Genomic DNA, 133,538 nt, shown 5'->3' with positions numbered 1-133,538 from the left:
GAAGGAAAGGTGCAATTTTGGCTTAATTCAGGTGCAGGTGTCAATAGAAGGACTTTGATATATTATAAATCATTTGAATTCTAATTTGCTATTGTATTTGTCTTCTAACCCCTAAATCCTATAGGTTGCAGAGTTAATATTAACTATAGTTACATATGTTAGTTATATATTAACTTATAACTCTACTTATATTATTATTGTTAATATAACTAACCTCAACATACCTACTCTGTAATACCTACACCTACTCTGATACTGTATTCAGTACCACTGATACAGATATTGTTACTGTTACTGATGTTTCCTAAAGCCTCAAAGAAACTCCAGGAACATCAAGGGTAAAAAAGAATATAGACTACTGAAATATGCTATAGACCAATTATTTTCTTAGATATTCAGATGCCATTACAAAATTTACTGGTCCATTAGGCCAAGTAAATTCAATAGCAATCGGTACTAGTAGGTTATTATAAACAAAAAATTTGTGTCTTGTTAAGGTAAGCCCTCAGAACTATTATTGTTTGTACAAATGGCCTTTGTGTACTTATTATATCAACTGTGACCTGTAGTGTGGACAAGTCATCCTGCATTTCTAAGTAGTCAAAACAAATCTCTTAGTAACATATTGGTTTTTTAAACTCCAGTAAACTTACCAGGAGGAATCCAGACATAGGTGTCTACACTGACTAGAAGTTTCTAATCTAAAACTTGTGGTCATACTGACTATGACTTAAACGCACACACAAGCACAAACCAAGAAGTTCAACAACTAATATTAATTTGTTGTCTAAAATAATCCAAAGTAATACAGTTGCTCTTGACTATTTTCAGGCCAACCAATAGAGCCATACGATAGCTAATACATCTTGAACCCATCAAAAAGAAAAGATGAAATGATTACTCTTTTTTTTAAAGGCCACTTGGTTGCCTAAAGTTGATCAAACTGATCTTTGATACTTAGTCCCCTGATTAGGTACAGGCTAGCTAAAAAATTAAATATAAAATAGTTTACAAATGTCTCATGGTATTTATGATTGTCCTCATTATTCCATTCTCCACAATCTGCCAGAGGTTTAAACGTTATGGTATGGCTATCCAGATCTGACATTCAAATGATAATCCTGAATCAGAGTCCAAAGTCATCTTGGTCAATTCCTTTCATTTAGAAGCTGAATTCTGACGAAAAGCATGTTGAGGGTGAGGGATGGGACAGGAAATTCTGATATAGGATATGGTGCAATCTTGGTGTAAGTAAGGTCTAATATAATGCCAGATATTTTGTATAGTAAGCCAGCAGGTCATACATATTGTATACTTCACATTAAGTATCTAAACTCTTGAGGCTTTTAGAGGTTCCAACCCTAATCCTAAAAACGTTTATTGTCTTCCCTCAACTTGATACGGCAGTTTTGAAACACACCTTCCAAATTCTTTATCACTTCTTCCTTTGAGAAGTAGAATCTATGTCCCTTTCCTTGAATCTCGACTCTATGAACAATAGAATGCAGGTTAAGTGATGCTGGAATCATTTCCAGGCTCAAGTCTTAAGAAACCGATAGTGTTTACTTTCTGTCTCTTGAGATGGTCACTCTTAGAACTGAATTCCATGCACTAAGGAAAGGGCCACCTGGAAGGGAACTGAGGCTCCTGGCTCTGTTTCGGCCGAGCTCCCGCTCAGCAACATCAACTCGACAGCTCTCTGTGTGAGCCATCTTGAGCGTGGATCTTCCAGCCCCAGGCTGGGCTGCCCTCGCTGCCGTCACGTGGGACAGAGGCAAGTCTTCCCGCTAAAGTGAAAAAAGTGAAAGTGTTAGTTGCCCAGTCGTTTTGACTCTTTGTGACCCCACGGACTGTACCCTGCATCTCCTGCATCGCAGGTGGATTCTTTAATGGCTGAGTCACCAGGGTGTCCGCAGCCAAGTCATGCCCAAACTGCTGTCTGCTCACCATATGGCCTTGTGGTCGTCTTCCTGCCTGACACATTGAGACATGTTCCTACACATCTGGGGGCTCCCCGCCAGGCTCAGCACGAGGGGAACGGCTGTCCCCACTACTGTGAAAATAAGGCCGCTGCGGCGGGGGACTTGCAGCCAATTCTGTCGAGAGCAGCTGCTCTTTTTACATACTTAGGCCCCTTACTCACTTCTGTTAAGTGAGTGAGGGGAGTAAAAGGGAGCAAAACTCCCTTTTCTTCGGGAAACTGGCCTTCCTTGATTGGTGTGTTCTGATAAAGCAAGTGAAACTGCCAATGTGAAACCCTCCCAGAGGCAGCCATAACCCTTTATTGCTTTCAATTGCCCCACTCCATCCTCGTTACTTACACTTGGATAATCTTAAGCGTGAACACAGGGTCTACACTAGGCCTGTCAGAGACTACTGTGTGGATTTGCTGAAATTTACCAACCAGGCTCATGCTTATAACACTGATGACCATTTAGCTTCTTTCTGGTTTGATGATTTGTTTTCTCAAAACTCCCCCGAATACACATGTAAAATATAAAATATATATCAATATTATCAATGGGTATAAATATAAAACACACACATATATTTTAGAAGTTAAATTTCTGGGTCAAAATATACATTTAAAATGTAAAATGTAATATTGCCAAATGGTCCTCCAAAAAGTTTTATACTAATGTATAATGTTTAGCTGTGACTAATTGCATCTGCTTGCCCCTCATCAACCTTTGTATTTCAGACTTGTCAGTGTACACCAATGTGAGAGCACCAAAATGTGATGCTATTTTAATTGTTTTCTATTAATGATAAAAGCATTTGTTCACCTTGGGAACTCCCTGGCAGTCTAGTGAATTGAACCCCCCAAAGGTCAGGCTTCAATATGTGGTCAAGGAAGTCAAAGTAAAAAACAACAAAAATACATATTTTTATATCAAGTTTTAAAAAATTTTATTTCTTTTTTCCTGTGACTTAGGGCTGACATTCTCAAAAACAAGATATTAATTACACCAAAAAAGTTACTTATATTATTGATATTTACTTTAAAAAATTATTTATTTAGTTGTGGCATGTGGGATCTAGTTCCCTGACCAGGGATTGAACCCAGGCCCCCTGCATTGGGAGTGAGGAGTCTTAGCCACTGGACCACCAGGGAAGTTCTGTGTTACTTACTTTTACCAACAAAAAATGTCATTCACCATCTGATTCTACAAGAATGAGGTCCCTAGCCACTGAAATTGCTGACCTTTGACACACCCTGAAAGGAGTTCAGGGTGAAGATGAAGAATGAGGCACTCTATGCTTGGGAGAACTGACAGAACAGACCTTCTCATAGTAAGCTATTTTCAGGAGAAGATTTTATGACCCAAACAAAGTTCTTGCATGTTCTCATATCTAGAAAAGCACTAAAATCATTAGAGACATCAGGTTCTCCTGACCAGCAGAAACCTTCTACTCAGATGTTTACTCGATTGCATATACTTTGCAAAAATCACATATACACTGATCTCTCCCTTCCCTCTCCCTAGTGGTTAATCAGAACTCTCTGAGAGACTGTCTCTCGGGCTACGGTCTTCAATAAGTTCCCAAACAGAACTGAACTCACAACTCTCACATTGTGCTTTCTTTCTTTTTTTAGTTGATACTATCAATTTTTAGTCCTTTGCTGGTATCCTGTTTTTCCATTTGGAAGCTTGTGGAGTTTTCCTTTGTTTTTGGAGTTCAGAATTTTCACCATGTATGTTTCTCTATTAATCTTATTCAACATTTATTAGGTCTTTTTGAACAAAGTTTAGAATTTTTCATGAATTTAGGGAAATTTTCTCTTATAATATATTTGATTTTTCCTTTCTTTCTTTCCTCTTCGTTAACTCTTCCTGGAAATCCAGTTATTTACTGGATTTCTCTCTTTAGCCTTCTTGTTACTGAAAGTAGGGTCTGGGTGCTCGCTGCCCGAAAGCCAGTAAAGAAGCCAGACTGGTGAAAAGAAAAATTTGCTTTCTTTCAGACAACCAGGGTAGTGGTCGGGGAAGAGACACATGTCTGTCCAAAGGCCGACTCCGCCTATCCTCAACAGTCAGGGGACAAGAGCTTTTATAGACGGAGGGAGGGACCTACAGGCAGAAACAGCAGAGTCAGCCCAGACAATCACCTGAAAATTGGTCATTGGTGGTCTGACCAGAGTCACCTTGATTATTTTCAGTATAATCAATCTTCAGTTTGTTTCCATTTTTTGGCGTCGATTCTTGGAATTGTGGCAGCTTCTATCGTGGCTACAGTCTGGTCTTCATGTACTTAACATCTCACTCAATGGAGGCTTCAGTATCGATAAGATAGCTCATGGGATATGGCTTAGAATATTAACTATAGCCCTTGAGAAAGAACTAAAAGTCCTTGATCTTGCTTACTGACTAAACTATTATTGTTTTGTCCTATCTTACTGCTTTTCTTTGCTTTTGCATTTTCTCACTTCTCTGATTAAATTTATTCCTTGGCTAAAGCTTTTCCACAGACAAAAGGCAAGCAGAGGACATGCATGGGGGTGGGGCGGCAAGGACCATAGGGTCCTGCTCCATCTCATTCTCCCACAATGTCCCTTTTTCTTTTTGCTTTATGTTACTAGAAACGTCCACACTAGGTCTAGCCAAAACAAAGGGGAATTATATAATCAAAATCTGTGCATTTTGCTGGGGTTTAGGGAGAGGGAGGAAAGAATAAGGGGATCACAGATGATGCTTAGTGGAGTGAAACTACCCTGTATGATGCTATAATGATAGTTATGTGTCATTGTATATTTGTCCAAACCCACAGAATGAGTGACGCCAACATGAGCTCTGGACTGTGGGTCATAGCGATGTGTCACAAATTACCAGTCTGTGGCAATGCTGATCCTGGCGGAGACTGTGCTTGTGTGGGGCAAGGGGCATGTAGGAAATGTATTTGTGTTCTGCTCAATTTAGCTGTGAAAAAATAAGCCTATTTTTAAAAAACCGTGCATTTCAAAATGATGTAAACTTATCTCATTAGGATGTAAACTTATCTCATTAGGAAAATGACTATAAAAAGTTATTTGCATGGGGATTGGGAAGGATGAAGGTTTGATAAATTAAGAATAATAGATTACTAATAATGACTGATGTTTGGTAATACTGAAATTCATTATACCATTCTGTTTATTTCATACATGTTCAAGATTCTATCTAATGAAAAGTAAGAAAAACAAAACAAACAAAAAATTGGTTAACTAATGTTCTGCTCCAAGATCACTGCGGACAGTGAGGACAAGCCATGCTGTCCAAAAATGTTGCTTGGAAAAAAAAACTGACAGACCCAGACAGTGTATTGAAAATGACTTTGCCAACAAAGGTCTACCTAATCAAAGCTATGGTTTTTCCAGTAGTCATTTACAGATGTGAGAGTTGATCATGAAGAAGGCTGAGCACTGAAGAACTGATGCTTTTGAACTGTGGTGCTGGAGAAGACTCTTAATCCCTTGGACAGCCAGGAGATTCAAACCAGTCAGTCCTAAAGGAAATCAACCCTGAATATTCATTCGGAAGACTGCTGCTGAAGCTCCAATATTTTGGCCACCAGATGCAAAGAGCAAACTCATTGGAAAAGTTTCTAGTGCTGGGAACGATTGAGGGCAGGAGGAGAAGGGGGCTTACAGAGGATGAGATGGCTGGATGGCATCACCGACTTAATCGACATGAGTTTGAGCAAACTCTGGGAATTAGTGAAGGACAGGGAAGCCTGGCGTGCTGTGGTCCATGGGGTCTCAAAGGGTCGGACATGGCTGAATGACTGAGCAACAACAAGTGTTCTGCTATTTGGTCTGTTTCAGAAAACAAAAACAAACTGAGAAAGAGCTTTACTGGAAGGATTGATGGCCTTGCAGAATCAGTGGAAGACTGGGAGACCGACCTTAGTAAAAACACAGAAACCACTGCAGTTTTGACAGCAGGAGTTATAGCTGTGGATTTTCAGGAAGCTTTTCAAAAAACTGCTCTACTCTGAGGCCTTTGGTCTTTGAGCTGCAATTTTTTCCTGGGTTCTATTAAGAAAATTAATACCGCCATCTAGTGGTCTCTTCCTAAAACCGTGTGTGGTTGCAGATTTCTTAACTTTTCACTCATATGATAGTGAACTGGAATCTTCTGTTACCTTCCTCAGAATTTTTAATTGCTTTTTCTGGCGGGGGCGGGGAGGAGTAAAATTATAGTGAACAGTTCTATGAGTCTTGACAAATATGAGTCATTTTCCACAAATAGTTGTATAACCACAACCACCATCAAGACGTGGAATAGTTTTATCACTCTGAAAACTTCTCTGGGCTCATTTGAAATCAGCCACCCCACCCAGGCCCCAGCCCCTGGAAAACCTTGATCTGTGTGTTTGTCTTTAATAATTTTATTTATTTATTTTTGGGCTTCCCTGTGGCTCAGTGGTAAAGAAATCTGCCTGCCAATGGAGGGGACACGAGTTCCATCCCTGATCCTGGACGATTCCCACATGCAGTGGAGCAGCTAAGCCCACGCGCCTGGCCTGTTGATCATGCGCTGGAGAGCCCATGGGCCGTAACTAGACGCTCACACGCCTCGAGCCGGTGCTCCACCAGAGAAGTCACCGCAATGAGAAGCCAGCGCACCACGACTAGAGCGTATCCCCCACTCTGCACAACTAGAGTAAGCCCGCGCAGCGATGAACACCCAGCATAGCCATAAATAAATAAATATGTTTTAATGTATGTATTTATTTTTGGCTGCACCGGGTCTTCATTGTTGTGCAGGCTTTTTTCTAGTTGTAGCGAGTGGGGGCTACTCTCTAGTTGTGGTGGGCAGGCTTCTCATTGCGGTGGTTTCTCTTGTTGCAGGGCATGGGCTCTAGAGCACCTGGGCTTCAGCAGTTGTGGCTCCTGGCCCCTAGAGCACAAGCTCAATAGTTGTGGTGGTTGGTTGCTCTGAGACATGTGGGATCTTCCTGATCAGGGATGGAACTCACATCTCCTGAATGGGCAGGAGGATTCTTTACCACGGAGCCACCAAGGACGATCCCCTGATATGTTTTTAGTCCCTATAGTTTCAGTTTTCCAAAATGTCAATTAAATGGAATCACACATTATGTAGCCTTTAAGTCTGACTTCTTTCGATCCACATAATACACTGAGATTCATCCATGTTGTTGCCTGTACTAATAGTTCCTTCCCGGGTACCTCCACCCATCCCTGCTTTTTTTTCTTTCTGAGTAACATCTCATTGTATGAATGTACCAGCATGTGTTTATCCATTCACTAGTTCAAGAACATTTGGATTATTTTCAGATTTTGGTGATAAAAGTCACTATAAACCCTTGCATACAGGTTCTTATGTAAATAAATTTTTTATTTCTTGTGGGCAATTACTTAGGATAGGATTGCTGAGTTGTATGCTATGTGTATGGGCTTCCCTAGTGGCTCAGATCATAAAGAATACACCTACAATGCGGGAGAATTTGAGTTCGATTCCTGGGTTGGGAAGATTCCCTGGAGGAGGGCATGGCAACTCACTCCAGTATTCTTGCCTGGAGAATCCTCATGGATAGAGGAGCCTGGCAGGCTGCATCCATGGGGCCACAAAGAGTTGGACCCGACTGAGTGACTAGGCTATGCTATGTGACTAGCATGCTATGTGTATATTTAACTTTACAAGAAACTGCCAGTGTTTTTAAAGTAGTTGTGTCATTTTGCACTCCTGTCAGAAACATTTTTTCTCTGCTTATTACCTTCTACCTATTTATCCAATATTGCCGTACCTTACTTAAAATTTTTTCTTCTCTCATTTTATGGAATTTCAGAAGGCTGGGAAAATGACACCAAAATATTTAAAAGAGCATATCATGATTATTAACTATCTGTACCGACTATTTTGGGCTTCCCAAGTGGCTCAGTGGTAAAGAATCCATGTGTCAATGCAGGCGATGCTAGTTCAATCCCTGAAACAGGAAGATCCCCTGGAGAAGGAAATGGCTACCCCCTCCAGTATTCTTGCCTGGAAAAGCCCATGGACAGAGCAGCCTGACGGGCTACAGTCCATGGGGTCGCAAAAGAGCTGGACATGAGTTAGCAAGTAAACAACAACTGTCTATTTTGTGAATTTTGTTTGCACGTTTCTCACTCGGGTCTTGGTAATTTTTATTATAATGTGCTGCATATATTTTAGAAATTAGCATACCTGTTCTTCTGCTGTTAAATTTTCCTACTTGTTGTCATGTTCTAATGTACATGGTTTTAAAAATTAGGACAGAGAATATAGTGAAAGTGAAAGTGCTAGCCACTCAGTCGTGTCTGACTCTTTATGACCCCAAGGACTGTAACCAGTCAGGCTCCTCTGTCCGTAGAATTATCGAGGCAAGAATACTAGCGTGGGTTGCCATTCCCTTCTCCAGGGGATTTTTCCAACCCAGGATTTGAACCCAGGTCCCCAACATTGCAGGCGGAGTCTTTATTAGTTGGGTACCCACAGTTTGCTAGGCAGTGAAAGTGATGAAATTCCAGCTGAGCTATTTCAAATCCTAAAATATGATGCTGTGAAAGTGCTGCACTCAATATGCCAGCAAATTTGGAAACGTCAGCAAAGGCCATAGGACTGGAAAAGGTCAGCTTTCATTCCAATCCCAAAGAAGGGCAATGCCAAAGAATGCTCAAACTACTGCACAATTACACTCATTTCACATGCCAGCAAGGTAGAAGAATTGATGCTTTTGAACTGTGGTGTTGGAGAAGACTCCTGAGAGTCTCTTGGACTGCAAGGAGACCCAACCAGTCAATCCTAAAGGAAATCAGCCCTGAATATTCATTGGAAGGACTGACACTGAAGCTGAAACTCCAATGCTTTGGCCACCTGATTCAAAGAACTGACTCATTGGAAAAGATTCTAGTGCTGGGAAAGATTGAAGGCAGGAGGAGAAGGGGACGACAGAGAATGAGATGGTTGGATGACATCACTAACTGGATGGATATGATTTTGAGTAAGCTCTGGGAGTTGGTGATGGACAGGGAAGCCTGACGTGCTACAGTCCATGGGGTTGCAAAGAGTCAGACACGACTGAGTGACTGAACTGAACTAAATGTATCACAATGAGCATATAATGAGGCTCAAGCTCCATTGGAAGTCAAATCTGCCATCTTGCACCTAGTTGGTTTTCACTAGGTTTTGTCATGTCCTATGGCCGTGTCATTCTTCTAAAGGCTGTGCCCTGCCCTTTTCTGTCCTGTTTCAGATTCAAGCTCTGAACCTAGAGCCTGTTACTAGGAAAATGTAGGAATTTAAAAACAGCAAGCTATTGGTTACAAAATAAGCCCATAATATATGTGAAACTGAGATCCTTTAAAACCAAGTTCCCCTGTCAAATTTATGATTAACCTCTCTAGCCAAAACTTGATTCCCTTTCTTATCCCACTCCTGATCCCCCTCAAGATTGAGGAGTATTAAAGAAAAAGGGGAATTGAAACTCAGCAGGATCCTGGAGGCCCTCCCAAGTATAGTACAAAGTCCTTTCATGTCCCCAATTCTTTTTCGTAGGGGAAAAAAAAAAGGCTTTGTCCTCCTAGGCCTTCCCTGAATTCCAAAGAGCAGACTCAAGCAGTTACTAATTAAGGAAGTGAAGGAAACAAAGGAAAAACAATCAAGAAACAATGTTTAGCGACAAAGCTGGTTTAGGTAACAATCTGACACATTTTCAGTTGTTCTGTAGGAACTAAGAGCCCTACCAAGGCAGAGAATTGTGATTACCTTTTGAGCACAAGAACTAGACCCCAAACTGGTGAAACCCGAAAGTTGATGATCCAGATTCCTGAAAACACCTGTTACCACCAACCAATCAGAAGAAAGTCATGTACCCTGCCGCTCTCACTCTAAATGTTGCCTTTAATAATCTTTCCCTGAAAGCCATAGGGAAGTTCAGTTTCTTTGAGCCTGGTGGTGGTGGTTTAGTCCCTAAGTGGCGTCCGGCTCTTGGTGACCCCATGGACTGTAGCCTGCCAGGCTTCTCTGTCCATGGGATTTTCCAGCAAGAATACTGGGGTGGGTTGCCATTTCCTTCTCTAGGCTTTGCGCATGAGTTTCCTGTTTTCTTTGGATGGCTTCTGCAATAAACGCTGTACTTTACCATAACTCAGTGTTATAAATCGCCCCTACTGTGTGGCAGGTGAGTAGCCCCAAGCTCACTTCAGTAACACATGTACTTGTATAAGCATTATTGTTGCAGGAAGGGGGACCCCTTCCGGGGCCCGAAACTGGGCTCTTGTCTAACACTCGGAAATGAATTGTCCGAGGAGACACATGTTGACAAAGCAAGAGATTTTATTGGGAAAGGGCACCCAGGTGGAGAGCAGGAGGGTAAGGGAACCCAGGAGAACTGCTCTGCCGCGTGGCTCACAGTCTTGGGTTTTATGGTGATGGGATTCGTTTCCGGGTGGTCTTTGGCCAATCATTCTAATTCAGAGTCTTTCCTGGTGGCACACGCATCGCTCAGCCAAGGTGGATGCTAGCAAGAGGGATTCCGGGAAGTGGACGGACAGGTAGTGTCTCCTTTTGATCTTTCCCGAACTCTTCCGGCTGGTGGTGGCTGATTAGTTCCGTATTCCTTATCAGGATCTCCTGCCATAAAACAACTCATGCAAATGGTTACTATGGTGCCTGGCCAGGGTGGGTGGTTTCAATCAGTGTGCTTCCCCTAACAACTCATTTCCGAGTGTTAGACAAGAGCCCAGTTTCGGGCCCTGGAAGGGGTCCCCCTTCCTGCAACATTATGATGCCTATTGCCAGAACTCTAAATTCATGGCCATTGTAAAAGGTGATTTTGATATATGAAAACAGCTTCAAGTCCTAAATTTTAAAATTCCATGTAAAGTGTTATCATCAATTATACAAAAAGTATGAAAGCATACTACATTCCCAAACCTGAAGAGCTTCATTTTCTTGACCCTCACTGTGAGCTATTTTCTGAGTTACCATGTTTCATTCTTATATTTTCAGTTTTTAATATATGAACACTCCAACAGCAGCATTATTCACAATAGCCAAGATGTGGAAGCAACCCAAATGCCCATGGACAGTTAAATGGATAAACAATAATACATAAAAACAATACATTTCATATAAAATGGAATTTTATTGAGTCTTAAAAAGGAAGGAAATTCACATGCTACAACGTGGTTGAAACTTGAGGACATTATGCTAAGTGAAATAAGCTGGTCACAAAAAGACAAATAACTGTATGATTTCACTTACATGAGGTATTTAAAGTAGTCACATTCATAGAAACAAAAAATGCAATGGTGGTTATCAGAGGCAGAGAGGAAAAATGGGATGTTGGCTTTGGCAGAATGAAAAAGTTAAGGAGGTCTCTCTTCTGCACAACAATGTGAATACACTTAGCACTACTGAATTGTACATTTAAAGATGGTTAAGATGGTAAATTTTATGTTATGTATTTTTTAAAACCACTGTGCTGTGCTTAGTCACTCAGTCGTGTCCAACTCTCTGTGACCCCGCAGACTGTAGCCTGCCAGGCTCTTCTGTCCATGAGGATTCTCCAGGCAAGAATACTGGAGTGGGTTGCCATGCCCTCCTCCAGGGGATCTTCCCGACCCCGGGATTGCAGCCAGGTCTCCTGCATGGCAGGCTGATCCTTTACCATCTGAGCCACCAGGGAAGCCCAAGAATACTGGAGTGGGTAGCCTATCCCTTCTCCAGGAGAAATTCCGGACCGAAGAACAGAACATGGGTCTCCTGAACTGCAGGGGGATTCTTTACCAGCCAAGGATCCTTTACCAGCTAACCTACCTGGGAAGCCCTTTAAAACCACAAATAAATACATAAACAAAGGCTTCCCGGGTGGCTCAGTGGTGAAGGATCTGCCTGCCAATGCAGGAGACATGGGTTCCATCCCTAGGTGGGGAAGATCCCCTGGAGGAGGAAATGGCAACTTACTCCAGTATTCCTGCCAAGATAATCTCATGGACAAAGGCACCTGGTGGGCTATAGTACACAAGGTCAGAGAGAGTTGGACACGACTGAGCAACTGAGGCCACATGCATGCACACAAATATGTAAGCACCTAGTGAATTTGTGCTGTGAATTTTGTTAAGGGTAACCAATTTTTAAAAATTCAACAAAATCATGGCACAGCAAACAGCTGAAAGAAACAGTGGTAACAGGGCCATTGCTCTGTTTCAAAAGGTGCCAAGTGATATGTGTGTTTTGGAGATTGTCTGGCAGTGTATATTTTGAATGTTTAATAAACAATAAAAGATTACAGCTAGCTGAGCTGGTTTGAATCTCAGTTCTGTGGTTTACTGGCTGTATAACCTTAGTCTGTCTCTGTTTTCTCAGTCATAAAAGGGCAACAAGCTGATGATAATAGTATCCATCTCATAGGACTGTTATGAGGATTAAATGAGTTGATGTCTGTAAGCAATTTAGAACAGTGCTTTGGCATAAAAAGTGCTACGTAAGATTTACTACTGCTACTGCTATTGTCAGCCACAAATTGGCCCTTGCCATCTACCTCTATAATACTTAAGTCACGTACTGCTGGGAAGGGGCGGTGGCGAAAACTGGCAGCACAGGTCTTCAGACAGATATTTTCAGGAGCCACTTTTATGAGTCCGGTTCTTTCATCTCATATATACAAAGGCACTAAAATCCTTCAGGGTGATGATTTTTCCATATGACTAAAAGCTTCACAACACTAGCAGAAACCATCTGAAAAAATACATGCTTGATGGCATGTATTCCCTGTTCACCAAAATCACATATACACTGACCTTCCCCCCCCAGTCTCATTGGGACAGTTTCTTAGAGCTATCTGAGGTGCTGTCTCCTGGGGCTGCAGTCCTCATTTTGCTTCAAATAAAACTTAACTTGCAGCTCTCATGTTGTGCATTTTTTAAAAAATTGACACTACTATTGGTACAGGTTTTCTTCATTAGAAGTTTTCAAAACTTTTCAAAGGCAAAAGTTGTACTCCTCCTTTTCCTAGAGATGAAGAAGAGACAGGATTTGACTGAATCAGTTCTCACCAAGAGACTGTCAGTTCAACTCTAAGAGAAAGGGATGAAAATTTGAGAGAATAGTTGAGACAGAGAGCATGGCAGGGGTAATCAATAAAAATATAATTATGATAATAGCATTCAATAATCTGCTTTAATAAAACGTGACATTCAAAAATATGCCTGTATCAAATGTGGGTGGTTATTTCATTACACTGTCATCTGTTGCTTTATGAAAGGATTAATTGTAAGATTTTTAAACAATAAATTTTATGGAGTATTTTATTTTTATATTAAACTTATAGCAAAGTTGCAATAACAGTACAAAGAGCTCCCATATGCCATTCACTTGGAGTAGTCAAGGTGTGCCAACTGACCCAGTAATACCCTAAAGCAAAAGATTTCGATCTAGGTGTGTATATTTCACTCAACTGTCATGTCTCTTTATTTCCCTTCAACCTAGAACAGTTCCTCAGACTGACCTTCATTTTCTAAGATCACTAGCTGATTATATTTTCCAAGCATTGTACCACCTTTGCAGTTCTCATGTTCTTTCAGAACCTGGAAGAGCCTTTCGACTTATTCCATGAACACAGTGCAGAGAAACAAACGGTAACTTTCAAGGCGAGACAGAGAAGGTCACACAGCTTCTACTTGGCTCTCACCAGTTCTTTCTGTCTCTGTGTGTGTCTCTTCCACACACACTCATGCTCCCTGGGAATCCTGAGCTGACTCATAGGAAATCCAGGTACCACGAACCATGGTAATGGGGGGACCACACAGAGAGAGAGAGATGCCAGATGGGCTGTAACTGTCCTGGCTCTCAGCCATTTGAGTCTCTCAGTTTAGGTGTTAGAGATGTTAGAAAGTGTTAGGTGCTAGAGATGTTAGGTGTTAGGAAGCCTTCACCTGGTTCTGGCTCCCAGCCTTTGAGCACCTCTAGCTGAGGTCCAGTGGAGCTGTGGACATATTAGGGCAGACAAGAGCTGCTCCTGCTGAAAGTGAAAAGTGAAAGTGTCAGTCCCTCAGTTGTGTCCAACTCTTTGCGACCCCATGGACTCTAGCCTGCCAGGATCCTCTGTCCGTGGGATTCTCCAGGCAAGAATACTGGAGTGGCTGCCATTCCTTTCTCCAAGGACCAAACCCATTTCTCCTACATGGCAGGCAGATTCTTAACCGTTTGAGCCACTTACCCTGCCCAAACTGTAATAAAGTAAATGTTATTTTAAACCATGCTGCAGTCCATGGGGGTGCAAAGAGTTGGATATGACGGAGCGACTGAACCACAGCAAAAGATAATGTTATTTTAAACCATTAGATTTTAGGGTCTTTGTTGCAAAGTAAAGGTAATGGACCAATGATAGACCTGTTAGTTTTTGAAATGTGCCTCCATTTGGTTTTGTCTGATGTTTACTTACCCTTAGATAACACATTTTAGGCAAATACTACTGAAGTAATACTATGGTTGGCTTACTGTATCTATCAGATGATACACATTGATTTTTCTACTACTGTTGATGCTAACTTATATCACTTGAGAAAGGAGGTTCCTTAAGTTTCTCCACTGTAAAGTTACTCTTTTCCTTGTATAATTATTATTTTGAGACAATGTAAATAAAACCTGTTCTTGATCCTGCATTTTCACCCATGAATTTTAGCATCCAATTATGTTTCTTGTCTGAATCTATTATTTCTATGATGTTTGCCAAATGATGATTTTTCTAAATTTAATTTTTATTTTATGTTGGTGGATAGTTGATTTACAATGTTGTGTTAGTTTCAGGTGGATAGCAAAGTGATTCAGTTATACATATACATGTATCCACATTTTTCAGATTCTTTTCCCATATAGGTTATTACAAATATTGTGTAGAATTCCCTGTACAGTAGGTTCTTGTTGACTATTTTATATATAGTAGAGTGTACAAATAATGATTTTCTAATTCAATCCTTTGAATTTTATTCGTTGACATTATATTTAAGAAAGTGTTTTTTCTCCATTTACTCATTCATTTATCTATGTCATTATAGACTGAAGGATTCTTATTCAGAGAATATACTCTGTTTATCATCACTATTTCAGTTTACTGTTCCAGATTTGGCTAGTAAAATTCTTTCTAAGTGAATTCTGTGTCCCTCTGAAATGTTCCTATCATTCTCTGAGCACTTCCTAACTTCCTTGCACAGAAAGATATTTCTGGTCACCTTGTCCCTGCCTCCGTCCTGAAATGAACTATTTCTTCAAGAAGTCCTGATTGCTCTTGCTGGAGACTGCTATTTAGAAACCAGAGTCTGGGTGTTAGATTTGCTTTTTGCTACTGGGTTGATATTGTTTCCAGGGCTTTTCTGTGGACAGAAACAAGTGGACAGTAAACATTGTAGAGGGTGGTGAATAATAATGAAGGACAAAGGGTTACCGGAGCAAAACAGAGGAAGAGATATCCAACTCACGACTTCAGTGTTGTGGGGAGGGGAACAGAAATATTCTAGACAAGAGATGTTTATGTGCAAAAGGCCCAAGTCAAGACAGAATGTGTCACATTTAAGGAGTGAAGGCAGTTTAATATGGCTAGAGAGTAGAGTGACAGGGGGAGTGATCAGAGCAGGCTACAAAGTAAACAGGGACTGGACAAGTCTCCAAGTCCCAAGCAAGAAATGCTAGAAGTCTGGAGTTTATCCCAAGAGCAATGGGGCGCTATTAAGATTTTGGACAAAGGATTTATGATCAGATTTAGAACAGCTATTTTCAGAATTTTTTTTTTTTTTAAACTCATCAACTACCAACATTATTTGGATTATGGAGAAAGCAAGGGAATTCCAGAAAAATATCTGCTTTACTGACTACACTAAAGCCTTTGACTGTGTCAATCACAACAAACTGTGGAAAATTTCTTAAAGAGATGGGAATACCAGACTACCTTACCTGCCTCTTGAGAAACCTGTGTGCAGGTCAAGAAGCAATGGTTAGAACTGGACATGGAACAACAGACTGGTTCAAAATTGGAAAAGGACTACCACAAGGCTGTATGCTGTCACCTTGCTCATTTGACTTATATGGAGAGTCTATCATGTGAAACGCCGGGCTGGATGAGTCACAAGCTGCAACCAAGATTGCTGGAAGAAATATCAACGATCTCAGATATGGAGATGATACCACCCTAACAGCAGAAAGTGAAAAGGAAGTAAAGATCCTCTTGATGAGGGTGAAAGTGGAGAGTGGAGAAGCTGGCTTGAAACTCAACATTGGGAAGAATAAGATTATGGCATCCAGTCCTATAACTTCATGGCAGATAGAGGGTGAAAAGTGGAAGTAGTGACAGATTTTATTTTCTTGGGCCCCTGAATCACTGTGGACGGTGACTGCAGCTGTGAAATAAAGGGACACTTGCTCCTTGGAGGGAAAGCTGTGACAGACCTGGACTACGTATTAAAAAGCAGAGATCACTTTGCTGACAAAGGTCCATCTAGTCAAAGCTATAGTTTTTCCAGTAGTCATATGGATCTGAGAGTTGGACAGAAAGAAGGCTGATTGCCAAAGAATTGATGTTTTCTAACTGTGGAGATGACTCCTGAGAGTCCCTTGGACTGCAAGGAGATCAAACCAGTCTATCTTAGAGGAAATCAACCCTGAATATTCACTGGAAGGACTGATGCTGAAGTTGAAACTCCAATGCTTTGGCCATCTGATTCAAAGAGCTGAGTCACTGGAAAAGACCTTGATGCTGGGAAAAACTGAAGGCAGAAGGAGAAGGGGGGGGGGGAGCAGAGAATGAGATGCTTCAATGGTATTACTAACTCAATGGACATAAATTTGATCAAATTCTGTGCTATAGTTCATGGGGTTGCAAAGAGTCGAACATGATTTAGCGACTCAACAACAACCATCCTAAAAGGGTTTTGAAAACCTACTTCCACATTTTAAGCTTACACCTAATATTCTTCATAAACTTAAAAGTTAATTTTTTTAACAGGAGATTTAAAAATATTAACTATTTGAAAGATAAAATGGGATGACCATGAATTATATCTGAAATAAATATTTTATGATACTCACCAGATCTGAAAAGTCACATACATTTTCTCTCTGTGGATTTTCTGAAATGTTTCTTTTAAAATGTGTTGGTTCCAGCAGAAGGGAGGCTCATGAGGGTAGGATATATGTATACTTATGGCTGACTCACGTTCTTGTATAGCAGGAAACCAACGCAGCATTGTAAAGCACTTAGCCTCCAATTAAAAATAAAATTAAAAAAACTCAAATACAAAAAATGTGTTGGTCTCAGAAACCACACAATTACATTTGTAAGAATCAGCATCACTACTCTATGTTGCCTAAGTTGTTCTGAATTCAGGGCAATCTTCACCCTTAACCTTAATAATCATATAACAGTATGACAGGATCAGTAACAGAAGGAAGACCTTATAGGTTTGAGATACCTCAATTAATCATTAAAAGACTTTCATTTCTCCCAAAAGTGGAGTAAGGAACTGGATGTGCCCTTCTAGGAACAACAAAATGTATGCAGCCATGGTTTCAAGATACTGGGTATTGAGCAACAAAGGACAGTGATCTCTGAGAGACAGGGCACAAAAGAGATGAGCCCTTCAATTGCCCCAGCTCACTGCCTTGAAAATCTCCAGATTAAAGAAATAAAGTTAACCATATCAATAAACACATTTAACTGTAAATGATACAAACACTCAAACCAAGACCCAATTATATGCTATCTACAAGAAACACTTGTTTAAGCATAAAGACACGAACAGTATTAACGGTTGCAAAAAATATATCATGCCAAGAACCAATCAAGAAAGCAAAGTTCAATATTTTAATACTGGACAAAGTAAATGTCAGAGTGAAGATTACTGGGGATCTAAAAAATATCTTCCTATAACTATAAAGGAATCAATAACAACCCTAAACATTTATGGGCTTTGGTGGCTCAGATGGTTAAAAATCTGCATGCTATGCAGGAGACTGGGGTTTGATCCCTGGGTCGGGAAGATCCCCTGGAGAAGGGAACGGCTACCCACTCCAGTATTCTTGCCTGGAAAATACCACGGACAGAAGAGCCTGGTGGTCCACAGTCCATGGGGTCACAATGAGGGTCGGACATGACTGAAGTAGCTTAGCATGCATGCAAACATTTATGACCCTAAAAACAGAACTTCAGAATACATAAAGCAAAAACTGATAGAACTATAAGAATCTGATAAAATCACAGTTATGTTTGGAAATGTCAGTGTCCTTCTTTCAATACTTGAGAGAACAAATGAACAGAAAATTAGCAAGAATAGTCTTGAACAAAGTTGTGTTTTGGACTTGAGTTTAGGACCCACTATGACACTGACCATCTAACTGGGAGTATACACTATAACAGGGACCTGGGGCTCAGAAGAGAGAGCTGTCATGATAGAGTCTACCAAAGTATTTTTAAGCAAGTCTGTATTTTTAAATAAGTGCCCTAGGGAAAACAGGTGAGCCGCAAGATGAGAGGAGGGCTAGGAATGGAAGTATTGTAGAAAACCAATTCTGAAGTTTCCTTCTGTAGGAAAGAGACAGGAAGAACAACAAGAAAAGGTGACGGAGAACAATCATGGAGGTGAAAAGACATCTCTATGGTGCCTGGTAAGGAAATCCATTTTCAAGGAGGAGGAAGGGGTGAACGGAGTGAAAAGTTGCAGAAGACTTAAGCTACAAGGATTGTGGCACATGCTGATGTTCTTAGCCATAAGCACAAGTGACCACTAGAATATATTTAAACTAGGCATTATCTAATACCAGTGAGGTTTAACCAATCCTGAATGCCAGCACATCACATTCCATTCCATTCCAGGTGGATGTTGATGCACTTCTCCTATTGGTTAGGACACTGTTCTCTGGTTTGTTCACTCAGACCTATCAACAGAACACAATCTCCATGGCGTTAGACAGTTCAAGTATCCATTTTTCTCCTCAAAAAAAGGTAAATAAAGTACTTTCTTTGAGTCTGAGGTCTAGGAAGGCCTTGGGCCTTTTGATCATGTAAATGTTTTACTAACAAACCGTCTATTCTTTCCCAGATCAGGAGCCTCTTGTGGGAGAAGCACGAAATCTCAATGAGCTTCAATTTTCTTATTAGCAAAAGTGTATAAGAACATCAATCTTACTGCACTACTTCCAGGGGATTAGTTAGAATAAAATGAGATTTTGGAAGTTTGGGCTGTCTTACTCTAGCCCTTTAATACCTGGACTAGAGTTTGGCACAGCATGACCTCAGCAAATGTTGCCTGTATTATAAATGACGGAATACTTGTTAAAGGGCTTTGTAAACTGAAGCTGTTCCAAGTGTTATTATTTACTCTCCAACCCTGATTTAGACCCCTAGGTGGCCAAATTCAAGGAACTGTAATACCTTGCATTGATGGATGCCATGGAGTAGCTGGAAAGACTGCTCCCTCTTCCCCACAAAATATCCAAATAAAAATAAAAACACCGCTGCGCAAACAGAGCTCCCGTCCTCGGGTTCACTTTTCCATCAGACTGCAGCTCCCCAACCCCTTCCTTTTGAAAATTCGGCACCCGAGGTAGAACTTCTGACGGACCTAAATGATCAAATAATCACTTTTAAGCCCACGGCTGCGTCACCACGAAACTCTTCAAAGCAGCTTCGGCCTCCCCCCATGACTGCAACCTGAGATGAGGCCGCACCACCCGGTAAGGGTTCCCCAGAGACCCAGCTTCTCCGGAGGCCGCCTTCTCAGGGCAAGTCTTTCACAGCCGTCCAAGGCTGCAGGCCGGCCGGCAAACAGCAAGAGGACTGCGGCTTGGGTTTTCATCCAAGGCCGGCTTTAGCGGCCGGGGGTGGGGTAAAGCGCCACAGGCCCTCCAAGCCGCGCCGGCTGCCGGGTGCGGAGGCGGGACAGGGGCAGCTAAGCTAGTTGCCGCCGGCTCCTCCTTCCAAGGGCGGGCCAGAGCGGGGTGGGGCGGGGCCGTGACCCGCAGGCCCCGCCTCTCGCGGGCCGGCAGGCCGGAGACCCGTGGGTTTCTTTTCCTGGGGGCGGGCCTCGGCGCTGGAGACTGATCTGGAGGCGGGGCCGGACGCCGAAGTCCCCTCCTCCAGAGGCGGGCTTATTCGGGGGCTGCCTCGGCAGCTGCGGTGTCCGCCGCTCAGCAGCCTAGCCACACGGGCTCTGGCTCCTCCCAGTGGCAGGCCGGGGCGGAAGCAGGAGGCGGGGGCAGCGTGCGCGCTGCTGGTCTGCTCTCCCGCGGCGCTGGGGCCCGCGCTCCGCGGCTGCTGCTCTACTCGGCGCTTCGCAGGCAGCTAGCTGCTCTCCGCGCCTCTTGCCTGCCGGCTCCTCGACCAGGCCTCCCTCTTAGTCGTGGGCCGTGGCGTCGACCCTCGCGGCCCTCTCCCGCCCCGTCTCATCTCTGGCCGCCGCCGCCGCGGCCCCAGACCCGATGGCGCTGTGCAACGGAGACTCCAAGGTCAGTCTCTGGCGTGGGGGGGTCCCTGCCTCGCCGCTTCCGGACGGAGGCCAGGTTCCGGGGCCGGGGAGTCACCGCGTGGGGCTCTTCCCTGCTTCCTCCCCCTGGCCCGCCAGCGCAGCCCTGCGGCCCGGGCAGCGGCGTGTCGGAGAGCAGGCGGTCGGGGCCTGTGGCTTGTTTTCTGCTCGCGAGCGGCAGGTGCTTTGTTGATTTTCTTCTGCGTGTCGGGGTTCCCGCGCCCGCCGAGCTCTGGGCGTCGGGGAGGGCGTCAGCTTTCCGCGGCCGAGCCGCGCTGGCCCCCGCCTGCCCGGCGTCGCTGTGGGGCGCCGAGCCCGCGGAGGGGGGCCCGAGGGTGGGGGTAGGGAGGCGAGCGGGTGTGTGTGTGGGTGAGTGAGCGAGCGAGTGTGTGTGTGTGTGAGAGAGAGAGGGGGGCTTCCTCAGCCCTCACCCCGTCCCTTCGGGAGCCGGGGAGCCTTTTGTGGAGCTCCGCGGGCTCACCGAAGGCAGGGTAGGGTCGGGGCCTCGCGTGCGGCACTCGAGCTGGGCCGGCCTCCGTCTTCCCGCCACCCGGTTTCCCGCCTGCCTTCGGTGAGGCGGCCCAGTTGCCCCACGTCGGCCTTGGGGTCCGGGCGGCGAGGCCGGCCCTGGGTGAGGCCGTGTGACCGCCCCCCGCCCCCCGCCGGCCGGCGGCCCCCTCCCCGTCGGCTCCGGGGGCGGGAGGGTCGCCCCCGCCGGCCCCTCCCCCAGCCTTCTCCGAGGACGGGAGCGTGTCCAGCCCCGCCCACTCCTTATCTCGCTCGTCGGTGGGCGGTGGGGCCGGCGCCGGGCCGCGGGGAGCGCCCTCCGCTGCGCCGGCCGCCGCCGCCGCGCCCTGGGGCCGGGAAGTCGCGAGTCCCCGGGGCTGGGGAAGTTCACTCGAGGTGCGGAGTGCCGAGAGCAGTTCGGGCCGCCGCCGCGTTTCTCGTCACCTCCGACTCACTTTTTGTCTTTAGACCCTCTTCTTTTTCGTCTCGCTCCCGACCGGAGCCCCTTCGCTTTCACTTCTGTGCTAAAACTGTCGCTGGCCCGGAGTTCTTTCAGACCCGCACAGTCCGTGCTGTCGGCGGGAAGCTGCGCGGTTTGAATCGGGATTTATACTTGAGCGAGGTGTGCCTCTTCTTCACGCTGCCAGGGCCTGGCTGCGTGTCCTTCAGGTGTGTGGAGGCTTAGACGTCAGGTAGTGCCTTTAAAGGCAGCATATTCTCTTATAAAGGTGGTGCCTCCTCACGTCTTAGCCCTCTCCGCGAGTAATTGCTTAGTCTGTAGTAAGTGTTCAAAAAAGTTATTTGGTGAACAAGTGAGTAAAGGTTAATAAGGTACCTAATAAACTTCTAAACCGAGGAAACGGATGCTCAGACTAGTTGGAACTCTTTCTAGAGATTTTAAAAGAAGCTTCTATAAATCTTAACGTACAGCTCTGTCGTGTACACAAGTTAACTTACAAAGCATTTTCCTTCTCTTTAATTTTGAGTCGTAAACTCGTTGAAAAGAGTCATCTTTGTGCTGGTAAGGGAAATGACTGTTAGGAGGATTCAAACCTCATTTGCAGACTTTGAAAACTATGTGCTGATTTGAAAACAGTATTTTCCAAGATTAAGTGACAGCAGAAAGTTAAAGCTTCAGTTTCCAAATTACTTTACCTGATTCAGGTGTAAAGAACATACACTTTTTTTTCCTAGCTAGTATGTTTTTGTTTTGTTCAACTGGAATTTTACAGGGAATCTTACCAGTTTGATATATTTGAGACTCTGGTGAATCACTGATTACCCTTATTTCAAGGTGGTTTTGTAGTATAAGCAAACAATGTGTCTTTTCTCTTTTTTGGCCATTCTGCATGACTGGGATGTTAGTTCCCAGATCAGGGATCCAACCTGGATCTCAGTCATTGAAAGCACATGAAAACTAACCATGGTTTTTTGTTTGTTTTTTTTTTTAAACTTTGCTAACAATTAGATGTCAATCGAATTGAAAGCATTTTTAGGAGGAGCAATCCAAGAAAATAACATTTCATCAAATCTATGATTATTTCATATGCTCCTAAAAAGGGGTAAAAAAATCTCTGTAAATGGTGATCATAAGGAACATGTCTGGTAAAGAGATGTTTAAATATGGGGGAATATACATAGTAAAGTGGGTTAAATGTGATATTCTGAGGGTCCACCCAGAAATCTAAGTAGACGTCTATTTTCTATAGCTTACCACTGAAGCACCTTTCTTTCTGGCATGAAATACAAGTACTGGACCCAGACTTACTTTGTACATCTGTTGTGCCTCTGATAGCTGTGTGTAAGTCCTAGTTGATAAATGAGAAAGGAGAACGAGCTGAATTTGATTCCTGTTGTACATTTCAGTATTTTTCAGGGTTTTTTCTAAAATAACATTTCTTCATGATAGACATTAGGAGTTCAGTTCAGTCGCTCAGTCGTGTCCGACTCTTTGCGACCCCATGAATCGCAGCACGCCAGGCCTCCCTGTCCATCACCAACTCTCGGAGTTTACTCAAACTCATGCCCATTGAGTCGGTGATGCCATCCAGCCATCTCATCCTCTGTCTTCCCCTTCTCCTCCTGCCCCCAATCCCTCCCAGCATCAGGGTCTTTTCCAATGAGTCAACTCTTCGCATGAGGTGGCCAAAGTATTGGAGTTTCAGCTTCAGCATCAGTCCTTCCAATGAACACCCAGGACTGATCTCCTTTAGGATGGACTGGTTGGATCTCCTTGCAGTCCAAGGGACATTAGGGAGAGACCTACCTAAATTCTGTAAAAGTGTTTGGCCTGTTTTCATTAGTTTTATCCACAGAATATCATTTTAAAGCTGGAAAGTATCTTTATGTTTTCTAGCTTCCTAAGCTGAAAAAACAGCTGGAATTAGAATCTGGCTTTTCTTTTTCTTCAGGGCTACTTAGGTTAACCATCCAAGGCAGAGAGTATTCTTTTCCTTAAAGATCTGACATAATATTATTTAGTTGAGATCTTACATGAACAAGAGCATACCTTATATGAACAAGGTAGTCAGCTCTTCTTTAAAACTTTTTACAACCATTCAGTGTTATATATGAATATATGTATATAGCAAATATTAGATAGTAACTTTTTTCAGTATTATTAAGGCAACATTGTGAGAGTAATGCTGTTTGGGCTGCTTGTCAGATTTTCCACTGTTGGTCCCATCTAAGCCTTAGACACTTTATTTTGGCTGCTCAGAGTCTTCATTGCTTTTGCACTGGCTTTCTCCTTGTGAGAGGGATCTGGCTACTCAAGCTTTCAGTGCATGAACTTCTCATTGTGGCTTCTGTCTCGGAGCACAATCTTTAGGTGCTTGGGCTCGGTAGTTGTGGCACGCGGGCTCAGTACTTGTGGTCATGGGCTTAGTTGTTAGCTGCATGTGGGATCTTCCCGGGCGAGGGCTCAACCCCATGCATTGGCAGGTAGATTCTAATCCACTGTGCCACCAGGGAGGTTCTAAGCCTTAAACTCATTGGTTGGAATAGATGTAGGGTCTGCCCTGCTACTTTCACTGAGATGTTGACTAGGGTATATTGTACTTGGATTAAAGGGTTTTTAAAAAATAAATACTGTTACTTGCATGTTATATAGGATCTTTAGTGATATCTAATGCTGAAAATTTGAGTTTGCATTTTAAAATGTAAGTTTTGAATTGAATGGAAAGATGACCTGAGATGTTTATGTGGGATGCTTTGAGAATTGAACAACTGTCCTTTATAAAGGTAACCCTATTGTGCTGTGCTCAGTCATTCAGTTGTGTCCGACCGATACTTTTTGACCCTGTGGACTGTAGTCCACCAGGCTCTTCTGTCCTTGGGATTTTCCTGGTGAGAATACTGGAGTTGCAATTTCTTCTCCAGGGGATCTTTCCCACCCTATAAGTACATTTTTTTCAAAGGTCAAGGTAGATTTTTTTTTCTTTTCCCTTTCAGATTTCATCTCATCTGTTAAGGTATTCACCTAGACTAGAAGAGTTGTTACAGACAAAAGGAATGGTTTGTTTTTGTTTTTGTTTTTTTTTAAATTGTTTTTCTGTTCTTAGACTTGAAAGGTTTTGAAATTCCTCCAGAAATCTCAGATGATTTTGTCTTTAAGTTCAGATTGCGCTCTCTGTATGTTTTGCAGAGGAGCACACAGTCTCTTTCCTGCATGTAGTTCACAAACAGCTGTACATCCCCCTGATTCAGCTGATAGAGGCCTGGAGATCCTGTGCATTTTGCAACCTGAAGAACGGCAGTGGTACTACCGGCAGGTACACCAAGCGGCTGGCCAGAGCGGCAGCCTCAGACCTTCCTCTGTCAGCACCGTGACTGGCTGGTTAGCTACCAGTGATTGCAGTGTCCAGGTTCCAAGTGTACTTTGTCCTTCATTCTACCAGGAAAGTGTCAGGAGAGAGAGATGGGTGCTCAGTGGTTGGCTTTTAGAGTGAACCAGTGAGAACTCTGTAAACTGCACCTGCACTTCAACAGAGTACTAGGTAAAGCCATGGCAGAAGGTGGAAGTATAATAAATCCTCACTATCTTACTTTAGTGCAATTATTCATAATAATACGTTAAAAATGAAAGGCATGAGACATATGTTACATTGGGTCGGCTGTTGGAATAACAGGTGTAAATTAGCACAGTTCGGACAAACTGGGCCATATGGTCACTTCAGTTACGGAGTACATCCTTAATTTGAATTTTGATTTCTCTAGTGACTATATTTAAAATTTGGCTAAAATTCAAGCTTAATGTGTATACATTAAAAGTTTTTTTTCTAAATTAGTATACATTCTAAGAGTTATTCTGAACTTAAAAACTGAGTGCCAAAATTAACTTTCTAAACTTTGAGAACCAGCAGTGTTGAAACTGACCAAAAGGTAAAATAATTTGTTCTAGTCTGCCATAACATTTACAGAGGACATTTTCCAAACTTTTAAAACTGCCTGGACATGTGAAATTCCCTATTTCTCTTGTTCGTCAGCTGGAGAACAGAACCTTTTTCATTCTCAAAAACGCAAGGAGGTTTATGTAAAATTAAGTCAGCCTCACCTTGTCTGTAATTTGGAGAACTAATTCTTATCCTCTGAGTGTTATTGTGAATGTAAGCCAGGGACTACAGAATTCTAAAATCTGCTCTGGACAAATTTTCAGTGAACAATCTCTAATTAATTTGGGAGACTCTTAGATGAATACAATGATTGTAGATAGATGATTGTTTTGATGTATTACTGGTAATAGTGAAGCATTTTTATGCTGTGATTTCCCCCCCTCTTTAACATTTCATGAAAAATTTCAAAACGACAGGCAAGTTGAAAGAAATTTTAGTCGGCATCTGTATCTACCAGGTAGATTCTATTGTACAACAGCTTGAGTTATGATTCAGATACCATAAAATTCACTCCGTTTAAAGAACACAATTCAGTAGTTATTAGTGTATGCACAGATTTGTGCCACCACCACCACAGTTAATTTTAAAACATTCTCATTATCCACAAAAGAAATTCTGTACCCTTTAGCAGTCAGTCCTCATTTTCCGCTACCCCACTTCTCCCAGGGTTTCCCAGGTGGCGCTAGTGGTAAAGAATCCACTTGCCAGTGCAGGAGACTTACATAGGAGATGCAAGTTCAATCCCTGGGTCAGGAAGATCCCCTGGAGGAGGGCATGGCGATCCACTCCAGTATTCTTGCCTGGAGAATCCTGTGGACAGAGGAGCCTGGCAGGCTACAGCCCATGGGGTTGTGAAGAGTCGGGCACAACTGAAGTGACTTAGCACGTGCAGGCCTCTCCCTCCAACTGTGGACAACCACTCATCTGTCTTCTGTCTCTATAGATTTGCCTGCTTTGGACATTTTATGTGACTAGAATCTTAGAATATGTGGTCTCTGGTGAGACCTAGCATAATACTTTCAAAGTTCATCCACGTGTAAGTACCTTACTCCTTTTTATTAGCAAATAATATTCCATTGTATGGATACAGCACCTTTTATTTACCCATTCATTGGTGGATGGAAATTGGGTTGTTTACGTTCTTTTGCTGTTATGGATAGTGTTGCTATGAATATTTTCTATATAGATTTTTATATAAAAATAACTTTTCATTTTCATGGGTATATACCTAGAAGCAGAATTGCTGGATCATGGACAGAGGAGCCTGGAGGGCTGCAGTCCGTAGGGTCACAAAGAGTAGAACATGACTGAGCACTGTGGTAATTTTATGTTTAACCTTTCGGTGAACTATCAAACTGTTTTCCAAAGTGGCTGCAGTATTTTACAATTCTGACATCAGTATATGAGATTCCAGTTTCTTCAAATCCTTGCCAACACATGTCTTTGATTATAACCATCATAGTGAGTATGAAGTGGTATTTCATTGTGGTTTTGATTTGCATTTTCCTAATGACATGATCATGAGCATCTTTTTTGTGTGCTTCTTAACCATTTGTATATTTTCTTGGAAGAAATGTCTGTTTAGCTCTTTCGCCCATTTTGAAGGTGGGTTGTTTGTCTTTATTGAGTTGTAAGAATTCTTTATTTTAGTGACAAGTCTTTTCAGAAATATGATTTGCAGATATTTTCTGCAGTTCTTTGGGTTGTTTTTCACTTTCTTAATGGTGTCTTCTGGCGAATAAAAGCTTTTAATTTTAATGAAGTACTACTTATTTTTAAAAAATGTTGTCACTGTGCTTTTGGTATCATATCTAAAAAATACTTCTTAATTCAAGATCATGAAGATTTGTGAAATTGCCTATGCTTTTTAAAAGTTTTATAATTTTGCTTTACTTAGTTTTATATTTAGGTTTTTGATCCATTTTGAGCTAATCTTTGTGTTTGCTATAAGGTAAAGCACCAGCTTTATTTATTTACTTATTTTAATTTGTGACTCTCCACTGTTGGGCTTCCCTGGTGGCTCAGTGGTAAAGATTCTCTCTGCCAGTGCAGGAGCTGCAGGAGATGTGGGTTCAATCCTTGGGTCCAGAAGATCCCCTGGAGAATGGAATGGCAACCCAGTCCAGTATTCTTGCCTGCGAAATTCCATGGACTGAAGAGCCTGGAGGGGTATTGTCCACGAAGCTGCAGAGTTAGACGTGACAAGCGACTGAGCACGCATGCACTGTTGCAGTACTGGGTTTTGGAAAAACCTGTTACATTTGAATGATCTTGGCACCTTTGTTGGAAATCAGTTTATCGTTTATTTTTGGACTCTGTTTTGTTCCTTTGATCTATATGTCTGTCCTTTTGCCAGTATCACATTATCTTGATTTTGTAACTTTGAAGATGGGACATGTGAGTCTGCCAACTGTATTCTCTTTTCTAAGCTTGTTTTGGCTATTTCTGCATCCCTTGACTTTCTGTATGAGTTTTAGGATATGCTTATCAATTTCTGCAAAGGATTTCAATAGGGATCATGTTGAATCTGTGGATCAGTATGGGGATCAGTACTGTCTTAACAGTATTAAGTTTTCTGACCCAAACATCGGATAGCTTGTAAAATACAGGTTTTGTAGTTCTTTAGTAAAATGGTTTTATTCTGTGTAATTGTTTAATTAATAAAACAATTAAAATTGTTTTATTCTATGTAAACATTATATAGCTTTTTAATTATAGGTTTTGTAGTTTTTTAGTACAATTGTTTTATTCTTTTTGATGCTATTATAAATGGAATTTTATCTTAATTATGTATTTGGATTGTTCGTTACAAGTTTATACAATTGATTTTTGTATATTTATTTTGTATCCTACCACTTTACCAAACTTATTTATTCTAAAGTGCATTAATAGAACTCTTAGGACTGTCTGTATATAAAATCCTGTCATCTGTAAATAGAGATAGTTTTGCTTTTTCCTTTCCACTTTGTATCTTTGGGTACAAGAAAATTTTATTTTCTTGCTTAATTGCCCTGCCTACAAATGGGAATCAAGATTGCTGGAAAAATTATCAATAACCTCAGATATGCAGAAGATACCACCCTTATGGCAGAAAGTGAAGAAGAACTAAAGAACCTCTTGATGAAGGTGAAAGAGAAGAGTGAAAAAGCTGGCTTAAAACTCAACATTCACAAAACTAAGATTATGGCATCTGGTCCCATCACTTCATGGCAAATAAATGGGAAAACAATGGAAACAGTGAGAGACTTTATTTTCTTGGGCTCCAAAATCACTGCAGATGCTGACCGCAGCCATGAAATTAAAAGATGCTTGCTCCTTGGAAGAAAAGCTATGACTAACCTAGATACCATATTAAAAAGCAGAGACATTACTTTGCCAACAAAGGTCCGTCTAGTCAAAGCTTTGGTTTTTCCAGTGGTCATGTATAGATGTGAGAGTTGAACCATAAAGAAGGCTGAACGCCGAAGAATTGATGCTTTTGGACTGTGGTATTGGAGAAGACTCTTGAGAGTCCCTTCTGCAAGGAAATCAAGCTAGTCAATTTTAAAGGAATTGAATCCTGAAGATTCACTGGAAGGACTGATGTTGAAGCTCCAATACTTTGGCTACCTGATGTGAAGGGTTAACTCATTAGAAAAGACCCTGATGCTGGGAAAGATTGAAGGTAGGTGGGAAAGGGGACAACGGAGGATGAGATGGTTGGACAGCGTCACTGACTTGATGGATGTGAGTTTGAACAAGCTCCGGGAGATGGTGAAGGGTAGGGAAGCCAGGCGTGCTGCAGTCCATGGGGTCACAAAGAGTCGGACATGACTAAGCGATTGAAGCACAACAGTACCTCATACTTTTGAATACAAGTAGTGAGGACAGAAATCCTTGATCTTAGTTGGAGAAGAAAGCATTTAATCTTTCACTGTTAAGTGTGATGTTAGCTATGGGTTTTTCATAGATGCTCTTTTACAGACTAAGGGCATTTCCTTCTATTCTTAGTTTGTTGATTGTTTTTATTATGAAAAGATGTAGGATTTTTGACAAGTGCTTTTTCTCTGTGTGTTCAGATGATCATATGGTTTTTTTTTTCCATTGTGCTGATATATTAATATTAGATTGATTTTTGGATGTTAAACCAAATTTACATTCCTGAGATAAATCTCACTTGGCCATGGTGTATAATCCTTTTTTATAAGTTGCTGAATGGACTTCCCTGTCAGTCCAGTGGTTAAGAATCTGCCTACCAACACAGGGGACATGGATTCCATCCTTGGTCTCTGAAGATTCCACATGCCGTGGGGCAGCTAAGCCTGTGCGCCATGACTACTGAGCCTTCGTGTCCTAGAATCTGTGCTTTGCAACAAGAGAAGTGAAGTGAAGTCACTCAGTCGTGTCCAACTCTTTGCGACCCCATGGACTGCAGCCTACAAGGCTCCTCTGTCCATGGAATTTTCCAGGCAAGAGTACTGCAGTGGGTTGCCATTTCCTTCTGCAGGGGATCTTCTCGATCCAGGGATTGAACCCAGGTCTCCTGCATTGCAGGCAGACACTTTACCGTCTGAGCCACCAGGGACGCCCAGCCACTGCAATGAGAAACCTGAGCGCTGTAACTAGACAGTGGCCCCTGCTCGCTGCAACTAGAGAAAACGAGTGTGCAGCAACAGAGACCTACTGCAGCCAAAAAAGTTTTTAATTAATAAAAATAATAAGTTGCTGGATTTTGTTTGATAATTTTGTTGCTTTTTACATATACATTCATAAGAGGTAATGGCTTGGAGTTTTCTTATGATATCTTTGGTTTTGATATTAGGACAATACTGGCCTCATAGAATGAGTTTTGGTATACTGTTCACGTTTTTTTTTTGGCCACACCATGCAGCTTGAGGGGTCTTAGTTCCTTGACCAGGGGTCAGAGCTGTCCTCACTTCAGTGGAAGCTCAGAGTCCTAACCACTGGACTATCAGGGAATTCCTTATCATTCCCTTTTTACTCAACTTGCTTTTTGTGATCAGTTTTTGGACTGAGACCCTAGATTACATTTTAGTGGACCATTTTCATATTGTTACTTTAATGAGCTGTGAGATACATTCCTCCCAAGTGCAACACCTGATTGAGCAAAATAAGGCACAAGACCTAAGAGTATTGGATTGAAGAAGATATTTCCTTTAGAGGTAATTGGTATACATTGAGTGGATATAGCTTGATATAGACTAGAAAATTTTAGGGATAAAAGTATAAATTTTTAATGGATGATAATCAGTCCGCTTAAGTGGATTTAACTTGATAGATCTTTGGTTTTGAAACAGAAGTGGCTCTTAGATTTGAGTGTTGGCCTTGTTACTGACAGCATAACAGAGCTTGACCGTCCATTCTCAGCCCCTGAAGGCTGAGGGTTATGTTGCTTATTGTAGCGTGTCTTTCAGTTTGTGGAGAGAAATGGTAGTTTGAAAAAGGTCACTAACAGGTGATTTCTTTTGCTTATTGTCATAGAGATAAAATGCACAGGTAGTGAAGTGCTCAGCTCTTTGACGTATACAGTTTGCGTTTTGACAAACGTAGGTACCCCTGTAGTCACTGCCCGTTGAAGATCCGGAACGGTTCCATCACCCCCGAAGTTCCCTTGTGGCCGTGGCGGTCAGTTCCCCCACTCCTTCAGCACCAACCGCTGTTCTGATTTCTGTAGCTGTACATTAGTTTTGTAAACTTAAGAATTTTGTGTGAGTGGAATCATACAGTGATTCTGGTTTCTTTTACCCAATATAATGTTTTTGAGATTTTATCTATGTTGTGTCTATCAGTGATTTGTTCATTTTTATTGTTATGTAGTATTCCACTATAAGGATATACCAGAATTTTTTAATCCATTCATATATTGATGACCATTGGGATTGTTTCCAGTTTTGTGGGCATAGGTGTTCATTTCTCTTTTATAATTACCTAGGAGTGAAACTGCTGAATCAGAGGATAACCCCTAATAGGTTTTGGTATTCCCCACTTCTGCAGCTTGGAATACTTAAGCTGTAATAATAGACTGCTTGATGCTTGGAAGAGATGAGACTTGATATAGCAAAACAAAGTTTTTAGAAGTTGCAGTATAATGTTTTATCCTTAAGATATTTTTAAAGTATCTTACTCAGCTGTATTTTAATCAGTATAGCTTGAGGTTTGTGGACAAGCAGGCTTCTTTTAGATAGGTTTATATAGCAGTAGAAATGAACCACTACTTTATTTGATATTACAGTTTGAATTTTAAATAAAAAATAATTTGATAGTAAAGCTGATTAAAATAAATAGAATTTGAAACATTGTGGATTTAACAAGATTGGGTGTTTTAAAAATGCAGTCTTGGGATTGGTGTACTATTTTCATATGAAAACTGTTTTCAGGTACTAGAAAAGAAAACTTCTATCAATTTGTCTGTGAGACTTACTGTGTCTAGTCTGGTATCTCTTGAGTTCACCAGGCCTGGCCTTCCAGAGGTTATTTTATAGTTCTTCTGACTGGGTTCTCTTTCCTGATGTGGTTCCTTCATTCATTACCTCCTTAAAAAAAGAAGTATGCAATTATATTTTAACCTCTAAAGGCAAAGATTCAGTGTAATATGTATTTTGGAGTCATGGTCATAGAGAACTAAGCATGATAATAACCATCTTGTACAATTTCCCTTACATTCTTACATATTTCTACTATAAATGGCCAGGGAAAGCAGAATCATAATTTGTTACTGATTCATAACCTGCCATGAATACTTTGCTGTTAGATGGTTTTTTTAAAAATTTGCTTTAGGTTGATTTAGAAACATTTTCAGAAAAACAAGTGATGCCTACTTCTTGCTGAAGAGTTTGTGGGTGAGCTCAGCTGAGCTTCACTCCTCTCATCTTTTGCTTGGCCCAGTAAGTAGCTCGTAGTGTTTTCGTGGTGATGACAGAAGCACAGAAGGCAAGTGGGAACATGAAGATGGCTTAAGGCTTGGCAGACTATCACTTCTGCCCTCGTTACATTGGCAAAAGCAGGTCTCATGGTTGAGCCCAGTGTCGAGAGTATGGAAATATATTCTGCCTGTACTAGGACACACTGCTAAGTGACACCACAAGAGACATGAATATAGGGACTAGTGAAGAATTAGGGTCGGTGTAGTCTGTTGCATATGGAAAATTTAAAGACATGCACAAGTAGAGCAGAGAGTATAATGTCCCGTCATTCGGCTCAGCGGTTATCAACTTGTGGTTAGTTTTCCTACACATATTTCCTTAGTGCCTCATGGTAAGGGTTGCATGTATCTGTAAATTCCATCAGTGTTTTCTTAAGTCAGTCTCCCAAAGCAACAGAAATAAAAACAAACTAATGGGATCTAGTCAAACTTGGAAACTTTTGTGCGGCAAAGGAAACCATACACAAAACAAAAAAACAGCCTACAGAATGGGAGAAAATATTTGCAAACAATGCGACTGATAAGGGCTTAATTTCCAGAATATACAAACGGCTCATACAACTCAGCAAAAAAAAAACCCCAAGAGACGCCCCCCCTCCAAAAAAAACAGCAAAAAAAACACCCAGTTGAAAAATGAGCAGAAGACCTAAATAGACATTTCTTCAAAGAAGACCTAAGTAGACATTTCTGCAAAGAAATGGCCAGTAGGCACATGAAAAGACGTTTGACATTGCTAATTATTCACTTCAGTTCAATTGCTCAGTCATGTTCCAGTCTTTGTGACCCCACGGACTGTAGCATGCTGGCTTCCGTGTTCATCACCAACTCCCTGAGCTCGCTCAAATTCATGTCCTTTGAGTCAGTGATGCCATCCAACCATCTCATCCTTTGTTGTCCTCTTCTCTTCCTGCTTTCAATCTTCCCAGCATCAGAGGTTTTTCCAGTGAGTCACCTTTCCACATCAGCTGGCCAAAGTATTGGACTTTCAGCTTCACCATCAGTTCTTTCAATGAATACCCAGGACTGATTTCATTTAGGATGGACTGATTGGATCTCCTTGAAGGTCAAGGGACTCTGAAGAGTCATCTCCAACACCTGAGTTCAAAAGCATCAGTTCTTCGGCGCTCAGCTTTCTTTATAATCCAACTCTCACATCCATACATGAACACTGGGAAAACCATAGCTTTGACTAGACTGACTGTTGTTGGTAAAGTAATGTGTCTGCTTTTTAATATGCTGTCTAAGTTGGTCATAACTTTTTTTCCAAGGAACAAGCGTCTTTTAATTTCATTGCTGCAGTCACCATCTGCAGTGATTTTGGAGCCCAAGAAGATAAAGTCTGTCACTGTTTCCACTGTTTCCCTATCTATTTGCCATGAAGTGATGGGACCAGATTCCATGATCTTAGTTTTTTAAATGTTGAGTTTTTAGCCAACTTTTTGACTCTCCTCTTTCACTTTCATCGAGACACTCTTGAGTTCTTCTTCACTTTCTGCCATAAGAATGGTGTCATCTGCGTATCTGAGGTTATTGATATCTCTCCCAGCAGTCTTGATTCCAGCTTGTGCTTCTTCCAGCCCAGCATTTCTTATGATGTACTCTGCATATAAGTTAAACCAGCAGGGTGACAGTATACAGCCTTGACATACTTCTTTCCCAATTTGGAATCAGTCTGTTGTTCCATGTCCAGTTTTAACTGTTGCTTCTTGACCTGCCTACAGATTTCTCAAGAGGCAGATCAGGTGGTCAGGTATTCCCATCTCTTTCAGAATTGGCCACAGTTTGTTGTGATCCACACAGTCAAAGGCTTTGGTATAGTTGATAAAGCAGACGAAGATGTTTTTCTGAAACTCTCTTGCTTTTTTAATGTTCCAACAGATGTTAGCAATTTGATCTCTGGTTCCTCTGCCTTTTCTAAATCCAGCTTGAACATCTGGAAGTACACAGCTCATGTACTGTTGAAGCCTGACTTGGAGAATTTTGAGCATTACTTTACTGGCATGTGAGATGAGTGCAATTGTGTGGTAGTTTGAACATTCTTTGACATTGCCCTTCTTTGCGATTGGAAGGAAAACTGACCTTTTCCAGTCCTTGGCCACTGTTGAGTTTTCCAAATTTGCTGGCATATTGAATGCAGCACTTTCACAGCATCATTCTTTAGGATTTGAAATAACTCAACTGGCAGTCTATCACCTCCACTAACTTTGTTCGTAGTGATACTTCCTAAGGCCCACTTGACTTCACATTACAGGATGTCTGGCTCAAGGTGAGTGATCACACCATCGTGGTTATCTGGGTCATGAAAATCTTTTTTGTATAGTTTCTGTGTATTCTTGTTACTTCCTAATATCTGCTGCTTCTGGTAGGTCCATACCATTTCCGTCCTTTATTGTGCCCATCTTTGCGTGAAATGTTCCCTTGGTATCTCTAATTTTCTTGAAGAGATCTCTAGTCTTTCCCATTCTATTGTTTTGCTCTTATTTCTTTGCGTTGATCGCTGAGGAAGCCTTTCGTATCTCTCCTTGCTATTCTTTGGAACTATGCATTCTTATGGGTATATCTTTCCTTTTCTCCTTTGCCTTTAGCTTCTCTTCTTTTTCAGCTATTCATATTGCTAAAAAGAGAATTACCATATGATATAGCAGTCCCACTCCTGGGCTTATATCCAGAAGAAGCTCTAATATGAAAAGACACATGGACCCTGTGTTCATAGCAGCACTGTGTACAATAACTGAGACGTGGAGGCACCCTGAATCTTCATCAGCAGATGAAAGGGTAAAGATGCAGTTACATGTTCACAGTGGGAGACTGGTTAGCCATAAAAGAATGCAGTAATGTTGTTTGCAGCAGCATAGATGCAGCTAGAGATTATCATACTAAGCGAAGTAAGTCAGAAAGAGAGATACCATGTGATATCACTTACATGTGGAATCTAAAATATCACACGAATGAGCCTATCTATGAAACAGAACCAGACTCAGAGTCATAGAGAACAGACTTGGGGTTGCCGAGGAGGAGTGGTTGGGGGAGGGAAGGCGTGGGAGGTTGGGGTTAGCAGAGGTAAGATGTTCCGTCCAGAATGGGTGAACAGAAACGTCCTACTGTGTGGCACAAGGCCTGTATGTATTCAACATCCTATGATAAACCATAATGGAGAAGAATGTCAAAAAGGATGTATTAATATATGTATATACACACAGCCTTTGTGATATATGTATAACTGAATCACTTTGCTCTACAGCAGAAATTAACATTGTAAATCAACTACACCTTAGCTACAAAAAAAAGTCATGTATGTCTGGTTTCTATTTTTGTGGCTAAGATTTATCAGAGTGTTGCCACGTTACTCATCCATGGTCAGTCTTTAGTGATTTTAATAGCCAACACCTAGTTCTGTGCTTCTCATAGATCTGCAATAAAGAGCCAGTTTTTAAAAAAGTTTTCAGTTTTACCATGGCTGCTATCTTTGTGAAACAGAATAAATTTTTAGACAAATGAAATTTAAAACTCTTAAGATGTAGAACATAAAGGCTCCAAATTTTTATTATAGATTCAAGAAAATAGAATTGCTGTCAAGTTGTTATATAAGTTTATGATTGCTTATATAAAACTTATGGATTAGCTGGTTTATTTCTTATGAACCGGTGGCAGTTTGCAAACCAGCACTGGTCCTTTTGTGGACTGCAGTAGCTTAGGTCCATTATTTTATAAGAGGTTGCAAAATGGTGATATTCTAATTCTGTTCTTTCTGGAACTGTTTATAAAGAACTTTCTCTCATCTACTAAATGGTTACTTGTGGCCGAATTGATAGTAGAAAGGCAGAATGCATGCTTGATTCCTTCACTAACTTTCATCAGTTTTGTTCATAGTTTTTTTCAAGTTCTGTTAACTCAGGATTATTTTCAACAAAGTGTAGTTCAGGCGCATGCTGCAGTAGAAAGGGCAAGATTAGAAAGGAGGTTGGGTTTATGAAGTATAATAGTTGCATCTTGAAAAATTCTCTGTGTGCTAAATAACTGAAATTAGGACATTCTACTGTTTAAACTTTAAAGTTTTTCTTAGGAAAAATGTACAGATCTCTTCTAAGCTAAGGTTACTTCTTAAAAGTATTGTAGGGGTGGTGATTAGAGACAGAATTGAGCCTGTTTACAAACTCAGTATATTTAAGAAGAGGTAGCAGTTTGATTATCTTTCATCTTTGCGTGGGAAGTGTTGTTATCTATGCTCATCTTTAGCGTACTGATAGTATGGGGAGATGAGCTGAAGAGGGGCAGTGATATTTGGATACATAAATCTATATTCTAAAGCTTTGTTTCTTTGCAAAGAACCTTTGGTTCTTTGTATGAACAGGCTACACATGCTTGAGTCACCATTCAAAGAAGTGTTTTTTTGTTAAAATAGTAGATCTCAGTCATAAGTCAGAGATTTCAGTACAGAGTCAGTCAGGAAATCTGAAGTGAAAAGTGAAAGTAAAGTCGCTCAGTCGTGTCCAACCCTTTGCGACCCCATGGACTGTAGCCTACCACGCTCCTCTGTTCATGGGATTTTCCAGGCAAGAGTACTGGAGTGGGTTACCATTTCCTTCTCCAGGGGATGTTCCTGACCCAGGGATGGCACCTGGGTTTCCCGCATTGTAGGCAGACGCTTTACCATCTGAGCCACCCAGGAGATCTAAAGGTCAACATAAAACAACAACAACAACAAAAAAAAAACAGAGGAGTGTAACTAAATAGATAAAGAGACTGAACATGGTTCAGAACTTTTCCTTCTAATATTTTAATGGTATGACAACAGTTGTTACTGAATGTTGTCTGTGTGTGTTTGTGTAAATTGCTAACTTTTAGAAGTAGGATAATTTGGGCTAATTAATAATGGTTTAGATTTATCTAGAGATACCTTTGTTCCTTTGTTCCTCAGTTGGCTAATGCTTATCATCAAATGTGAAAAGTAGCTATAGTAAAACTTAAGGATTGAAAAAATCATGAGGTGTAAACAATAGTGTATTTTGATTTTAGCCCACAGTACCAAGTTTTCTTAATTTAAAAGTGGCTACATAAATGCAGTTTGTCAACCAAATAACATTGCTCTAACTTTCTGCAAAGACTTCTTTTAGGGTCTTTGAAATCCAAGGGGAAAATAGATAGTTGATTTAAAAAGATTTAAAAATTGGAATTAGCAATTGTGACATGGGAGTAAATTTTATTTCCTCTGAAGTTAGAAAGGAAAGGTAATAAACAGTTATGTGTTTACTTTCTTACCCAGTGATCATATGTCTCAGTTAAACCCATTAATCTATATTTGGCATTAGAACTATATTCACCTAAGAAGTTAAATGCCTCAGAAATTTCCATGGATAGAGTTTGTGTTTATGGGGTCTGTTTGCTGTCTTTTAAGTGGGTGCTAGTGGTAGTGTCTGCCCCATGGACCATACAATCCATGGAATTCTCCAGGTCAGAATACTGGAATGGGTAGCCTTTCCCTTCTCCAGGGGATCTTCCCAACCCAGGGGTCAAACCCAGGTCTCCTGCATTGCAGGCAAATTGTTTACCAGCTGAGCCCCCAGGGAAGCCCCAGAATACTGGAGTGGGTGGCCTATCCCTTCTCTAGCGGATCTTCCTGACCCAGGAATCTGCATTGCAGGCGGACTCTTTTCCAGCTGAGGTACCAGAGAAGCCCGAGTCCAGACTAAACTGCTTTTTGATTTGTTGATTTATATAGTACATTCAGACTGTGTTCATTATGCTCCGGAATGATGCTCACTTGAACTTGAAAGGAACTATTAATACATTTATAGATAGGGGTGAAGAGAATTTGAAATTACATTGTAGAGTCAAGAGACATAGTTTATATGAAAAAAGATCAAGTTGTAATCAGAATTACTACAAATTGGTCAGTAAAGGAGAATAAATGAGAAGCAATATGGAAATGATAGTAGCGTAATCGCAGATAACATGTAGAAACAAAGTAGGAATGTTGAATAACCACTAGCTTGAAACCCCATTAGGGAAGTGTTTCCTCAGTGTATGAGCTCATTAACAAACCAGGAGCAGTAAAAGGCTAAGATAACACTATATGTCACTAGGGACTTGTATTTCACAAACGTTTTGAACACTGAAAACTTCAAAACATAGTAATTTATTGAAATATTTGTTGAGGAGGCCTATAGGTTGCATACTTAGATTAAACAAGATAGAGAAAAAAAATGCAGACAAATTGAGTGATCAAAATGATCAAAAGTTAGGGATCACAATTTAGGCAACATAAGACAGTCAGTGCTAAGTAGCATTGCTTGAACAACTAAATGTGTACACAGTTTTCCGTATTATTGCATCAAGGCATGGTTCGTGACTTCTAGGTTTTTCTCAGGTGTATGACATCATTTCCTAAAGGCATTTCATACATTTATTGTGTAAAATGAACAACGGTGTCATTGTCACTTGTATTCAATGATTGCACATGGAACTTTATATAGTTCAGAGACTTAGACTTTTATAATGTACTCTATTTTTAATTAAAACATTGTTTGTTTATTTGGCTGCATCGGGTCTTAGCTGCAGCAAACAGGATCTTCCTGTGGTGCACAGAATCTCTAGTTTTGACATTTGGGCTGAGTTGCTCCATGACTTGTGGGATCTTAGTTCCCTGACCAGGGATCTAACCCATGTCCCCTGCATTGCAAAGTGGATTCTTAACTACTGGACTACCAGGGAAATCCTGACTTAGACTTTTGAATTTTATTTATTTTGGCTGTGGCATGTGGGATCTTGGTTTCCCAACCAGGGATTGAACCCATGCCTCCTGCAGGGGAAGTGCTGAGTCTTAACTACTGCATGTCCAGTGAAGTCCCGGGACTTGGACTTTTTTAGAAGAATCATATACTACCTAGGTATAGAGAAAGGATATCTATTTATATGAAATAAATTGGTTTTCGTATAAATCAATTTAGAGTGAACTTTCTTCACGTTTAGCCTGACTCCTCAACTACTTTTTGACTTGAGTTGTCCAGGTCTTGGTTTTTTACAGATCTTTTGTTCCATCAAGAATTTTGATGATTCAGTATTTCTTGTGAGTGCTCAATTACTTCTGGGATTTTTTTCCAGACCATTGACAACTCATTCTGGGATTTTTTTTTGCTAGTACTTCCTTGTTCTTACCAGAAGATGTCAATGGAAGTTTTTCAGATAATAACCAGAACTCAGTCCTTCTTCAAATGGTTTTTAAATGTTCTGCTGACTGAAGTGTTAAGGGGTTGCACTTGTTCAGTCATATCACTAGAAATAAAGAATCACTACACTTTCTGGGATCTTACTCAACTCATAGACTGGATTGAGAAATGATGTACTTGAGCAACATCAAGTTCCAGCATGTCTATTCTAGATGACTTTCAGCCAGACTCGCCTGTATCTCTTTCTTTGAACTCTTGGGACATCGTTCTGCTTTAAGGCAAATTTCCTGAGAGATTCCTGGAATCCCTTTTCCTTAGAGGATTTTATGTCGGCTTATATATAAGTATCACCATGGCAGTGACAGCTTTGTCATTGGGCTAATGGAAAATATTAAGATATAGCATGATTTCAGAGATGTCTGGTTTCTTTTCGTGACATATTTGAGATTGATTCAGAGGACAGTATGCTGCCATGTGGGGCCGTGGAAAGTTTAAAAGAGCAGTTTAGGCTTAAGTGTAGGCCAAGGCCTCACAGGACTTGGAAAGTGTTTTGGACTTTATTGAACTTTATTCTAAGGGAGAGTCACTGTAGGGTTTTAAGCAAGGAGAAGGCTTGAATCAGATTTTTTTTCTTTTAAGTGCAAAGTCATGTTAATCAAGTGATCAAAGTCAGTATCACCAGTAATGGAGCAAAATGACACTGTGTCCTTGCCGTTGTGTGACGTCAGGAGAAGGCACTGTAAAATCATCACCAATGTAAAGTCGCTGCAAGGAAAAAGCTTGTCTAGAATCTCATCATGAGATAGGAAACAGATCCTGGTGTGGCTCATTCTACAAAAAGAATTTAAAAAATGAAATCGCTGAAATTTAAAAAATGACAGTGTCATGAAAAACCATAAAAAGCTGAAAAGGTGAATAATTCTAGGTTAATTGTGGAAAGTGTGTGGTTTTTGATAAGAGTTCTGGAATTAAAAAATCCATAGAAGTATTTGTGACATTTGGGAGAATTTGTATATAGATAGTATCAATGTTAAATTTCTTGGACATGAAAATAGTATTGTAGTTATGTGAGAGAATGTCCCTGTTTCTTAGAGGTATATGGTGAAAAATATCTTGGAGAGTGAAATATCTATAATTTACTTTCCAGGTGTTTAGGGGGAAAATATATAAAGCAAATGTGGTAGAATGTTACTAGTGTTATATTTAGGTGGAGAATGCTGTTAACTGTACCATACTTTCAAATTTTGTAGGCTCAAATTTTTTCAAAATAAAAGGAGGGTATAACAAGCACATGGTGAAGTCAAGAGCTAGAGTCTAATTCTTTGATTTAACCCTTTAAGTTGTAGGTTCCAAAGTCATTCAGCATTATATGTGAGGTGATGATCTCTCATAGAAAAGCCTTTAGTGAAGTTGATTTGTCTAAAGTACCTGAGATGTTGGATAATTTTGTCAAGAAACTGTACTATTTTTTTAGTTACAGGTATGGTGAGATTAGATAGATAAATGTGGTCAAACTTCCAATAGCCTTTTGGTAATGAAAGGATTATTCCAAATAGTTGAGATTCTCAGATCCCTAAAATAGGTGTTGGTGAGTGTTTTAAAAATCTTTCTTGACCCTAAAACTTTCTAATTTTAACAATTGAAGACTTCTAATTTGAAAGACCTTTTAAAGATCACTACTTGAATAAACTTAGTACTGATGAAATTCAGTTTCAAAAATCATTTATAAAATAGTACTTTTCTCAGACATGAACAGAACATTATTTTACTCATGTAAGAAACCTTTTTAAAATAATAAAGCTTACCCCTTTTAAGTACCAAAATATCGAAAAATAAAATAACTTTGGAGGTTATTTACCCACTTCCTTCTGTAGTGCTAATTATTTTGGGGTTGGAAAAGCTTACATTTTAGTCCTATCTCTAGGCCACTAACATTTTCTTCATCTGTAAAACAAATGCATTATGAATAAGAAAATATTTAAGACACCTAAAATAATAGGTATAGGATGTTACTTCCCTTCTTTTGCTTTACTTAAAAAATTTTCATTGTAACATAAGACACATATCAAGAAAACTACATAACAGATGTGTAGTTGATTGAATTAAGTTTTTACACAAAATAGTCAAGATTTTTTTTTCTATGAAACCCAATAATATTGTTAAGAATGTGTCTTAGGATTGATCCTTTTGGGTTTTAGTCTGATTTTTATTCCTATTCTTTCATCTCTTGTATGCATTTTGTCTCATTTAGAAACAGCACATTCCAGTTTTGATCTGGTGTTTGAGTTTGCCTTTCTGTCTTGCTCTCTTTAGAGATATTATTCTATTCCTTATTTCCTTTTTTACTTTTAATAACTTTGTATGGTATTTAACTTCTGTGCTTATTGTTTTTCTTCCATTCTAATTTAACGTCTTACAGTTTTAATTTTTTAAATTTTAATTTTGTATTGGGGTATAAGTGATTAACAATGTTGTGTTAGTATCAGGTGTGTTTCTTGCTTTTTTTTTGACCACCTGCATGCCTTGTGGTAATCTTAGTTCCCCGACCAGAGATTGAACTTGTGCCCCTTGCAGTGGAAGCACAGAATCCTAACCTGTGGACCGCTAGGGAAGTCCCAGCATTTCTTTTTGCATTTTAGACTACCTTCTAAATTTTCAGGTACCTTCTACAACTTGATAGAGCTCCTTCTTCTGTTAAAATTATGGCTGTTTGTTTTCTGAGCATTCCTGGCATGGATTCCTCCCCCTGCCTTATCTGGCCTTTCTGTTTTTCTTGGGGCTTCCCTGGTGGGTGGCTCAGATGGTAAAGAATCTGCTTGCAATGCAGGAGACCCAGGTTCAATCCCTGGGTCAGGAGGATCCCCTGGAGAAGGAAATGGCAACCCAGGTATTCTTGCCTGGAGAATTCCATGGACAGAGGCGCCTGGTGAGCTACAGTCCATGGCGTCATAAAAGAGTTGGCCGCGACTGAGCGACTAACATTTTGAGCACTTCTGTTTTCCTTGTCCTACTTAACTATGATTCTGGTCCCAGCAGCTGCTCCTTGGCAGGCATGAGCTCTGACCCGCAGGGGAGTCCAGGTCTGTCTCAGAGCCTCATGGGAATTAAAACCATTCCATCCTGGAGGCCTTATTGTATGATCTCTTGCTGCCTCTGCACGCTTGGAGTGGCCACCCTCCTCCCAGTGCAGCTGCTGTTCTTAAATTGGTTCCCTGCTTTTTTTTTTAACTTGTATCTGTCGGCTATTTTGGCTTTTTCTTGTTTTCTTTAATAAGTCCTGGTGCTTCCCTCACACCAGGGATTGTGGCTGTGGTTGTTCATTCTCACCAGATTGTATTTTGGGGATCTTGGGGGAATAACTTGTTATTTAGTTATATATGTCATGGGTTTTGGCTTTACTGTCTGGTTGGTCGGTGATACGTGGAGCTTCAGGAAATCCAAATATGATGCTATCTCAGAATTTGCATGATTCTTTTGCCTTATTCTAAAATAGGGTACTGAATATGATTTAGTTTTTACTTAATATTGTTTTCTTACTATCTTAAAACATGAATATTTATTATGATGACTTCAGGTCACTTGCGAAGGGGTAGCCTTTGTATTTACGTTTAAATCAATTTTTTAAATAGTTACAGTAGGTTTTTTCTGTCTCCTGATGTTGAATTTTGTTTGTTTCTACTATTGATGTGATTAATGAGCTGTTTTTCTCTTTTAGGTGCTTTTTCTAATCGCTGGAAGGTTTGGGAGCTTAATGATCAAACTGTAACTCTGTGTGAAGTAAGAATTAAATAAATTCAGGGTTTTCAGTGAAAGGAATCTTTGCTTTTATCCCTGGTGACCTTTTACTTTTCCCTGAGTTGTTGAAACTTTATGCTAGATAGGCAAGTTGATAGCTGAGGTAGAGAAGTGAGGCAGGGTTCACTGTTTGCTCAGTGATCTCTGATGTCATTTGATTGAACAGTTTTAAAACATGCTAAGTAAGCACTATACATTTTTATTAAAACCCCACTTATTTAAGAAAAACTTGGTTGATTTAAATAAATAGAAGTCCTTACTATGTTGTAGTAAAATGATTGTAAAAATGGACCTACCAAAAAAAAAATGGACTTACATGGTGAAACCGTGCAAAGCAATCTTGTAATCAATGGGAAAATTGTGATGGTTTCCTTATGTTTTAAAAATTTTTGTTGGGATATCAACTTACTGTTAGTTATTACTATAAAGAAAAGGGATGTATAATATAAAGAAGTAGTGAAATTAGCATTTAGTATAACTTAAAATATTGGAAACATTGAGAATTGTGTTTTATTTTTAAACTACTCTTGATAAGTTTTGTACACAATGCTTCCCTTTGCAGCTTTTCCATTCTTTGATGGCTTTCAACATTTTATCCTTTGCACTTGAATGTCATGAAATATTTCCAAGAGTTTGTTGTATTTTCAAATATTTGAAGTATTTTCTTGGAGTCACTTCCTCTGGGACGTTGTCCTTTTTATTACAGCCACTTTCCTCGTTGATCGTTTTGCCTTCACTGAATTCCTCTGCAGCGGTGTCACCCTTGCCACTGCCAGCTGCTGCTTCTATAACTCTATTTACGTTGGCCTTGAAATTCACTTCCAGCATATCACTTGTCATTCCTTTGCTGTCCTTTGATTCTTCATTGGTTAGATTGCCCGTTGAATATGTGTAAAATGGCATGTGGATTTGTCACTGGGCAACAAGGAGGCGACACGGTTGCACCCTCAGCTATTTGTTGTGCAGTGACTAGTCGCCAGTACACTTTGAAAGAGGGGACTTGATTGGCTACTGATTATGATGTTCATCTGCTATTTGCGTGATGATTTGTGGACTGAGGAGCAAAGTTTGTACTTTGTGTAATAGTTAATATGTTAGTGGAAATTGGAGCCATGGTGTTGGGGACTGGTTTTAGTTAACTAAAAGTGTGAAAAAGTGTAAGTGTTAGCTGTTTAGTCGTGTCTGACTCTTTGCAACCCATGAACTGTGTGTAGCCCGCCAGGCTTCTCTGTCCATGGAATTCTTCAGGCAAGAATACTGGAGTGGCTTGCCATGCCCTCCTCTAGGGGATCTTCCCAACCCAGGGGTCAAACCCAGGTCTCCCACATTGCAGGCAGATTCTTTACTTTCTAAGCCACCAGGGAAGTCTTCAGTTAATTAAACCCTGGTGTAAAACATGGAATGAAGTTCTTACACAACAGAATCATGCAAAGTGAGAACTCTGTCTTTAATACGAAATATAAGGTTGTACTTGGATTTGGTGACAATTGTGAAGATGATAATGGAACTAATCTGAGACATTTATACAGTAACATGATAGTCTTTCAAAAATACTTTATTTTTAAAAAAAGATTAAAAATATATATTTTTTGTTAAATTCCTTAACAGGGGATCTGTGTGTGTATCTCTGTGTATGTATACTAAGGGTAAAGCTTTGAAAGGAGAAAGTTTTACCATTTGTTGCATTAATATATTCTATAAACTTCTGTTTTCTGTGATCTGATTATTCTACATTGCTCAATGTTATGATTACAACCTTCATTTCACGATCTGAGGAATTCCTTCTGGCCTGTGGTTGGGTTCCTCTCACAGATCCCCCTCCGTAGATGGCTGTGATTGTTGCTTTTTTTCATTATTGCTGTGAAGAGTTAGTGGTGTTAATGCAGGCCTGCATTTATTTGTTCACATAAATGGAGAGGGAAGAGGGATGAAAGGATTAAAAAGCATGTCTCCAGGGCTGGGCTTAAGTATTTTTTACTGTGCAGATTTTACATCTGGAGGGGAAAAACCATGACCTGTACATGAACACACTGAAGAGCGTGAAGAAAAAATTTTAATCACCTACTGTAGTTACATTTCTCAGATATTGCCTCTATTAGTATTTAGGTGTATATCTGTTTATGCATTTCTTCTTCATATATGTACATATACTCTTGCATTTTTACCCAAAACGTTTTAAATGTTTTTCATATTCTTTATGCTTCCAAGTGGGTTTTCAAGATACACACACATTTTGAAGCTTTTTCTTATGTAAAAATGTGTGAAAAAAGAATAGCGACTAAAGTGAACATGTATCACCCAACTTTAGTGATTTCAGTTCCTAGGCAATGTTATTTCGTCCATACATTTCATCCATGCATTATTTTGAAGTCACTTCCAGGTAAATATTTTAGTACACTCTAGATAACTATTTCAGCACATAGAGTTAAATTTTTTTTGTCAAATTGTTCTCCAGAAAAGTGTTCTCTGTGTATACTTGTCAGAGATAAGATTGGGTGTGTTGGTTGCTGAGTTGTGTCCGCCTCTGCAGCCCCACGGATGGTGGCCTGCTAGGCTTCTCTGTCCATGGGGTTCTCCAGGCAAGAATACTGGAGGATTGCTGTCTCCTTCTCCAGGGGGTCTTCCCGACTCAGGGGTCGAACCTGGGTCTCCTGCAGTGCAGGCAGATGCTTTGCCGTTTGAGCTACAGGAGAGTCTGAGATAATATTAAAACGCATTAAAAAATTCAGTATTGTTGGTCAGACACATGTGTGTGTAATTCTCCTCAGGTAATATAAAGAGTCCTAACAAAGTGAGTTTGGGTGTGCTTACCTACTCCGGCAGGAAACTCCCGGTTCGCACCAGCACGTCCCTCCGAGGAGTGCCGTGACGGTTAGCGGTGACCGCGTCACTCCCCGCCCAGCCTGGGGCGCCCCCTGGCCGAGGCGCAGCTGGCGGTGGTGCCGCGGCGGACCGCCGCCCGGGGCGCTGCTCTGGCGCCGCTTGCCTCCGTGCTGCGTGATACGCGTGAGATGCGGCCAGCCCGAGCGACGCTGTGCGCAGCCAGTGGGGGGTAGCTTTTACGCCCGTGTGGGAATATGTATGGAAGTCTTTCCTTTAAAAGAAGTGTTTTGAATTAACAATTCAAAATCCTAAGTTAATAGTTTGTGTTTCTGCGTGCTTTTGGAGCTGACAGCGACCATAGTTCTTAAAAGGACCTCTGATTTTCATAATTAGGAAGACGCTTGTGTTCATATCTGCAGCTGGAAAATGCCGGAGGAGACCTTAAGGACGGCCACCGCCACGGCGAAGGAGCCATTGTCATCCTGGACGCGGGTGCTCAGTACGGAAAAGTCATAGACCGAAGAGTGAGGGAGCTGTTCGTGCAGTCCGAAATCTTCCCTCTGGAAACACCAGCGTTTGCCATAAAAGAGCAAGGATTCCGGTGAGATCAGATCGCAGGATATTTTATTACTAATTTGCTTGGACACTGAATTTTTTAATGAAAACCAAGTGGATTGGTTTTAATACAAGAAATATTCCATGGCTCTTGACATCAAAAGAAATTAAAATTAAAGAAAAGATTACATTAATTTTATTTGCACAGTTTAATAATTCATCATTTGAATACTTTATGTTTTATAGCAGGGGCCCCCAGCCTCTGGGCCAAGGTCCGGCACCTGTCGGATCAGTGGTGGCATTAGATTAGAGAGAAAGCGCACACGTGAAATGTGTGAGACTCACCCTGATGCCGCCCCACACCCCACCCTGGAAAACGCCCTTCATGAAACCGCTCCCTGGTGCCAGAAAGGCTGGGGACTGCTCTTGTATAGGATTTCTGGGTCAGACTTAGGTTTGGCTGTTACGGTCATTCATTCATCCCAGGTTACTTGATCAAAGGGATATATATACACATAATGCTTAGAGTACCTAGATTAGAGAGTGCTGTCTACAGTGCGTCTCTTTTGCTTCCTATCCCAGGAGGCTAGTTTCTGAATTATGAAGACTTCTAATTTAAGGGCTAATTCTATAACTTGTACTATTAAAACTAGTCAAAATGACATTCAATTTATATGTAACTTCCTCCTTTAACAGCTATTTTTGGTTAATGCTGTATCTTTTCTCTTAGAATGAATGTTCGTTTTTTATTGAGTGTTATTCAGAAGCAAGCAACTACAGTTTATATCTTTAATTAGCTCTCTAGATTTGGTGCTGTATTTCTTCCAAAATACAGTATGTTTAATTTTTCTTAAAAGCATAATGTTTTCCCATTAGACAAATGGTTACCTTTCAGAAACTTTATAGATGTGTATACATTATCCTTTGTTTCTTATTTTTGAAATGGAGTGAATTATGAATCAGAAAAGGCAGGTTTGCATTTAACTGTTTTAATTTTAGGATGCAGATAATTTTCTAGTAAGATGGAATGCTTTGAGTTTATCTTGTATTCAGCTGTCTTGATTTGCCAGTGAGAACCAATTTTAAGGGAATTAAAACTGTAAGAAATCTGAATGACTCTCTGTCAAATCCAAACTTCATCATTCCCCAAATCCAAAGCAAACAGACAAAAATTCCCAGCAAACTTATCGAAACCAAATGTTGTGGAGTAGGGTAACCAATATTGACAATAGAAGTCTAATTGATTTTCTTGTCATCTGATTACCTGATCATAAACAATTTCTAGGTCCTGCTTACACCAACAGCTTCTTCTCTCTGTAGAACAGGAACTATACCACTGTTGCTTTAATTACCGTGATCCTTTCTGCTGAGATAGCCATTTGATCACCCCTTTCCTGGAATAAATTCTAGGTTTATGACTTGAAAGACATCTTAACCTACCTGTTTTTAGAATCTTGATCTGCTTGATACATAAGCTGGTATCTGGAATGCCTTGAGATTTACTGGGCCTTGTAATTGCAAGTTGTTTCAAAATAAATAGCAGGATAGAAATAGAGAACTCAGAAAGAGTGATTAGCTCTTCTCAAGCTTATTGAGATAAGAATTTTCATAATTGGCTTAAGTGCTGCTTGAGTTTTATCCTTCACTAGGTCCATTGCTTTTTCTTTTTAATAGTATTAAGAATCTTATAGCAGATTAATGAGGGATGCTGGGCAGTCCCATGGTGGTTATCATTTATAAAACTAAATATAACATACTGAAATTCTAGAGATCTTGGTTATTAGATATATTTTACAGAGTTTTAGCTTCTGCATTTTTAAGGAGCTAGGTTACATATCTATCCTTAGGGCTAGCCCCATTCCCCTTTAAAATTGTGATCTTAAAGGGATGTCCCATTTATCATCGTGAGTAAGTAGATTGTCTTCAGTCTGTTTGCAAGCGATAAGCTAACAAACATAATGTATACCAAGATCCATGTTACCAATATAAAGCTCAAAGAGTAGGGCTTTTGTGCTCACTCAGATTATTATATATTTTTTAAAAATACATTGTCTTGTTGAGTAATTTTCAGGATTTATATTTTTTTTTGATGTATTACAAGTCTGTCATTTTAGTTTATGTTTTTACATGGCAGGCAGCCACTAATTATAAAGTGGATTGTAATCCAGATTTGTTTGTCAGTAGATTTTGGTTACATCTTGGAATGCATTTTCCTTTAGAAATACGGGCTTCCCAAGTGACTCAGTGGTAAAGAATCCACCTGCCAATGCAGGAGACTTGGGTTTGATCCCTGGGTTGGGAAGATCCTCTGGAGAAGGAAATGGTAACCCATTCCAGTATTCTTGGCTGGGAAATCCCGTGGACAGGGGAACCTGGCTGTCTACAGTCCATGGGCCAGGCCGCAAGAGTCTGACCTGACTCAGTGACTAAGCAGCAACAACATGCCTGTGTTGTATAAGTGGGCGTGTGTGACGCTGGAGAGCCTAAGTAATCTGAAGGTGCACGTCTTTCTGTGATTCCAGTTGTTTGTAGCCATGTTAGAGTGAAAGTCCAATGTTAGCAGATTGTTTTCCTAAAGAAAATATAGAAATCTGAATTTTTATGTAAAAATCATAATATTAAAGTGTTCCAAAATTTTTTGATTGAATATGGAGGACCAGAGTTCCCTGTATCAGAAGCCAGCCTCATTTTTCAGCTTTCTTTATACAAATAGTCTGTTCCCAAGGTAACCCACAGAATGCTCTGTAAATTCTAATTTACAGAATACTGACTTGGGTTCTGAGAGCAGGGCAAATGAGGCAGATCATGTTAGCTCCTACTTCTGGGTCTCAGGTAAAATTGTTGGGAATATTGGACAGATTTTAAACAGGCGAAATTAGGTAATTCTTCACATTTTCTGATACTCTTTATTGTAGAGTATTTTGCTCTACATAATCCAGGGCCTTCATAATACTTTCACTTGTCCTACTGTGTAACTGCTTTACTCCTTAACCTCTCAGAAGACATGTATTTTCACCTTCCACCTTTAGAATCTCATTTACTTCCTCCACTGATGAGGAAAACAAAACAAATTCAGGCTTACCTTCATAGATTGAGACAATTGGTTTTGTATATTTGGAAGTTTGTGCTTATTAACATGTGACTGTTGAATCAGTCAGCTTTCCCACATTGCAATAAAATAAGAGTAAAAAGAAGCTGTGTGTAGGGGATTCCGTCAGTCCATTGCTTGAGACTTCCACTGCAGGGGGTATGGAGCATGGATTCGATCTCTGATTGGGGCACTAAGATCCTGCATGTCTCACAGTCCAAAAAAAAAAAAAAAAAAAAAAATTAAGCTGTGTAGGAGACTATTAATTAGCTGTGGCAGAATATGGATCTGCTGTGGCGTACTGAAAACAACAGAATCTGAGTCTGTATTGAGTTTCCCTCAGTGGTAAAGCAAGAGCGGGCATAGACCTTGTATGAAAATCAACAGAGATTCTTCGTAACTGTCTTCTTTAAATCCACAGGGCTATTATCATCTCTGGAGGGCCTAATTCTGTGTATGCAGAAGATGCTCCCTGGTTTGACCCAGCAATATTCACTATTGGCAAGCCTGTTCTTGGAATTTGCTATGGCATGCAGGTACATACATCTATGAATTTGCCTTAAAAGTTAATTTGTTCTGCTTGTGCCTCCTACTGTTTTAGTGTTTTCTGTCTTTAGCGCATTTAGGATATTTAGTTGTATGAGAGAATTTGTTCATATTACAACTGTTTATGAGTTGCCACACTAGTATGGCAAAACTCATTTGAGTGGGGATTTTCAAAAGAGCAACTATATGTATTACTGCTTACAACGAAACCCTGTCCATTATTTCAAAAAGGTAGGCATTTAAATATACATGAAAGTTGAAGTAGTAGTTGTGAGAGAGGGCTCCTTTATACATTTACTCAATTCCCTAATTATAACATTTTTAACCATTTTGAGAGTAATTTGCAAACATGATATTCTGTTACTTGTGTCCTAAGTACTAGAATTCTGTCCTACATAGTAACCACAGTATGGTTATCGGAATCAGGAAGTTAACATTGACTTGGTGTTCACATCTGGTCCACAGACTCTGTTAACATTTCACAGGCTCATTAATGTCTCTTAAAAGTCATGAATTCAGTCTAGACCATGTGTTGTTGTATTTAGTTGTCATGTCTCTTTACATTCCTTTAGTTTGGAATCATTGCTCCGTCTTTCCTTCTCTTTCATGACCTTGCCAATTAAAAAAAAGTACATTCCAGTTACCCTGTAGAACAGCCTTCAGTTCGGTTTGTTTGACATTTCTTCTTTGTTGGATTCAGGTTATGTGTTTTCGGCAGGAATCGCACAGGATTGTGCTCGGCTTCCCTGGTGGCTCGGTGGGAAAGAATCCCCTGCAGTGCAGGAGACATGGGTTCCATCCTTGGGTTGGGAAGATCCCCTGGAGAAGGAAGTGGCAAGCCACTCCAGTATTCTGGCCTGGGAAATCCCATGGGCAGAGACTGGCATGCTGCAGTCCATGGGGTTGCAAAAGAGTCGTATATGACTCTGCAACTAAACAGCAGCAAGTGCTGTGCTCCTCTCAGAGTCTCATTAGAAGGCAGATGATGTCAATTAATACTGTGATGGGAGTGTTCCTTTAGATTATTTGGTTAAGATGGTGTCTGCCGAGTGTCTTCACTGTAATGTAAATTAAATATGTGTAGGGTAGTGGTCAAGATGGTGGAGTAGGAAAACCCTGAACTCACCTTCTGTCTTGGGCACAAGGATCCTATGCCAGGAAAATGAGCCCACAGAACATTTGGCTTTGAAGGCCAGTGAGACTTACTTTTGGGAGAGACATAGGGTTGTGGGAAATAGTGATTCCTTTCTTAAAGGGCACCCACAAAATCTTACATGCTCCAAGACCCAGGGCAGATGCAGTAATTTGAAAGGAGACTGGGTCAGACTCACCTGCTGATCTTATAGCGAGTCCCCTGCAGAGGCAGAAGGCAACTGGAGCTCACCCTAGGGACATAGATGCTTGTGGCAGCCCCTTTGGGAAGCTCATTCTACCGTGAGGACGCTGGTGCCGCTGCCATTTGGGGATCCTCCTCGTTTTAGTAAGTGAGCACAACAGTGAATTGTCTTCTTTTAAACAATCTGGTTGAAACCTGTGTACTGATATGAATAATGCTCAGAGGGAATCTGTTCAAAAGTTAGAAAGTGAACAGACCGATATTTTCTTCTAGCTATCTCTGGAGCTTTCAGTAAAGGAAGGAACTATAAATCAGTGTTCATGTAAGAATGTGAATATTTTTATTTCTATTCTTAATGCAAGGGCAGAATATTAGAAATTGCTGGTCTACAAAACAGCTTTAGTTGATTTTGTTTCTTTCTAATTGTTATGATTTTCCATTATATTTTCCATTATAACATAAAGAAGAGTCTCGCAGAATATTTTTTTAGGACCCACTTAGAGTGAAATAGGTGTGAAATCTGCTCCTTTAATATAAAATGATAGTGGCTACGTGTCCATTTTGCCAGTACCCCCTTCCAATTGTCAGGCCACATTTTCTGTCATTCAGGATGGATCTTGTGGTAGCAAGAGCCAGGTCTGTTTGTGTTAAATGCATAAAAAAATTGCCCACTGCTTTCACAGGAGGATAATGGAGTGGACTGATATTGTTCCTTTGGGAAGAGATTATCTTTCTATGAAATGCTGATGTAAATAATACCTTGTAGCGAACATGCTGTTTGTAAAGGACTAACACTTCCTAGAGACTCTGGGTTGGGTGGTCTTAGCACCAAAGGCCTCCCTCTAGTGTATACCTTTGCAGTATATACCACATGGTATATATATACTCCCTCTAGTATATACCCCGTGGCAGCCTGAAATTTTATGTGCTGTCTTTTCTCATTAACTCTTGAGTCTTACTGCTTGCTTCCTGGTAATTCTTTGCTTTGAAAGAAAACAGTCTGTCCTGCTCCTTGCAGTGTTTATTTCTATTATGGTTTATACATCACTAAGCATAAGAAATAGAATATTAGTAGAACTTTTGAAACTCTCTTTGTACTTTTTTCCAATCCACATTGCTCTCTCTTCCAGTAAGACGTAACACTTTTACTGAATTGTTATTCATTCCCTTTCTTTTCTTTATAGATTTATACACATTGTATTTCTAGATAATATATTTTCTAGTTTTGTCTATGGATCATCATGTAAATGAAATCATGCTTCATGTAGTTTCATTTTTGATTTTGAAAGTCACTAATTTTAAGTTATTTTCACTACTGAAATTATTGTTTGAATGTAGTGATACATTCAAGTGTATCGCCAATTAGTGATATATTCCACTGTTAGCGTTTCTGGTCTTTTCCCAAGTTCTTGCAATTGCAGATGCTGCCATGAATATTTTTGGACTTTGGTATTGTACATACACAGAATTTTCTCTAAGCTAACCATTAATTGAAATGCTGAGTCTCAACTTCACTAAGAACTATTTGCCCCCAATATACCTTCCCACAGCAGTATGTAAAAATGCCTTTGCTCTATATCCCTGCAGGCCTTGACAAGGTTAGATATATATATATATTTTTAATTTGCCTAGCTGAAGAGGTGTTAAATGACATGTTGTAGTCTTAGTGGTCATTTTCCTTATTTTAAGATTCATGGATTTATTTGCCATTGGTCATTAGTGTCTGGTTTGCTGTAAAAGGTTAGTCATAATTTTTGCACAATTTTTGTTGAATTTTTAAAATTGTTTTTATATATGCTAGATGCTAAATTTTTGCCAATTATGTATGTTGCATATACCTTCTAGATTCTGTCTTCTTTCTTCACTATAGTTTCATTTTTTTTTTTTTAAGTTTCATTTTTTTTAAAGAAACATCTTTATTACAAGCATTTGGTTTCTTTGTATACTCCCACACAGATTTTGTTAAATTTTTTGTTGGGAGAATTTCCTTTCATTTCCCCCTCCCAAATCTAAGATGTATTTTGAAATCTTGACATATAAGACAGATAAAAGGGGAGCTTACCCAATTGGAGTGGTAGACCTACAGGGCTTTTGCTGCTGTTTGAGGCATTTAGGACCTCAAGGTTATTACAAAAGCAAAACGAAAGCTGTTTCCTTAAGTCAAAATAGAATATTAAAACAAAATTTGAACCAAGTAAGAGTGTTCTGCTTTACATAAAGTTATTCCCTTCCCCCTCTGCCACACACACACACTTAGCTGATCCTTCAGTTCCTTGTATTTTCACTTTTACCTCGCATGCATGTATACATAAATCAGGAGTCAAGAATAAACATGAAAGCCTTCTGAAAGGTGAGATAGCTCTAAATTTTGCTGCAAGCCTCTGGCTTTATAAAAACCTTTAATTTAGACTATGTGGAGTTTTAAATTGTGTTGTGTTCCGACAGCTTTGGTCAGCTTGATCATTCAGCTGTCTTCTAATTAAGAACTGGAAATTCAGAGGAGGCAGAGATACACAAGGTTCATTTGGTATATAGAGGGAAACATTCGTTTTTTCATTCAGCAAATTTGAGTGACTGCTCTGGGTCACATACTTAGCTAGGCCACTGGTACTGTGAACAGACCTGAAGACATGGTAGGGAGAGAACGTGCTAATTCTACATTGCTAATCACACTGGCTTGAATGGCTTGAGTAGAGAGTAATGGGAAATACGAGAAGTGGAGTTAGATAGAGGCAGTGCGTTTAAAAGTCTTTGTTCAGTGTAAGGGACTTGGGCTTTATCCTGTAGACAGGGGTCAGCAAGTTACAGCCTGCTGCCACAGCTGGCCACTGCCTGCTTTTTGTATGACCAGCGAGCTAAGAATGGTTTTTATGATTTTAAAGTGATTTTTATGGTTGGAGTTGAAAAACATTTTAAAAAAAGAATTGTATGTTGTGACATGTGAAAATGAAGTGAAATTCAAATTTCAGTGTCCATAAATAAAGTTTATTGGAACACCATCATGTCCATTCCTTTAAATATCTGTAGTTGCTTCTGTGCTTCAGTGACAAGAGTTTTGAATAGTTGCTTCAGAAACAGTAGGGCCTACAAAAACTAAAATACTTATTCTCTGGTCCTTTACAGGAAAAATTTGCTGACCCAAGTATAGATGATAGCCATTAAGAATTTAACCATGGACTAACACAGTCGTATTTACATTTTAGTGGCTGGCATTCATAGACCTCTGGAAGGTGGGCACGACTAGAGGCAAGGGGACTGGTTAGACTGCAGCAGTTTTCCCTAAACTATGTGTGTGTGAAGGCGCTGCAGAAAGTGTTTCATGTGTGAGTCTGTAGTTTGGAAAGTACTGGGTTAAACAGGTTAGGAGGTGTTTTTTTGTTTTTTATTTAATTGCTGGGCTTCATGCAGACCTTTATTGCAGGAAGTTTTATAGTGAATGTCTAACAGGAGAATGCAGAGGGCAGCATTTGCCGATGTATCTTTGAAGAATATGCCATTGTGTATTAGAAGAATGAACACATATTTAGCCCTCTGCCTGTTTTTCTGTTGGGTGCTGGGTACACCTACATCGTGTATCATTGTGGCAGATATCTTATGACACCTGTTGTGGAGCAGACATATGAAGATAGGTTGTATTGATTTTATCAATGCAGATTTAATGTTCCTAAAAATCCTATGTGTATCTATTTGGTGTTGGAAGGGTTTAGGCATATGTAAATGATGATGAAGATTGCCACAGAAGGGTTGGACTGAAGAGACTACTTAAAATAAAAGTCTGTAGGTGGATGGGATTTGAACAAATTAATTTAAAGACCAGATTATATTGCTTATCCCATCTCCACAGCACAGCCTTCTGTAGACTTTCAGACTGACTGTTCCTTTGGGGCCAAAGATTAAACAGTTTGTAGGAATTTATAGCTGCTAGTTTTAATACCAACTAGGTACTTTATGAGTTCAAAGAGTGTTTTAAAATGCTTTAAAAATTGAACTCAGATATTAAAGAAATCCTTATCTTTTAAAAAGAAATCCTTATTTTTAACAGATGAATTAAAGTATGCTAAATGGAAAATTTGCCAGTGTTTAATAAAAATTAACATCAGGTCAAATTCCTAATCTAGTTTTGTTTTGTAACTATTCCTTTTAAGAACTATATAATTATACATAATAATAACAAGTAATTTACAGTTAGCAAACTTCCTTTATTTTGGAGGCACAAACATAACAGCTATCCTAAAAATAAGAAATATAAATTATTAGTGTAAGAAATTGGGTAATTTCCTTTTGAATTATATTAACATCAATTTATTTTCTCCTGGAACAGATGATGAATAAGGTATTTGGAGGTACTGTGCACAAAAAAAGTGTTAGAGAAGATGGAGTCTTCAGTATTAGTGTGGATAACACATGCTCCTTATTCAGGTATGATAGATATTTTTATATCAATAAGAATGTTAGAGGAGTGACTTAAAGCTGGGAATGTTATTCTTCAAAATTGGAGATTCTGTAATTCTTAGACAAAATTAAGGCCACGGCAGTGGCCAAAGGTATTGTCATATTTGTTTTCCAATTGAGTGTCAAGACAGAAGAGGATGGTGGTGATGCTAATTAGGAATAAGAAAAGCACTTAAGACAGAACTGAAGAGCACTTGTGCGGTCTTAAACCCCGATTTGGGATTGCAGACGTTTGTAGTTTTCCCTTTTCACTTTTTAGCCGAGCATGATTCTTAATATTAGTATGACAGATGTGACAAATGGATAATGTTTTAAACTGTCTGCATTTGTGTACATCTTCCTCTACCGTGTTCTTTCTCTGGGTGCTTAACTAGCTACCCATTTGCTGACCTCATTACTAAATATATATTGTACTTTTTGTACTGAGCATAACTGTATTTCGTGTACTGTCTTTTTAATATAGTGAATGTATTAATTGATTTTATTGCTGGGTGATAATAATTTAGGTATATTAGCTCTAATGTATTTAAAGATTGGTGAATGAGCTGTTCATTAGCTTCCTAGAATCATTTATCTTCTGCTTTACAAAAAACCAGGTGAATTTTCATTCAGCTTCCTGAAAGATCAGAAAACTTAAATTTTAGTCACTAGCTTGCTTTCTTTGGGTTTTCCCATGTTTTGGGTATAACCCACTTACATGGACAGTTGACAGTTACTCCCTTATTTTCTTTTGAAATAAACCCCATTTTTCTTTAAGAATCACATTTCTCCCTAATTGCATTAAATCTGTAAAATGTAGGCTGGTGTCAGTTAATGTGCATATGTAGTTTTTATTATCATTTCTTGTAACTGTGCTAATTATCTTTATAGATTTGTTTTATTAACATATGTTCTTACATCCTCCATAGAGTTGTACCTAAATTAATTTGTAATGGATAGTGTTCTCCAAACTGGACAAATCAGTTTTAAAATCCAAGTTAAGGCCTTTTGTCTCAAATGGAGCTATCCCAGTTTTTACACAAAACTGGCTGTGGCTGTCTTTAATATTAGAGAAAGAATATCAATATTCAGAGATTCTCATTTTCAAAGTGGTATTAATAAAAAAGCAACAGTTGCTAAAATAATTGTATGAACTGAAGCTACTCATTGCCAAAATGCGTTTTTGAAATCCATTTCTTGTTCTACTTTATAATGGAGAGTTGTTGCTTACATTCACCTGTATCTCAAGTGACTGTTCTTGAGAACTACTTCAGGAATCTTGCTGGTGGAATGGGATACTACAAGAGACTTTAAATGTAAAGATCTGGTTAAGAGTTACAGTTTCTCTGTCTTGACAGTTCTAAAATCCTGGTGCTCAATTACAGCCTACACTAATCCTAAGTAACAGTGAACAGTGATGACAGTAACAGCAACCCCAAAACATCCTATGGTTTTAATGTACTTAATCTTCTTGCTTTATTTTTTAATCTTCTTGCTTTATTTTTAATTTTTGTTTCTTAATATTATTTAATACAAAGTCCTTGTTCAAATTTTTTCATAATGTAACAAATATCTTTTTATAAAATTGATTCGTTTGCATCAAGGTCCAAAGAAAGTTCATACAGTTTGTTTGATAACTGTTACTTACATTTGTTTTAAACCATGCCATTAATTACTTCTGTTCTTAAGATTAATTCCAGTAGAGAGATAATTTTGAAACCATGATAGCCTCTTGAAACTGTGTATGTGGATACATGAATAGAGTAAATTTAAATTCTAGCAGTGTTGTACTGTTACCTACTTTCTCTGTTTTCTTGATTTATGCATAGAAGCTAGTAACTTTTAAAGCAAAGAACTACCAGTTATAAGATGAACTAAGTTCTAGGAATCTAATGTAAAGCATGGTTAACAACACTATATTGTATATTTGAAAGTTGCTAAGAGAGTAGAGCCTAAATGTTCTTACCACACACAGAAAATGGTAATTCTGTGAGGTGGTAGATGTGTTAACTAAAATTTTCACACTATATAGGTGTATCAAATTATCACATTGTACACCTTAAACTTACATAATGTTACATGTCGTTATATCTCAATAAAGCTAGAAAAAAATAAAAGACTCCATTAGTCGTGTCTAATAAAGCTATTTGTATATTGTTTTATTTTTTGCTTACCTAGGGGTCTTCAGAAGGAAGAAATTGTTTTACTTACCCATGGAGACAGTGTAGACAAAGTGGCTGATGGATTCAAGGTTGTGGCTCGTTCTGGGAATATTGTAGCAGGTAAAGCTTCTAAAACTTTGCAGGTTTTCTTTTTTAAAGTTTATCTGAAAAGTTTATAAACATATGTTTCTGTATGTGATACTGTTTTTGATGTTTCTTAATTTTTTGAAAGATACTGTAAGTGTCATAGGGTCAATTGTTAATTCATGAAGGATATTTAATATTAGAAGGATTATCTAGAAGTCACTTACTAGTTTGCTCTGAAATACTTTTAAAATTGTTTATTCTACTCTGCTTTTCAAAATAAATATATCCATTATAACTCAGGAAAATTTTGAGAACCATTTACCTCTCTAGCATGCTGTATTCATAATTGCCCTTTTAAAAAATGCCTCTTTTAGGTATAGATAGGCATGTATCTTGGATGTCTATAAAACATCAGACTAAGCATTCAGGGCATTGCTCTAAACCAGGGTAACCTGTGGGTCAAATCCAGCCTGCAGTCTGTTTTTTGTATGTTTGGGAACTAAGAATGCTTTTTATATTATTTAAGGGTTATCATAAATGACAGGGACTGTATGCATATGTCCCACCAAACTTAGTTTATAACATCTAGCCCTTCGTAGGAAGTTTGCCAGTTCATGCTCTAAACAATTTTTTGTTCTATTTTTCTTGAAGAGGAGTTGATTTTCTGGCAGTTCATAATTTTTTACTTGCTTACTTGAGTAATTGTAAATAATCACCAGTAATCCCGGATATCTGCAAAAGGGAAAAAGTGGACTTATCATAAAGTTGTTGATTGTTATGTTACACCTAAGAAGTTGGAAAAAAAATTTTGTCATGGATAAATTGAATTGAGTAATGTACCTGCAGTTACTTAACGGATTATTGTATTAGCATAGGAATTTTCAAGAATAGTTTCCTTTTTGACAGGTTTCTATTTCTTATACAAGATCAGCAGTGGTAGATGAGATTGTATATTTTTATTCATTCAACAAATATTTGAGTACCCACATGTCCCAGGCACAGTTCTAGGTATCAGTGAACAAAATGAACCATACCTCTGTTTAATGCTCTAGTTAGTGAGGCTGGGGATGGGGGAGGGGTGGGACAGACAGTCACCAGATGATACAGAAAAAGTCAGTGGTTGACAGTGTTTAAATGCTTTGAAAACATTAGAAGACGAGAGGAGTGTTATGGAATGTGTGATTTGGACTGTTACTCTTTTAGATAGGCTATTGAGAGATGGTGTTCCTATTGATGGTACTAGACATGGAGGAAGTAGGTGCTTGGCCCTTTTGGATATGTGGGGAAAGAGTACATAGCAGGGCAGAATTCCTGGGATGGGACCTTGTTTAAGGAACAGCAAGGAAACCGCATGGTTAGAGCTGGGTAAGCATGGGGCGTGTGGTAGAAGATAAGGCAGAGAGGCTGTTGGGAGCCAGAATCCCAGGACCTTTGAGGCCATTGTGAAAATGTTGCCATTACTTACAGTGAGTGAAGATTTGAACAAAGGAGAGACGTGATCTAATTTCAGGGTTATCCTGGCTACAGAGGAGTAAAGAGATTGTTAAATGTAGAAGGAGAGACCAGCTAGAAATCTCTTGTGGTAATCAGGAAAGGAGACTGTAAGGAGCAGAGTGGTTAGAGGTGTAAGTGCTTAGGAGTGACTGGATTCTCATGTACATCTTGTACATATTTTGTTAGGTTTATACCAAAATATTTCATTGGGAGTGTTAATGTTAATTGCATTTATAATTTAAATTCCACTCGTTCATTGCTGGTATATGGTAAAGCCATGAACTTGTGTGTATTAACCTTCTCTCTGGCAACTTTCTTGTACTCACTTATTAGTTCTAGGAACTTTTTTGGTTGATTTTTAAAAATTTTATACATAGACACTCATGTCATCTGTGAACAAAGACCATTTTATTTCCTTTTGCTCCCAATATGTATACCTTTTATTTACTTTTCTTGTCCTATTGCATTTACTGGGACTTCTGTTATGATGTTGAAAAGCAGTGGATAGAGGGAACATCCTTGCTTTGTTCCTGATCTTAGTGGAAAAGTTTTGAATTTCTCATGATTAAGTATGATGTTAGTTGTAGGTTTTCAGAAAATACTCTTTGTCAAGTTGAAGTCCCCCTCTATTCCTAGTCTCCTGAGAGTTATTGTCATGATTGAGTGTTTGGATATATTTCATATACTTTTTCTGCATTTATTGATATGATCATATAATTTTTCTTCCTTAGCCTGTTGATATGATGGATTACAGCAATTGACTATTTCTGACAGAGGAATTTTGAAGTATCTAACTGCAGTAGTGGATTCATGTATTTCTCCTTATATCAGTTTTTGCCTTAAATATTTTGATGCTTTCCTGTTAGGTACATATATAACGGATTATTATGTCTTTCTTGGGAATGGATTCCTCTATCATTATATGTATGCCCCTCTTTATTCCTGATAACTTCTTTTTTCTTTTTTTCTTTTTAAATTATGAAAGGTATGATAACACATTTACAGGAGACTTGGAAAAATACAGAATGAAGCTATATATAGTTCTACCATATAACTATTTTTTAAGTAGATAAATTAAAATTTTTAGTTGCAGTATCAAAAGTCTCAAAAATTAAGAGTGAATATACATAAAAATAGAAGGATATAGTAGACCTGAAAAGCACTGTGAACCAATTCAGCATAATTAAGATTTATACAATTTTCACACAACAGATATAAATTCTATTCCAAGTTCCCATAGACTGTAAAGTAGGAAACACTGGAACATATCCAGGGAATAAAACAAGATGCAAAAATTTTGTGGTTAAGGTATTGAAATCATACAGAGTCTGTTCTCTTACCACTGTGGAATTGTGTTAGAAATCAGTATTTGGACTCTGTGGGAGAAGGCAAGGGTGGGATGTTTTGAGAGAACAGCATCGAAACATGTATATTATCAAGGGTGAAACAGATCACCAGCCCAGGTTGGATGCATGAGACAAGTGCTCAGGGCTGGTGCACTGGGAAGACCCAGAGGGATGGGATGGGGAGGAAGGTGGGAGAGGGGATCAGGATGGGGAATACATGTAAATCCATGGCTGATTCATGTCAATGTATGGCAAAACCCACTACAATATTGTAAAGTAATTAGCCTCCAATTAATAAAAATAAATGGGAAAAAGAAATCAGTATCAAAAGACATCTGAAAATAACTCACATATTTTCAAGTGCAATATGACATTTACCAAGAGAGTTCATTTGACCTAGCCATAAAAGCCTCAAAAAAGTTGAAGACTGAAAAAACACAGGATGATTGCAAAGAGGAAAGCATTTACGTGAGAAATTAATCTTGGTAACTTACCTTGACTGAAGTCTGCTCTGACATTGATGTATCTACTCACGCTGTTTGTTTATTCATGGCTCTGCTGGGTCTTTGTCGTGGTGTATGAGCTTCTCATTGTGGAGAAGCTTTTGTTGGAGAACACGGGCTCTAGGACCCTCGGGCTCAGTAGTTGCAGGTCACAGGCTCTGGAGTGTGGGTTACTTAGTTGTGGCCCAGGCTTACTTGCCCGTTGGTATATGGAGTCTTCCCAGATGAGGGATTGAACCAGCGTCCTCTTCATTGGCAGGTGGATTCTTAACCACGGGGCCACCAGAAGGTCTCTCATGCCGTCTTCTAATTAGTGTTATCGTGATTTATCTTTCTCTGTCCATTTACTTTTGATCTGGGCTTTTAGATTTCCAGTGGGTTTCTTGTAGACAATATATATATGTTAGGTTTTCTTTCTTGATCCACTGTGACAGTCTCTGTCTTTTAACTGGTACATTTAGACTATTGGAGTTTGAAAGGGATTGTTGATAGTGTTGTATTAATATCCATCCTATCTGTTGTTTTCTATTTATTGTCCATGTTCTTTGTTCGTATTTTTGTCTTTTTCTTCCTTTTGTGGTTTTAATTGATCATTTTATATGGTCTGATTTTCTCTTTTTTGCATGTCAGTTATATCTCTTTTTTTTACTTTTTCTAAGAAAAAGTTGCCCATGATTTTACAATATACATTTACAGCTAACCCAAGTTCACTTTCAGGTAACACTGTACCATTTCACAGGTAGTGTACTTTATAATAACAAAATAAACGTGATTTTTTTTCTCTCATCCCTTGTACATTGCTGTCATTCATTTCACTTAAAACTAAGCGTGAATAATATGTCTATATAAGCATACATAATTAATTATATCATTGTTGCTATTATTTTGAATGAAGTTATCTATTAGCTCAATTAGGAAGAAGAAAGTTTTTGTTTTACCTTCATTTTCATTTTCATATTCTTCCTCTGCTCTTTTTTATGTGGATGCAAGTTTCTGATCTTCATCATTTTCCTTCTCTCTAAAGAACTTTTAACATTTCTTGCAGAGTAGTCTATTGGCAACAGATGGTCTCAGTTTTTTTTTGTCTGAAACTTTTATATGCCTGAACTTTTGGAGGATAGTTTCTCAATGCACAGAACTCTAGGTTGGTGTTCCCCCCCCCAACATTTTTTTAAAAATTAACTTTTTTAGCTTTAATGAGGTCTAATCAGCAAAATTATAAAATATTTGAAGTGTACAATGTGATGATTTGATAAAGTGAAGTTGCTTAGTCGTGACCAACTGTCCATGGGATTTTCCAGGCAAGAATACTGGAGTGGGTTGCCATTTCCTTCTCCAGGGGATCTTCCCATCCTAGGGATTGAACCCGGGTCTCCCGCATTGCAGGCAGATGCTTCACCGTCTGAGCCACCAGGGAAGTCCCCTCATACACATTATGAAAGATTTTTCCCCACTGAGTTAATTAACCCATCCATCACCTCACATACAGTTGATCCTTGAACAACACAGCTTTGAACCGTGCAGGTCACCTTATATGTGAATTTTTTTCACTAAATATGTGCTTCAGTACTGCATGATCTGGTGGGTTGGTTGAAACCGTGGATATGGAACTGCAGATCCAGAAGCCTGACTGTCAGGTTACGCACAGGTTTTTGACTGCACTGCGGGTAGGTAACTAAGCCTTGAATTGTTCGAGGGTTGACGGTATTTACTTTTTTTTTTTTGGTAAGAATATTTAAATTCTACTCTCTTAACACTGTATTGGATCACTGAAATTTGCTATCAGCCATAATTACCATATTTATTATACATTAGATCCTCAGAGCTTATTCATCTTAAAATCAAGGATTTGTGCCCTTTAACCAACTCTCCCTATTCCCCTTGTTCCCTCACCCCTAGGTCGCCACACTTGTACCTTCCATTTTTGATAGAGGTTGAATTGAATCTGTAGATTACTTTGGGTAGTATTGACCTTTTTTTTAAAAAGACTTTTTTTTTTTTTGATGTGAACCTTTTTTAAAGTCTTTATTGAATTTGTTACAACATTACTTTTGTTTTATGTTTTGTTTTTTTTTTTTTTTGGCCACAAGGCATATGTGGGATCTTAGCTCCCTGACCAGGGATCAAACCCGCACGCACTCCCTGCACGGAAAGGCGAAGTCTTGACTGCTGGACTGCCAGCAAAGTCCCTGGAACTGACATTTTAACAATGTATTAGTAATTCATCTAATCCATGAACATGGAATATCTTTTTATTTGTGCCTTCTTCAGTTTCATTCATCAAAGTCTTACAGTGTTCAGTGTACAGATCTTTCACCTTTTTTGGTTAAATTTCCTTCTAAGTGTTTTATGCTTTTTGAATTTGTTGATGGGAGTGTTTTCTTAATTTCTTCTGCTGATAGTTTGTTGTTGATACATACAGTGTTGATTTCTGTATGTTGATTATGTATCCTGCAGTCTTGCTGAAATAATTTATTAGTTCTAATGGCATTTTAGTAGAGTCTCTAGGGTTTCCTAGATACAATGTTGTGTCATCTGCAAATAGAGACAGTTTACTTATTAATTTTAATTTGGATAATTTTATTTCTTTTTCTGGCCTGACTGGTCTGGCCTGGACTTCCAGTACTTTGTTGAATTTTTGACTTGTTCCAGTACTTTGTTGAATTCTTGACTTGTTCTTGATCTTAGAGGAAAAGCTTTTCATCTCAGTATGTTAATGGTGGGCTTGTTTTATGTGGCCTTTATTATATTGAGGTGTGTTCCTTCTGTACCCAGTTTGTTGAGAGTTTTTATCGTGTGTGATGTTGAATTTTATCTATTGCTTTTTCTGTATCTATTGAGATGAGCATATTATTTTTATCCTTCATTTTTTAAGTATGGTGTATCACATTGATTGGCAGATGTTAAACTATCCCTGCATCCCTGGAATAAATCGCACTTGATTATGGTGTATGATCTTTTTAATGTATTGTATTTGATTTGCTAGTATTTTGTTGAGGATTTTTACAACATCGTTTATCAGAGAAATTGGCCTATGATTTTCTTATTTTGATAGCTTTTTCTTGTCTGGCTGTGATATCATAATATTGCTAGTCTCATAGAATGTGTTTGAAAGTGTTCCTTCAGCTTCTATTTCTCATGAGTTGTTATTAATTCTTCTTTAAGTGCTTGGTAGAACTCACTGGTCGAAGAAGGCAATGGCACCCCACTCCAGTACTCTTGCCTGGAAAATCCCATGGACGGAGGAGTCTGGTAGGCTGCAGTCCATGAGGTCGCTAAGAGTCGTATACGACTGAGCAACTTCACTTTCACTTTTCACTTTCATGCACTGGAGAAGGAAATGGCAACCACTCCAGTATTCTTGCCTGGAGAATCCCAGGGATGGGGGAGGCTGGTGGGCTGCCATCTATGCAGTCACACAGAGTCAGACACGACTGAAGTGACTTAGCAGCAGCAGAACTCGCTGGTGAAGCCATCTGGTTTTGCAACTTTTGGGGAGGTGTTTGATTATTGATTCAATCTCCTTACTTACAATGAGTCCATTCAAATTGTCTGTTGCTTTATGATTTAGTCCTGGTAAGTTGCATGTTTCTAGGAATTTGTCCATTTGTTCTAAGTTTTTCAATTTGTTGGTGTATAATTGTTCATAGTATTTGTGTGGTATCTGTTGTAATGTCTCCTTTTTCATTTCCAATTTTGAGTCCTTTCTTTTTCTTGGAAAGTCTGGCTAGAGGTTTGTCTGTTTATCTTTTTAAGAAACTATCTCTTATTTTCATCTTTTTAAAAAATCATTTGTCAGTTTATTTCTGCTCTGATTTTTGTAATTTCCATTCTTTTATTAACTTTGGGCTTGGTTTCTTTTTTTTTTCTAGTTCTTTGAAGTTATTAGGTTGTTTAAGGCCTGACCCTTATTTGAATGTGTGCATTTATTTCTGTGAACTTCTCTCTTAGAATTGCTTTTGGCATATACCGTAAGTTTTGCTTGTTTGGTTTTCATTTTTCTTTGTCTCAAGATTTTAAAGTTGCTCTCTTGATTCCTTCTTTGACCTATTAGTTTTTCAGGAGCATGTAGTTTAATTGTCACCTATTTGTGAATTTTCCAGTTTTCTTTTTGTAATTTCTACTTTTACCATTGTGGTCAGAAAAGATACTTGATTATTATTTCAGTCTTCTTGAATTTAGTCTGACTTGTTTTGTGGCCAGACATGATTTATTCTGGAGAATGTTCCAACTGTGCTTAAGAAGAACATGTATTTCTCTCCACATGTTACTTTCTTCAGTCTGTTAACACTTCCATGGTTTCCAGTCAGTTGGATGTATCAGTAATTCTTATCTTTCCTCCTCTGTAAGTGAGGTTCCCCGCTCCCCCCCCCCTCCCCCCGGCCCATCTTCTTTCACGATGTTTTTCTTTATTTTGCTTTTCTGTAGTTGTGAATCATACTCCTAGATGTAATGTTTTGTGTTGTGGGCTGCTCACTGTTTTCTGAGCTTCCTGCGTTAGTTTGGTGTCTTGTATTAATTTCAGGGGAAATTCTCATTCATTATGGTTTTAAATATTCTGTTCCTCTCTCTTTCTTCTAGAATTTCCGTTGTTTATGTTATTTGTACTTGTCTCACAGTTCTTGGATGTTCTGTTTTTTTTTTTTTCCCCAGTGTTTTTTCCTTTTTTAGTTTTCAGTGTGAGCCATTTTTATTGAGTTATCTTCTTGCTTAGAGAGTATTTCTTAAGCCATGTCCAGTCTGTTGATAAGCCCATCAAAGACATTCTTCATTTCTGTTATAGTGCTTTTGACCCCTTGAGATCATTTTGGTCCCTTTGAGAATTTCCAGCTCTCTGCTTACATTGCCTGGCTCTTCTTGCATGCTCTACTTTATCCTTTTGAGCCCTTAGCTTCTTAATAATAATACTTGTTTTAAATTCCCAAGCTAATTCCAATATCTCTGCAGTATCTGAGTCTCTTCTAACACTTGATCTATCTCTTCAAACTTATGTTTTCTCTTTTAGTGTATCTTGTACTTTTTTCTTGCTAGCTTGACTTGATGTACTGGGTGCAAGGAATTGCTGTAGATGGCAAGGTGTTGGGAGCGGGAAAGTGTTCTGTGGTCTTACGGTAGTTCTCAATCTTAGTGAACCTGTGGCTTTGGGCTGTAGATTTCATGAGTGTTTTAAGTTTTTCCCTCTGTTCGATGGGACAGGAGGACTAGAGTGGGCTCGGGTTGGCTGTTTTCTTTTCTCCCAAGTCAGTTTGGTTCTGATAAAACCCTGTCATATTAGACTAGTTAAATAGTTTCTCCTGAGAGTTGAAGACCGTATTAAGAAAAGAATGGCTTGGTGTATTTCAAAATGTTTTCTTTTTCCCTCCCCTGTTGGAAGCACAAGGAAATTTTCCTCTAATATTCACTGTGAGAACTTGGTCAAGCTACTGGAGAGTGTGGGGATCCCAGATGACTGGGTCTTCCTGGACATTTTCTCTCTCAGATTTGTCCATGCTGAGCCTCCAGTGATAACAATTATAGTTCAAGTTTCCCTCCCTCAGCACTGGTTCCTGTAGAGGTTTGCAATCATGGAGTTCTCCAGTAAGTTGTGATTCTCTGTGTTTACCTGTCAGTCTCTCTAAGGGTATTAATCAACTTTTTACTTGTTGTTAGAACATAGTGGTGTCTTCTAGCTTCTTACATATTGCTGGACTGGAAACCAGAAGTTAGACTGGGTTCTAACTTTCTGCCTGTAGTTTGAAGGCAGAAACAAAGGATTTGCTGTGGAGTGGGAAGGAGAGAGTAGAGTCCAATTTTAACTTCCAAGTGTTTCATCCTGAGCAACCAGAGGATGGTTTCTGTTTACCTGATGTGAAAGAATGCAGTAATTTGGGTTTGCATATTAAATTTAAGATTTCTTATTAAATGTTGAAATGAAGGTGTGAATATGCACTTTTATATATTTTTCAGTCAAGACTGTAGAAGGGAAAACTGGACTGGAGGAATGAATTCAGGGGTATACCAACATATAGGTAAAATTTAAGGTCATGAGAGTTTGGAATCATTCAGAATGTATAGAGCAGAAATTTAAGGACTGAATTTACTGGTTGACTTTCAGGTGTAGAGATGTGATAAGATGAAGAACCAACAAAGAAGGTTCAGCAGTAGACAGTGAAATAAGGAATGAAGCAGGAGGGTGATGTCTGAGAAGCCAAGTAAAGAAAGTGTGAGCTTTCCTAGTAGAGTGAGTGTAAGTTTGGGAGTTTAGCAAGCCTGATTTGTCTGCTTAATTAGCTGGGGATACTGGGAAGTTTCTTGATATCTCAGGGCCATAGACAGCGGGTAGTACTTGTACATGTAAAACATCTAGCCTGTCGTCTGCTTTGTAGATGATAACTTGTCAGAAGCCCATTAGTCAAGGAAGTGGAGTTACATTCATGGCTAATAGTATCCAGGAAAGAAACACTTAGGATATTCTGACAGGTTTAATGTATGAGGATCTTCCAAGGTAGAGAATCGGTAGCTGCACATTGCATGTTGAAGGCACATGGAACTGAGATTTAAAACTGAGTTACCCTCGCATTAAACAGACAAAGTGTTTGCAGTGACCTGGGTGGAGAAGTGAGCATACTCGGAAGTGACATCACAGCCATGTGGTTCATTAATTGCTGTATGAGGGAAGGCCTTTATAACACCAGATCATGGCACTGTAGTTTGTATCTTTTCCCCCCATAGTTAAAAATCCACTAATTTGAATCAGTTTCCACATTGATGGAGGAAGAAATTGTGAGGAATTACTGTGGGTGCTCCCTGAGTATTTTCAATATGAAAAAAAAATTATTTATGATTATTTTCTCTGTAAAGGTATAGCAAATGAATCTAAAAAATTATACGGCACCCAGTTCCACCCTGAAGTTGGCCTTACAGAAAATGGGAGAGTAATACTGAAGAACTTCCTCTACGATATAGCTGGGTGCAGTGGGACCTTCACTGTGCAGAACAGAGAAATTGAGTGCATTCGAGAGATCAAAGAGAGAGTGGGCACATCAAAAGTTTTGGTAAGCAGTTTACATCTGAAAGTCTAAAACTTTATGCCAGTAATGTTAGTAATGCCAGTAAAGGTTGACGGACTTAGCATAGCCCTTAAATTTTGACTGGGTGGTAGGTGTTTTTGAGTTGCCCTGTTTCAGAGCGCTTTTTCAGTTACCATACATTTCTTTGATGCAAACCGGGGGTTGCACCCAAGCCCTTAGCAGTGAGAGCACGGAGTCCGAACCCCTGGACCACCAGGGAATCCCCAGTGTTTTTAGGTGGTGATTTAAGCTCTTAGCATGTTTTTGCTTGTTTTACTAGTTTGACTTTTCATCTCACCCCGTAGGTTTTACTCAGTGGTGGTGTAGACTCAACAGTTTGTACCGCTTTGTTAAATCGCGCTTTGAATCAAGATCAGGTCATCGCTGTGCACATTGATAACGGCTTTATGAGAAAACGAGAAAGTCAGTCTGTTGAAGAGGCCCTCAAAAAGCTTGGAATTCAAGTCAAAGGTATTGATGAACTCCAGAAAAGTTCACTTACGTGTCAGGACTTGTTTAATCAAATCTAGCTTGTGATTAAGTTAACCAAGTAGAGTTTTCCCAGTAAGCTTATGGTTGAAATGTTTTTTATTTTTACATTGTAATTACTTCTGGTTCAAGAGGGGCCACTGTATAAATTTTGAAAATTGATTACTCCTAATGTTATGTATAAATGAATGTTACCATTTTCCAGTCACCATTGTGTTCTTTCTATCCATCTTCTTAGGCCTTAACTGCTTTTACATTTATGGATATCTTCTGCACTTTTATAAAAAAAGATGTAAGCCATAGTTATAGTGAAATTAAATTAGTAGTTTAATGATATAAACTGTGTATTGACTTAATTGGAATTGATGCCAAAAAGTTGAGTGTAAAATGAAGACTTGTATAGTTAAACATGAAGTAAAAATGAGTCTATTTCTTTCTTCTTTGGAAATATCACTAAAATAACAATACAGGCATAAAACAAATGTAATGCCAGAAGGATGAGGAATAGAGAGGAGGTAATAAGGCAGTCTAATGGTTTCAACAAAATGTTGGGAAGTAGAAAGCAGATGGTTTATGCAGGTTTTCTCTGGTAAGCTAATGAAGCTTAAATTTTAGGACTGCTCACCAGCCAAGCCTTTTCCAAAATCTGGGAAAGGATTCTATCAGTATCTTCTCATAGTTACACATTGTATGAAATTTGAAGTAAGGTATTTTAATAATTTATAGTTAATTTGCTTTGTCTTTCTTCTCTGTCTCTCTTTTGGGTGGTTTTATAGTGGTTGCAGGCATTTGGGAATTATGCTAAGAAAACATCAAGTTGGGGATACATTTAGTTTGGATTTGGTGCTAAATTTGTGATGTGCAGTAGTTTCTGTGTATAGTTTATAGTTTGTGTTAGCCATAGGAGTATTAACTTATGATTTAAAAGATGGGTGATTTGTTATTCCTTTTCTTGAAAGGGCCCTCCGAATTGTTTAGTTTCAGCCCCACAGAAACCTGCATCTGTCTTTGTTAACTGACTAGCAGGATGGAGGACTCCAGAACCTTGGGGAAGGGTTGAGGGAAGGAAGCCCAACAAAATGCAGGACTTTTGGGAAAGTTCAGGAGTTGGGAACATTGGCTCCCTTACAGGGCCTGGCTCACTGGGTCAGCCTAAAAAGTATTGGTTCAAAATCTGAGAAGCAGTTACTTTTCCCTTTAAACAGGAACACAACTGCTACTATCCCTCATCAGAAGACCGTGGATTTATTCTCTAGAGACTCTAGGCTAAACAAGAGAGGCTTTGGACTTGGGCATGTCAGTACCAGGCATAGTTGAAGGTGGAAGGAAGATTGCATGTTAAAAATAGTTTCATTAAGAAAAAGCCTTATGTACTGAATGATATCTCCCCCCTCCACTGGCCACTTCCTCTATTCAGGCTATCAGAATGCTATAAGAAACAGGAAATTGAAGGTGTCTTCTCTGGGTAATTGACCAACTTGAGAGAAAGACCTACAAATTCAGTAAAGAGAAGTAGCCAGCTGCCTTGGCATCTTGTAGTGAAGCCTATTTTTTTTAAACTTTACTCTTTAAAAGGACAGCCAAGGATCGCTAAGAGTATGTTTTTAGACATCAGTTTTTTTTTCATGAGACTGGTCACTCTGCAGTTCCGAGGACTTTGATCCCTGTATATGTATTGCTGCTTTGACTTCCTTGGAGTTACGCTTCTTTTGGGGGATTTTGCTTGTTGCTCTGGTGAATCACTGAATAGAGGGAAAGCAATTAGCATAATTTGTGATAATATGGTCCTAGATAGTAAAATGCCACAGAATTCTCAAAGGAACAAAACTCAGTGAGTGCCTGTATATGAACTCTGTTAGTCATAGTTCATTGGTAGTTCTGGAATATGTAGGCAGTTTAAGGGGAGAATCAGAGGATCCATCTAGGTTTTTGTTTTTTGTAGTTGATCTGTTACTTACTATTTCAATCTTCTTTTATTTTAAAATATACTTCTCTCCTCTTCCCCAGTGATAAATGCTGCTCATTCTTTCTACAATGGAACAACAACTCTACCAATATCAGATGAAGACAGAACTCCACGAAAGAGAATTAGCAAAACGTTAAATATGACTACAAGTCCTGAGGAGAAAAGAAAAATCATTGGGGATACTTTTGTTAAGGTACTTTTTAAATATTCTTAATGTGTACTATTTTAAATGTGAATTTTAGTATTTTTTCCTTGTCATTGTACCAAATAGTCAAATTTTGTGACTGATTTTGATTCTCTTTTTGGCTAAGAGTTTTGCTGTGTTTTGCTATTATACTGATAGTAGAAACTATTTTATGTTTTAAAAAACATGTACTTACATTGTTAGTCTGTCGTTTTAACTGCTTAATAATAGATATTTTTAGTTGATACTAGATTTTAGTTCTTTGGATGTTACAATGGGTAGATTTCTTTTGACTTTGATGGGGATGTTCATATACCTTTTTGAATTATGTTAAATAAGCATTTGTCCTTAAAGGAGTTTAATTTGAGGGTTGGTGAATTTCATCTCCTGGTTAGTACTGCAAAAGGACTCTTAGAAATTTAGCTGAAAGTATAAAGTTTTGCTGTCTTTAAAAAAAAGTTTGTTTCTTAAAAGGTTGTTTTACTCCTGTTGATTATAGATTGCCAATGAAGTAATTGGAGAAATGAACTTGAAACCAGAGGAGGTTTTCCTCGCCCAAGGTACTTTACGGCCTGATCTAATTGAAAGTGCATCTCTTGTTGCAAGTGGCAAAGCTGAACTCATCAAAACCCATCACAACGACACAGAACTTATCAGAAAGTTGAGAGAGGAGGTAAAAGCTTTTGAAATCTTTACCATGAAGCCTCTTTCCCTCCTTCGCCATTTTTAAGTGTACAGTTCAGTAGTTTCCCGTATATTTGTATTGTTGTGAAACAGATCTGCATAACTTTTTCATTTTGCAAAACTGAAACTGTACCTGTTGATCAACAGCTATCCTTTTCTCCCTCTCTCTAACCCTTGGTCATTTACCATTCTACTCTTTGTTTCATTGAATTTGACCACTTTAAATACCTCTTATAAGCACAGTCATAGAGTGTTTGTTTTTTGTGACTGGCTTATTTCACTTCGTGTAAGTCCTCAAGGTTCGTCTGTGTTGCAGCGTATGATAGGGTCTCCTTCCTTTTTAAGCTGAATGATACTCTGTTGTATGTACACACGTATCACCAGTGGGAGTTTGGATTTCTCTGCGCTTTGGTTGCTGTGAACTTTGCTGTGCTGCTGTGAATGTGGATTTGCAGATGTCCCTTGCAGCCCCTGCTTTCAGTTCTTTTGGATGTGTACTAAAGTGGGATTTCTGGGTCTTAACGATAGTTTTGTTTTTAGTTTTTTGAGGGACTTCCTTAATGTCTCATCAACAGTTATACTATATTAAAATCCTACCAGTAGTGCAAAAAGCTTCCTATTTCTCCATACCTTGCCCAACACTTGTTACTTTCTGTTCTTTTTTTCAAGTAGCCATCCTAATGGATGTGAATTACCTGTCCCTTTTTATTATTTGAGGCATCCTAGTAGATGAGAAGTGGTAGGTATGTCATTGTGGTTTTGATTTGCATTTCCCTAATTGGCTAACGATGTCAGTCACCTTTTATGTGCTTATTGGCTTTTTGTATATCTTTGGAGAAAAATCTATTCAGATCTTTTGCCCATTTTTAAATTGGCTTATTTATCTTTTTATTATTGAATTGCATGTGTTCTTTATGTAGTCTGTAGTCTGGTTATTGGTTATTAGATACATGATTTGTCTTCTGTGGATTGTCCTTTCACTTGATGGTATCATTTGGAGAGTTTTAATTTTTAAACACTAGTATGTTTTCTGATTGACTCATATTACAGTGAGAACTAAATCAGAGATGTGTGGGTAGGTTTGCTCTGATTTTTGTCTTTTTAAAAGGTTTGTGTTTAAAATGTATCTCAAAGAGACACATAAAATCACTAAAATATCTAATTCCTTAAAAAAACAAAGGAAGAAATACTTTAAAAGATGAAGTTCTAAAAAATGATTTTTAAAGGTAAAAGACAACAGGAAAAGTGAGTAATTTGTTGTTCTTTGTTTTTCGTGTCATTTTGGTTACTATTATAATTTGTATCAATTGGTCTTTTTCTTTCATGTAGGGAAAAGTAATAGAACCTTTGAAAGATTTTCATAAGGATGAAGTAAGAATCTTAGGCAGAGAACTTGGACTTCCAGAAGAGTTAGTTTCCAGGCATCCATTTCCAGGTAAGAAATGGAATTCTGTTTGGCTTGCCATTAGGTCTTCATGTTGAATAAGAATCAATTCAGACATGTTTTGAAGTAATTTATCATCTTAGAGAATATGTAACTTGAAAGGAAAGGATGGGTAGGGAATAAACCTTCTTTTTAGTGCCTACTGTATATATTTCACTTTATTAAATATTCATTTTTTATTTTATATATTTAAATGTTGCATTATCCTTGTGTAAAATAGGTTGACATGTAATGTTGCCATCAGATAAAAAAACCAAGAAATATTTTAATAACACTGCCATACAATTCTTAGTGTTAGAACTTGGGTTTTTATGTTCTTTCTACTATACCATGATGTATTCCAGATTAACTGGAAATAAAAGGACGGGAAGTGTGATGCAAAGTAGCAAACTGAATGCTTCACCAGTGGCAACCCAGAACTGCCCCCTCGTCCTGCATCTTGTCGGGAGGCAGGGGGTTTTTTGCTGTTGTGTTTTAAAGGCTGGAACTGAATTGTGCCGTATTTCCCATTGTTGCTGAAACCACCCATAGAAGACACGCTGCCTTTGTGCATTGTCACGTATCTTCACATCAGTCCTTTGCTTTACATGACATAAAATAAGTTGGTTTTTTTTTAGTGTAGTACAAATTTTTTTGTTGTTTCTTGGTTTTGCATTTACGGGTGATAAAGAGCCTTGCTGCAGTGTGGGAGACTCAGGTTTGATCCCTGGGTCCGGAAGATCCCCTGGAGAAGGAAATGGCAACCCACTCCAGTTTCTTGCCTGGAAAAAACCCCATGGACAGAGGAGCCTGGCATGCTACAGTCCATGGGATCACAGAGTCAGACATGGCTGAGAGACTTCACTTTACAGTTTAAAACTCACTTCTCTGAAACCCTTATCCCCTGACTGACTTGTCTGAATGGATGAACTATTTGTTTTCACAGTGCTGTATGTAACTCATTCGTGAACAAATGAAAATATTCCGTTTTTAAATTGTCATAAAAATATTAATAATTAGAGGTGATATTTGTTAATTAGGACTGTAAGTAAGTCTTAACCTGTTTTTGTTTTGAGTTCTTGAGTGTGGCAAGTCTACCTCAGTTCCTGTGTCTCTACAATAGTTATTAGATGATGAGTTGAGAGTCGTCTAATCAAATTAAAGAGAATAGTTAATGTTTCCTGAGTACTAGTGTGAGCTAGGCATTCTGGTAAATATTTTGCATACATTGTGTTATTTGATCCTCACAATAATAGCTACTGTTGGGACAGAGGCTAGTTTGCCAGAAGTTACGCAGACTGAGTTTGGAACCAGGACTGCAGCCCCACCAAGGGCTCCTCAGGACTGGCTGCTCTTAACTACCGTATTGCCTCCATAAATAGTGCTGCGCAGATCATGACCCACATGGAGCTTAGCTCTTGTTTACGCTACTAACTTCAGTTCTGGTATTCAGGATATTCAGTCCCAGTGTGTGTTGGCAAAGAATTGTGTCTGCAAGTAGTTTTAAATAGATTGGCACACATATTGTGTATTAAAAATAATTATTAGAGAATTTTGAGGTTCTTAATATGTGTACTATGAAAATAAGAGATGGAAATAACTGATATGAAGAGAATTGAAGCATTCTAAAAGTAATGAGTTGTATGGGAAACTAATAGCTGCATTTCATGTTAAACACTTTAAAAACCCTAAAGTGTATATGTCAATTATATTTCAATAAAAGCAGTTAAAAACAAAGAATGGCAGATGGGTTTTATATTTTGGGAATAGTGACTTTTTTAAAATTAAGATTTTATATTAAATATAAGATTTTAATTAAATATCACTGTACTCCTCTTCAGGTCCAGGCCTGGCAATCCGAGTAATATGTGCTGAAGAACCTTACATTTGTAAGGATTTTCCTGAAACTAACAATATTTTGAAAATAGTAGCTGACTTTTCTGCAAGTGTTAAAAAGGTAATTTGTGTTGAATTTGTATATTATAGGAGCTTTAAAAAGATGCAGTTAATCAATACAAGGAATTGAATGGATTCTTGTTGGATTTCAGTATTTACAATGAATTAATTAGGGTTTTGTTACTTGAAAATTCAGAGACATTTAACCTTTGGAAATGACTATGAAGACAGTATTCTACAGAGGCTTTTAAATGCAGACTTCTCTTTTCAGCTAATCTATATATTTTTCTGCTATTCTACATATTTTAACAGGTTAGATACTTTGAAATCCTGAAAGTACTTGATATCAAGTATTTTAAAACACCCTTTCATGTGTCTTGTGAGAAAGTAAGGGAGATCATTTTAGTTCCAAACCGAGGATGATTGAGAAGTCATCAGTTCTTCTGTATATTTGGTGCTTAAAATTTATAATCTGTATTAAAGTGGGCCTTGGTTGGTAGTGCTTTTGAGTGTCGGAAAAGAAGCAATGTAAATTGTCTTTGGAGTCTCTTCAACTGGGCTTCAGAGAATCCCTATAAATAGGACTTTTACAAATATGAGCTTACAATAAAAAACTACAAAATACATCTAAAAAGTAAGGCACAATGAATGAGAGCTAGTAGAAGACGACCCTCAATCACTTCAGATACTAGAATTAGCAATAAATCATATATAAATTACAAAGAGTTAAAAGAAGCAATTGTTAATGAGAATAAAGTATATAAGGTGCCTGGGAGCTTTGAAAAAAATTAAGTTCTAGAAATGAAAATAACTGAAATTAAAATAAAGAGAGAGTTAGTGAACTTGAATTTTACAGAAATTGGAATGAAACATCAAAGAGAAAATATGATTAGAAGAGGTTAAGACAAGATGGGAACGCCAACTTGAATGTGTATCCCGAAGGAGATGGACAAAAGCATTTGAGTTCTGCCACATTTTTGGAAGGGCTCTCCTGGCGACTCAGTCACAGAGAATTGGACACGACCAGGTGCCGAAGCCCAGCCCAGCTCGCTGTTGGAAGACACCATGCCTCAGATTTAGGAAATAGAGTACATCCTGATCAGGGTAAAGGAGAAGGATTTGACGTCTACTAGGCATAACTGTGTGGGCGTCCCTGGTGGCTCAGAGGTGAAGAGTCTGCTTGCAGTGCAGTAGCTGCAGGAGAAGCGGGTTCAGTCCCTGGGTGGGGAAGGTCCCCTGAAGAAGGGCATGGCAACCCACTCCAGTATTCCTGCCTGTGGAATTTCATGGACAGAGAAGCCTGGTGGGCTACAGTCCACAGGGTCGCAGAGAGTTGGTCACAACTAAAGTGACTTGGCATGGAAACTGCAGGCTGCCAAAGACAAAGCAGCTGCGAAGGAAAGACTGATTTCTGCCTAAAGGAAAGGCTGTCATGCAGGCTGTGAAAGGAACAGTGAAAGCAGGAAGAATTCAAAATGCCAAGAGAAGATACTCGTGAACAATAGTGAACCGATAAATGGTCTCAGAGAACTTGGGCAAAATAGAGACGTTTTCACAGAAACAGAATTTATTGCCAACAGTCTCACTTAAGGGGCTAAAGGCAGTGGTTCTCAACCCTGTTTGTGTATTAGATCCAACAGGGGAAGCTCTTGAAGTATACTGTGCTTAGATCCCCTTCTGCCTAGAACTTATTTAATTGATGTGGAATGGGACATGAGTGTACTAAGTAATTTGAGTGTGTAGCTAGGTTTGAGAACCACTGTTTTAAAGAACTGACTAGAGAAGAAGGAAGGGGATCCTAGTTTGAAGGGTCTGAGATACAGGAAGGACTGATAAGCAAATAAAATCGTAAATGGGTAAAATTAAATAGACAGGCTATATAAACGAATCTCAATTTTGGTGTTTATTTTTTTTTTTAATACACCATATAGCTAAAATAGCTTGTAAGCCGTAGGGGGTTGATTGGAATTAAAGCATTCAAAGACCTTTGTTTTGTTTGCCAGATGAGCACAGATTGATTCTCTTTTGTTAAAGATCCCCACTTAAGGGGAGCTGCTAAAGAATGAAAATAGAGGGGTTTAACTTCACAATTAGTAAAGGGGAAATAAATGAGTTGGGAAAAATCATCGGTTCAGAGAAACGTAAGGAGAAAGAAACATAAAAAGTGGACACACAAATAGAAACTGCTGAATAAACTGGTAGAATGGAATTGAACCTTAATATTAACTCACAATTAAAAGACTAACATCTTTAGTTAGAACATAATGTCAGACTAGATTGAGGAGTAAAATCTTAACTATAGTCTGTTTACCTAGGGATAGAAAGGGAAGGTAAAAGAATAGAAAAGGATAAAAGAATAGAAAAACATATATTCAGTACCAGGCAAATAAACTGATAAATTCATTTCAGACAATGTGACAAAAAGTTTCCCTGGAGATAAGGAGAATTTGATTCGTGAGTTGTCCCTTGCCAGTGACAGAGGAAAAGCCTCCATCTGTCTAAATCTTATGTGTATTTCTTGTCCTAATATTTAACTTTTCATAGCCCTGGGCTTCAGTGATAAAATTCTGACAACACTGCATAGCACACACAAGTTAGAAATACCATATAGAATCTGTTGCTTGTAAACTATAAAATGGATACATAAGACAGTAATAGGTACCAAAAGAGTGACTACCTTATTTCTTGAAATCCTAAGAAGTATGTCTTTGATTTTCTTAGCCGCATACGCTATTACAAAGAGTTAAAGCCTGCACGACAGAAGAGGATCAGGAAAAGCTGATGCAGATTACAAGTATGCATTCACTGAATGCCTTCCTGCTACCAATTAAAACTGTGGGTGTGCAGGTGAGTTGTGTGAATTCACTGACCTGTGATGTAACTTCTGCTGCTCTTTCTGCTAATATCAAAATAAGAGTGACTTACAAGAATGAAATATGAAAGTGTATACAACAAGTTTAAAAATGTAAAAAGGCAGTATTTTATGAATGCTTACAGAGCAAATAAGGTTGTAGGAACTAAATATTCAGGCTGAGATTTTGTAGTTTTGAAACACCTGTCATCTATAACTAAAACTAAAACTTCAAAGAACGAATTGTCATAGAATTGGCTTGCTTTTGCTTTGAAGGACAGGTACTGAGAGGTCATGTCCTCATTTATCCTTCTTGATATGAAATGTTCTGTGGCTTTAGAAGTCTCTGACTGTAAGAAAGGCCCTGGATGAACATGTTTTTACCATTTAGGCCTTGTTCTCAGCTTGTATTTTCCTTAAACCCGTGTCCTCTGCCTCTTCAGCTTGTCTTCTTTCTTCCTCTGAGCTGTGATAATGTACAACTAACATTTTCAGTATTTGTTGTGCAGTCTTTCCAATTGTAAAAGCCTGTGACTATAATATAATTCTCATTTTTGAAATACTATTCATAAATAGATTATATTAAGTTTGCCTTTGTTTACATGATCATCAAGTGAGTTTCTAGGGGAAAAAGCTTGGGAGGATAGGGAAGGAGTAAGGTTTCTTTTCTGTGAGTTAGGATTTGAAGTTAAATGGAAACCAGAAAAGGTGTCAGTAATTCTACTAAAAATTGTGTGAGTGCCAGTTAGTGGGTTAATGTGGTTATAATGTTCTCTTATAGTAGAATGAAGCGTGAAAAGAAATGTTTTACGGATCTAACTCTTTTCCCTAAATATGTGAATCTGAGTCCATTCTTTTAAATTCCCCTTTCTCCTGAATTCATGTAGCCCTGTTTATAAATAGTAAAACTTCATTGTTATTTTGTAATTAAACGGAAATATTTTAGTTCATGGAAATTATATGGGATAGTTATTTTCCCCTCTCCCTCTTTCAAGGTCCTAATGTGAAAGCTACTTACATTGTTTTTAAATCAAATGGAAATAACTGTTCCTGGAATTGTAGAAATAATTTTCTTTCAATGGTATATGGATTATCTCATCACAGATTCATTTTGAAATTCATGACATGCTATTTCAGGCAGATATTACCCCACTTTATAAAAACAGAAGAGCAGATAGGTTGACCCCCCCGCCAGCCCAGTTCTAACCAGGTCTGTTGTAAAAACCTTGCTGCCTTGTATGCTGACTTCTCGCTTTTTGATAAGTTCATAGATAATACTATAGGTCAGTGAATAAGTATGATATGTAGGATGAATGATTTCTTTTTAAAAAATGATTTAACATATGTACACTACTATATGTGAAATAGATAAACAACTGTAGTACAGGGAACTATAAATTATAATGGAAAAGATTCTGAAAAGTATATGCTTGTATAACTGGATCACTTTGTATACTTGAAACTAACATAGCATTGTGAATTAACTACACTTCATTAAAAAAAAAAAGACGCTTATTCAGGCTCTATTACTTTTCCTGTCAAAATATAAGTTTCTTTTGCTGCTAGTTATCTTTTATATAGTCTCTTAGGTCTTTGCAGCTGAGACTTGGAAATCCAGATAAAAATCGTAATTCACGGTTAGTATAGTAATGAAGTTTATTTTCTAAATATCAAAATAAACTGTGCTTCTTAAAAAAAGAAAAATCAAAGGCACAATACATTTAAAAATTAATTCTCCCTGTTTTTGCTCTACAGTTAAATGTCCCTTTCAGAATTATTTAGAATGAGAATGAAAGGAAATTATTTGACTCATTGTACATCACCTTTTTCTTTTTAACTGAGCATCATGAACTTCTTTTCATGTCATTGCAAGTAGATTCTTATTGTTAACTGTTGCCTTTATTTCATGTATGATTATACCATCATTTATTTAATTATTCCCCTCCCAATGGACATTTAAACCATTTTCACTTTGTCATTATTACAGGCAAGTAATCTTATTTCTTCAAGCAGTTATTTCATGTGTTTCAGTAATGCTTCCTGGACTGAAGAGCATGTGCGCTTTAAACTTTAACAGATAGTATTATATTAGCATTCCAATAGTCTGAATTCTTACATTCTCAAGTTTACTGCATATTTAATATTTACTGCATATTTAATCTTGAAGTTACTTTTCAGTTGAATTTTTTTAAAGCAAATTACTTGGATTAAACAAGACAGATGAAAAAGGAATCAGTATTAGTTTTATTCTCTTGTTTTAAAATTTACTTTCTTTACTTATTTTAAAACTAACTCATTTGAAAGGAATAACTTACTTTTATATCTGACTTGAGAATCCTTTATCTGTCTGATAAGCATGGACAGATCTTGTCGCCCAAATTAGATGTTCTGGCTATCTGTAGTTAAGCAGATATTTGGAATAAAATCCCAACGGATCTCAAGTGTATGTTGAATAAATTGTTGAAATTACTGTAACACTTCCTTTATAATATCTGAGGTGATTTAAGTAGAATTTAATGGGGAATTTTGACTTAGGATATATTTATGTTGTTAGCGAAATATCCATATATACTTTTATTTTTTTATTTTTTATTTTTTTATATGTATGTACTAGTTTGTTTAGTTATTCATCACCTGAAACCTATCCAGTTGTTTCGGTTTATGAACTATTGTACATAAAAGTTATGAGCATCTGTGTGTAGGTTCTCCTTGTTCAGCATAGGTTTTCATGTGCATGTATACTTTTAGTCAAGCATGTTTTTTTTTTTTTTTTTTTTTTTTTTTTTACAAGGATGACACATATTTATTACTGGTCTCAGACTGATTGTGAGGAAATAAGAAACATCAAGAGCCAAGCATTACAGTAGTGATGTTCTCACTGTGATACGGCTGCTTAAATAAGTGATCTTAATATGTGTGCCATGTTTTATGTGAGGCTTCTTATAGACCCAGCTTGGTTCTTCTCCAATGTCTTCTCTTGGAGTTGTACCTAATTTTATTGCCAGTTTTCATTCGAATCCATTGAGGAATGGGACGATTCTGTTTTTGCTTCTTGGCCAGGAATCGCTTGATCCTGAAAGTCTTGTGAGAAGACATGGTGCGGACAGATCTCAACCGCACATAGGATGGCGGAGAAGAGAAAAGAGAAGCATGTTTTTGTTAAAAGTACTTTTCATGGTGTCACCATGCATGAAGTATTTTCCATTCCATCCTTTGATTACTATAAAAATCAATAAAAATTATCAACTGTATTTTTATTTTTAGGGTGACTGTCGTTCTTACAGTTACGTGTGTGGAATCTCCAGTAAGGATGAGCCTGACTGGGAATCTCTTATTTTCCTGGCTAGACTTATACCTCGTATGTGTCACAACATTAACAGGTATGTTCTGCAGGTGGCAGAGGGGTGAGATGTATAAGGCTGTGATTTTTTTTTTTAAGGTCTTCCCATTGTTGAAAGACAGCTTAGGTCACAACCCAGCAGGTATTTAATAATACTTTGTATTTTGTTTGTTCATTGCAGTACAATCATCTGCATATTAAAAAATTTTTTTTAGGTAAATAGGATGGCTTTTATTGAATAGTTTTAGTATGAAATTTAAAGACTTTAAAAATAGTTTTCCAATTAGCAACTTACACTATTTGTTTTATGATGTTTTATTCCAGAAAGATTGAAAAAAATGTACAAGTTATTTACTATTAGGGACTTGGTCAATTTAATAATCATTACAGAGTAAAGATACAAACATACCAGATGTCATTAAAATAACTGCCTTAAATGTTTTAAAAATGTTGACCTTAGTTCTTCAGATCCAGTTTTCCTTTAATTTGCACATAAATTTCTTATGTTGGATATATCAACAGCTGATTTATAACCTATATGTAGTACTCAGTAGCATTGTCTCATTTACAGTTCAAAAATCTTACTCATTTAGTACCAGATTGCTAATTAAATGTTCTTATATCACAGTTTTTCACTCTGGTCTGTTTTCTTCATGAGTCTTAGGCAGTTGACAATCAAAAAGGATTCCTTGAGATTTCGGTTTACTCAAATCAGCTGCAGAACTTACAAACCTAGCTCTTGGTGGTTACTTAGCAGGGTGTGTACATCTCTCTTTTTTCGGCCGTTCCTCATGACTTGTGGGATCTTAGGTCCCTGCCCAGAGGCTGAACCCATGCCCTCAGCAGTGACAGCGCAGAGCTGTAACCACTGGACCACCAGGGAGTTTCCATGGTGTGTATATTTCTGTACTGATGTGGCTAGTGTTTTTAGGCTGGTGTTGGCCTTTAAGACAAGAAGTCAGAGGGAAGTCACATTTTTCTAATGGGAACATGTTAAAAGGCTTGCATAGATGAACCAAAGGCCTCCAAATATAGATACACCTTTAATACACTGAAAAGAGTGAATTATTAATAAATAATGGTAAATTGGTAAATTTGTAATTGCCTATTTTGAATGGAGGTAATTGTCTTGGTTAAAATAATGGTTTAAAATTCTTAAATGCTAATACCTAAATAAACTTCATTGGTCATACAGAAAATTCCTTTCACTGAGTTGGACTCCATTGCTTTACTATGTGATTAGTATATTTTTCATTTTGCAGCATTCTTATAGCTTCATCTGTCTCTGTCCTTCTCTTTTACCAAAGGGCCCTTACCCTTGTTTAAACTTTATCTCTCTCCTTTTGTATTCTAATCTTTCTGCCTATCTTTTCTGTTTTCCCTCGTTTGTCTCTCCCTCCATTCTTAATCCTTCCTCCCTTCCCAAAAGGGAAAAAAATCTAACAACCAATAAACAAAAAACTAGATTTTAAAAATATGAACCTAGCAAGCCCCTCAAAAAAAAAAAACGTATTTGGTGATTTTTAAATTTGGGGGAGGGGGATTGGAATTTAAGTAATTTTTTTAAAAAGCTTTCAATTTTTGCCAACTGCTGCCCCGCCCCCCTAGTTTGCGTGGTGGGATCTTTGTGTAGAGAGGGACAGTTCCAGTTTTACTTCCTACACAGGACGGAAGACTGCCTGTCTCTGTACATATTCTGTGGTCACTCTTATTTGAAAGAAAGGAGACACAAAGGAACAAGTTAATGGCATTCTCTTGCCTAGTTGCTTTTTCCTCCAAGGATTATGAGCTCTAGGAAGTATATTGCTTTAAAGTGTGGCTTATTTTCAATGCATGGGACGAAACCCTTCCTGCCAAAGTATGTTTGGAGGGAGGCAATGAAGTAGTTGGTGGTTTTGATCAGATGCTTTTTTCTTCTGTATGTTTGTTTTATTCTAAGTACCTATTAATAAGAAGGGGAAAAGGCATTGTTAAACTTCCCCTTGGTAGTTGCAGGGGAGATTTATTTTCTCTGCTAAAGACAGATATGGCTAAGGAAAAGGGACAGTTGCCTGCTGGCTGGAGCTGGATTAGAAAAAGCCAGGTGGCATTTGTCTCTCTATCCCCTTCCTCTCTTGTTTTCTAGGTGAAGGTTATAGAACAGATTCCCCAAATCAGCAATAAGATTCCCCTTGAGTTGTTGTACTTATTTGATACTAATTTCTTTAAGCTATCTTCCAGATTCTACTTTTATTAATTAACACCTGCAATGTATCTTCACAAGTTTCAAACAGACGTTCACTTGAGGCAGTAATGAGTCATTCCTTTTCCAATAGGTCTTACTGTGGTGACATTTGCCCGCACCCCTCACTGTTTATTCACGTTTTTGGCCTTGCTGGGTCTCCGTCGCTGTGCAAGGGCTGTCTCCAGTTGTCTCCGGCAGGCTTCAGTAGTCATGTTGCATCGGCTCAGTTGCTCTGTGGCATGTGGCGTCTTCCTGGACCATTCACTGGCAGGCAGATTCTTAACCACGGGAGCACCGTTTATTAAGAATGGCTTCCCTGGTGACATTCTTTTATTAATGAAATATGTCCATAGTGAAATAAGAATCTTTGGGATCAGTGTTTTGCAAAGTGTAAAAAAAAGAAGGTTGAGTGGTCAGATAAGTTTGGGAAATTCACTATAGCTTCATCTTGAAGGTTAGCAGTGCATATTAGCATATTATAGCATCTGAAGTTTTGTTACGGTCACTTCAGTTGCTCAGTCGTGTCCAACTCTTTGGGACCCCATGGACTGCAGCACACCAGGCCTCCCTGTCCACCACCAACTCCTGAAGTCTACTCAAACTCATGTCCATTGATGCCATCCAACCACCTCATCCTCTGTCGTCCCCTTCTCCTCTCACCTTCAATCTTTCCCAGCATCAGGGTCTTTTCAGATGAGTCCATTCTTCGCATCAGGTGGTCAATGTATTGGAGTTTCAGCTTCACCATCAGTTCTTCCAATGAATATTCAGGACTGATTTCCTTTACGATGGACTGGTTGGATCTTCTTGCAGTTCAAAGGACTCCTCTAAGAGTCTTCTCCAGCACCACAGTTCAAAAGCATCAATTCTTCAGCACTTAGCTTTCTTTATAGTCCAACTCTCACATCCATACATGATTACTGGAAAAACCATAGTTTTGATTAGATGGACCTTTGTTGACAAAGTGATGTCTCTGTTTTTTATTATGCTGTCTAAGTTGGTCGTAACTTTTCTTCCAAGGAACAAGCGTCTTTTAATTTCATGGCTGCAATCACCATCTGCAGTGATTTTGGAGCCCCCCAAAATAAACTCTTGCCACTGTTTCCCCATCTATTTGCCATGAAGTGATGGGACCAGATGCCATGATCTTAGTTTTCTGAATGTTGAGTTTTAAGCCAACTTCTTCACTCTCCTCTTTCACTTTCATGAAGAGGCTCTTTAGTTGTTCTTTGCTTTCCACCATAAGGGTGATGTCATCTGCATATCTGCACGTTTTGATATTTCTCCCAGCAGTCTTGACTCCAGCTTGTGCTTCCTCCAGCCCAGCGTTTCTCATGATGTACTCTGCATGTAAGTTAAATAAGCAGGGTGACAATATACAGCCTTGATGTACTCTTTTTCCTATTTGGAACGAGTCTGTTCCATGTCCAGTTCTAACTGTTGATTCCTGACCTACATACAGATTTCTCAAGAGGCAGGTCAGGTGGTCTGGTATTCCCATTCCTTGAAGAATTTTCCACAGTTTGTGGTGATCCACACAGTCAAAGGCTTTGGCATAGTCAATAAAGCAGAAGTAAATGTTTTTTTGGAACTCTCTTGCTTTTTCGGTGATCCAATGGATGTTGGCAATTTGATCTCTGGTTCCTCTGCCTTTTCTACAATCAGCTTGAACATCTGGAAGTTCATGTTTCACGTATTGTTGAAGCCTGACTTGGAGAATTTTGAGCATTACTTTACTAGCATGCGAGATGAGTACAATTGTGCAATACCTTGAATATTCTTTAGCATTGCCCTTAAAACCTATTTGTTTAATTCATTGTTTCCCCAGGCTTTTGTGAATTGATTTCCTAGGGCTACCATAACAAATCACCACAAACTAGAAGGCTTGACAGAATAAAAATCTATCATCTCACAGTTCTGGAGGCTGTACCTCTGATAAGGGTGGTATCAGGAGGGCATTGCGCTCTCTGAAGGCTCTAGGGGAGAATCCTTCTTCTCCTGTTCATAGTTTCTGACGTTTGCTGGCAGTCGTTACCTTGAGGCAGCAGAACTCCAGTCTCATCTCCATCTCTACATGGCCCTCTCTTTTCTGTGTGTCTGTCTTTCCAGGTTGCCTTGTTGTTGGGTTAGCCTCCTGCCCCCCGCCCCCCCAAAATTATGACTTTTATTCGATCACATTTGCAAGAACCCTGTTTTCACCCCTAGATTCCAGATGAACATGAAGTTTTGTGTATCCTTTTCAACCCAGTACGTTAAATGGAAAGAGGGATGTGATAATGAAGTTTATCTTCACACTAGTATTTCAGAGAATGTATTTTGAGGAAGGTTCAGACAACAGATACCTTCTGTAGTCCTGTCCTTCCCATTGGGGGTTTGAAGTGGGTGAGAGAGGGGCCTGAGAACAAATGCAAAGAATGTTATTTTATGTGCTTTGTTTCCTCATACTAAAATGTATTGTCTTTATAATTTTCACTCCCTTCCTTTTAGAGTTGTTTATATATTTGGCCCACCAGTTAAAGAACCTCCTACAGATGTTACTCCCACTTTCTTGACCACAGGGGTGCTCAGTACTTTACGCCAAGCTGATTTTGAGGCCCATAACATTCTCAGGGAGTCTGGTAAGTTGCCCATTTTGTTCATCACTACATGCTTCAGCTGGATTTTGAAAGCTTGGCTTTATGATTTTTAATAGGAGGACACAGCTTTTAGTATTACTGTTTAATTCTGTGGGCAGTTCTGTGACCTTGCCTTATCTGTGTGGAGTTCGCTCATGTCTGTGGTCACTTGCAGACATGCACACAGTGACGGGAAGTCTGAGTTGCTCGACTTGGATGTTCCCAGCTGAGCTTGAAGGTGGCGGTGCTCTGTCTTCTTGTTTCAGCTGTTTCTGTAAACAGGTGTCTTTAATGCCGTGCTGTTTTGCATTTTCATGCTTTCTTGTTGGTGATTTCACTGTTTAGAAATGTCCTCTGAGCTTAGTGCTGAGGTGCTGCTGACTAGGTTTCTAAGCCCAGGAAGACTGGTGTGCCTTACTGAGAAAAGAGGTGTGTTAGATAAGCTTCCTGCAAGCGTGAGTTACAGTGCCCTTGGCTGTGAGCTCACTGTTTGTGAATCTACAGTACATGTTGAGTAAGGTGTCTTTAAACAGAAAACACACAAAGAAAGGTTATATCGATCAGTTGATGAATATGTTATGACTAGAGGCTTGCAGGACCCTAACTGTATTCCCGCTAGGGTTAGTGGCTCAGGACCTACTTATTCAGTGTTTGCAGTATAGAAGATAATTACCTGAATAATGAATTGACTTATACGTATAACACATCGCTGCAGTCATCAGACTGTAATTTGTATTTGTGATTGCGCTTGTGCTTCCAGTGCTATGAGAGTAGCTGAAAACAGTGCATGATGACAGCCCTAAGGAGAGGTGTGTCTGGGTGTGTGATTTTAGGTCCCGTCTGGGAGGGTTTAATTGAACCGAGAGTGCTCTCCTGTGGCATGGTGATTGGTTCTACATGTTCCCTTCCTTTCTCTAGGGTATGCTGGGAAAATCAGCCAGATGCCGATAATTTTGACACCTTTGCATTTTGATCGGGACCCACTTCAGAAGCAGCCTTCTTGCCAGAGATCTGTGGTTATTCGAACCTTTATTACTAGTGATTTCATGACTGGTATGCCTGCCACCCCTGGCAGTGAGATCCCCATAGAGGTAATGTGTACAGTTTTTTCTGATGTACATGTTTAATACCTTAACATATAATAATGGTGAATGGGGTAGGCTATGGCAATGTTGATATTTCTGAGGTTGGTTTTCTGTTCATAAAATAGGCTCTAATTTTTAAATGTCCATATAATTCATAATTTAATACATTATAGTAGGAAAAGGCCCTAAGTTTATTAACCTCCTCCAGATGTCTGATTACTGTGTGGAGGCTCTCAACTCTAATCTATCATTTTATCTAATCTTGCCAACCTCTGCCTTATAAATAGTGTCCTCCAAGTAAAGAAGAAAACCCTAGGAGTGAAGAAGAGTCGATTAGACATCAGGATGAGATTTAATAGCATTGTGGCCAGGCACCCATGGATTTCTTCATGCTCTGCCAACTAGCAGTTACAGTTTTGATCACCACCTTCCTTTCTTGTTATCCCTCCACTAGCGTGCTCGTTACAGAGGAGCTGTTCTGAGACAGCAAGTGAAAGTCAAAGCAAGGCGTTATTGTACCACTGTTAATACAGGGCTCTGATTATATTACTGGCTGTTACAAATATGTGGATTGGAGAATGTGGCTTAGAGTCTGTTTTCCCTGAGGCTTGCATTTGCCCAGTCTCTGGCCAGTTAGGTGACAAGGCCTTCCTCTTGTATACGTGTAGCAGTGATTATTATTACCTGTGATATGTGCCGCCTTAGTGGCCTCGCAGTTGTGAGCCGCAGAGAACCTGTGAAGCGTTGTCTTCCACCTATAAAGTCCCATGCTTGGATGCCGCAGCAGTGTCAGGTTGCTATAAATGCTTCTGAACATTTGCTGTGGACCAGTCACACCCCTGACTTGCAGACTGCACTTTGAGTACTACTGAACTTAAGTCACTTAAATCTGTAGAGTCACTGCATAAATTAATCATAAATGTATCCCATATACCTAGAAAGTGAAAGTTGCTCAGTCTTGTCCGACTCTTTGCGACTCCATGGACTGTATAGCCCATGGAATTTTCCAGGCCAGAATACTGGAGTGGGTTGCATGCCCTTCTCCAGGGGATCTTCCCAACCCAGGGATAGAACCCAGGTCTCCTACATTGCAGGTGGATTCTTTACCAGCTGAGCCACAAGGGAAGCCCATATACCCAGAGAAGAGTGGTAAAAATAGATTGTGTTTTAATTTGAAATTACAAAATTAAATTACAAATGAAATTACAAATTCTAGCTCTGTTGAACATGCAGTGGACCCCTAGCCCTTTGTTTATAATCTTTGTTTTATAACAGGTGGTGTTAAAGATGGTCACCGAGATTAAGAAGATTCCTGGTATCTCTCGAATCATGTATGACTTAACATCAAAGCCCCCAGGGACTACCGAGTGGGAGTAATAAACGTCTGTCCTGCTGAAGTCCCGTGTGCAGTTTAAAGTGTTTAGAAATCGTTCCCAGTACTGAACGCAGTACTGTTAGAAGTGTTACCGGAGCTACCACATCACATCTGAATTCTCTGCAGCAAAAGTCTACGGCTTAAGAGCTGAGCTGGGGATAACTAAAAGGGACTGAAGAGTTCGTACGGGTATAATCAACGCACTATTGCCTACACTCAGACAGACTGACACTGCTTTTGCCTTTACCTCTGTCTCACTTGTTCTTTATGTATAAACTCACTGTTCTATTGATGTCTCTGCAATCAAAGATGTATGGACGTGGGTGAGTTTGGGGGCTGGTAGTGGACTTCTGTCCCCTTGCCAGTTTCTAAGAGATGTTAGAAACACCATTATTTACCAATGTGACTTAGTATGTATATCTTTTGGTGAAACCGAATTTCCTTATAAGTAAGTTTATTCCTCCAGGAAGGCGTCAACATATCAGATAAAGGTAAGGGTGGGCTGTCCCACCCACTTTTGCAGGACACTGGGACCATAAAATGGTGAGCTACCCTAAGGTGGAAAAGCACCAGGAATTTGTTGAAGTCCTTTGAGTTTCATGTCATTACAGTCATGGGAGGAGGGAACTGTCTGTGGTCTCCATTTAAAATGTTTTCAAATCATGCTCCATGTTGTGCTCTGACAGCCTGTTCATTAGTAAGGAGCTTTATCCTCCCAGTCTTATGTTGCAAGCTCCCATAGCCTTGTAGAGGACGTTTCTGTTCTGTACCCAGAAGAGACTGTCTTTGGTCTAGTGTAAAATTCAAGCATTTTTATCTTGTTTGGCCAGAGTGAAGCTCTGAGATCACAGAAACCATCATGCATGCCCACAGCTTACAGATGCATGCCTGCAATTTATATAATCTAGTAAAGAGCTGTAAAATGAATTCTTGGTGTAATCTATAGATACTTTTTTTTAATGCACTGCTCAGAAGATTGTGACCTGTCTTGGCCCATGCCAAGTTTGCCAAACTTTGTACTCCTTTCTACCAGCTATAACAGAACATTCAAGAACTGGTATAGGACTTTTTGCCATTGCCTCCAGTTCCTAACAGATGCTTTTATAACATTCATATATGCACTGTAAAAATAGACAGTACTAGATTTGAATTTGCAATCATTTCTCTCTCAATATTTTAGTTGATGTTACTGTTCTAAAATGTTACCTTATATTTTCTCATACAAATTCCATCTCAAGTTGCTGCCTTTTATGTAGTCTTTAAGATTTTCTGTATTAATCAGCTATACAAATTTGTTTGGGATCCATTGTTAGATAAATAATAAAATTACACATGGCAGAAGTCTTCCTTTCATTCTGGTTGGCCCAGGGTATAAGAAAACTGTGTTCCTGGACCAGCAAGGGAAGAGCTTCTGACTGTTGTAACTTATCTGTATCTGAGAGATAGCAGTATTTGACTTCTGCAAAACTTGAAGGGTTCATTCTCTATCCTAATGAGGTACTCATAATGGCCTTTTACAGAGAGGCTATCCTAGTGGCCTGGCCTTAACAGAATTGGAGGTACGTTATTTTAGAGCTGAAATAGTATATAAAAGGCTTGTAAACCTTTGTGTTTATGTGACAAAAGAATTCCTCTTCTAGCAAAAGTGTCTTACAATTTTGTATTGAGACAAGTAATAGGAATCTAGGAAGACTTTTTCCCTAAAGTATGTTCTGTGGAACACTGTTCACTTGAATGAATGATGGACATTGAACACCGTTCATTTAACATTGCTCCACAGAAATAAAGGGGTAGGTGGTCTGTACAATTTGGGGACATGCTGCTCACTTGTCCTTTCATCTTGGAGATTTATGGGATACATTATTTTCAAAGCTGTTAAGAAATCTCGAAGTTAGAAACAGTTGTTACTTTTTAAAATCTAATTATTCCTGATATTTGTTCACTAAACCCCCTTTTATATAATCCTTAATAATAAAATTGGAAAAATGGTTTCCCCCAAAACACTTGTCGACATGATATAGTAAAAAAACAATTCTAGAATTCAAAGATTTCTTAATATTTAGTACCCTGTCTTCCTTTGCAAAGCACTTTCTTACTTTGTGTCAAGTACTGCTCTATACCTTCACAGTGTTTTATCCAGGGGCCTGAGAAGAGTTAAGATTGCAGTTCCATTTTACAGTTAAGGAAACAAGCTCAGCTTCGTAGTGGTTACCTGAAGAACTTCAGAATTAAATGTAGGGTTTCCCAGTTATTCTTTAAGTGAATTTTTGAGCCTATATAAAAAAATTACATAATTTATATAAAATTATATAAACTTACGGGATGGTTATCTTTGGCTATGGCTTTGGACAGTGGCTCCCTGTCCTCATTGTTCATCCTTGACAGCTCCTACCTGCCCGCCTGTCATTCACCACTTAGCTGGCACACCTCTCTGTCTGAAAATATATTTTATTAGAAGGAGGAAGGCAGGTTAGTGAAAGCATTTAATTCTAAGATTGTTGTTGTTTAGTCACTAAGTTGTGTCCGACTCTTTGCAAACCCCATGGACTCATAGCCACCAAGCTTCTCTGTCCATGGGACTTCCCAGGCAGGAGTACTGGAGAGGTTGCCCTTTGCTTCTCCAGGGGGTCTTCCCGACCCAGGGATCTAACAGCGTCACCTGCATTAGCAGGCAGGTTCTTTACCACTGAGCCACAATTTCTAAGATTAGTAGGCATGAAAGAAATTTTGAGAACCAAATATCTTGTGCCAGCTTTGTGGCCCTACCTATGATCAGCAGCTCTGCTAGAAGTAACAGCTTGGTACCGTTGCTGAGAGTAGGTCTTTAAGATGTATCTGGGAGATAAGGTTACCCGCTCATTCCCATCTTTTGCCTTATCCCTTATCCTAAGATAGGTGCATATGTGTAGCCAAACAAGCATTGTAAAAATTCATTTCCTTACTGTGTTTGGGCTTATCTCTTGCTAGCCTGTTTTTATTGAGTAGCTTACATCAGACCTCTAGAGATGAGGGCGTTCACGGTGGCTTTCATGTTCATCTTCAGTGCTTTGTTTTACCGTTAAACAGCTATGTGAATTTGGTCAAGTCATTTCTGGTTTTTTACATGTAAGATGAGGCAGTTGAACTATGTTTATATCAAATCCAGCTCTAAATTCTTATTTTATAAATAAGAAAAAACATAGGAGATAGAATGGAGAAATGGGATGGATTTAAGTGCTTTTAACATCAGATTGGACCCAATCAAAGGTAAACATCAAAATGTATTGTAAAATCAGATAATTAATTACCCTTTTTTGAACCTGAGGCGTAGATCAAGGTTTGACCACGTGGGAATCTTCTCTTGTGACCGTGACACTTGGAAGATAACTCACCAGCAATGTGATCCTGGTGGGACTCTCTTCACTTGTGTATTTTTAGAGAAGTTGACAATGTGTTTTGACTTTGAGACCTGTGAGAAGTCTCCTGTGCTGAGTTGCATAGGATCCAGGTCTTCTGCTCTCTCCACTGAAGAGCTGATGCTCCAGGGCTCTCCACGGTGAGGCTTAGCAGGAAGTTCTCAGTCTATAGCTTACTGTCATCTTACAGTAAGTGAGTGAGCAGTTCCTGGAGATAGTGCTGTGTCTCTGGAATCCTCTTGCTACTCATTCCTAGTGTTAAGCCTGCTTCTTTCTACCTTTCCAAACAGCTTCCTTTGCTACTCCCCACACCTTCCTTCTCTCTCCCCTTCTCTTGAATTCTCTTTGAAGTAGCGTGCTAACACAGCTTGGCTATTACCTCAGTAGGTCCTCCTTTCATTGGCCCCAGTTAGAATTTAATAGAGAACTGAATACAGGTTGGATGTCTCTACCCTCAGAAAGCTATTGAAGGGACACAGATACTGTAGGGAATCACGGAATCTTTTTCACCAGCGTGGGACTTTGATAATGATGGTGGCATCAGGGACTATTAAATTTCCAAAAATTTCATCTGGAAATGACAAAAGATTTGAAATCCCTCAAAGATTGCCGCCATGAAATTAGAAGATGCTTGCTCCTTGGAAGAAAAGCTGTGGCCAACCTAAACAGCTTGTTAAAAAGCAGAGACATTACTTGATGGTCCGTGTCGTCAAGGCTATGGTTTTTCTAGTAGTCATGTGTGGATGTGAGAGTTGGACCATAAAGTGGAGTGTCAAAAAATTTATGCTTTTGAACTGTGGTGTTGGAGAAGACTCTTGGGAGTACTTTCAACTGCAAGGAAATCAAACCAGTCAATTCAGAAGGAAATCAGTCCTGAATATTCATTGGAAGGACTGATGATGAAGCTGAAACTCCAATACTTTGGCCTCCTGATGCGAAGACCTGACTCATTTGAAAAGACCCAGTTGCTGGGAAAGATTGAAGGCGGGAGGAGGGGACGACAGAGGATGAGATGAGCTGGTTGGATGACATCACTGACTCAAAGGACATGAGTCTGAGTAAATTCCAGGAGTTGGTGATGGACAGGGGGGCCTGGCGTCCTGCAGTCTATGGGGTCATAGAGTCAGACACGACTGAGCAACTGAAATGAACTGAAACACTGCCAAAATGCCAGCATTCAAAACCCCAATCTTACATATTGAAGAGGCTCAGGTATACCGCCCAATTTTAACCTTTTTCAGTGGTTCTCAATTCTGGATGCCTGTTATTACTTCAGAAGTTAAGTCTGTATAACGCCCAGACCCTACGATCAAATCAGTTAAATCAGAACCTTGGTGAGGCCCAAGTATTGACAGTTCAAAATCTCCCAGCTAGAGTAAGTTGTTATTGAGGGACAGGCCTGGCATCTCTAGTTATAGCTTAAAATCTTGGTCAGACCTATAGGGGAGGAGACCCTAGATACTGTCTTGATAAACATCTGTGTAGCTAAGTTAGTTTAAAGCTAGGGACCAGACTCTGGAACTGACTACCTATACAGGTTTTCCCACTATGGAAAAGTAGGGCTTTCCAGTGAAACTTTTTTATAAGCCAAAGTGGTGTAAAGCAAAGAAGCAGTCACCTGAGGACACATCCTGCTAGTGATGTTACAGAATAAACCCGGATAAAGCATAGATACTCACACAGTCAGCAGCCACTGCAGCTGGTTGTTCCCAGGGAAGGAGCTTGGCAGCATCCCTCTTGCTGCTTGGGGTGTGCGCTGCTTCTGCACCAGTTCACTGCAAAACAAACACTGATTGTTGTCTTCACTTTTCATCTTTCACAGAGGGAACAGTCCTTTTCCAACTTAACTTCAGTTTGGGAAAACAGGGTCTACTGCTGGTCTTCTGCAAAAGGGCAGTGCTGTAAAGTGAGATCCATGCAGCAACGACACAGCCATCTTCCACTCAGTCTCTCTTAAAGAGAGATCCAGGTTTCCAGATGGGACGTTAGCCAGATTATGAAACCTAGAGTGAGCTACGTCTGTTAACCAAGCTATTACTCAGCCTTCTGGAGCCATGTCATTTCGATGTAATTCTCTAGAGAGCTCGAAGTGACTAGAAATTACCTGTAACTTAAGTTCCCAGGATGAAAATCTTTTGAGCAGTTACATCTTAATTTACCCATTTGTTCACTGGTGAACCCTGTGGCATCCTTTGACATTGTTAAGGACCCCTTGATTGGCAAAATCAGGAGACTCGGGTAGGGGTGGGGGAACTTTGGCTATTTCTTGGGTATACTAAGTTCAGTAGCTCCACAATCCTTTTGAGTATTCCAGGAAGCCCGAACCTTGACTAATCCAAGTAGAGTATATGCCTTTGGAGAATACAAATGTTTAAGGTAAGTAATTTTCTGTTTTTGAATCTTCTATGACCATTGTTTTGATATTAAATGAAGTGAATGTAACCTTTCGAACAGATTTTTTTATAAAGAAATATTTTGTTAATCAGAGTAACTAGTGTAGTTGTGAAATACTATGTAATTGTTCATGGTATACTGAAATGTCAATTGTATGTTGTTGGCAACGTTAGCATAATATAGCTTTGTTAAACTAATGTGAAATGATGTCAGTGGTTTTTTGTCTTCGGTATACATCATAAAGGAGGAAATGATGGGTAATAATTTGTCATTAAGCTTCAGAGTTCATGAGAAAGAAGTAAGAGAAGATAAGATAGACACTATTGGGATTTGAGAAGGAGGAAATTTCATCTGCTGTCAGGTTTCTGGATGATAAAGTTAATGTTTCTCTTAGTTACATAGGAGGATGTTAGGGTTTTACCTGCAGTGTTAACAGTGGCTGTAAAATATTGGGTAGCTTTCTATTTAAATAATTGGCTAGAGGTGTTGTGTTTCCAAAATTAAAGTCATATGTTTGTACACCCACTTGCTTATTTGATTTCTTACTTAATTATTTTTGATCAAAATTGTTCTCAATGTCTTAAAATATAAATTGTCTTTACTAATTTAATACAGCAGTTGGATCTTGTTCACTGTTTGTAACTGTTACCAGAGTTGATGAAACCCATTAAAGGAGATGTTTGTATTAGTGAATTACCAATATTAAGATTAGAGGAATTAACGTGTTCAGGAACTGAACTCAGTAATTATTTTCAAGTAACTACATTGCTCTGGTAACTGGATCCTTTCAGATCAATGGCCTAGTCTGACCTTCTGCTGAAGGGGAAGACTATTTGGTTCAACTGTATTTTGTAAAGTTTTTTCTGTTTTACCATAGCTCAAAACAAAAATATTACAGAGTTTTTATCTTGCACTCTCATAGATCTGTCATTTTATGTTTTAAAAAAATTCTACCTTTATCAAAAGCTCTAGTTCACACCACAGCTCAGGTTTTTCTTAGAGTGTTAGTGAATTTCTTTAATGAGATGTATACTTTAGATACTAGTAAAAGAAGCTAGGAATCCCACTTAAACCTCAATGTTAACCAAATACTGTGTTGAATTCTAATAAAATGTTTATGTATATATATTTCAGAATGCTATTCCCTATGCAGCTGTATATTACTGTTCTTTCAGACAATATGTAACCTGCCAACACATACACTTGAAAAAAATTACATAGAGAAAACCATGTTTTAAAATTCCCACTTAATATGGCTACCTTAAATGGTAGAGAGAGCCTTTTATCAAGATGCTTTTACCTAATTACTTTAGGATATTGATATTTGCTCTAAATAAGAAAAAAAAAAAAGGTTCAGTGGAATAAATTTTAGAACTAATATTAGGCAAAGTGCAAGAAAGTTCCATCTTCTGATTCTTTTGGAAAGCAGCTTCTATTGCAGTGTGAGTGGTGAGGATGTAGTGAATTGAACTCTTATTTACAGTCCTTATTTTGCAGAGTGCCTGAATGAACAGTTTGAGAACCATGGAGTCTCAGTATCTTAATTTTTTTCTTTTCAGTTTAGTTGTCTTTGAAGAGTATGTCTAAAATATGCCTAAATTGTGTCCTTAATGTTGAAAGTGTTGTCTTTCTTGGTTTTGACATTTGAGAATTGGAATGTTTTACAAAAATTTAAGTATTTTAAATTTCTAATGCATCTTTGTAGGAGTGTAGAAACATATACCACATATTACATAAAGTATGTGTGTATAGAATGTGCCTCAATTCCAGTTTGATGTATACTTACTTTCACTTTGGAGCTTGTTTTTTAGGTACTTGTTGCTACAGAGGCTTAAGACTTTCCCATCCTTTTTAGACCTGTATGTAGTGATAAGCATTTTAATTTATTGGCTTTAGACTATGCTAAATGTGCTATCTATTTACTACTATATTCATTTCTCTTTGTAAAACAAGGGAAAAGTTTCGTACCACACTCATGTAAGAGACGATCTTTGTTAAGTGGATGGTGATGGCATGGCCATCTTTGAATGTGTTTTCAGAATTCGGAGATCTCACTCTGTGAGGCAGAAAGAGGGAGTCAGCATAGCTCACGTTAGTTTGGAAACAGATTGAACCTCAGCTTACAAATGGAGCATAGCTGTCTTGTGTATGGTTTCATTTTTGTGTGATTTCTTTACCCTAAATCTCAGAAGAAAACCATTGTACTAAATAAAAAATTTCTCTCTGAGACACGGGAATAAGAATCTATCATAAAATCTTGAGTATTAATGACATTGAGTAAGGTTCCTGTTGTTAGGTGTAATTTTGGAAATGTATTTTAGAAATAGTATTTGTTCCTAATTCTGCTGATTTAACATCAGCGTGAAATCCAATAAACTTTGATTTATTTCTGATTCTGACTCTAGGTAGTTGTGTTACCTTGGGCAAGACACCAATCTCCTGGGCAACAGTAAACTCAGATGTAATGAAGGAATAGTATTACCTGTGTGGGTCAAGTATGAATAAGGAATACATATGAAAAGATTATCTCTAAAATGTTAGTGTGAGCGTAATCTGTTACTTAAAACACATGAAACAAATGACGTGCATTAATGATTCTGTTGTGCTTCATTAGCTGGGACAGTTCAGATACATTTACACTATGCCAGACCTTCAGATTTTCAGGGTGGGGTTGGATAACTTCCTTTTAGCTGTACAAGGACTGTGAATTCATTTTTGTGAAATTTATACCACATGATAGTAACCCGGACCAAGGAAACAGATTTCACTGCCTTCTGTCTTATAATTTCCAGTCTTGCACTTGAAAAGTGCAAAAAATGTATGTTCACTTTCCTTTCTCTTCTGATTCTAGTAGTGTGTGTGATAATGAAACATTTGTCTTTTGGCTGTCAGTCTTTTGGTTGGGAAAAGAAATTTGGGACAATAACATTGATCACCTAGCATGGGAGTAATCACAAAGTATTCAGGTAATAACTTCCATCAAAAAATTGAGAAGTGAAGGAGAATACCTCAAGCTCTTGTGATGGTCAAGTGCTTTATGTCACTCTTTGGATTGGAACTGAGTCCTTTAGGTAGTTGGGACAGTTTCTACCTCTCCATGGTAGAGATTGTGGAATATTCCTGGTGGGTGGAGGCCAGAGGGAGCCAGAAGTGAATAAACTTTGACTAGCCTGGATTGTTTGGGAGGGTAGAACGGGAGAGTTGGCGCAAAACCGTGGAGGGCTATAATTCAGCCAAGGGTTTGAATTGCGTCCTGTTGGGAGTGTGTTCTGGATGAGCCAAAAGGGCTGGAGAAACTGGTGGGTAGCCAGGCTACTCTGTCAGAGAGTGACATCAACCCTTTTCCCTTGCTGTGAGTAAGGTCTAGAGTCAGTCACATACACTTTTTCCATGATACTTTATGTGGTTCAAGTGACGTGCTGTATGTTTGAGAAAAGCATTTAGTATAACTTTAAGGCCCTCCACAGCCTAACTCTGGCCCATCAGTCAGGCTTAAAGTCGCCTTTTGCGGCCAGATCCGCTCGTGGGTTCTTCATACCCTTGTGTTTCATGTGTCACCTTTGCCCCTGCTGCTCCCCTTGCTCAGAGTGCCAGCTCTCGGGTTCTTAATGTCTGCAAACATGTAGTCACAACTTTTAGTAGAGGGTTTGGAAGATCCCCTGGAAAAGGAAATGGCAACCCACTCCAGTACTCTAGCCTGGAAAATTCCATGGACGGAGGAGCCTGGTAGGCTGAAGTGCATGGGGTCGCAAAGAGTCGGACATGACTGAGTGACTTCACGTCAATAGAGGGTCTCCTCTGTGAAAACTTAATGTCTTTTCCAAGCTCCCACTATGTGTTGAATTCCATGACTATTTGTTTATAATTTCTTATTTCTCTTCTACTTGTTTACAGTTCTTTTCTTCAACCAGGCTGTAAACTTTTGAAGGCAAGATCAATGATTCACTCATCTTTGAACTCTCAGACCCTGGTTTATAAAATGTGAAAATGGAATGCTTTTTAGAAACCTGCAAGAAGAACATAAAGCTTTCTTTAAAGGAGTACATGTCTGATAGTAGAATTTCCAAATTAAGACACTTAAGTGAAAAAGCTAAGCTCAGGCAGATAACTTGGCCTATACCCTTGCTTCCCCATTGATTCCGCCAAATAGGAACCACTTACACCTTTTTATCACCTGTGGCTTTAGCCTTTTGTGTTACAGCCCTAAGTGCGCTGCTTTGTTTTTTAAAACAATATATTTTTTAAACTCTAGGCAGTCTGGTCTTCCCCCCCCCCCCCCCGCCCCATAAATTCTGTTTGAATTATAAATTAAAATGTGAATGCCTAGAGAACAGCATTCAATTACTGGTATTTGTTCAGTTGGATTGGGTGGTTAAGAGCTTCCCTGTCTGGGAAACAGTAAACCACAGAATTCAAAGTCGAGTGGTAGTCCTGACTTAAGGTGTTCTGAATGATTTCCATGGTGCTTATGGTTAGATAGTCCAGTTGACAGTTGAGGGTTTTTTTTAGAAACTGTCTATAGTTCTCCTCCTTCAGTTCTTTAGTTCTGCTCTTTAGTTCTCTGGACATATTATAAATACTCTTTTTCACAAGATAAAAGTAGAATTTTGGAAAAGTTTAGGTAGTTAATCTTGAGCGAGAATTGCAGTACTGTTTTTCAGCTTTTGCTGCTGCAGAGGGATTCTAGTTCGTTACTCACAAAACTAATGTGTTTATCACATGAGGTTTATTTTTGAGCACCAATATATTGCCATGTGGCCTGGCTAAATGTGAGACAGCCATAGACTGCATGTATATTGTGGCTAATGGTATAAGAGCAAGAGATTTATTGTCTGCTATAATAAACATTTTGCATTTATTCAGTAAAGGGAAGGTAAACGTAACTTGACATTTATTATCCTCCAGGAAGTAAACATGGGTTCATTCATGGCAGTAACTACTGGTTGAGCACTTGTTCTGCGCCCGCCTTGCACTGTGCTGGACTCCAGAGAATGAGGCTCCGAGTCTGGAGGAGATGGTCTTATGATTGACTGCTGTGGCCCCCTCACCATACCCAGTCCTCCACACACATATCCACTTTGTTTTCAAATGACTGTTGATCTTCCCACGATGTCTCATCAGTCTGCTGCTTTCCATTCCCAGCTTCAACCACAGTCCAGGGCCTCAGTTGTCTCTGATCTGTCTTACTGTAGTAGCAACCTAGGGGTTATCTCTGCCCCTGGTTTCTTCCCTATCCAAGCTAGTATCTCTATTTCCAAACACAGATCATGGACTCATAAAATGTTCTGGCCGCCTTATGTGTTTGCTCAAAACACATGAAAAACTTACTGTATCTATAGAACTACCCAGACTGCTTCCCGTGGCACATGATTATTTTTCATCTTCTGCAGCCTGTCCTGCAGCCACTGGAACTCCTCAGACTTTAGGCATCTTTCTGCTCCTGTGTGTGTCCAGGCTCGGCTCTACCTGGGCTGGTGTGGTGTGAAACTGGCTTGTGCTCTAAGGCCCAGTTAAGTCGCCTCTCCTAGAAGTCTTCCTCAGCTCCTTCAGGTCAGAGCCTGTGCCCTCTCTGCGTTTCATGGCACGTTATGGGCATCTGTCATGGCTTTCGTTGCATTCTTCTCTGCAGTTCGCTTGTCTGTTTCCCACATGTTAACTTGGTGAGAACAGAAAACGGGTCTTGACTCTTGTGTCCCATCAACACCTGTTAACAGTGTTTGGTGTGTAGTGGTTCTCAGCAAATGCTTGATTGGTGTTACATTCCATGTTTCTTATTCCTTGCCTTGAGGCCCCCAGACTCTTAGTTTTCATAAATTACCAGCACTGATGCTTAAAAGGGAAACTAGACACTTGTCACCCAAACTTAATCTGGGCATGTGTGCATGTTCAGTCATGTCCAGTTGTTTGCGATGCCATGGACTGTACCCCGCCAGGCTCCTCTGTCGATGGGATTTTCCTGGCAAGAATACTGGAGTGGGGTTTCCCTGGTAGTTTGGTGGTTAAGAATCCTCCTTGCAGTGCAAGGAACACTGGTTCAATCCCTGTTTCGGGAAGATCCCACATGCCGTGGGCAACTGGGCCCATGCTCTGCAACAAGAGAAACCACTGCAATGAGAAGCCCACACTACAGAACTAGAGAGTAGCCTCCGCTTACTGCAACTAGAGAAAAAGTCCGCACAGCAATGAAGACCCAGTGCAGCCAACAGATATATCAATCTTAAAAATACTGGAGTGGGTTACCATTTCCTCCTCCGGGGGACCTTACCGACCCAGGGATCAAACGTGCGTCTCCTGTGTCTCCTGCATTGGCAGGCATGTTCTTTACCACTGCGCCACCTGGGAATCCCACACCCAAACTTAACACGGGGTTGGGTGATGAAAGGTGACTCGTGTGTAACAGACCGGTCGGCAGAGTAGAAGTAACACGGATAGGGAGTCCTGAACTGGTTTCTCAAGCTTCATCGGTTATCAGTTGTGTAATCTTAGATAAATTACTTAATCCTTCTGAAAGTTTTCCCTCACTTGTAATCAGATGAAAATACTACCTACTCACTAGGACTGATGTAAGAACTAAAGATTAGATGTAGTGCCTAGTGCAGCTGCTGGCACACAGCAGTTTTCCCGGACTGGTTCTATTGTGTGTGACCCTCCACACCCCTAAACAACTGACTAGAATGGACAGAGGCAGTCTGTTCATAGACTGGTCAGTGAGCTGAGATGTGGCTTGACGTGAGACCTCTCAGGTAGAGGTGGTTATTGTTTCCTGGCTCGGGAATTTAAACCAGAGGCTTCTGAAAGACCAAGTTATGTCAGGATGCGGGAACTTAAGATAAATTAGAGTTGGATCCTGAGAGGCTGTGTTGGCCCTGTGCAAGGTGATATTCTAAGCAAGCAGGGGAAGATGGTTAAATGAGAACAGAAGAGATGTCCGGGAAGGAGGATTGGGTGGGGGGAGGTGTGGAGAGGGAGGGAGGGAAAGCAGCAAGAGAGAGAGAGTGGACTCAGTTCTCAGTAGCTTTTAGTCATTTTCCAGAAGGGATGAGTGGCCCTCTATGTTTTGCCATAGAAGACAGAAGAGGTGGCATCTTTTGGTATGTGGGCTTTATTACTTTTACCCCCTATACTTCGAGGGCTAGTCAGGCAGCTAATTAGGCTAGTTAGTCCAGCTAGTTAGGCAGATTCATGCAATGTCTATAGAACTGATGGCTGGTGAGCTTATCTAGACGGGAATTAATGAAGAGTTGTCTGCAATGTAGTCTCGAGGTCTACTTGCCCCAAGGACTCTGGGTCCTTTCAGCATTGGAGAGTCATGACAGAACCAGTCTTTGTTTTCCTGGAGAGCTCCAATGTGATCACTTGGTGCACCAGGGTATAGGGTACTAGGCTGGTAGATCCCAGGATGAGTTGCATGATGGATAGGAACTTGGCAGTAGGACCCCAAAGAACCAGACCAAAGAGTGAGGAGGGGAGTCCACAGATTATGCAATTTACAGTGGACATTAAATGTTCAAAAGGGGGGCTTCCCTCATAGCTCAATTGTAAAAAATCCGCCTGCAACGCAGGAGACCCTTGTTCGATTCCTGGGTTGGGAAGATCTGGAGAAGGGATAGGCTACCCACTCCAGTATTCTGGGACTTCCCTTGTGGCTCAGCTAGTAAAGAATCCGCCTGCAATGCGGGAGACCTGGGTTTGATTCCTGGGTTGGGAAGATCCCCTGGAGAATGGAAAGGCTACCCATACCAGTATTCTGGCCTAGAGAATTGCATGGATTGTGTAGTCCATGGGGTCTCAAAAGAGTCAGACACGACTGAGCGACTTTCACATTAAATGATCAAAACTGTTGAGATTTAAGAAACAAAGGGAGAAAAAAAAATCTTAGTTCACTTTTGCAGTTTAGACAGTGAAACTCTGGCCTAGTAAAATCTACCCTTCCTTGTCTAATAATTCAGAAATGGTGTTGGGGTTTACCTAAGTGTCCTTTTTGCATAGCAAGGGTTAAGCACTCCCCAGATCTCCAGTTCCCCCTCTGCTTCCTCCCATATTGATTGAGGCACAGAACTCTTTACCAGCCCTAGTTTTTGATTCAGCCTCAAAAAAAGTTCCTATCTTAATTGCTTTCTTTTCTTTTTTATCTTTTAGCACGAAAAGTCAGCCTGTCTCAATTTAAAACACTTTTGCAACTAAATGTCTGGGGTGGGGGGGAATGTGAAATCAGTTTTTCTTTGTTTTAAGCAATTGGATCATTTTGGAGCCATCCATCATTTCTGGAGCCTTTTGCCTTCTAGGAAAAACAAAAATAGGCTGTATAAATTGGGTGCAGGCAGTTGGAGTGCCAATATTGTGACTTGATCCAATTATAATTTGCTTAAAGTGCTTTTGGATACCTATCCATCCCTCAGCTACGCGAGCCTAATTATTTATGCCCTGTGTTCCTTGTCTTCTTGCTGCCTGACATTAGCTATAGAACTGCTTTTCCCCTCCTTCCCATACTCGACTCTTAGCTAGCAGCTGGAGTGGGAGGTGGGGATATTTACATAAATTACTTGGAGTTCTGTGTAGGAGATTTGGTTCTTTTCTCCCATTTAGTTATTTATACTAGTATATTTATACTTTAAATAATTGCCCGGGTATTTATTTTATATTTTGGGGCCATGTTATTTATGACTTAAAGTGTTCCAGTTTTAATTGTTGGGAGATCTTTTAGGTTGGCTCCTGTGTTGTGTTTCTTTGACATTCCTCCCCACCCCCCTCCTATGCCCCTCTCTCGTGACCTTTTTATTAAAATCTTTTTTTTTCCCCGTCACTAGAGAGGTTCCTGGCTTTTCTTGTGTGTTCCCTGACCCAGCTCTAGAATTCGTGTCTCCAAGGATCCTGATTTCCTTCACTGGGTAATGATATTGGGTGTTAGAAGCCAAGATCTCGGTGCTGGCCGTGCTTACTGCTGCTGAGATATGTGTCACTGGCTCTCTCACTGGACAGAACTAGGGAATGTGTGTGTATGAGCCCATGCAAATACACACGTCTATATTCTGGTGCTAGTGCGTGTTTATGTGCTCTCTTGGTCATGTCTGGCTCTGCGACCCCATGGACTGTAGCCTACCAGGCTCCTCTGTCCATGGAGTTTTCCAGGCAAAAATACTGGAGTGGGTTGCCATGCCCTCCAGGGGATCTTCCCAACCCTGGGATTGAACCTACGTCTCTTGGGTCTCCTGCCAATATTGGCAGGTGGATTCTTTATCACTAGCGCCACTTGGGAAGCCCTTTGGTGCCAGAATCTAACACTAAATATGACTTTGAAGTAAGATCACGTTTAAAGAAATACACTGTGAAATGGGCAGAAAGATGTAGTGTTTAAACACGGTGTCTTCTTAGTGCAGGGTAGAACCATTTGTTCCGCAGGTAGAAACGATGCCATAGAATCTTCTACCTGACATGAGTACCCATCCACATTTAACCATGAATGCATCCTCACCCTCCCCATCAGAATACAACTCCCATCATACTGTGGGGCTTCTGTTCTCAGAGTGTCTGCTGGTGTCCACTCTCTCCTAGGTGCAAGTTGTCAAGGGTCTGGGAACCTGAGGACAATAGAGTATTGGTTGAATGAATTAAAGCACATTCATGTGATCATTAAAATTACAGAAAATCGTCATCATAAGAAAGTTGTTTTTGTATAGAAAACCTTATGAACTAAATGAATCTATTACTGCAAGAACATGCCTATGGGAAAATTGTAAGGATATTCACTAAAATGCTATTGCTGTGTTAAGATAGTTTAGAAGGGATTCTAAATTTTCCTTAAATTATTCACAATTAGTGCATGGTTTTACAGTAAGAAAAGAATTCTCACCAAACAAATGTGGATACTCCTCTGAAAAGAAGGCTTAACCATACTTTAATTAGATCATAATTTTAGGTGAAGGAACCATAGCCATTAGTGGAAGAAACCAGGAATAGGACTTTAAGATGAAATTACTGGATTAAAAGGTTTTTCAGAGCCTTGGGGAATATGACAAAGGGCAAGTCTTGATAAAAGTAAACTTTTTTTGATATTTGGTAAGGGAACATGAATTTCTTGAAAGCCCAAGAAAAGGGGGGGAAAAAAGAAAGCAGTTGCCTAACAGAAAACCTCCAGCCTTATGCTTTGGCCGGATGCCCTTGTTGGAAATTTTGAAAGTAAGTTTGTCTAGGGATGGAACTTTCCCTGGGCATTTTGTAAAGTGCAATGGACTCTGTTATTTAATGTGTTTAAATGTAAATCCATAGCTAGAAGGCATGCAACTAGGGGCCCAGATTAGAGAGAGGACTCCACTTAGGCCCTTCCATAGAAGGTATATAGTGGCTCTTGAAAGGTGCACATAGGAGAAATGAGTGTGTGTGTTTGTGTGTATGTGTTGAGGGGGAGCTTATACATAATGACATTCTTTGACATGCTTTGTTTTTTGGTTAGGTTGTTTGTTGAATTTTAATATCGAATCACTGCCACTAATTAGCATGTGGTTAATTGTTGTCCTAACCAGGAAAGTTTATTTAGAAAAACACAAACTGGTTTACAGATCTACCTAAGCCTGAGCCTTTTCTTTTCCAAATATCAAATCTTCTCAGGTAAGCGTTAAAGGAAAGGGAAGAATCTTCCATAATGACTCAAAATTATTTAAAAATTCCTTAGTTTCTTTTTCCTTACATTTCATTTAGGTTTTGTATTTATCATCAGATTTTTAGATCAAGATTTAAATGAATATTTTAAAATATTTTTCTGTATCATCAATTGCAGTTGAGCATTCATTTAGAACAAGTGCTTGAAAACTTGCAGATGAGTAAAAGAGCGTATTGAGAACTTTTAGGTCAATCTCACCTCCACCATTCTTTGCAGTAAATTGGGAGAATGAGTGAACCAGTAGTGAAGGGAAGCAGAAGGTGAACTAATTGTAAAGGGGATGGAACATAGTACAACACAGGATACATGTATGACCTCGGATCAGTTACTCAGCCTCATATAACCTCATGGCAACTGCAAAGTAGGTATTACTATTATTATCCCTAGTTTACAAATAAGGAATAAGCAAAGTACAAAGCCCTTAAGTCAGAGCCTGGGCTTTAGAAAGTTCTACATTAGAGTTGGTTAAGTAAATCCATTATGGAGACTGAAAGACCATATTATGTCTGTGATCTTGTCTGTTTTTGAATCTTTCAGCCTCTTGAGGAATCAAAGTTGATTATTGAGAGTTTTTTTCCAGATGAATAGTTAAATTCAAATCCTCAGTTGACTTTTTTAAAGCTTATTTTTAAAATTGGAGTGTAATTGCTTTACACTGTTGTGTTCGTTTCTGCTATACAGAAATGTGAGTCAGCTCTAAGTTCACACATACCCTCTCCTTGAGCCTCCCCACCTCCACCACCGTACCCCTCTCGGTCATCTCCTCGGTTGCTTCTTGATCACTTAATGTTGTACATTCTTGGTAAAAACTGTATTAAAAGAATTCCAAGTAGGCCTGCAGGAGAGGAGAGGAAAAACTCCCTCATCTGATCTCTACCTTGCTTTAATGTGAGCTAGCGCAGGTATGTTGATAAAATTGTACTTTCCAAGGTATTTTGTAACAGTCTTCCAGAATTCAGGGGATTGCAGAACGAGGGTGTCATTCAAATTCTGGTTCCCCAAAATCTGTAAAGCCATTTTCTCTAGTCCACAGAGGTATATTTTTTCATTGAAAATTGGGAAAGATCTGAGGAAGGTGTCTACTTCTGTATTTCAAGTAAGAATTCTTAAACTTGGCAAATTTATCCATATTTTTGAACTTTCAAAAGCTGAGCAGCTTTGCTTTAGAAACTGTGTCGACCAAATATTTTATTAATACCTGGCCCTCCGAGCTTCACAAAGAGCAGATACCACATCTGGCTCTTCCTTTCTCCCTCACTGCTCTTCCCCTTTTTTTCCCCTTCCTGGACTGTGTTCCCTGTGCATAAAGAAAAGATGTCTGTTTTTTAAATAACTTGTATATATTTTAATGCAAAGTATGTTTCTTGGTCTTAATTCTCTTGCAGCACTTCTTTTTATAAAAGAAAACTATTAAGTTCACTTTAATTATGCATTCACCTAGAGTTCATGTCACACAAATTCATGACACACAAATTTTTGACATTTATTGCAGTAGAAATGTATTTAATAATATAAGATAGGAAAAAACTTATTGTCCATTCAGAGAATGGTTGAACGAAATAGGGTCCGTGCCTAATCTAGTATTCTTGCAGCTGCTGAAAAGAATAAAAGCTTTATGTGCTGATACGGAAAACTCATATACAGCTTAATCATGCTTAGGTTTGAAAAAATGTAATTCTATAAATGCATGAAAAAGTACTTGATACTGTCTAAAGTAGTTAGGTGAGTGGGGGGGGCGGAATTGGGACTTCAACATTTTACTTTGTATTCTGTATGCTAGAATGTTTCAAGGGAATAAATTAGTGCATTATTTCCATTTCTGTATTACTATTTTTCACGTCCACACTAGGGATACAGTGTTTCTTTTGTGTAGGTGGATAGAAGATTGCAAAACTCTGAAGAGTTTTTCTTCCTTTTGAAATTTTTTTTTAACTTTATATTGGAATATAGCTGATTAACAATGTTGTGATAATTTCAGATAGACAGCAGACAGACTCAGCCATATATATACATCTATTCATTCTCTCCCCATCCACACTCCACTCCCATCTAGTCTGCCACGTAACATTGAGCAGAATTTCCTCTGCTATACAGTAGGTCCTTGTTGGGTATCTAAAATATAGTAGTGTGTACATGTCTGTCTCTTAACTATCCTCTTTCTCTTTCCCCAGTTCTTCCCCCCCGACAACCATAAATTTGTTGTCTAAGTCTGTGAGTCTGTTTCTGTTTGTAAATAAGTTCATTTGTATAATTTCTCTTTAGGTTCTTTAGCAGATGAGGGATGTTTTTCCTATTCCTGCTTTTGAATAGTGAACTGGTACACATGCCGCTCTTCTCCAGCAACCAGTAGTTTCTGAAACATCAGCCTTGGTTGTGATGTTAATACTTAAAGTTTATTGCTCCATTTGCTTCCATTAAAATTTATATGTTGCCATCTCTTTCTCCTGGAGATATTCTTCCTTATTACATGAAAATGGGAAGCCAGTACCAATAAAAGCTACCTCAAAAGCCTTTTGGAAGCAGAGAACCAATCAATAATACATTAAAAAATAACATATATTTGTTGATAGTGCTAAAAATATGATTTTTTCTCAATCTGTTTGACTGAGGAATTTCTCAGTCTATTGAAAATTCCACATAATGTAAAAGTCTGCTCTAGATTGCTCCAAACTGGGGTTTGGTGATATCCTAGTTGGCCCGGTTCAAACCCTAAACTAGTGTGTTCACGGCATCTTCTTGCCCCTGCACACTGCAGTGTTGAATGATTCTCTTGAACCTTGACTATGCCTAAAGGGATTTGGACAGCAGCCACTTTTCAAAGCCACCAACTTTCTCGTAGTACGCATTTCCCCCTTCTCCCTGGATCTACGTTTCTTTCTTAGTCTCAGTGTCAGCATTAACTCTATTTGAAGCGTCTCTGTGTGTGTGTCTATATTCTCTGAAAACATTTTTTAAACTATAAGAAGCTGACTTCATGGGGAGCTGCCTCATTTGACCACCCGCAGGGGAAGAGCTCACTGCCCCGATAGACTTAAGACATTAGCTATTTTCCACCTTTGTTTTTTGAATCCAACTTAGCTGTCTAGATTTTATTCTAATCCAGTTTCTTTTTAGGCCCTTATACAAACCTTAAAATTCATCCAGTTACCATCAACATAGGACCTAACATTTTGGGAGCCCAGATCCTCACCTAGTGTGGATACTAACTAGCTGGTCCCTATGTATATATAGTAGCCATCCAAGTTTTGCCCTACTATCTGATATCTGACTCTCATGTCTTTAGTTGCCCTAAAGCTCTTCCAGTTACCATCAACAGAAGAACTACCATTTCCCAGTACTCTGCTCCTCTTTCAGTGTGAACCCAATCAGAATTGTCTATGAATAAAAACTGGCTAAGTTTTATCTTACCGAATACTTCACCATAGGCTCCTCTGTAGTCACGGTCAAGCACTTCTAGTTACCATCAACAAAGGAACTTCTATTTTCCAATGTTTTCCAGCACCAGTTCCTCACCAATGTGACTACTCCCTACCTTGTCCCTGTTAACTAAGTTTGGTCACCCAAGATTTGTCCTACCACAGTTTCACTCTCCCTCCGTCTATAGTCTATCTTACATTGCTGCAATTAGCATTAGCAGGAGAGCCAGCATTTTCTGGGGTCAAGTCCTTGCTAATGTGGGCCCCACCTGGCTCTCTGGATTCAAGCCTCAGGAGCCAGTTCTGTGCGCAGTTAAGGTGCTAGTCCTCCACATGCTGGAGAGGACTCTGTCAACAACCACAGCCTCTGTCCTTCTGTCCCTACCCATTCCATGCTCAGTGTTGGCTCTTGTCAGCCCAGTGCTCCCAGATCTACCTAGGGTTCTAGACTGCTGGATATTCTCCCAGTGGCTGCAGAAGTGATGCTCAAGGGTAAAACTAGGACCCAGTGATATATCCATTGTCTGATAGCTTCTCCCTTCCTTGCTCCTTGCTGTCTTATTGGTTTTTGACTCCCTTATCTCCTTCCCTCCCTTTGTGGATTTAGAAGGGACATCAGAGAATTTCTCCCACTGGTGTGATGCAAATGTTGCTTTTCCCAAACTCAACAGACAGTTCCTATGTTCTGATCTCAGCCTGAGAAAGAAGTGACTGGATCACCAAAAGTCAGACTTCGGTCCCTTCATGCTTGAAATATTTTTTATGGTTTTGATTTTCATGTGCCTTAAAAAAAAAAAAAATCCCTTCTCCTCTCTCTGCCTTAACTTTCTATTATCGAGCAAAGAAAAAACAGACACTCCATCTCCCCTTCTGACCCAGCCCACTACCACTGAATATGCAGTTATCCTGTGGCCCTTCCATTCTGCAAAACCCCCTCAGACACTGGGAAGGGTCTACCTTCTTAAAGAGAAACCTTGAGATTCTAGAGCATCCATCTTCTGCGCCCCCCATGCCCTAAGGCTGCCGTACTTTCTCCCTTGTCCTGCTAGGAGAGAGGAGAACCACACATGTCTCAGTAATCAGCTCAACCCTCCAGTTTTCTTTCCCGCATAGAGAAGTAGCAGTGAGAAATCTCGGATCTCCAAGGTAAGCATCTTTTACAGCAGCCAGAGCCAAAGCCGCCAGTTAAAGAACTGACCATTCGTTATGAAGTGAATTTAGAATATTTTGCAATGAATTAAATATTTTCCATGAATCTCCTTCCTCCTGAAACTTTTTTCCCCCCCGTGTTGGCTCTTGGTTGCTACACGGATTTTTCTCTGGCTGTGTGACTGGTGGCCGCCCTCCGGTTCTGTGAGCGGTGGCCGCCCTCGGGTTCTGTGACTGGTGGCCGCCCTCCGGCTGTGTGACTGGTGGCCGCCCTCCGGTTCTGTGACTGGTGGCCGCCCTCCGGTTCTGTGACTGGTGGCCGCCCTCCGGTTCTGTGACTGGTGGCCGCCCTCCGGCTGTGTGACTGGTGGCTGCCCTCCGGTTCTGTGAGTGGTGGCCGCTCTCCGGTTCTGTGAGCGGTGGCCGCCCTCCGGTTCTGTGACTGGTGGCCGCCCTCCGGTTCTGTGAGCGGTGGCCGCCCTCCGGTTCTGTGAGTGGTGGCCGCCCTCCGGCTGTGTGACTGGTGGCCGCCCTCCGGTTCTGTGACTGGTGGCCGCCCTCCGGTTCTGTGACTGGTGGCCGCCCTCCGGTTCTGTGAGCGGTGGCCGCCCTCCGGTTCTGTAACTGGTGGCCGCCCTCCGGTTCTGTGAGCGGTGGCCGCCCTCTGGTTCTGTGACTGGTGGCCGCCCTCCGGCTGTGTGAGCGGTGGCCACCTTCCGGTTCTGTGACTGGTGGCCGCCCTCCGGTTCTGTGACTGGTGGCCGCTCTCCGTCTGTGTGACTGGTGGCCGCCCTCCGGTTCTGTGACTGGTGGCCGCTCTCCGGTTCTGTGAGCGGTGGCCGCCCTCCGGTTCTGTGACTGGTGGCCACCCTCCGGCTGTGTGAGCGGTGGCCGCCCTCCGGTTCTGTGACTGGTGGCCGCTCTCCGGTTCTGTGAGCGGTGGCCGCCCTCCGGTTCTGTGACTGGTGGCCACCCTCCGGCTGTGTGAGCGGTGGCCGCCCTCCGGTTCTGTGACTGGTGGCCGCCCTCCGGCTGTGTGAGCGGTGGCCGCCCTCCGGTTCTGTGACTGGTGGCCGCCCTCCGGTTCTGTGAGCGGTGGCCGCCCTCCGGTTCTGTGACTGGTGGCCGCCCTCCGGCTGTGTGAGCGGTGGCCGCCCTCCGGTTCTGTGACTGGTGGCCGCCCTCCGGTTCTGTGAGCGGTGGCCGCCCTCCGGTTGTGTAACTGGTGGCCGCCCTCCGGTTCTGTGAGCGGTGGCCGCCCTCCGGTTCTGTGACTGGTGGCCGCTCTCCGGTTCTGTGACTGGTGGCCACCCTCCGGCTGTGTGAGCGGTGGCCGCCCTCCGGTTCTGTGACTGGTGGCCGCCGTCCGGTTCTGTGAGCAGTGGCCTCCCTCCAGTTCTGTGACTGGTGGCCGCCGTCCGGTTCTGTGAGCAGTGGCCTCCCTCCAGTTCTGTGACTGGTGACCGCCCTCCGGCTGTGTGACGGTGGCCGCTCTCCGGCTGTGTGACTGGTGGTCGCCCTCTGGTTCTGAGAGCGGTGGCCGCCGTCCGGTTCTGTGACTGGTGGCCGCCGTCCGGTTCTGTGAGCGGCGGTCGCCCTCTGGTTCTGAGAGCGGTGGCTGCTCTCTGGTTCTGTGAGCGGTGGTCGCTCTCTGGCTGTGTGAGCGGCGGCCGCCCTCTGGTTGTGGTGTGTGGGCTTCTTATCGTGATGGCGTCTCAGCACAGGCCCTAGGTGCTCAGGCTTCAGTCCTTGCAGCCCTTGGGCCCCGTGGTTGCGGCTTCCGGGCTTTAGCGCACAGGCTCGTAGTTGTGGTGTACGGGCTCAGTTGCTCTGTGGGACGTGGGGTCTTCCCTAGGGAGCTAACTTATTCCCCCTGCGCTGGCAGGTGGATTCCTATCCACTGCGCCAGCAGGGAAGTCCCCGAAACAGTCTTTACTGCACTCTGTGGATCTGGGTCAGCTGTACTGTATCTAGCTCCAACTCAAACCCCATAATGTTTCTTAGTTGGTTACGCTGCCTTTCTCCTCCCCACCAATATCTGTTTTTTAAAAAGAAACCAATAATCTCTACTCCCTGGTTTTCCTGGTGATAAAATAACTAGGAAGTTGACCAGAGATCAAGAGCTGCTGCTCTATTGCAGTCCCAAAGCTGGTCGTGTTCCTCCTGTCCACGACTCCCTAGCTTCTGAGCAGTCTAAGAGCTCCTGTCAGAGGCTCTAAGACTTCCTGTCAGGGCTTCCCAGGCTTCCAGGCAGGCGTTCTAAGACTTCTGTCAGAGTTTCCAGGGATTTCAGCAGGTGCTGTTGGGGAGAGCAGCTCCCTCAAGGGGAAAGCTTTTTCGGTGCTGCCTCTCGGTTAGTAAATAGCTGTTTTCTTCAGCCAGTTTTGTTCATTTAAGGGGACTCTGCTAAGCACAGTTGTGAAAGATTGTGACACATGGTGTCAGCTCCCAAACTCCTCACTGTCCCCTCAGGGAGGTCTTTCTCCTGAAGAAGCTGGTTTCTAAAACAGGCCTGTCTTCAGTTTCTAGGGTGTGGCACTTCTCTGACTGCTGGGTTCCGGGAGCCCCCACCTCTCTGTATTCCATTTCTACCTGCACATGGTCGGGACAACTCCCAGTGAATTCCCTCCGTGTGGACCTTGCCTAAGCTCCTCCAGAGATTTTATCCAGTCTCTTCCAGATTGGTATTAAGGGAGCAACCATATTTTAAATCTCCCTTTCAGCTTTCCTTTTGCTGTACTCTGAGCCAGGAGAAAAGATCGCGTTATCCTTGCTTCTAGGGAACTCTCATATCTGCAAAGAGGTGCTCCAAGGTTCGTAGGATAGAGCTCAAGAACTTAATTATGGAATCCTGGAATCTCCAAAGTATGAGGGTTCAGGGGTCATTCAGTCATTCAGCTACTCTGCTTAGCCCCACCCACTAAACCTACTTACGTATTGTCCACCTCAAATTTTTCATCCTGGGTGTGAAATTCCACTGACAACTAGTGTGAATGGATGCGTTGAAAGGACACATTTTGTTATTCAAAACTGTTCTTAATTATGCTATGTAATTTTGTAGTTGGGAAACTAAGGTTCTCACATAGCATTGAGTGAAAAAAAGCAACATTTGAATTTATATTTACCCTGTCCTCATGCCTGGATAAAAACGTGGATGCCTGTAGACCAGATCTGGAAAGGAGTACAGAACTGAGCCATGCGGTTTGTTAGAGAGGTAGGTTCATGAGTGACTGTAGTGTACAAATTTGTTTTCTTTCATGATCACAATTTTTTATTAATTTTTCCGAAACATATATAGAAAATAAAATAAGCTGGAGAAGGAGCTGGAACAGAAGACAAGGGAGATTAGGAGAACTGCCAAGTCAGGTCTAGTAACTGCTGCGGCTCTGCAGCCCCGAGAGGCCTGGTGAGCGAGCGTGAAGTAGGAGGGAGCATAGGGCTTGCCATCGCAAGACAGGGACTTGAGCCCTGCTGTGTGAGACAGGAAAAGCAGCCCCTGACAGCTGCAAGCTGGAGCTGGCCTGGTACTCACCGATAGGCTGTGGTGTTCTGTAGAATGCTAGCAGTTCTACAAAATCAGCATCAGACAGGGTGTCTGCGATGGAGGGAGACGAAAAGACCACTGTAATCATGTCTGAGCACAGACAAAAGAACATGGTGCAAAGTGCAAGAATAGCAAACATCCCCTCACTTGGCTTACACCAGTGACCTCTGCTTATCTACCAGTTACAGCGTTCTCCCCACTGTTCCTCTGATACAAATGATCAAGATGCCATAAGTCCCCTACACGCAGAACTTCAAGTTGCCGGCTTTCAAAGATGAGAACGTGTGTTCACATGTCCAGACACGTGAGTTAGCTCATGGGTCTGGTGTGCATTGTCATGTTCGTGCAGTCCTCTACAAGTGGTCATGCTTTTGTACAGAGCCTCTGCCTGCAATTGCTGATGATCCTTCAGCTCCACCATCTTCCATCTCCTCTCCCTCCTCCAGTCATAACTCTTGTTGCTCGTTCACGCGACTCGAGCCCCTGTATGCCTGCTGTTGTATTGTACTACTGTACTTATCAAGATATTGTACTATAAGATTAAAAAATGTTTTCTTTATTTTTTCTTTGTTTTTTTATGCATTATTTGTGTGAAAAGTATTATAAACCTATTACAATAGAGTACTATATAGCCAGTTGTGTTAGTGGGTAGTACCTAGGCTAACTTTGTTGGACGTAAGAACAATTTGGACTTAATGATTGTACTCTTGGAGCAGAGTTCATTTGTACATAGGGAACTTACTGTATACGGTTGCCCCACTACCTGGGAGCACTCAATCCAGAACAAAATAATGCTTTATCTAGTCTTCTCCTAAACATTTAGCGTAAGTCCAGATCATAATATGCCCTTCCTAAGAAACTCTCACTGAGAGGGTTCATGGCTTTCCTTGCTTGTAAATGTTCCATCAAACCCAGCTTTTTTGGTTTATAGATGTGTTCCTGCATTTAACTTCCTCTGGGGTTTCGGGCAAAGAATTCAAATGTGCCATAACTCACTTTTATTTATTTAATGGAGAAGATAATCTCTGGGAGAAAAAAATGAGAAATCGCTTGTGAAAGTACATTGTAAACCCTACAATGTTATATAAACCCTTTACTTCCTCTGAAAACACATTCTCTCACTTCCATGGCTTTACATATGCTTCTCCCTCAGCTTCAAAAAACCTTCCCCCAGCTGCCTTCAGACTCTTATTCACAGTTTGGCTCCAGGTGCTGAGGATAGTGGTATATTCCTTTTCCATTGTTGCTATAACAAAGTACTACAAATTCAGTGGCTTAAAACAACATAGATGAATTTTTTTTATAGTTGTGGAGGTCAGAAGCCCAAAAAGGATTTCACTGGGCAAAAATGAAATTATTGAAGGGCTGTGTTCTTTCTGAGGCCCTGGGGGAGAACCCATTCTCTTGCATATTCCAGTTCCTAGTGGCCTGGCTTCCTTGGCTTATGGCCCCGTCCTCTGTTTTCTACACCAGCAATAGCCAGTTGAATCTTTCCTACATCCCAGAACTCTGACCTCTGTTTCTGTTATCACATCTCCTCTCCCATTCTTCTGCCTCCCTCTTTCACTTACAAGGAAGTTTGTGACTACACTGGATTACGTTAATCCAGAATAATCTCCCCATGTAATGTTTAACTTAATCACATGTGCAGTCTCTTTTGCCATGTTATATATGATAATATATTTACCACTTCCAGGGCTTAGAATGTATGCCATTTGCGGGGTTGGGGGCACATTTTTTTCCCCTGCTTGAATTAGCAGTAAGGAAAACAAAAGCCCTGTTTTAGTAGTGAGGCTCTGAATGAAGTGAGGCTGGTTGTGATAAAGAATCTTAGTACGTGAATAAGGTGTGAGAGCCAAACTCAGCAGTGGAATCTTCCCTATGACCGTTGCAAATTTCTCAGGTATTGCTGCTAAGACAGGTAACTTGGTGAAGGCACACTTTATTATCCTGGTCCCTGACTCCCTGTCGTCTTTCATTCATCCTCTTGCTTTTTGGCTCAACTCGTTGATGTGTTGGAGCTGGCTCTTATCAATTTTATTTTTAGTGTTGATAGCTTGAAATTGGCCACAGTGGGAGTATTTACACCATGGAAATGGGCAAATACTATAAAATCAGCCCCCTGCCCCTACCCCTCGAGAACTGGTTGTCAAACATTTGCCAGCAAAGCACTGGAGGTACTAGAGATGTAGGGGTTGTAGAAATGCAATATAGAATATAGACCCATAGCCAGGCTGCTTCTGTTGCAATCTTGGTTTTGCTGCTATTAGCTTTGATAGATCAGGCAAGTTACTTAACCCTTCTGTGCCTCAATTTCTTCATCAGTTTAATAGGGGTAACAGTAATATCTGCCTCAAGGGGGAATTTTGGTGAGAAAATAAGCAAGTTTGGAACAGGGTGTATGTAACAAAAAGCATACATACTGTTTTAGGTGCTGTGGGAGCTAGGGATTTGCTAATTGTCATTTCATATTTTCACCTTAGAGAAAATACTGAGGATCTCAGCCCCTGGAAGCCTAGTGCCCAGAAGAGCTAGAGAGTGAGGGTTCTGCCTGAGTACGTATCTTTCTTCCTCTGGTCCCTCCTTGACCTACTTCTCTGCACAGCCCTGAGGACAGTGCATGTCATAAGCGTTTTTGAGCCCTGCCACTGGTCTGCGCATCCTGTAATTGCCTTGCCACCCTGAGGCACAGTGCCGTGGCCTTCAGAGCTCTCAGAGCCGAAAGAGACAGATAGCTGCCAACGTCTGCATGAACATTTGTCAAACATTTGCTTCCTACTTTTCACACAACAGGCAAAGGTATACTTAGAATGAGCTGTTCTTATAAAAGGAGAGAGTCTAAACCCTGTTTAAAAGGGCAAGTTTAGTGTCCAGGTTGGCCCTATCTGATTGTGGAACCCAATCATTTTATTATGATAAAGTTACAGGGAGTGAATGATACATAGGAAAAAGCACTGTACTAAAAGTCAAGAGTTTGATACTTAAATCCTGGTGTTCTTGGCTAGAATTTAAATATTTGGTAGTTGAATTAACCTAGGTTATCTTAAAATGCTCTTTCTCCCAAGACTTATTTTGAAGAAAATTATGAAAGTGGATAGTCTAGTTTCCTCAACCAGACCTACTCATTTGAATTCAAAGTACAGGGCAATTTATAACAAAACTAAATAGGAGATGTTTCCTGTAAGAAGACCTTAGGTGGCAGTCATTATGTGTGCAGCCAGTGAGTTGTGAAGATTTGAAATTATTGTGCAGTGATAAAGGCTGGCTGGGCCTCTGAGTCTGTTTGCTGGGAGCATTGGGTGCAGCTGTTTTGGGCAAAGCCTGGTGACAGTGGTCAGAAGGTGGTTTGGTAAAGGAAATAAGCCAATGGCTTCCTCCCATAAAGAAATTCTGAGTGGAAAGAGAAGCAAAAACTTAATCTGTAAATATCTTATTCACCCAGTAAATGGATCCCAATCGGAAGTGAGTTTTTATACAGACATTGAGGAGGTGAGAAGCCCCTGGAAGCCTAAAAGAGGAAGTGGTGGGATTCTGTGTGATTTTTTTTCTCTTGTTAATGCAAACTGCTGCTTCTCTGCTTCTCCTCTTTCACCTTGGAAGTCCCAGTCATTGTTTCTGTGTTGTTCCTCTTCCCCTTTCCTTCTTTCCTCTCTCTCTGTCCCTCTGCTCTCTCTGCCTGAAGTGACTCATTTATGTTCATTTTGTACAGTGTCTTTGAGTTATTTGGTGACCTGGGGTCAATAAATTGTTCAGTCACCAAGTCATGTCTGACTCTTCATGACCCCATGGACTGCAGCACGCCAGGCTTCCCTGTCCTTCATTATCTCCTGGAGTTTGCCCAAGTTCGTGTCCATTGAATCAGTGATGCTATCCAACCATCTCATCCTCTGTCGTCCCTTTCTCCTCCTGCCTTCAGTCTTTCCCAGCATCAGAGTCTTTTCCAGTGAGTCAGCTGTTTGCATCAGGTGGCCAAAGTACTGGAGCTTTAGCTTCAGCATCAGTCCTTCCAGTGAGTATTCAGGACTGATTTCCTCTAGGATTGACCTGCTTGGCCTCCTTGCTGCCCAGTGGGCTCTTAGTCTTCTGCAGCATGGCAGTTTGAAAGCATCAACTATTTGGCACTCACTCTTCTTCATGGTCCCTCTCTCACGTCCATACGTGACTACTGAAAAGACCACAGCCTTGACTGTACAGACCTCTGTCGGCAAAGTGATGTTGGGCTTTATACAATTATCACCTTTGTTCATTTGCTAGGGCTGCTGTAACTAAGTCCTACAACTGGAGTGGTGTAAATGGCAGAAAGGTGTTGTCTCTCAGTTCTGGAGGCTGGAAGTTCAAGATCAAGGTGTTGGCGTGGTGGTAGACTCCTGAGGACTGTGATAGAGCACCTGAGCCGCTGGTGTTTTGTTGGCAGTCTTGAGCATGCCTTAGCTTGGAGATACATCATCCTGATCTCTGCCTTCATGTTCACATGGTGTTTCCCCCATGTATGTATCTGTATCTCTGTCTGCATTTCTTCTTTTTATAAAATTACCAATCATGTTGGATTAGGGCCTACCCCTAAAATGACTTCATTTAATTTGATCGCCTCTGTAAAATACCCTCTTTCCAAAATTGGGTCACATTCTGAGAGTTAGGTTGGGGATGGGAAACAGAATTCACCATAGAACAGCATCTAAGGCTATGCATGGAGCAATCAGGTGTCTAAATGGTTCAGTAAAGTAATTACAAATGTTATAGAGCATTTCCTATGGGCTGGTCACTTTATACGTAACTTAAAAGAATAAGAAACATGCTATATTGATCCCCATTTTACAGATGAGGAAAGCAAGGCTTAGAATAAGTGACCCACCCACAGTCACATGGATAGCACATGGCAACACCAAATTTCAAGTTCAGGATTAGCCTGAATGTCTAAAATTGCAAATGCAATGCATTCTACCTCCAGGATAGACCACTGGACCTAGAATAAAAGTTTTTTCGTAGAGAGGAAAAGCTCTGTGCTCTTTATTTCATTTTTACTAAGTAAAATCTATTCATCTCTTATTCCATTTCTGACAGTAAAATTGAGCTCTATACGCCAGTTGGGCTTCCGTGGTAGCTAAGCTGGTAAAGAATCCACCTGCAATGCAGGAGACCCCGGTTTGATCCCTAGGTTGGGAAGATCCCCTGGAGGAGGGCATGGCAGCCCACTCCAGTATTAACTGTCTGGAGAATCCCATGGACAGAGGAGCCTGGTGGGCTACAGTCCATGGGGTCGCAAAGAGTTGGACATGACTGAGCGAATAAACACATAAACACATAGGCCAATCCCCTGCTACTGTTTTATGATAATATTTTGATGAATTTTGGTAATTGCAGAAAGTCATGTATACCACCACAGCCTAGAATAGATCCTTCACCCTAAGAAGTTTCCTCCTGGCCCTTTGTAATCATCCCATGCCTGTCCCCAACTCCCAGGACTAGGCAGCCACTGATCTGTTCTGTGTCAATTTCGTATAGGCCTAGTTTTTGTTTATAAGTGCTAAAATCCTAAAAGAACCAAGTCTTCATTATTAACCAAAGAAAACTGAACAAGGAAAGCAGAGAAGAGCCCTCTCTTTTGCAGTTACAGAGGGAGAGAAATAACTTTTTGTTAAACTTGTTATAATAGTCTGATTTGGTGAGTTAATTTGATAACGTTCACAAGATTATTAATTTTCCTACTCTTATTTAAAAGTTCATCTATTTTGCAATTTGCATTGACCTTTGACCCCTTTATAACATCATGCATTGGTCATTTGGAAATATTGGCTGGCCGTCATACAGGTCTTCTGAATGCGGCACATTTCCGTATACAATAAGAGAAATTCACATTTGTTAATATCACCACTGATCTCATCAGAAAAGCCTTTAAGGGTTGGGAAGCTGTCAGGTTCATGGTGGCTGTCAGAAGTTTCCAAAAATTTTAATGTCATCTTTAAAATTTGAATTTTATTATTAGCAACAAACACTGTAAGTTGTTTTCCTTGAAGTGACAGTCTCACTTTATTCATTTTTGAGGAAATGTCTACCAAACTCAAATCTGAATAATCTAGTTTATCTGTCAGCTATTCTTTCAAGTAAAAATGGTGTTTCAGGCGAAAAGCAGTTCAACTTGCAAATCGAACAGTTGCGCAAGTGCTTTCTCTTGAGACAACAATCAGACCTGGGTCTGAGGCAGAAGGGCTCCCTGTGCATGCCCCATTTCATGCTACAGGGTATGTAAGAGACAAGTGCTCAAGTAAGATACAATCTAATTGTTTTCACTGCTTCATGGAGGACATTCATAAGTGACCTGGCTCCTCCCCCAGCCCCAGCGCCTGCGAGTGCATGGAGGTGAAGGATGCTATAGCTATTAGCATGGTTTGGAACCACTGTCCTGATTCACCCTAAAAAGATGTGTTACCCACTGTTGCCTTTGTATGATCACTGCAAATGTCAACACCCTTTAAAAATGAAAAAGTGTTTTAGTGTTACTGGGAAAGTAGTTTTGACTTCATGAAGTTCTTGAAGGGGCCTTGGTTCTCCCAAGGATCTGTAAACCTTAGCAACTATCCTTCTAGTAGAGAAAGCAAAACCCAGTAACACATAAATGATGGGCTATGGTGCTACACCGTAGATATATTGAAATCTTTTGAACACCAAAATCTTTTGAATCTTATAGAAGTCACCTGATACCCATGAAAATGTGATCAATTGAAGTAGAATTTTTAAAGAAAAACCCAGAACTTCTTGTCTTAGCCGTAGATTAAAACACCATCAATCAAAATTCAGATTACAGATGGCACATGGCCTGTCTTATTTAGGACATGTTTTAGAGTTAAGACTCTGAGACATGTTAGGAATCTTAAAGAACTGTGTAGTAAAAGACTAAGGAGGCACTCTGCTTCATGAGGATATTTCAGAGTTCAACTTCAGCCTGGATTTTCCTGGGCATAGGCTACTGCCAATCAGAAATCAGTTTAGCATTAAAATTTTTTTTAAATTATTTAATATTTATATATGTGTATACAACACAGATGTAAGTTATAAGGCATAATAATGAAATGAACATTGATGAATTCACAACCTGGTCTAAGAGTTAGAGCTTTGCCAGTGCTGTTTAACCTGTCAGTTCTCTATTCTATCCCTCTGCTTTTCCAGGCTGTTAACAGGCTGATGTTATCTTACATTTAAGACTTATTATTCTTTTGCTTTTTTAGAAAAAGTTTTATCACAAATATCATTAAATCATATTTTTGTGCTTTATAAACTATTTTTATACTGCATGTTTAGTCTTTTTTTCCCCAATTATTTTTATTAGTTGGCGGCTAATTACTTTACAATATTGTAGTGGTTTTTGCCATACATTGACATGAGTCAGCCATGGATTTACATGTGTTCCCCATCCTGAGCCCCCCCTCCCACCTCCCTCCTTCATGTTTAGTCTTTTAAAACATGTTTTATTTTTTTCAGTCAACTTTGTTTTTCTAAGATTCATTCATGTTGCATGTAACTGTGATCCCTTAGTTTTCATATCTGTATAATATTCCGTTGTATGAATACACCATACTTTACCTATCCCTTCTCTCATCCATGGTCCTTTGGGTTTTCCAAGTGCTTTTCTATCTTGAACAATGCTTGTGTAAAAATAAGTTGCACAGGTCTCCTGGTACATATGTTTAAGAGTTTCTCATGGGCATATAGCAAGGGGTGAGATTGCTGAGTTGTAAGGTACACACATTATTTATCTTTATGTGATAATGTCAAATTATCTTATAAAGTTTCTGGAGAAATTTACAGTTCTGTATATGGTATAGAGGTGTGTGTATGTGTGAAAAAATGTATATATCTCCATTGATTTATTCCTTCTCAATACTTGATATTGTCAGACAATGTAGTGAGTGTACAGTTCACTTCAGTTGCTTGGTTATGTCCGACTCTTTGCGACTCCATGAACCGCAGCACGCCAAGCCTCCCTGACCATCACCAACTCCCGAAGTCTACTCAAACTCATGTCCATTGAGTTGGTGATGCCATCCAACAATCTCATTCTCTGTCACCCCTTTCTCCTCCCACCTACAATCTTTCCCAGCATCAGGGTCTTTTTAAATGAGTCAGTTCTTTGCATCAGGTGGCCAAAGTATTGGTGTTTCAGCTTCAACATCAGTCCTTCCAATGAATATTCAGGACTGATCTCCTTTAGAATGGACTGGTTGGATCTCCTTGCAGTCCAAGGGACTCTCAAGAGTCTTTTCCAACACCACAGTTCAAAAGCATCAATTTTTTGGTGCTTTCTTTATAGTCCAACTCTCACATCCATACATGACTACTGGAAAAACCATAGCTTTGGCTAAATGAACCTTTGTTGGCAAAGTAATGTCTCTGCTTTTTAATATGCTGTCTAGGTTGGTCATAACTTTTCTTCCAAGGAGTAAGCATCTTTTAATTTCATGACTACAATCGCCATCTGCAGTGATTTTGGAGCCCCCCAAAATAAAATCTGCCACTGTTTCCCATCTATTTGCCATAAAGTGATGGGACCAGATACCATGATCTTAGTTTTCTGAATGTTGAGTTTTTAGCTAAACTTTTTCACTCTCCTCTTTCACTTTCAAGAAGCTCTTTAGTTCTTCTTCACTTTCTGCCATAAGTGTGGTATCATCTGCATATCTGAAGTTATTGATATTTTACCCGGCAATCTTGATTCCAGCTTGTGCTTCATCCAGTCCTGCGTTTTTCATGATGTACTATGCATGTAAGTTCAATAAAGCAAGGTGACAATACACAGCCTTGCTGTACTCCTTTCCCAATTTGAAACCAGTCTGTTGTTCCATGTCCAGTTCTAACTGTTGCTTCCTGACCTGAGTACAGATTTCTCAAGACGCAGGTCAGATGGTCTGGTATTCCCATCTCTTTCAGAGTTTTCCACAGTTTGTGGTGATCCACACAGTCGAAGGCTTTGGCATAGTCAATAAAGCAGAAATAGATATTTTTCTGGAACTCTCTTGCCTTTTTGATGATCCAGCGGATGTTGGCAATTTGATCTCTGGTTCCTCTGCCTTTTCTAAAATCAGCTTGGACATCTAGAAGTTCACAGTTCACGTACTGCGGAAACCTGGCTTGGAGAATTTTAAGCATCACTTTACCAGCGTGTGAGATGAGTGCAACAAGCACATATTTCCTTGGTATCTCTGATTTTCTTGAAGAGATCTCTAGTCTTCCCTATTCTATTGTTTTCCTCTATTTCTTTGCACTGATCATTGAGGAAGGCTTTCTTATCTCTCCTTGCTCTTCTTTGGAACTGTTATTTACCTGGGGCCAAACTATCGTGGAGGTAATGAAGGTAATGGCGACCTCCTTCAAAAGGTCCCATGCATCATTGTTACACTCAGTGCCCCCAACCCTGCAGCGGGCCACCGCTGACCCACGCCTCCACGGGAGACTCCTGGACTTTCACTGGCAAGTCTGGGTCAGTCTCTTGTGGGGTCACTGCACCTTTCTCCTGGGTCCTGGTGCACAAGATTCTGTTTGTGCCTCCAAGAGTTTGCTTCCCCAGTCCTGTGTAAGTTCCGGATGCTTTATGGTGGAGTTAATGGCGACCTCCTCCAAGAGGGCTCATGCCACACCCAAGTCTGCATCCAGAGCCCCTGACTCTGTGGCAGTCCACTGCTGACCCGTGCCTGCACAGGGGACGCTCAAACACAGTTCTTTCTCAGTCTCTCTGGGGTCTCTGGGTCCTGGTGCACACAAGGTTTGTTTGAGCCCTCTGAGTATCTCTGCTGTGTATGGGGTTTGATTGTAAAGGCGATTCACCCCTCCTACCATCTTGCTGGGGCTTCTCTGCCCTTGGATGTGGGGTATCTCCTCACAGTCACTGCTCCAGCGCCCTTATTGACTAGCAGCTAAATACATTTATGCTTGTCTTAAAACTGTATTGTACCCAGGAAACAGGGAAAGACAGTCCAAAGATAAATTGCACACACTAGTGAGTGTATAGTGGTGTCTAATTTGTATTTCTTTGAGATCATCTTTCTATATTCACCATTCTTTTTTCCTTGAAACATCTGCTGATGTCTTTTGCACATTTTTCCATTGTATCTTTTGTTCCTGATTTGTAGGAGTTCTTTATTCTTGGGGTTGATTCTTTGTTAGATGTATGTGTTGCTAATATCATCTCCCAGGTTGTGGCTTGGCTTTTCAAAGTCATTGATGTTTTGTTTTCTGGATAGCACTGTTATGTATTGCTCACATCCATATCCTGAAGTCACAGAGTGTTCTGTTAATCCATCTGGCTGAGGCCTGCAATTCAGAGCCAAACTGTAACAACTATTGAGAGTGTCCTGGTCTGCTGGGGCTGCCATAACTAAACACTGCAGACTGAGTGGCTTAAACAACAGGCATTTCTGTCTTGCCGGTGTGGAGGCTGGAAGTCTTAGGTAGAGGAGCCGGCAGGCTTGCCTTCTGGTGAGGCTTCCTTCCCGGCTTTCAGGCCACCTTATGGCTGTGTCCTTACATGATCTCTGCTCTATGCATAGCAAGGGACAGTGAGTGCTGCTGTCTCCTCCTCTTTTATGAAAACATTAGGTCTGTCAGATGAGGGCCCTAGGTAGCTCAGCTGGTAAAGAATCCATCCGCCTGCAATGCAGGAGACCCCAGTTCGATTCTTGGGTCAGGAAGATCCAAGAAGATCCCCTGGGGGAGGGATAGTCTACTCACCCCAGTACTCTTGGGCTTTCCCTGTGGCTCAGCTGATAAAGAATCCGCCTGCAATGTGGGAAACCTGGGTTCGATCTCTGGGTTGGGAAGATACTCTGGAGAAGGGAAAGGCTACCCATTCCAGTATTCTGGCCTGCAGAATTCCATGGACTGTATAGTCCATGGGGTCGCAAAGAGTTGGACATGACTGAGTGACTTTCATTTTTTCACTTATAATATCACTTAACTTCTATTACATCCTTACAGGCCTTATCACTAATGCAATAACATTGGGAGTTAGGACTTCAGCATACAAATTTTGAGGGGATGCAGTTCATAACAGAGGGTATATTTATATTTTTCTTGATTTTCAGGGAATACTTTTATCATTAAGAATTATGTTTGCTCATGATCTTTAGTCTTTCTAAGTATTTTTTTCCAAGGTAAGCAAGTTTCCTCTTTTTTTTAACAGGTATTTTGTTTTTGTTTTCTGGCCATGCTACACAGCTTGTGGGATGTTCCTTGACCAGTGATTGAACCCAGGCCAAGGCAGTGAAAGTCTGGAATCCTAATCACTAGGTTATCAGGGAACTCAGCAAAGTTTCTTTGATTCCTAGTTTGGTAAGAGAGTTTTGTTGTTGCTAAATCATGATTGTATATTAAATTTTATCAAATGCTTACTATGCATCTGTTGAAATTATTATATGTAAGGTTTTTCTTTTTCAGTCTGTTAACATGATAAATACATTTATGGATTTTATTGACTTTAACTATCCTTGTGTTTCTGGTATTAATCCAACTTGGTCAAAATGTACAGTTGACTCTTGAACAACATGGGTTTAAATTGCACAGATCCACTTCTATGCAGATTTTTTGGAAAGTAAATACATTACAGTGCTACATGATCCAAAGTTCTTTGAATTTGTGGATGTGTGATGATATATACATAGGGCTGACTATAAATTTATATGTAGATTTTTTATTTCTGGGGGAGAGGGAGATGTCCCAATCCCCAAGTTCAAAGGTCAACTATATTATCATTTTTCTGGGTTTGTTATATTAATGTTTTGTTTGAGATTTTTGCAATTATGTTCATGAGGTGGCTTTATGTTCATTGGTTGATAATATTGCTTTCATATATGCCACTTGTTTGATTTGATCTTGAGTTTATATTTACTTCATAGAATGGATTGGAGAAGTATGTCCTCCTCTTCTGTTCTCCAAAAGAGACACTGTAGTATAGTCAAAGGACAAGGATTCCCAAGGTGCCAGCCTGTGTGTTGAGTTATGTAGCTGTTAGTCCCAGGTTCTGTGAGAGTAACTTGGTGATGAGGTCAGTGGGCCTGTAAAACCCAAACTCAAATTCCTTCTCAGAAGTTCCCAAATGATAAGGTCCATTAAGTTAAAAGCCTGGCAAAATAATATGTTTATAAGCCTTTTTAAAAAAAGCAGGTGCTACTTACTGTGGAGGGCTTCGCGGGTGGCTCAGTGGTAGAGTATCTGTCTGCCAGTTGCAGGAGATGCCAGAGACAGAGGTTTGATCCCTGGGTTGGGAAGATCCCCTGAAATAGGAAATGGCAATCCACCCCAGTATTCTTGACAGGGAAACTCCATGGAGAGAGGAGCCTGGCAGGCCATCGTACATGGACTTGCAGAGTTGGACATGGCTGAGCACACACACACACACGCACACACACAGTGTTGAATATCACTGGTTATCATCCTGAAGTCCTAAATTTTCTCAGTGTTTCCACTTTAATCATTAGTTTAGAATATTATAAACTTTTATAAACATTTATAAACATGTCAGTGTCAAACTTTAGACATGATTCAGTATTCTTATAAAATGACTATGGAATGTTTAAGTACTTAGTGTGACAACTGGATGCCCACAGGGGACTCTTTCCAGGAAGCCAGACAGGATGTAAAGAAGAATTTTCAGCAATACAAATGAAAGAAAAAAACCTATAGATATTTATATCTATTTCACCTGTGTGTATTTCTCTAGCTAAGAGAAAGCAAATCTTTATTTGTTGGCAAAACTGTCTTTAGAACTTCAGGACAAGTGGATGTTGGGGAGAATGTTGTAAGATAATTTACTAGTGTTCTAGCGCTTTATTTTTACCACGCTGCTGGTCCTCTATTTTTACACAGAAGGTGAAAAATGTAACAGCAAGGGGAAACCTCACTTTTTGGCTGGCAGGAACAGATGTTGAAGTGTTCAGAGGTGCAATTGGCTGGGTTTTTTTCCCAAATTCTCACATCTCGTAATTTTAAATGATGCTCAAACAGAAGTTGCCCAATGAAGGTGACATTCTGAAACTTGAGGATTGCAAATGGCAAGGTTTCTATGTTTTTAAAATTCCCATTATTTATATTAAAAGCCCCTAGTAATGGAACTCTTGCCATATCTTCAAGCACAGAGATTTTTTCCTCAGCTCTGCTCAGTCTACTAATAAGCCCATTGGAGGCGTTCTTTATTCTGTTACAGTGTTTTTGACTTCTAGCATTTCTTTTTGGTTCTCTCTTAGAATTTCCATCTCTATGCTTGCTTTACCCATCTGTTCTTGCATGTTGTCTATTTTTTCCATTAGAGCTTGTATGTAGCGTATTAATCATAGATGTTTCAAATTCATGATCTGGGGATTCTAACATCTCTGCCATAACTGAGTCTGGTTCTGATGCTTGTTATGCCTCTTCAAACTGTGTTCTTTGCGTTTGGTATGCCTTGTAATTTTGTTGAAAGCCAGCCTTAATACACTGAATGAAAGGAACTCCAACAAACACACCTTAAGTGATATGGCGGTAAGGTGTAGGAGTGAGGGCAGTGTTCACTAGTCCTGAGTCTGTGGCCAGACCTGTGAACCCCGCAAGTGCTTCTCTTCCCGCCCCTTCAGCTCCTCACCCCCTTAGGTGGGACGGGATGGCCATTGTGAGCTGGAGTTGGCCATTTCCCTTCACCCAGACCAGTTAGGCTCTGATAAAACCCCAGTAGGTTGGATCTGGTAAAACAATTTCTCTTGAGGGGTGGCCTTGTTAAAAAAAAAAAAAAATGTTCTACTGTATTTCAAAAGAGTTCAATTTCTCTTCCTCCTGCTGGAAGCATTAGAGGATTTTCCTCTGATACTCACTATGAAAACCTGATTCAGCTCCAGGAGATAAAACTTGCAGAAGTGTGTGGGTCCCCTCACCACCTGGAGTTTTAACTCTCAGAGTTGTCCACAGTGAGCCTCCAGCCATTCATCAATTAGAGTTCCAGGTTTTCCTACCCTGGACCTGGCTTCTGCGGAGATGTCAGCTCTCCTGTTTCTACTCTGGTTAGTTGTGATTCTCCATATCTGCCTGTCTATCTCTACAGTTTTAAGGGTAGCAATTTGCCCTATGACTTCTCTTTTCTGATGGCTCTAAGAAGAACTGTTGATTTTTCCGTTTGTTTAGTTTTTTTACTTGTTAGCAGAGTGGTGACTTCTAAATATTTTACATGCCACACTGGAAAGTAGAAGTTGGTACATAAAAGAACTCTTTAAACACTTTTTAAGTTTAACTTGCTCCTAAATTCTCAAAGCACTCTTCAAGGACATTAAGTGATATGCTTAGTAGAAGAGAACTGGTGAAACAACATAAATCACTATTAATTATGGAAGGAAAATGTCTGAAATGCAGGTATCATGACCTTGTAGTAAATTCTGTGTGTCAGCTGAGGCTCAGTCAGCTGGTGGCAGCAAACGGCCCCAGGATCTGAGTGGCTTATGACCACAAAGGCCTGCCTCTCACTCAGAAAACGTTTCCACTGCAAGGCAGTCCAGGCTTTGTTCCATGTCATCTCTACTCTGTGACTCAGGTTGAAGGAGTGGGCTCTTCTGTGAGGTGTGAGTCAAAGGGAGAGAGAAAGTTTTGCTCAAAAGGAGCACTTCTGTTCACGTGTCTTTGCCAAAGCAAGTCATGTGGCTACTCCAGAATTCAGCATGGTGGCTCCAGGGAAGAATACTACAGGTCACATGGCCACATACGACATCCACACGGTGGAAGTAATCTTCCTACAGAAAGGGTGTCAGATATTTTGAATATGAATGTAATTTACCAAAGTTTCTACCAAGTTCTTCTCTGGTTTGTTGTTAAGTTGGCCAACCGGAATTCTCTTGTCCAAGTTGTTCCAGGATGTGCTTACCACTGTGCAGAGATTCTGTCGGCCACCTCCATACCTGCTGTGAGGTTCGGTGTTTTTTTTAAAGCATTCACTTGGCTAGAGGATGCAGGAACAAAGGAATCCTCCGTTCAATGCTTTTGTGAGGAACTCCTGGGCGCTGAGTGGGAGTGAAGACACAGCACTTGTTTTCATGGTATTTATAAAACAGCTCCCTCCAGTCAATCCCTGGTGTAGGCATATACATTCCTGGAATCTGCATTGTGAGACAGTTGGTGAAAAAATAACTCCTCTTTTATGCCACATCAGAGTTGGTTTGTGAGACGCATGTGACTATCCCTCTTATCATCACGTTGTATTTGTGTGATGACAAGGAAATAAGTTGACTGAGGGATGGTTCGTCATTTTTTCTATGCAAAGATGGGGATAAAAATGACTAAATGGGGAGAATTAGGGACAGGTTAGGAGCAGGTACACTCAGTTAAATAAAGGGATAGAGAAAATGCAAAGCAGTGAAACAAAAGTTACTTGTTCTGGTGATAACTAGAGTACAAATCTACAAAGGTCAGGTCAAATTATTAAAGAGAAATTGTGACTCAAAGGTCACCAGCTGGTGGCTCACAAGGATGAGTCTAGGCTCATATATATGTTCTAAATATCAGGAAATGTTACATAGAAAGAATACAGGTTATGGTTTCTCTTGAAAAATGAGAAATTTTTCCATTTTTTGCTGACATTCCTGAATTTGGTAAAGTTGGCTGGAGCTGCATGGCTTTCATCCCCTTGGGAGTTAGCGTGAATCTCCAGTTCTCCACGTGGAATCTAGATGGATTAAAGACTTTAATATGGAAAGCACTGTAAAGTGTATGAAAGAAAACGCAAAAGAGTATTTTTGTCACTTTGTATGAGAAGAGATTTCATAAATGAGACTCCAGATAGTCTACAGTCAACCCTAAAAATTATTTTCTGCCAAAATCAAGGATCCCTATTCAACAATGGCCATCATAGACAAGCAACCTATAGGAAAAGAGATTAGAAAGGCTATTTTCAATGTGTCATACCAACAAAAAATTATTATCTAGAATATTCAAGGGATTCTTGAACATAGTTTTAATTCATAGCAAGAAAAGTCAGAAAACAGACTGTTAATAAGTAATTAATAGAGAAGGAAACTCATATAATTATTAAATATCTTTAATTGAATATAATCAGAAAAATGCAATTTAAAATGACTACATTTTCCAGCAGTCCAGTTGGCAAGAATGATCAATCAGGTATCATCAAATACTGACAAAGCCGTGGGGACATGAGAATTTTCGTGTGCTGGTAGAAATATAAACAGCTATTCTGGTGAGCCACCTTGGCCCTGCAGAGTGAAGTTAAGGACATGCATATACTGTGCTTAGAAATTCCACGCCCAGAGGAATGTCAACATCTGGAAAACCACTTGCATGGTTCTACAAAAAGATGCCCTAAGAAAGACTTATGAGAATGTTCATGGCAGTATTACTTGTTCTAACAAAGGTCAGAAATAACATAGGTGTCTATCTACATCTGAATGTCTAAATGAAATCTGGTACATGCATTTAATGGAATGCTATGCAACAGGAAAAATCTTGATATAAGCAAGATTTGCTTATCATAATATAGATATACATATATCTAAGTAAATATGTATGAAAGATCATACTTTAAATATACCGGAGTTGGGTTTCTATACCACCTGGGAACAGATTGGGACTGGGAATGGGGAATAAAGAGATGTAAAATAAAACAAACTGCAATAGAATATAGTAGCCTTGTGGATGACAGCATACTCTGAATGAGGAATGTGATTCATTCAATTCTATAAACCTAAAGTTATAAAAGACATCAACAAAAAAGAGTTACTATTCTTTTAAGTTTTGGTCAAAGATAGCTCTTGTAAACTTTTTTTTTTTTTTGGTAAAGGTGGAGTAAATTCCATGGTTTGGCCTGACTTGAGCAGCACAGCTGCCAAACACTAATCTAACTGTTGTAATATGTTGTTATCAAGGCACACATTTGTGATCTTCCTGTTTTGTTGTTTTCTGGGTGTTCATTCATTTATCTCCACTAATAAAGCCCTCTTGTGCATAACTCCCAGGTGACCTACTCCATCTTTGCCTAAACAGTTTTGAAACCAGAAGGAAAATTTCTGCAAATTAAACTACCTCGGTGCTGCTGGATTTGAAACGGCAGATGGTGGTTGGATTTTACAAGTCTCCTTTGCCCTCTACCTTCATTTTCTGCCTGCTTTTACATTAATCCTCTCTCTGCAGATCTGGCTAAGTGTGTGAAGCACCCTCCGAGGAACTGTGTTAATGATAAACCCACCTCTAGGTCTCTAAAGAGTCATTCTGCCTTTCATTCGCAAAGTCTGGGAAGCCCCTTCTAGCCCTTGCCATATTAAATTTCTGCACCACTGCGATATTTAGAGAGAACACACACGCAGGACAAGAATGGGGGCACACCGTCTGCTCAGCAGAGGGCCTCCCAGCAGGCTGGATTTACTGGATCTTTTCACTTTCTTTTGCCATTTGGATTTCTAAATACTTTTTATTAGTTCAGTCTTTAAAGTTGAGAAATTCAGCCAACTTGTAACAAAACACTGTAGCCCAAGTTCCCTGGGGCCTAAGAAAACCGCCGAGCTTGGCTGCATAGCAGCTTCTGCTCAAGTCTCCTCTGCGTGCTTCCCTAGCCAGAGAGAGAGACGTCACATTCACCGTGCCAGGATTTATGACTTCAAAAAAGGAATCTTACGCATGAGTTTCTTCAGAAGCTTCTGCTTCAAGTTAATGTGTCTAGGAGTATTTGAAGTGATTTCACAGTACTTACCAGGGCAAGACTTGTGCCTTAGTTTTGAGTCCTTCATTCATTTAGTAACTATTTTCTGAGCACATGTGTCAAGTATGTGGCTCTAGCCCTCACCAGGAAATGGTTAGGTTGTCTTCTTCCTTCGGGGATGAGCACTGGTATTGTGTGTTTGGACTTCTCTGATCATAGGTCTATGAGATGAGTAAATGCTGAAATTAAGTTTCATTCTCTTGTTAATTTGCTACATGGCTTTTCAAATTGTTGAATAAAGAGTTGATGTTCTTGGAAGAAGAAAGAAATGGGGTGCCTTTTATCTCTGACTTAAATTCTCACTCAGCAGTCATGGGGGGTGTGTGTGTGTGCGCACACGCGCGTGCGAGGTTGCTCAGTTGTGTTTGACTCTTTTGTGATCCTAGGTACTGTAGCCTGCCAGGCTCCTTTGTCCATGGAGCTTTCCAGGCAGAGAATACTGAAGTGGCTTACTATTTCCTACGCCAGGGGATCCTTTTGACTTAGGGATTGAACTCACGTCTCTGGTGTTTCCTGCCTTGGCAGGTGGACTCTTGACCACTGTGCCGCCTAGGAAGCCCCAGTCTTTACTGTCAGTTTTAGCAAACATCAGCTCCCTCTCGCACTGTGCTGGAGTGGGGCATAGCGTGTCGTGGTGTAGCATGTAATAGTATATCACAGTATAGTGGGTAGACCGCAGGGTCACAGAGTAACTCAAGCATTAAATTTGCTCTCATCCAGCCTTGTGATCTTGGGTACGTGTCTTAACTTTCTGTGTCTCATTTTACTTAAAATTACAGAAGTGTTTGTGCTTGGAGCTATTGAAAAACAATTAGGTGAGGAACTGGTAGGCTCCCAACACGTAGTAGAAGCTCATTAAGAGTCAGCTTCTCCCATAGCCATAAAAGAGGCAGAAAGCCCAGACCTAGTCCTCAGAAACTGAGTCTGGTCAGGAAGACGAGATGTAGACTCTGTAAAATCACCAGGGAAAATGCCTCTGAAAAGAAACCTAAATGGTATGTTAACTAACTCTGTCCCTCTCATTACCACCAATTCTGGAAATGAAAGACAGATTTTTCTCATTGAAACATGTTTATACTTAATATCCAGAAAGTTTTCTATAAACTAACAACTCTTCTTCTTGGGGGAAGTGGAGGATTTGAGTTTCAAATTAGGCTCAAACACACACACTCACATGAACGTTATAGTGACTTAGCATTCATCAGGACTTTCATCTGGAAGTTGTGCAAATGTTGGATCCATCTGGTGACCGCTCATAGAACATGTTATTTCTAGTGTTTGCAAATAATTGTCTAAATAGAAATCTGCTTGAAAAGATTCCGTTTAATGTGTGTACTCTGAAAAGTAATTTCCTTTGCCATTTTATGTATTAAAGGAATTGAAAATCTTCCTTATATTTACATGTCCTCATGCTGTTTGAAGTGCAGGTCATGGCTGTAGAGTTTGAATGTGTGCTAGGTCCATGCAGGTATGATCTCTATCAAGCGCCTCTTTTTGAAGAGGTCAGTATTTAAAACCTCCAGTGGTCTTATATTAGCAGGTTTCATGGAAAAAGCAAGGGCCTTGAAGCTAATAAAACTTAGGTTCTATTTCATACTCTTTGGAATGAGGTGTTCAGAATATGCAGAGATGGTGGTACTCACCTTTGTGTAGAGGATGTGGAACCTTCTGGAATCAAGGATTGATGCTTTTCCCTTTTCACATTGACTGCAATTAAAATATCTATGATGATTAGGATTGTCCAAAGTGGTAAGCAGAATAAGAAAGGCCACACGGAATCTCCCCAAGGGACAGTTACTAGGAAAATGAAGCCCAGCCCCATGCCATTGTCCCCGTTATCCTGGGGAAGGAGATGTTTCTGGGCGTAGTTTGTGTCTGAAGTTGGAACTTGAATGCTTACTCTTTGGTAGTGAGCTTAGCAACACTTTGAAGGAACTCTTAATAACCTGCTGCATGTCTGCTGACTTTACATCTCACAGCGTTTCTGGTGTCACAAGCAGGGGCAGTTGTAGCCGCAGGTTCCTGGGGGACCAGATGCTGGAGGTGGTTGTGGTAATCTGAAGTCTCGAGGTGGCGCCTGTGAGCTTCCATTTCATTAGTGAAGTTGAGGGTGGCGGGTAGGGAGTAAGGTAACTGCGATGCGGTGACAGTCAGAGAGGGGACTGTTGGAGTGCTTAACGGAGTCTGGACCTGGGAGCTCTTAATCACTTCTCCCCTTGGAGAAGTGATTAACTAGTAGCAGAGCTGGGACTTGAATGCAAGGTCTTGTTCTGCCTCCAGTCCTGATCGTCTCCCCAGTCTGACTGTCCCTAATGAAATGATGTTTGGGCGTGGAGGAAATAAAAGTAGTTTGTTTAGCTAACCTTTCCAGTATTCTTGCTTGGAGAATCCATGGACAGAGGAGCCTGATGGGCTATGGTCCATCAGGGTCGCAAAGAGCTGGACATGCCTGAGCAACTGAGCA

General features: G+C 40.1%; 2 protein-coding genes across 2 annotated transcripts; one reads left to right on the top strand and one right to left on the bottom strand.

Annotated features, from left to right (window-relative positions):
* Positions 1 to 20,170: 20,170 nt before the first annotated feature.
* Positions 20,171 to 100,618, top strand: GMPS (guanine monophosphate synthase). Its single transcript, XM_065943610.1, has 16 exons — positions 20,171 to 20,459; positions 46,503 to 46,684; positions 50,148 to 50,262; positions 55,930 to 56,027; positions 58,218 to 58,321; positions 68,472 to 68,665; positions 68,986 to 69,151; positions 71,177 to 71,328; positions 71,819 to 71,992; positions 73,333 to 73,438; positions 75,268 to 75,383; positions 78,044 to 78,169; positions 81,438 to 81,553; positions 86,225 to 86,355; positions 87,271 to 87,443; positions 88,713 to 100,618. Exons 1-16 carry the CDS (start codon positions 20,433 to 20,435, stop codon positions 88,812 to 88,814), a joined length of 2,082 nt encoding a protein of 693 aa, XP_065799682.1. The 5' UTR covers positions 20,171 to 20,432; the 3' UTR covers positions 88,815 to 100,618.
* Positions 80,997 to 81,321, bottom strand: LOC136173378 (large ribosomal subunit protein eL39). Its single transcript, XM_065942952.1, has one exon. The coding sequence runs from the start codon at positions 81,267 to 81,269 to the stop codon at positions 81,114 to 81,116; it is 156 nt and encodes a 51-aa protein (XP_065799024.1). The 5' UTR covers positions 81,270 to 81,321; the 3' UTR covers positions 80,997 to 81,113.
* Positions 100,619 to 133,538: the final 32,920 nt, after the last annotated feature.

Source organism: Muntiacus reevesi, chromosome 8 (genome assembly GCF_963930625.1).
Source record: "Muntiacus reevesi chromosome 8, mMunRee1.1, whole genome shotgun sequence".
Taxonomy (NCBI): Eukaryota; Metazoa; Chordata; class Mammalia; order Artiodactyla; family Cervidae; genus Muntiacus; species Muntiacus reevesi.
Note: the sequence above shows the minus strand (reverse complement) of the source record. Positions and strands in the feature narration are given on the sequence as shown.

Coding starts and splice junctions, on each gene's coding strand:
- GMPS (XM_065943610.1), top strand. CDS start 20,433: ATGGCGCTGTGCAACGGAGACTCCAAG. Junction 58,322..68,471: donor TTCTGGGAATATTGTAGCAG/GTAAAGCTTCTA, acceptor TTCTCTGTAAAG/GTATAGCAAATGAATCTAAA. Junction 68,666..68,985: donor TGGGCACATCAAAAGTTTTG/GTAAGCAGTTTA, acceptor CTCACCCCGTAG/GTTTTACTCAGTGGTGGTGT.
- LOC136173378 (XM_065942952.1), bottom strand. CDS start 81,269: ATGTCTTCTCACAAGACTTTCAGGATCAAGCGATTCCTGGCCAAGAAG.